The 121,896-nt window shown below is 39.7% G+C and overlaps 1 protein-coding gene across 1 annotated transcript; it reads right to left on the bottom strand.

The window, feature by feature from the left end:
* Positions 292 to 84,825, bottom strand: RORB (RAR related orphan receptor B). Its single transcript, XM_018052768.1, has 10 exons — positions 84,642 to 84,825; positions 58,467 to 58,552; positions 52,546 to 52,687; positions 44,814 to 45,215; positions 29,261 to 29,382; positions 27,897 to 28,029; positions 25,227 to 25,334; positions 21,151 to 21,261; positions 18,106 to 18,218; positions 292 to 7,574 (listed from the first exon to the last, which is right to left on the bottom strand). The coding sequence occupies exons 1-10, from the start codon at positions 84,823 to 84,825 to the stop codon at positions 7,419 to 7,421; spliced, it is 1,557 nt and encodes a 518-aa protein (XP_017908257.1). The 3' UTR covers positions 292 to 7,418.

Below are 121,896 nucleotides of genomic sequence, written 5' to 3'. Positions count from 1 at the left end.
TTTAGTTGCTGTCTTCGAGAGGTGTTATTCTCATTTTAATTGCAACTTGGTAAGCTGTTTGGCTAGAATGAATGAAGCCTGGCTCTTTTCTCAATGAGCATTTCTAACTCAGACTAGGTCCATGAGGACACAAGACTTTCCAGGAAAAAAAAAAATCACCCAATATTTACTGGAAAAGGCAATTTTGTAAGTTGGAACCCATGGAATAATATTTTCAAAGCCAAATCTATCTATCTACTTTACAGCCTCCTTGTTTCCTGTGTGAGAAAAAGAAAATAATGAGGCCAGACGTTTTTTCCTTTTTCTTCTTTTAATTTTGTTCAGCATTAAAGGAGGGAACTTCATAAACATTGATTGTCATTTACAGAAAACATTCAGAAATCATGTGTGCATTATCCAGGGAATGCTAACAGTATTCAACTAATAATTTACAGGACATAAAATAAGGACAAAAACCTATTACATTCTAAAGTAATATAAAACTCTTTTTTTTAATTGTTAGGGAGTGCTGTTTTATTCTAGTATATTTATAATAAAAAAAACTCAATGCTTACTTCCTAAATGACTCAGGCTGCAGTTTTACTCACGTACACAGAAATTAGGGCTTACATATTAAACAAGGAGAGAGAGATCAGAAAACTGTAGATTTTAAAACTACATATGTCACTGGGTTTATTTGTAGTTTGCCTTTTGCCCCTATCAGCCAATAATAATGCATGTAATAATGTAAGTTAAGCTCCAGAAAGATCAAAGCCTCTAGGAGGCTTTATTTCTTTAAAAAAAGAATATAATTATTATGCTTTTTAGAGTGAATACTTTTATTTTACATAGTCTGGCAATGCAGGTTGTATGCGTTGCTAGCAATGACACGCGTGCTAGTAAGAGACGCAAGCTGCACATTCCAGGTGCAGTGGTGGCTGGTAGGTACAGCCAAGCCCCAGACCACATGGTTTCAACGCTGGAGGACTCAGACCTCTGCTCTCTACTTGACACGTGTGGGCTGGAGCTCAGGTAAAAACATTAAATCTCTGAATGTTGGAAGTACATGAAAATTATTTCTCTCAGTCCTAAAAGCAAGGAATTATTGTCAGGGATTTCAAAAATATTGGAAAGTCTCATTTAAATCTAAATATCTTTTTTTTATTATAAATCAATCATCATAAAATATTAGCCTTTTAAAGTTGTGTTTGGGATGCAGGAAAAGCATCAGACTCATCAGACTTGCTCCTGCCTGTGTTGTTACAGCTCATGACACCTTCAACTTTCCTCCCTCTCAGTCTCCCCCCACCCTCCCCCAGGTTCTTGACAACATTTATTTGGTAAAGGTCAGTTATGGCTTCAGCGAATGAGTGATCTGACCTTAGGTTATTAATACGAAATAAATGTGTACAAAAATATTTTGTTCATCAGAAAGCAGAGCTTGTTTTCCTTAAGCTATTCCGTGCAGAAAGGATATGGACTAAGCCATTTGCTACAAGGAAAGAGGACTTACTCAGGCAACATTTTTTTTTTTTCTTTTTTAAAAAACTTTCCTTTTTCATGTTGTCTGGTTCAGATAGGGTTTACAAGTCTTAGGGAAATCTTAATACAGATTCTTTGGAGCAGATTTAATTGACAGCCCTGTCCCTTTCTCAGCTGTCTTACAAAAGGAAGCGTACACTTAACACCAATGACCCATCAAGATGCTTAAACCATTACAACCAGTTTCTGAGAAGTACGTAACACGCAGAAAGGAAGCAAGTACATATTCGCTCTTTGTTGGTTTTTCCCCCTCTAAAAAAATCATTACAAAGTCTTATGCTTAAACAGAGACATAGAAAAATCAGTGTATTCACTGTCTCCAGTTATTTACAGCAAAAATTACAGAGACAGCATACATCATATTAGACCTTCCACAAGCATATATTAAAGGTAATTACATCTGAAAAAATATTTTTTTTTCCTCTACATTTCTACAATACATACTCAATTTTCTATAGGTGTAGTTTCCATTCCTGTGTGTGTGTGTGTGAATCAGATGAAGCAGACGGTACCGTGCTTGGGGGTGTGGTCCGGAGCTTCTCTGACATACCTAGTGTGTGTGTGTGTGTGTGTGTGTGTTCAGTCATGACCCAGGCAGGTATATGCCCTCCATCAGCCACTGCCTGAAGAGTATGGTTTAACAGAAGGATCACGCTGCCCAGTGGGGGTGCACATCCCCTGCGCTTCCCCCAACTGGGTTTATTCAATCTCGGTAAACTTGTGCTTTATTTTTGGCCATAAGAACAATCACTGAGCTGCTCTGCCTGCTCCACTGGAGGTCGTGCTTACAGTCATGCAGGAGGCAAAGATTACTATGGCCAATTCATTTCGGAGGAATTTCAACAGCTAAGGAAAAAAGTGCACAAACAGACAACCCCTATTCGCTGCAAAAAAATCCATGGTCCCTCACTTCAGAACAATGGAGGACTATGTTATTGTGACTGTGGAGTAAATTCTTTAGACACAACCAAGGGAAAAATAAGAACTTGCAGATTATGAAACCGCACATTTAAAGAAACACACGGAGACTCAAAAGCATAAAAATTGTGCATTGGACTTTCAGAAACAGAAAGTGGCAAGAAATCTAACCACCTGACTCTATGAAGCTGAAAGTTTGGGCAAAACAGTGTCTTTTATAAGCCATCATGAAATTATTTTCATTTTCAGATTTGTTTGCCATTTTTAAAGCTGACCTCTTACTATATCCTCTAGTCAAATATGGAAACCAAATTAAGTGTCAGAAGAGCAAGACCTTTTGCCCCTGAACCCCTGACTCTAATGTCACCCAGAGTTGTATCTGGTCAGACTCGCTCCAGTCAGATAGGCCCCACGATTGGATTTGCAGGGGCTGTGACCACCTTCTGCCCCAAGACATGTTTGTTTGGTCTGCACTAAGCCTTGAATCAACTGACATTTACGACTCAAGAGATTGCATAAGATTTAGAAACTAGCAATATTTCAGCTTTAGCTGACTCTTGGATGCCCCTTTTCATTGGGGCATTTCCTTGCTAGCTTCCCACCAGACTGCTTCACTCATTTGCATCAACTCCCTGGCCCTCTTAGACTGTTGAATTTTTAAACTTAGCTTTAAACAAACATGTTTCTCTGGTCCTGAGATACTCCCCTACCAACAACCCCAAAAGGATGCCAACTCTTGTCTGAAGACACACGTGGCTGCCCATATCAGATTGCTGTTTGGATTAGCAGTTGGGAACAGAAAATCAAATACCACTTCATCTAAAGCAGATGGTGGGACTTCCGCTCTCGTTAGAGGGGACTCTGTGCAAACCGTCACTACAGATGCACACTTTCAAGTTATTGCTGTTCTCTTAAACGGTAGTTCTGTCAGGGCACAGATGCCCTTGTCTGAACTTGCTGCCACTTGTAGTAGCTTCGAGAGAGAAAGAAATCAGGAAAATGTTATTTCTTCTAATTTCCAATAGCAGTAGAAGTTTTCCTTGCTTCTATGATAAATAGAAACAGAATATAGAACAAAACTGACATAATTTGCATCTGATTGATGGCTTTGAAAAAAGCTGTTATGTTGTGTCCTTGGGACATAAGAATTGCTTTTGCAGTCAAGTCTGGTACACATGGGACTGGAGAGAGTGAGCGTGAATTGACTATCCATGTGCAAGGTTTTCTACAAGCAGTTTAGCTTGACTGCTGGGAAGTTGTGTGTGGAGCAGGCAGCTGTGATAGGACATGAACTAATGCCTCCTGGAACCTACTGTTAATATCCAGAGTCTCTTAGATTCTATCAAAGAAATCTGATTACCTAAGAGACCTCTGTATTGTCTGTTTTTACCTACCCAGTGGTTCAGAGTCCTGAAGACACTTTTAAAACAAGGGAGATCCAGAAAGGGTATGTTTGTCAACTACATCTCCACCCTCAGTTTTCAGTCTTTGGGGGGGAGGGGGGTAAAAGAGCTGCAGAAAAAGGAATACAAAGAGGACCAGAGTCACAGACAGCTGGGCTTGAGATGAGATGTTAGGCCAGATGTGGAATTCCTTATTTTCCTATGTTCCCTCCAAAACTTGCCTTTCTTTTCACAGACCACAAGTCACCTCCCTTGTCAAGTGGTGAATGCCACTGACTTGTATAGGACTTGTATAGGAAGCCTGGGTTCTCTGGGAGATACCTATTCCTATAAACGGGGCAACTGGATCATTTGACTCTCAGGAGATTTTAGAAAATGAAGCTAAGTTGTTACTCATGAGCAATTTTTCAGCAAGTCCAAACATAGAAGTAAATTCAGCTTACAGCATGAAGTTACCCCTCGTTGGTCTGAAAGCCTTGTCAGAGTGGTTCTCTCACTGGCATGTTTAATTTGTGCCATTTATATTTTGTTGTCATTTTCCTGTTTTTTGTCCCCCTCCTTCTTGGTGTACCTTTTTAAAAAAAAAAAAACAAAACAAAACATCCCTGAGTGGATACAGTGCAACATCTGCATCAAGCAGTGATTGTCATTTACGAAGCATGACGTGAGAAGTACAGATCCTGGGTCCTTTCTTCCGGTGCCCACCTTACTATGAATGTGTTGCAAACACTTGTGAGTCTTCATGGGGAAGGGACAAAGGTTGCATGTGGTCAAGAAAGTTGTTAACCAAAATTTCAAAATACCTCCAGAGGTAGTCACAGGAGACATTCAAAGGGCAGCTTTTAAAGGTACTTTGTTACCACTGAAGACATGACTTGGCTGTCTTTCAAGGGACAGATTTGGCAACTGTGGCAACAATTGGAAATCTCTTTTCTCAACTGCAAGGGGCTGATCGCGTACTGGTTTCCACTGTTTTGTTCTGGTTCAGTTGTTAGCTGTTTCCTGTCCCCTAGCTTCAAAAGGTTCATGCCGTCCCAGTGAAATGATTGCACCAGTGGAAACAACACAAATTCAAATCCAGGACCTCCTGAGGCAGTGTGGGGAACAATCTTTTTCCTACATCACCCATGGGACAAGGGAGGGAAAATTCTCAGCCACCTCATCAATTGAGTCAATTTAAATCCTCCAAGGTAAATTGGAGGAAACAAACGGTTCCCTTTGCAACTGAGCAGGAATTACAGGCTGACAATAGGAAACACTAGTCCAACTGAACAATGAAAGCAAAGTTTGACATAAGTTCAAAGCTCAAAGGGAAACGCCAAGTAGACACATTAAGCATTGCCTATCACAAGCCAATCATAAAACATACATTGCATTTGGAAACAGCTTGGTTTAATTGAGTGCCTTCCATTACCCTGTTTTCCTAGCAATCAGTAAAGTAATCTTTCCATTAGAAGGAAATATGACTCTTGGAATTAATTCTTTATACAAAGAGCTAACAGGAGTGACATTTACACCAAAAAGAACTGAGTCCCTGTAGCAGCATAATAAGCAGTCTACAGCTGTCTTCTTAGACACTGAAGGTAATTTGGTTCAGTGTAGTTAAATTAATTGAATATAACAGTAGTTGAGAAAGGGATTCATTATTTTAAAGCCTTTTTTTCTCCATTGGTTTGGAATTCATCAATCATGAGGTGGGAAAAGGCTCTGTTTTCTAAAAGACAAGATGAACACTACTGTTTGATCATCAGTGAGCAGTACCGTGGCATCATGGAGATGGCTGTCAACCATCCAGCTTCAGGAGAGCATAAGATTAAAAAAAATCAGTTTCCACTGATGGAAACTTCACAAAGCAGGTGTGCATTTGTGTGTGTGTATGTGTGTGTGTGTGAGTATTAGTAAGATAAGGGCAGGTCTTCTTGAGTTGATGGCCAGGCTACACTTACAGATCATAATTTTCCCTGTCTTATACACAAAGCTCCTCTCTAGATCCCTTTTAAAAACTCTTGTTTGGGACCAAATGAGACTAAAGGCACAAGGCCTCCAGAACATAAGCAGAACAAGCTCCTGATTGGAGGGCAAGTGGAGAAGTGAGATCTTGTATTAGGAAATCCAAGTTGTCTAATCCTGATCTCAACTCTGGCATTTTGTACTTTTAAAAGTTGCTAAAAGAATAACCCCAGGGTAGATGGATGATGCAATTTCAAACGGCACCAGAAAGAGTTTTGGCTTTGGGGTGCATTCGTTCTGTAGAATAACACAGATCTTTTTATTCTAATCTATCAAGGTTTTACTATATTTTTATAATATGGCATTTTGGAGTTGAAAAAATTAGAAGTCCCAGACTAGAAGAACATAGAAAGTCCTGCCTCCCCCTTTATTTATTGCTCCTTTTTTTTCTAACAAACTTATTAAAGAGAATGAACATAAGAACTACTTCTTTGCTTTGTATATTCTCTTTCTACTTCTTTGCAAAAGAGATAAAAATGTTTACATGAAATGGTATAAGGACCCTGGGTTCTGATTTACTCTTTTACTCCAATTTTTTTTAGAAAAAATTGCTGGTGGTCATAATCTACCGACTGTATTTCTTTGTTGATACAATAAGCACCAAAATCAAGTTTCTCTCACAACTTGAAATTCAAAGAAAAAAAGGTGGTTTTTGTGTCCTGGTGAAAAAATAGGAAATATCTGTTGTTTGGTCAAAAGGCCCTGGACTCCACAATGTTTTCTGTGGCCTAATTCTTAAAACAGGAAAATGGCTCCAAATAGTTAATTTTTTTTTCTATATGTACCATTTTGACAAGGCTTTGATGTCATTGATCGAAACAGAGTTTTTCTACAGAGGTCATGCGTTATATTTATTCCTTTATCAACTTATTTCTGAATTGATACCATTCTGCTATTAACTGCAGATGAAAACTCTGGCTGAAAAAACAAAATCCTGATTGTCTAACATAAAGGTAACATATAACACAGAAGGTAAATAACGTAAGAGTGCCTGACTGAACCTCCTTTGCCAGTAGGTATGATATTTTAAGCCACAGTGCATGTGTGTGTATAAGTAATAGTCATATCTAATATTCTCAGATATTATATACTTATCACATACCTGCACAGTGCTTTCCAAGACAGCTACAAATTTATACATGCATCGCCTATCTAAAAACATAGAAATCAGTAAGCCTATTAAGTGGAATTTTCTTAAATTATATTTGAACAATCAACAGGAAAAGTAATCATGTAAAGTACTGCTCTGTTCTTGTATATATCTACAATAAAATTCTATAAACAGTTGTTTCCCCAAACATACTTGAATAAAATTAAAAAAAGATAACACCCAGTGTCCTATATTTGTATATTTATGGTCATTTCAAAAACAAACAAACAAATAAAAGAGCCCCACTCAGGTGCATATTTACATTCTTCAAACTGTAGCGGTGAAAAATAATTCTATTAAGTGCAGGACATTCCTAATGTTGCAGTAGTGACATTTTCCTTAAGTCTTCATGAACACATTGCTTTTGTCTTAATGGTGATGCATTCCACGACTATGAGACAGTTCGCTTGTCGCCTTCATTTGCAGACGGTGGCACAGTCAGGATTAAAGAGCTCCTTGTATAACGGAGGAAAGAGTGTATTCACTATGTCTGGATGCGATTGCTTAAATACCTGCAGCTTCTCCCCGTGCAAGTTGCAAACTGCTGTGATGGTTGGTATCTTGGCTATTAGCTGCAGAGTGGAGAGACAGGGAAGGAGACAAAGAGGGAAGCTCATTAGTGCTCTGTCTCCTGAATCAGTGTCCTCCCTGGCCCCAGATGAAGGGAACTGACGTTGGAAAAAGATGTTCAAAAAGAAAGAAGGCTCACTTTCAGCTTCTCCTTTAGAACAAAACAAAACAAAACACCTTCCTCCCCCACTCTCTAAAGAGAAAATAAAGAGCAGGAAAGAAAGCAGGACCAAGCTTCCTAGTTCATTGTTCTTATAGAAAGTATGTATGGAAGGGAGTTTAGTCTAATCATTAGGAGGAGGAGCTGGCCAGGCAGGCTGACTAAGTTGGAATCCTGGTTCTAAAGTAGCTAAATGGCTATATGTCTATGACACCCTCTATGTCTCAGTTTTCTCATTTGTAAAATGGACTTACTCGTAGCATCTATTTCATTGAGTTGTTGTATAAACCAAGTGATGAAATTAATATGAAAGTGCTAAGAATACTGTAGGCATGAAACACAATGAGCTAATATTCTTATCTACCATTTCCCATAGATTTTTATAACATGAATATCAGATTTTTAGTTTTGGAAGATGACAGTGTTAGAAAGGTGTAACATCAATCATATGAGGTGTAATTCACAATGGTCTGGACTGCTCTGCTGTCCAGGTTACTAGCTTGCCACTATCTCTCTAATCCTTTCCCACTTTAATGCATAAAATGAAACCTATATTTAATTAAGGGAGAATTTGGGAGGTCACTGGCACTCAGCTTCCTTGGGGAGGTGTTTTAAAAAGTCATGGGAGAACATCCACTTATTATTATTATTTTTTTAGAACATCCACTTATTTTTTTTTTTTAGAATATCCACTTATAGCTGTTAGGTTTTGATATGTTAGTGTCATGTAAGATATAATTTTTTAAATTTAAATACCCAGAAGACAGTGTTTTAATAATTTAAAATAACCACAGTTTGTTAAACACTATATATGTCATCAGGTTCTGGACAATTCTAGCTTTTAACACACTTATAATTCTGAAACACTTAGAATCCATCATTTAGTGTCAAAATTGCTTAAAACCAAGTATCATTGTGATCAAATTACTGTGGGAATAACAAATACTCTCATATAGATAATACTTTTACAAAAGATAAGCTTGATAGTTCATATAGTTGACCAAAGGTACACTTGAAAGCAATGATGAAATAAAATAAACCCATCTAATCACCAATTAGGCTCACTGCTCTCCCTACTCCATTCAATAATAAGAAACCATTTCAGCCTTTGAAGTAAAGGAGGAAATAGATAATTAGTTACTTTGTGACTTTTCAAAATCAGAAATTTCCACTCTTTCATTAACTTTCCTTTTAACAACTAATGACTATATAACCACACTATGAGCCATTTAAAAATAGCACCAGGATTAGAGCTGTTGACATATTCATTAAAGGGATCTAGAACACACAAAGAAGTCTGGGGTTCAAAATTTTCAGTTCACTGCTATTTAATCACAGGGACAGAAATGAAAAAAAAAAAAAGCCTGTAGAATCTTTACAGAATGGATGTTAAGTTTTAGGCTAAGAATCAGGACTTTTCAACGTTGTGAGGTACTTAAACTGGTAGCAGACACTTCTATTAGACACCAGAATTCACAAAACAGTAGTGTTATTGCTTATAATCTATGTGGGGAGACAGATGAATATGACCACACAGTCAAACGCAGACTGAAAACCCGTGGCGAGTGCCATGGAGGAACAATGCTAGGACGAGTGGTTCATAGTAGGACGCTCTGACTTCTTTAAGGCAGGCACTTCTGAAAAAGGACCATTTAAGCTGGGCTCTGAAGGGGGAGAGAGCTAACCAGATGCTGGGGCTCGGGGGTGTGCAATATGTTCCAGGATCATATGCGGTATTAGAACTAAAAGAAGTTTTAGTGTCCCTGGAGCAGTGGGTGAGCATGTTCAAGGACAAAGCTGGCGAGGCTGCATAGTCAGGTTATGCTAGGTCTCACGGTCTCTGTTAAGGTCTTTGGAAGAATTTTAAGAAAGATGATCAGAATCCCATTCTGAAAGATTTGATTTGAATCCTGGTGGAAAGCAGTGTCTTTTCTATATTTTCATAGGTGAAGAGTGTACAAATGTCCACTAACTAGAGTCCCTTGGGAAATTATTCAAGCTTTCTTAACCAGCTGGTTCACACAGAAGGAGACTGTAACAATTTCGGAAAACTTCTTGCACATTACAATTCTCCCTGAAATAGCTACTGAATGCATAGAGGCTTTGAAAGCTTTCTATAATCATCTGCAGTTGAATTGATGGTGTGCAGAGTTCCTAAAACACCCAGATGCAACTCTGTAATGCTTGTCAATCTTTGGTGTGCACAAGAATTGCTGGGGTGCTTCCTAAAAATGCAGATTACTGCAATCCACTTGTAGGGATTCTGTTTCATGAAACCTAGATGCGGAGCTCAGATTTCATGTTTGAAATACATATCCTGAGGATACTGGTGCACTGGGTCCATAGAAGAGACTTTGAGAAGAACTGTTAAGAGATTCAAATCTTATAAATTTACAGCTGTTTTTTAAAAGTGACAAATTCTTTATCATATAAGAAATAGTCCTGGTAACTGAGTGTCAAGTTAGCTTCTTTTCTGGAGGCTGATCAGAAATGATCATATCTAGAGAGGGAAGGTTTCATTTGCTTGGTTCTATTAGTTTGGTGAGAGACGAGTAATGAAATTTCTTGAGTTCCCTATGAAACACAAATACTACATAAAGAGGATTAGTCTAGTGATAAAAATACGGGCTTTCAATGAGCCTGACTGTCTGCATTTGAACCCCTGACTTGCTCTTTACAGTTGTATGATCTTGGACAAGTCACTTAACCTGTTAGCTTCCTTTCTGTCAGATGACAATTATGACAGTCCCTACCTCAGAGAGTTGTTGGGAGGGTTAAGTGAGTCAATACAAGCCATCTATGACAGTAATGCTTCCCTCAAGGAGAGAAATAGTCAAGGTCATGTTTGTTCAGCCAAACAGCACAGAGGACAAGAAACCAGCTTAGCCCCTAAACAAGCAACCAAAATTGATTCTCTATGTATTGTATGTTTGCTTCCTAGATGGCTCAGCAGTAAAGAATCTATCTGCAATACAGGAGACACAGGAGATGCAGGTTTGATCCCTGGGTCAGGAAGATCCCCTGGAGGAGGAAATGGCAACTCACTCCAGTATTCTTGCCAGAATAATCCCACAGACAGAGGAGCCTGGTGGGCTATAGTCCATGAGGTTGCAAAGAGTCGGGCATGACAAGTGACTGAGAACACACACACATATTGTGTGTTGAGGTTTCCCCAGGAGGCTCAGTAGTTAAGAATCCTCCTGCCGATGCAGAAGATACAGGAGAAGTGGGTTCAAACCCTGGGTTGAGAAGATATTACTCAGCTGGGAAACTCAGCTGTACTGCATCTGGGAAACCCCAATGTCAAAAGGAGCTCAGAGAAGCCTCAGCAGTAGTTGAAGGCTCAACAACTTTTTAAATAGCTGGGGTGGTGATCTAGAAGCACTTGGAGATGGAAGGTGTAGTTGATTTCAAATTATCATGAGATTTCATCATGTTTAAATAATCCCCATGGCAGGAGTAGACAGAGGATCTAGAAAAAGGCATTTTCACACTCATTTACTCATCTCACTCTCTGATGATAAACATTTCTTGTAAGAAAGAAGCTTCAGCTTATACCTACAGGGGTCTATGAGAAGAAAAATAGCTGCTTGAGAATAGATGATAATCCTATGCTTCTTTCCAGAGGGTGGTTTTATGAGAAAACCCACAATTTTATAATTGGCACATTTGATGTTGAAAAAATGGAACATGCAAAGGTGAAAACTAGAGATCATGTGAGCTTTTAGGCCATCATGATGCCTTCCTACATGAAGCAGGAAGTCAACAATGGCTTGATTAAAGCAGAAGAAACCACAGAAGCACTGATAAAGACAGGAAATATACAGTGAAGCTGCACATCCATTCGTCTTCTCCATTCACTCTTTTTGGAGTTTTTGGTTAGCTAAATCTAGATATTTGGCCTAGACTTCCAGCACTGAATCTGAGGTATCTGTTCAGGTCACAGCCCTCTTCCACCATCCTTACTCCATCCTGACATCCATGCTGTATGGGATGTTTTCTCTACTCTGGGATTGGCTGACTAAAGTGGAAGCGGACACTTGCTTCAGCTAGGATTGGAATCTGGAATCAGACAGAGAGCCAGAGAATTACTTTCTAAATGTACTTTCTAAATTACTTTCTAGTGACCTAAGGAGCTAAGAGCTAGCCATATTTCACCAAGACCAAGGCAGCAGAGAAAACTGGTATTCAGAGAGGGAGAAGAAGAAAGCAGATACCTAAAGAGAGAGAAACTTGTGGGATGAAGGATTCTGAAGGCTTCCCAATTTCTTGTCCCAGCATTTCCTGAATGGGGGCTGGATTTCTGACCTTAGGTTCCATGAGATTTCTCTTCATTAGTTTTATTATTTTCTTCTTGCTTTTCCTAGCAGGAGTTGGTTCTTGTTCCTTGTAACCCAAGAGTCCTAACCAATACCTCAACTTGCAACTTCGTAAGTGGGGAGTAACATCAAAACCTCTCTTCTGGAACTTGCCTGGTGGTCCAGTGGTTTAAGGCTCAGAGCTTCCATGGCAGGGGGCACAGGTTCCATCCTTGGTCAGGGAACTAAGATACTGAATGTCTTGTGGAATAGCCAGAAAACAGACAAAGAACACCTCGCTTCTTCTTATAGACTATTAGTCTGACAGACAATCCCTATCATTTCTGGGTGTGGGACCTATAGTGTATGCCAGCAAACTATAAATGACTAACATGAGTTGAAATAATCTGATCTCTCTCAGGGATTCCTCAAGGAAACTTTCCACTCATGGGCCAAGACTGTGTATTATTTTTTGCTCCCTCCCCTGCATCTGGCACCCAATACACACTCATTATACATGTAGGCTGAAGTAGAAAACTATTTCCTAAGAAAGCTATTTCTTGAGAATTGATTTGGAATTAGAAATCTTGGATGATCTGTTGAACTGTTCTCTGTAATCTTGCCTCTTCTTGCATTATTTTACAGGGTATATCCTACTTGGCGAAACCTGAGCAGGGCTTCTGGGGTGCCTGGTCCTAACCTGGGCAGCGGTTACACTGGTATGTTAACTGCGTGATGATTCATTGAGCTAAATACTAACAAGTTAAGAACTTTCTGCTCGTATGTTGTAGTTTAAGAAAGTATGGAAAAATTAAATATAAAACAAATTCCTAACTAAATATGAAGGAGAACAGGGAGGCTCAGATCACGAGGCCACATCATCTGAGCAGGGACTCAAGTGGTGACTGGACAGGCTGTGCTGTTCAAGATTAAACTGATGAATCGCAGGCCCACCTGCTAGGAATTCTAATGTGACATCTAGTGTCCTGCACAAAGAATAAGCAGGCTTCAGGCGTAAACATCCCATTATTAATCATGACATAGTCTCTTTTGATCTTACTGAGACAGCAATGAAAATCATTGTAAATGATCCTTGGCAGTTCTCACTGATCTCTCAATCAGTGTTTGCTTGCTCCACAGACCCTACCTATGAGTCAGCACAGCTGCTTTTTTTTTTTTTTCCTAACTCTGTATCCTAATAGTGCTTACTAAAGTGAGAGTGACTAGGAGTGATTTCTTTCAGATAAAAATCTCAATTATTAACACTGTAAAGTAGGGCTGTGTAAACCTTCCCTCATACAAGCTTTCATTTAGAAACTTGCTGCTGCTACATTAGAAAAATTCCCCTCTCTGTGTTGGATAGTTTTGTTGTTCTGCCAGAAACAGAAAGCCTGATAGGAATGCTGACCCCTGGATGTGGGGTTTATAAACAGTGTATGCTTTGGGACTAGAATATCACCCTAAATTCAGTACAATAGTGCATAGGGTACTCATTTGAATCTGCAAGACCTGGAGAAATCTATTTATTCACTTATTGTAGTGGCAGAACATCTAAAGAGTCCTTAAAACTACTGCACAGGACTGAATACTGGGAGGCAAAAGAAGATGTTAGAAGGAACCTTTGTTTTTCTCTTCTAGAGTCAAAGAATGTTATACTGAAGGGACCTTAACGACCATCCAGTCCAACCTCCTTATTTAGGAGACAAAAAAAAAAGTGAAGCCCAGAGAACAGATGGGCTGCCTCCCCTAGTCATATGGGGCTTAAAAATATATGTGTATATATGCATATACATATATACATACATATACATATATATACATAGTAAGTGATAGTCACTCAGTCATGTCCGGCTCTTTGTGACCCATGGACTGTGCTCCATGGGTCCAGGCTCCTCTGTCCATGGAATTCTCCAATAATACTGGAGTGGGTATCTATTCCCCTCTCTAGGGGATCTTCCTGAACCAGCAGTGAGAGTCTTTACTGTCTGAGCCACCAGAGAAGCATGTATACATGTTTAGTTGCTCAGTGGTATCTGACTCTTTGCGACCCCATGGACTGTAGCCTGCCAGGCTCCTCTGTTTATGGGATTTTCCAGACAAGAATACTGGAGTGGGTTGACATGTCCATGTTCTTCTCCATGTATTTCTTTTTTGAACTGTAGTGAGAGTGACCAGTGTTATCTCATTTCCTCACTTCTCCAATCCGGGATCCAGCCTAATCTAACTATTATTCATAGTCTGCATACAGCGTATACTTTCTTATATATATATCATTGCCCCCATCACTTGGAATGCCACACTTCACCTCCCTAAACCTCTAACTTCCATCCTTTGAAACAGTATGCATTCATCAGCGATTAGTTCAAATATACCCATTTCTTGGATAAAACATTTCCCTGCGGAAAAAAAGTTTCTTCTGTCCACAGCAGCTACAACAACAGCATTTACATATTGGTTATGAATCATGTACCATGCTTATATTTGATCTCAATTCAGTCCTCAAAATAACCATATGACATCAATGCTATCTTTAATCACATTTTACAAATAAGAAAACCGAGACACAGAGGTTAAGTCACTTGTGCAGAATAACTAAGCTAGTTCTGATGGTTCATTATATATATGGTACATATTATCATTATGATCATGAAAAGAGGAAACTAGATTATTTATTTTTACCCCAAACAAACAAAAAAATAAATAAACTGATTAATACTCAGGGGTTGAGAACTTTCAGTTAATGGATTAAAATTCCTGAGTTTAAAATCCTCTCCAGGTCCAAGTTTGGTCAAAAGTATAAGGCATTGCTACTTGAACTTTAATTTCAGGAAGTGGGCATGCAGGAAGTGTTTTGGAGACAGTTTTTTCAAGATGAAATCTAATAACTATGTCTGAACCCTGCACCTCACTTGAAGCTGGCTACACCTGTTCAGAGTCAAAGTGGCTGGCAGTATTAACAATCTTTGTCCTTTGCACAGAGGCAGATCCACCCCAGTTACTGAGACTATAACCCAAACCACTGGACTTGAATACAGCACTTGCATATGTGCAGTTTTCTGGAGATAAGCTTCATACTGTGTGCCCGATTGCCCAGAGGGGTCACTCTTTTAGGGGTGTCATGGAGCAAAAGAGCTCCATGGCTATGAAGGTGAAAGAAGAAATTTCTGAAAATATGAAAAGTATCTGTGGTATGGTGGAATAGTTCTCCGTGGATTTAAATAGAGCTGTTTATTTCTTTTGGAGAGCATGGGTTTGATGAGTGGGTGTCCCTATATGTCAATGGCGCCATTGTCCTTAGAGTATGAAGATAGTCAGGAACTCAAGAGACTTGCCTGTCCCTTCCCTTTCCCCAACACACTTGAACCTGAGACTTAGACAAATGGAGTGACTTATGCAAAACCACACAGTCCAGAGCAGGGAGAAACAAGAACCCAATTCTCATTCCATTTCATGGTCCCTCCACATTCGTTCACATAGTGTTAGTCGCTCAGTCATGTTCGACTCTTTGTGACCCCATGGACTGTAGCCCACCAGGCTTCCCTGTCCATGGAAATCTGCAGGCAGGAATACTGGAGTGGGTAGCCTTTCCCTTCTCCAGGGAATCTTCCTGATCCAGGGAATGAACCTGGGTTTCCTGCATTGCGGGCAGATTCTTTACCCTCTGAGCCACCAGGGAAGCCCCTAGTTCACATAACATCCTATCGAATGATGACCGTTACAGCGAAAGGTCCACACAGAAACTCAATATCCACACATGACTAGTGGAAGCAATGCTTTGTCATTTGACTCCAGTGAATTTTGTATAAGAAATTATCCTTTCTAACACTTTCTCTGATTCCCAGATTTACAACATTCTCTTTCCATAAGAAAAGAACTGAATGGATTTAACTAGACTTACTGTGGTGTTCGTTTCACAGCATATCAGTTCAGTTCGGTTGCTCAGTCATGTCTGAGTCTTTGTAAGTCGGACATGACTCTTCACAAGATATACAAATATTGAATCATTATGTTATATACCTAAGCCTAATATAATGTTGTATGTTAATTATACTTAAAAAATAAAATAATTGTATACCTTTCCCACTAAAGATGGAAAAAGGAGAGTTAAGCTGACTTTACTTGGTGTTTTAATTTTTTTTTGCTATTACATATGTTTCATCTTCAATTTCTGTCTCCTATCTACCCCCAAATACCTCAGATCACCATCAGGATACCAACCAAGTAGTAGAAAATGGAATAAACACAAGGGTTACTGTCTTGGGGAAGTAATAATCACCATGTCACAGTGTGTTAGAATTTACACAGTGTATATATCTCATTTGAACCTATACTTCTCTATAGGAGTAAGAAATTATAATCTTCATTTTACAGACAAAAGAACCATGGTTTTCTGATAAGAAGATGATCCCCTGAAGTGGAATAGTTTTTGTCTAACTCTGGATTTTAGGGTGGTAAATATGGGGACTAAAGTCTTTGGGGGATCCAAATGCAAGAAACATTCTTCCTGCCAACATTAACTAACCAGATGCATTTATGCATACATGCTACACAGCAATTAGAGAGACAGATGCATATATCCACAGTATCATCATTTCTGCACAGTGTATCTGAAACATGTTGAAGTTTTGCTCTTACCTGGGAGAAAATTGAGGTATGAAGAGCATGGGATTTGTCCTTGCTCATGTGATAAGTGACAAGTTACATCAAAGAGAACTATCACTCTATGGTGTAGAAATGTTCTTCCTAGTGATGTGTTAATTTTAGCAAAATATTACCATAATGAAGCAGCATATTTAACTCATGGAGGTTTTTTATGGTAGTACTCTGTATGTGCAAAGCAAAATCTGATAGTATCTCCAGCAGAGCCCCCCTCCCCCCTGCCTTTTAAAATAAAGAACTTCAAGAGCAGAGTGGGAGAGTTTTAATGATAAAAATATAGAGTCGGATAACTGTCATCTTTAACTGAGGATAAGCTCCACTTCTCAGTTGCTCAACCTCTAAAAAAAAAACTCCAATTCTTAAGAAATTTAAGATACTTTAGGATCTAAAATAATGCTAGATATCATTAGAAAACTCCTTATTCCTCTTATGATCATTTTATGTTGGTACATAACTTTTTCCAGAATTCTTCTAAAGGATCACTATTTTTAATTAAGCTGAATTGTGAATGAAGTGCAAAGCGCTGTGCATGCAGTCTGCCCTTGAGATATTTCATTTTGAAAAAATCCCAGATTAGAGGTGAGGAGATTAGAGTTGAAGGAAAATTTACAAGGCATCAGTCTAATCTTCTACTCTGGGTAGGACTGCCATTAAAAACATATCTGAAAGGAAACAAGGCAGAATCTCTAAGAATCTGACCAATGACAGGGACCTCACTCCACTCAGTGGTCTACCCTCTGTTCAGCAGTTCTCATCACTTTATAGTTCTTCCTTATTTTGAATAAAAATCTAACCATTCTTTTGTCCAGACCAGACTCCCAAGTGGCGCAAAGTCTCCTCTTTCTTCACATGTGATTTTTGAAGACTTGTTTCCTTGCTTTTGTTCTTCAGATAAGCACCCTCAGTTCCTATAATGTGTCTTCCTCTATCTGGGGTTCAGACCCATCAGTATCATCCTTGACTAAGAAGTTATTATGCTCTCAACTTATTATAGTTTCCTAGTGTCCCCTTTCTCCAGTACTCTTGCCTGGAGAATCCCATGGATGGAGGAGCCTGGTAGGCCGCAGTCTATGGGGTCGCTAAGAGTCAGACACGACTGAGCGACTTCACTTTCACTTTTCACTTTCATGCATTGGAGGAGGAAATGGCAACCCACTCCAGTGTTCTTGCCTGGAGAATCCCAGGGACGGGGGAGCCTGGTGGGCTGCCGTCTATGGGGTCGCACAGAGTCGGACATGATTGAAGTGACTTAGCAGCAGCAGTGTCCCTTTTAAAACGCACACTTGGAGTTTATGCCACCTTTGGTAAACTTCAGACCTTGTTGCTGATGAGAAATGTCCCTTGCCTGATATGACTAGCCCTCCCCTGCTCACTGGGCTCTGTCAGTGACAGGGGGTCTGTGCTCCGAGGACCTACCTTCGCCAAGGTCTCATCATCCAGGTGATTCTTCTGAATCACATGTTGAAGTGCAAAATAAATTTTTTCCTGAAGCTTCTGGACCTTCCTTGGTTCTATCAGCCAGGCTCGGTCTAAGAAAGGAAAAGGGTGGGTAAGAAGGGAACAGAAGGTAAGCTTCGTTGTATTTTACCTTCCTATGTAAGTGCTGAGATTTAGACCTAACTCAAATTAGTCTAAATTGCTTCTGAAGACATGTAATTATTTTTCTAAAACAAATAGTTTATAAGTAATGCCATGAGGACAGTAATGTACAAAACACTTACAGGAAATCAGGGTGGAGGTAAGGACACAGTGATTCAAAGACACTCTATGTGTCTTACTGTTTGTGACAGTTTACATCTCTAACTCATTCCCTGGACATATGCTTAGATTTTCTTTCAAAGTGTAAGTTAATGATTTGTAAAGAAATGAATTATAGAAGTGAAGAAAATCTATTGTAAAGGAGCATTTTTGGTATTCAGGATCTCCCTTCTTTTTTATAAGCTGTTATATTTTATATACTATTGACATGAATCAACATAAAAATTAATCCTGTGTCCTCTTTTTCTATATTGAATGTTTAAATAATGGATAGGATAATCCCTCCTTTCCTTTAGCCTTTCCTACTTTCTTTTTTCTTTCCTCCCTCCCTCCCTTTCTTTAATTTTGTTCTTCTTTCTTCCCAGATGCTTTATACTGTGGTGACAAAATTCAGTCCAGCATCAATGCCTTAGGTTGAAACTTCAGTGAAGAGACACCCACAGTGTCCAAATGCTGAACAAATACTCATGGAAAAGAACTTCACATGATCCTTCTGAACACAGTTCAGGTCAGGTGAGAAACTCGATTCTGTAATCCTAGACAGGGCCAGGACAAGTCTAGCCAACAGTTAAGCAAACCCTTACGTAAGTGAGCACAAAAACCTTTAGTGACCATTGTCAATCAGAATACATTAAGTTTCCCTGCTTCTCCCTTCCCTAAACCATCCGGAGCTGAATAGACAGTAACTATTATGGCAAGAACCTGGGCGGAAGGGTGTGTCTGGCATGAGATGGAGCCTCTACAGACGGGAATACTGTCTTTCCTCTTTGAATATGGCACTATGCCAAGGTGGCAAACATGGTATCTTGGAGTTGCTTCTAGAAGCCTCTGAGTGTGGGTCTGTGAGCAGGGCTGGAAGATTCCCCACCGGGTAGAATAAGCTAAACCTCATGCTTTGCTTCCAAACTCTGGAATTTGATGGCTTTAGCATATTCTTCCTAGAAAAAGGCTCATAGTTCAGCTGATTTTTCACTCATAAGAAGCACATTTGCCTTTCAAATGGGGAAATTATCTTCATGGATTGTTTAGATTTGATATATTATGTCTTAAATATTTGCTGCTAGGAATTTACTGATTTGCCACACACATACCTAAGAGGACAGTGAATTTTGTATTGCTTCCTTTGAGGAAGTAGGAATCAGAGTGAAACCACCTGCCTCATCACAGACCTGCAGGCTCAATCTTCTACTGAACTATAATTGATGGGAAGAAGCAAATGCAATGAGAAAATGGCAGGCGGAAAATTATTTGGCATTTGGTTGCTACCAGAAATAAATCTTTCTTGTCACTTCTTTCATTTATCTTTGTGCTGCCAAGTCTGGAAAACCTTCTAGGGTTAAAAAAAAAAAGGGAAAAGCTTGGAGGAGCAACTTTATTTTAGACAGAGCCACGAAAGAAACTGTTAGTAATAATATGCCAATTGATAACTAACTTCCATTTTTGATAAAGTGATAAAAAACAGAACCAAATTTTTAAAATCATTAAAAAATTTAAAAATAAGTAATAAAGTCTACCGGATACAAAGTGTAAAGGCTGTATTATGGCTACACATAGCTAGAGTGATATGTCAACAAGTCCCATCACCAGGAAGATTAATTTCTTCCAGCCTCACTGAAAAATGTGTTAGGTGTAAGAAAAGAGAAAAGAGCAAGTCTCTAGAGATAAATGGTTTATAGAAGGAATGAGTCTCTTGACCATAAAATGACCAGGAATGTGTCTTTCTTTCTATAGAGAACTGTTAACGACACTGCTATTCCTTGACCTCAAATCTAACCCAACAGATGACTGAATGAGCAGCTCTGACTTTTCATTCTGGTTGAGGAAGGAACCATGCATTTATGAGGATTCTATACAGTTTCAAACTGGCACATGATTTTAAAAAGAATTTCAATGACTATAGTGCTATTTGATCTATAAATGTCACACCTTACCTGCTTTGAAAACTTTCCGCTGTTGGTTGCGTTTCAGAGCTAGACTGGGTCTTTATTATTATGAAACTCAACCCTCTTTGCAGGTGAGGAAACTGAGATTCTGAGGGGTCAAGTGTTTAAGGTCACCCAGATACTTGGTGATAGAACCTGTTCTAGAGTGTCTACCACCACATCAGAGGTTCTTTCTTTTCCAGTCTTTAGTAGGACCATTTTTTCCTCTGCTGCCCTTACCTCCTTTTAAAACTTCTAATATTGCTTTAAACAACAACAGGGAGGCGCCAGCATTTGCCTGAAGTAAGAATGCTAACAATAATTTGGATAGAAAGGCCAGTGAAACAGATATTTAAAGAAAAGAAAGTACTTGTTTTAATCCTTATGCTGGCTTGTTCATTCAGGTATATTTCTAAGCCTCACCTTATTGGACATTTTTTCTATGTCCTTTATTCTTAAAATCAAAATAGAACTTGGTTATAATTCAGGCCACTATTTGTCTTCATTTATCCCTTAAGAAATGATGATGCTTTTCTGAATCCGGAGTCAACCTTACCACACACCCTATTCTTGCATTTCAGACGAAATGGATCATTCAAATTAACGTAAGGGTACTTTTCTTTGAATTATCCAAAAATATTACAAGCTTGCTAAAGAAAATATAGTTCTTTGAAAGTTTCTCCGGAGAACCTTGGCTTGGGTAGGTGCGATTCATGTTAAAGATAGCAAACAGGTTTTTTTTTTTTTTTTTTTAAATGGTAAGCACTTCAGACCTCCCTACCTGGAGATATCAGAACAGCAGAGGAGAACAAAGCAATCTCTTCCTCAGTCAGCTGCAAGGAACACAAATTCTTTGCAAAGTCAAATGCTTCATTCACTAAGTCATCAGAACCTATAAAAGAAGGCAAATCAAGTGAAAATACTTGAATAGAATGGTATAACAGTAACAAAAAGTCCCATAATCAAGAAATTATTCAAGGTCTTGCATAGTAAGCACACAGAAAAAAATATTTCCAAGTTCCTGGCCAGAAGAAGTGATTTGTGCTCTGCTGTGTGCTTAGTCACTCAGTTGTGTCTGACTCTTTGGGACCCCATGAACCCACCAGGCTCCTCTGTCCATGGGATTCTCCAGGCAAAAATGCTGAAATGGGTAGCCATTCCCTTCTCCAGGGGAATCTTCCCAACCCAGGGATCAGACCCCCATCTCTGGTGCCTCCTGCATTGCAGGTGGATTCTTCACCTGCTGAACCATCAGGAAAACCTGAGAAGTGATTTGGTGATGATTGTGAGTGAGGAAAGTGGGCAATGTCTTGACCAGATAATGAAAGTCAAAATTACCAATGAAGGGCAGATAGAGACAGTGTGCGCCCATTGTAATACCCAACTGGGACTATATAACCCCACTCTAATCTTGTAAATGTGAAATTAGTTCCAACTGAAAAACTTTAAATTAGCGATCTGAGGATCCTTTAGTACAGAGATAGCATTCATGGAAAACCTAAAATATTATGTATAATGGGCCAAGGGCTGTCATTTTTAGTGACACTTATAGGATGTCACTGGTGATGTAGGATGTCCATGGGCCTCACACTAAGAGAACGGAGATAAAGTGCCTGTAATTTCCTGGAAATTTGACTGAGGAGCAAACATTCATTCCTTTTTATGAACGACTTGCAGGTCAGGTGCTTAGCCATTGTGGATCCTCACAAAACCATGCTTCATCCCTACACTGATCCTTGGTAAATGTTTATTTTATGAAGCTGGAAATAGACCCAGGTTGCTTGCCAATGTTTTTCCTCCTTTCTTGAAAATCTAGCTTTGGAGATGACATGGATGTGTATCAGCTACAGGAGGGAAACACTGCCGGCCCTGGTGGACTTGCTGTTGGCTACCATATCAGCTAACAGCACAAAAGGTGAAAGGGAAGTGGCCTTCTTTGATGTCTGTGGGCAGGATATGGAACAAATGACACTGCCAATAGTTAAAACCTTTCCTGGCATCAGTCCATCTTTGCTAACATTCTTATCCACCCCGTACACTGATGACTGGAAGTGAATGACACACTTCCAGAGACTGACTCTATCCTGCCCTCCCACAAGAATGGTCTGGGGATCATTTAGGGCTAGTTGGCACACATGCTGTTTGTGCTCTCAGAACTTCATGAATTAACAGGGAGAACCCATGACTCTGGCTGCAAAACAAGTGAAAGAGTTCCTCCTGTAAACATCTTAGTTCATGATTATAAACTTGCATAAGAAACTTAAGAGATCACCCATGGACCACCAGTGGTCTATACAATAAACTTTGTGAAGCAGTAAGCTAGAAAGTAAAAGAAAACCTGATCCTATAAAGAGTGCTTAAAATGCATCCCAGGTCTTTAGAATCAGTTTTCATTGACTTCTGAATGAAACATGGTTGGTATCAAGAGGGCCTAGTTCAGTTCAGTTCAGTTCACTCGCTCAATCCTGTCCGACTCTGCGACCCCATGAATCGCAGCACGCCAGGCCTCCCTTGTCCATTACCATCTCCCGGAGTTCACTCAGACTCACGTCCATCGAGTCCGTGATGCCATCCAGCCATCTCATCCTTGGTGATCCCCTTCTCCTCCTGCCCCCAGTCCCTCCTAGCATCAGAGTCCTTTCCAATGAGTCAATTCTTTGCATGAGGTGGCCAAAGTACTGGAGCTTCAACTTTAGCATCATTCCTTTCAAAGAAATACCAGGGCTGATCTCCTTCAGAATGGACTGGTTGGATCTCCTTGCAGTCCGAAGGACTCTCAAGAGTCTTCTCCAACACCACAGTTCAAAAGCATCAATTCTTTGGCACTCAGCCTTATTCACAGTCCAACTCTCACATCCATACATGACCACAGGAAAAACCATAGCCTTGAGTAGATGGACCTTAGTCGGCAAAGTAATGTCTCTGCTTTTGAATATGCTATCTAGGTTGGTCATAACTTTTCTTCCAAGGAGTAAGCGTCCTTTAATTTCATAGCTGCAGTCAACATCTGCAGTGATTTTGGAGCCCAGAAAAATAAAGTCTGACACTGTTTCCTCATCTATTTGCCATGAAGTGATGGGACCAGATGCCGTGATCTTCGTTTTCTGAATGTTGAACTTTAAGCCAACTTTTTCACTCTCCTCTTTCACTTTCATCAAGAGGCTTTTTAGCTCCTCTTCACTTTCTGCCATAAGGGTGGTGTCATCTGCATATCTGAGGTTATTGATATTTCTCCCGGCGATCTTGATTCCAGCTTGTGTTTCTTCCAACCCAGCGTTTCTCATGATGTACTCTGCATATAAGTTAAATAACCAGGGTGACAATATACAGCCTTGACGTACTCCTTTTCCTATTTGGAACCAGTCTGTTGTTCCATGTTCGGTTCTAACTGTTGCTTCCTGACCTGCATATAGGTTTCTCAAGAGGCAGGTCAGGTGGTCTGGTATTCCCATCTCTTTCAGAATTTTCCACAGTTTATTGTGACCCACACAGTCAAAGGCTTTGGCATAGTCAATAAAGCAGAAATAGATGTTTTTCTGGAACTCTCTTGCTTTTTCCATGATCCAGCGGATGTTGGCAATTTGATCTTTGGTTCCTCTGCCTTTTCTAAAACCAGCTTGAACATCAGGGAGTTCGTGGTTCACGTATTGCTGAAGCCTGGCTTGGAGAATTTTGAGCATTACTTTACTAGCATGTGAGATGAGTGCAATTGTGCGGTAGCTTGAGCATTCTTTTGCATTGCCTTTCTTTGGAATTGGAATGAAAACTGACCTTTTCCAATCCTGTGGCCACTGCTGAGTTTTCCAAATTTGCTGGCATATTGAGTGCAACACTTTCACAGCATCATCTTTCAGGATTTGAAACAGCTCAACTGGAATTCCATCACCTTCACTAGCTTTGTTCGTAGTGATGCTTCCTAAGGCCCACTTGACTTCACATTCCAGGATGTCTGGCTCTAGATGAGTGATCACATCATCATGATTATCTGGGTCATGAAGATCTTTTTTGTACAGTTCTTCCGTGTATTCTTGCCACCTCTTCTTAATATCTTCTGCTTCTGTTAGGTCCATACCATTTCTGTCCTTTATCGAGCCCATCTTTGCATGAAATGTTCCCTTGGTATCTCTAATTTTCTTGAAGAGATCTCTAGTCTTTCCCATTCTGTTCTTTTCCTCTATTTCTTTGCATTGATCGCTGAAGAAGGCCTTCTTATCTCTTCTTGCTATTCTTTGGAACTCTCCATTCAGATGCTTATATCTTTCCTTTTCTCCTTTGCTTTTCGCCTCTCTTCTTTTCACAGCTATTTGTAAGGCCTCTCCAGACAGCCATTTTGCTTTTTTGCATTTCTTTTCCATGGGGATGGTCTTGATCCCTGTCTCCTGTACAATGTCACGAACCTCATTCCATAGTTCATCAGGCACTCTATCTATCAGATCTAGACCCTTAAATCTATTTCTCACTTCCACTGTATAATCACAAGGGATTTGATTTAGGTCATACCTGAATGGTCTAGCAGTTTTCCCTACTTTCTTCAATTTGAGTCTGAATTTGGTAATAAGGAGTTCATGATCTGAGCCACAGTCAGCTCTTGGTCTTGTTTTTGTTGACTGTATAGAGCTTCTCCATCTTTGGCTGCAAAGAATATGTTTCCTTCCTTCTTTTGATATTTGGAGGCACAGTTGTAAGATCAGAGGAGTTAGATGAAACATTGGAGGCTCACCTATTACAACCCTTATTGAATAATGAGATACTAGTTCTCATTAGAGAATCAGGACATTTCTTTTACCAGTTATAATCTAAGTGGAGAAACTGATGGTAGCTAATAAAACTGATGGTAGCTAATAAAACTGAACTCACCTAAGGCCTTGAACATCTGCATTCCTCCATATTTTCCTTCAAACAGAACAGTGTTGTTTAATGGGTTGAAGGCACGACACATTCTCACTAAAACCACTTCCAAGCAACCTATGAGAAAAAAAGTTATGTATATATACACAATAATAAAGACCTTACTACTGCATGTAGGTCAGGAAACATCAAAAAACTTTAAAATACACACAGACTCATAGACATACACATTCAGAAACACCTCAAGATTCCTTCCCAAGTAAAAAAGAACTATGTTAGAAATAAAGCTCTTGATGCATATGTGAGGAATGAAAGCTAAAACATACTTTAAAGGTGACTAAAATGGAGGGCAACACTGTTTTCTTTGGAAGCAAGCATTCTGCCCTCCTCCCGCCCATTTTTGACCAGTATTAAAGTTAGTTTCAAATTCACAGGTGATGATAAGCGGCCCAGAAAGAAGCTTTGTGGCAGGCAACTCCAATCTGTTAACTTTTTGTAGAAGTTTTGGTATTGGGAAAACTTGCACGCTACTTCAGTTTTTAACACAGTCTGTTTATATTTCTGCATATGATGACTTAAGGACACCTTCAGGATGTTTTCTGGGGCATCGTTTGTGTATTCATGCCTTTGACACAAGGGTTTCTTAAAGAGGTCAAACAAGTCTTGGCAAAATACTGAGCATTATCCACTCCAGGGAGCTATAATCAACATTCACAGATAGTTTATTGAAGGTTTATTGAAATCCCATCAAGAAGTAGCCTGTTCAACCCTGATGGGCCTAACATTTCTGAATTTTCTGGTAGACCAGCAGTGGCAGGGCCCTTGTCTGTAGCCATAGGCAATTGTGGCCTATTTTACTCACTGTTATATCTTCAGAACCTGGAAGAGTCTCTGGCACATAGTAGACGCTTAATAAATCTTTATTAAATGAGTTAGTTCACTACTTCTGCTTGTCCCTCTGAATACTTACTGACATCCCGAGGAACGACTGCATGGGGCTTTTGCCCCCCAGTGGGTTGGAAGGTGACATCCACAGTCAGAAGTCACACATTTGCATGAGAACGTCACACACACACACGTTCTATACCCGTGTGGTGCCCCGAGGTATCCCTGGTGCCTTTCTTAATCTGGTATCTTATTTCTTTGTTCTGCTGATTTCTCGGCTTTCTCTCATATGTCACCTTAGCATAGGGGCTTACGCATTGGGAATTCACAAATATTAATGGACATAATACTTTTCTGACTAAAGTGATAATAGGAACCACTTATTCAGTATCTACAATATGGAAGGCACTTTACTGACATTCCGTGTCTCCTACCCTTAAACCAAAGTGGATTTCATCACGGCCTTGACTTATTAGTCAGGTGGAAATAACACTCTGAGACTTTGGAAGCTACGTCTGTCTTGCTCTGTTGAAATGCTAACTTTTGAAACCCAGCAACCATGCTGTGAGAAAGTCCAAGCAGTCTGTGGAGGGGCTCACATGGATAGGAACTGAGGCCCTTCAGCCTGAAGCCTTGACTGAACTCTGAGCTGTCAACTTGTTGGCACAAACTGCCAGCCCTGTGCATGAGCCAGCGTGAAAGTGGGTCCTCCTGCCCTCAGTCAGGTTGCCTTGGTGAACACCACAGGAAGCAGAGACAAGCCATCTCTCGCTGAGAACTGCTCAGATCAGCTTTGGGAGCAAAATGAATTATTATTGTTGTTTGAACTAAGTTTTAGGGTGATTTTTAATCCAGCAACAAATACATCAAGTTCACCTTTGAGTCAAGATTTGCACCTCCTTTTTAATCATTTGGTAAAGAAGCAGCAATAACTTAGAATAATTATTTTATCTGACTCAAGTTCAAAAGCCAGCTTTGCCAGGTACTGGCTATGTGGTATTGAACACAGCCCTTCAGTTCTTCGAATCTTTGCCTCCTCATTTATAAGATGGAAACTGTATTGAGCACATGAGATTAAAAGAAGTCATAGGTAAACATAAACATGTATATGTGCGCTATTACATATATAAAATTATGTTATTGTTATTTGCTGTAGCCCTTTGTGCAAACACCAGAGTGGTTCTTATTTTCTATTTTCAAAGGGGGCCGAGAAAGACAAGTAAGTAGTTTTCCTGCTTGGGTAATGGCAGCTGCAAAGTGAACCCCGTGCAGTTTCTTGAGGTGCTTCCTAAGTGACTGTGCGTGTGTCAGGGAGTATGTGGGAGAGAAGGGGGAGCAAAGATTAGAGTAGAGTGAGTTTCTCACAGTATATTCTTGCTGCAGGCTATCCTCATTAAAATGATTGGAAATGACCACAGAGGCAGAGCTCAGCCAGCCTGGATTCCAGCCCCTCAACAGAAGGCAAGTAGTACATTTTAGAGCCAGCTCAGCAATTCAGCCACCTTGACACGCTAATTACTTGCACTGCCTGTCAAGCTGGGTATCTCAACCTCCGCAATTAATAGCTCCACTTTCAATAAGCAAAATTGTATTTGACTTCAAAGGCGAGCTGAATGAGTATCAGGGCATTTTTATTACTGAGTGTTTCCTTTGGGAGTTGGTTGACAGTGTGGGTGGTAAAAATGAGCTACATAGCAGATGGAGGATTTTCTAGAACCAACCTCAGCTAAGGGTGGACCACATCCTGGTCTAAAATAGACCCCCTTCCGCCCAGCAATGAATCTTCTTGCTTACCTGACTTAAGAAGTAGGATTTGATCATTTTGACAGAGTTCCATGAAGCCTGTTATTCGCTTTGCAAACTCTACCACATACTGGATGGCGTGAGTTATCTGGATGGCACATTGCTGCCACAGTGCTTCCCTGGACTTCAAGAGAGAAAACACAGAATGTACATGGAGCCAAGAACAACTTGAAGACTCAGTGAAATACTCAAGGTTGCTCTAACCGGCGCTTACCTGTCACTTGGGGGTTCATGGTGGGAATTCACCCCCCTTTAGAAGAGAGGCGATATTTTCTAAGATGTTGTTCTGATTTATTTGAACCTTGATACACCACAATTATCAAAGTACTGAAGCTAAAATAATGGAAATATTGCAATAGTACATAAAGATCGATATTTACAGGTTTTTTCAATGTGTATCCGACTGAAACATTTGCAATATTTTATGTTGTGTTCTTCTCCCAGAACTTATGGAGACTGCTTTTGGGTACAAAAAGAATTTCAATGGAAAAGACATCAGATCAAATTACTCTCTTAAGTAAAACAGAATCCGGAAATGTCTTTTGATCCTTGGGTTATTTTCTTTGGAAATCCAAGTACGTTAATTCTGTTTTTTTTATTGACTGTAATAATACCTATGCTTTTGTCTCCTTATTCATATAAAAATGGTAACATTTAATTGTTCCACTGGAGAAAAATCAGTATGTTATAGTCATATATTTAGATAAAGATATATTTATAAATTTTACTAAAAGTTAATTTACTGGTAGATTTTGTGATTGTGGATCTCAGTCTTGTAAATAATGTAAGTCAAAACAACAACAACAAATTCCTTCTCTTAAAACCTTCTCTAATGTACACAAAATAATCAAAATAATAATAATTATAATAAAAACAACATCCCAATTATAATAATGTGGGATGAGTTCTTCCTTTTTCCTCTGGTCATTTTTTAACATGTAGGGCAAGAAGAAAACATTCAGAATGTGTTGTTTCATATTTTTCTAGAGTAAGTTTGCAAATATTACTGCTATGATTTTCAACTGCTCTCGTTCCTTGCCTGGACCAAGGAAGCCACCAAGAGATGTCCTAACATCATCCAATGTGGGCCCAGTCTCCTCTGTCACTTGAGTAGGGCACTGGTTTTCAATCAGAGCAGTTTTGCCTCCAGATTTGGCAATATCTGGACACGTTCTGGTTGTCGCAACTACGTGGGAGGGCGTGCTACTGGCAGCTAGTAGGTAGAGACCAAAGATGATCCCTACAGTGTGCAGGGCAGTCCTTACAGCAAAGAACTGTCCAGTCTGAAACGTCAATAGGGCTGAGGCTGAAAAAGTCAGAGAAGTCACAGAAAACCCTTTAGTTTCCCAGAATACCTTGCTTTGATACGCTTTAATCTCTTCATAGGTGTGGGTCTGCCATGCCAGCTGGTGTAGCTCCTCCATGGTATACTGACATGTCTCCAAATGGGACTTAATGATGTTCTGTGCAATTCGATCTATGAGAAAGAAGATCACTTTGAGGGTTTGTGAATAAAATCCCACTCTGCTGAAGGACAGAGAAGGCAATGGCACCCCACTCCAGTACTCTTGCATGGAAAATTCCATGGATGGAGCAGCCTGGTAGGCTGCAGTCCATGGGGTCGGGAAGAGTCGGACACGACTGAAGAAGCCGCAGCAGCAGGAGCTGCTGAAGGAAACCTGCTCTTAATGTGTTTCCTGAAGGAATGCATTTTGAAGATACTCCACTTATATGAGCGTATCTTTAGCACTACTATCTATTTACACATCTCCAGACAAACTCTTTATTGCTCCCCCCCCCCAAATATCATGCTTTTAATAAAAATTAACTGCCTTCTCCTCCTCTTTTTGGTCACAAAACTGGGGTCTTAAAGTTATAGTGTTCAAATAAGTATTTATTTTTGAAATAGATACAAATTACCATGTTTCTTGCTTTTTGGCCTGAAAGTCTGCTAGCAGTCTTGTGACATTTGCTATACTGTAACAATTGGTTTAAGTTCCAAATACTTTAAAATATTTTGAAAATCACTAGATCACCAGTGTTTATCTCAGAAAGGAGAAGTTGAAATATAAATGTTTTGCTTATATTTTAAAAAGGGAGGATTTAACAATAATCTAAAAACATAGTTTTCTATAGAGCAAAGAGAAGAAAATAGGGAGTGGGCAAGGATAGAAGTCCGATTTCTCCAATAGTATTAATTTTGTGGATTTGACTTTGGAATCATGTAGATATCTTCCATAAATAATAGGAGAGGGAGATGAAATAATATTGACTCATGAGGTGATAATTTTGAAGTTAGGTCATTAGTATCTTTATATTCTTTCAAATTTTTCATAAGATAAAGTTTTTTTTCTGAAAAAGTTAAAAAAGAGAAAATAGTTTTATTCATAAAAACATAGAAATAAACACAATCAATCTTGCTGGGGCATTTAGTCCAAATGAGTTATATATGGCATTGTATCTTAAATAGTGATCATTTTGAGTTTCAAGGTATGAAAGTTGAGTCACAGCACCAGACACAAGAGTTCTATCTAACAACCTGCAGTGAGTTCCTGAAGTTGGATGGAGCTGGAAGAAGGTCCCCTCATAATCCCTTCTGCTATTTGAACACATGAAGGTGACATCTTGAGAAACCAAAGTATGTTAGTCACTCAGTTCTGTCTAACTCTTTGTGACCCCATGGATTGTAGCCCACTAGGCTCCTCTGTCCACAGAATTCTCCAGGCAAGAATACAGGAATGGATAGCCATTTCCTTCTCCAGGAGGTCTTCCTGACCCAGGGATCAAACCCGGGTCTCCTGCCTTGCAGGTGGATTCTTTACCATCTGAGCCACCAGGGAATCCCTTGGGAAATCAGAGTACTTAGGAATTCTGTAAGTGGGATATGAGTAAAATGAAGATGAGCGACTTTTCTTCCTAGCAACTGCTCTTGGCTCCTATGGAAGTGGAGTTTCTCTTGTCTTGCAGGCTGTGCCATTTTAAATGCAATTTCTGTCTTTTTAAGTAGCTATATTTCATTTCTTCTGCAGAAGTCTCAAAGCAGTACTTAGGTACCTTTTTTTTTTTTTTTACCTCGCTAAGCTTCTGATTTATATGGCATGAAATAAATTGAGTTTTACTAATGTAGAGAATTAAAAAGGTAAGCTTAAGTTTCTAATGAACCTTCCAAATAAAAAATCTCATATAGCCATTGCCTGGCACATTATATACACTGAATAAATGGTAGCCACAATTGTCATTATTGGGACATTCTACATAGTTTTTCATCAGGGAAGCAATCTGACCATACAATGGAGACAAAACAGAGATATTTAATTTTGGAATCAGTGCTACTGAAGGAAGATATTTCAATATTTATTAGAGTTGTTCAGTCAGAACCATAAGCTGATGGATATAGAAGATGCTACAAAATTCTAACTTATGATTATTGTTATGCTCTATTGGATTCAGCATTGAGCATTTCTAGATTTTCATTGCTTATCATATTATAAAGATCCTTTCTTTAAAAAAATCCTATATTCAAAATTTTATTGAACATCCTCCTATGTTGTAAAACAGGGCAGGAAATATTCTATACATCATATTAAAATAGATTGGCATGTCATGGTTCATCATTTTTCAATTTCACTTGGGCAGTCTAATTACTAAGACTCTTAAAAAAAACATATCTATTCCTCAGTAGGTATATAATGAAAACATAAGATTTTTATGGCTCTATAGTTTTCAAACCTTTATCTTCTCGGTGTAGCCTGTTTTCATTTTCAAAGATATACGATTTGTCAGTAATTTACAGGCTTCAGGGTTTATAAGCAAAATTACAATTGCACTCAAAATTGCACTGTGAAAAACTTTTTATCTGTTCTTTTACAACATTTCCTGAGAATTCTTGGCCAAAGGTTAAGAATTCTCTAGCTCTCTGCCACCAAAATTTAGGCTTCTACGGGATATGAGAGAAGTGAACATAATAAACACATGGACAGATTAAGCAAAATGGAAAGTGAACTCCACATGGATGCTTTAGGACTCAGCTCAAATAGGAATGGCTTGTGTCCTCAGGTAGGATAGCTAACTGCCATGACACTTAATTCTCACTCAACCAGGCCTTACTTCCGGTCAGGCTCACATTGTGCTTATTTGAGTGGATGTTTTTACACACTTCCAGATTATAAATTCTTCAAGAACTGGACTGCAGAACCCAACATAGTGCTTTCATATATTCATTCACATGCTCACACATGGTTTTTGAGGCAGTATTACATGCCTGGCTAAGATACAGAGTGTAAAAAATGACATTCTTTTTTTGTAAAGGATCTTATAATAATATCTTGTCATATCGTGATATAAAAAATACCATGAGTTATTGTGGGAGCCCAAAGAAGAAAATGTCTAACTTAGTCTGAGGAAGGCAGAAAAACTTCCATAGAGAAGATGCCTGTTGACCTGGGTCTGAACAGGAGCTTGTCACATAAAGAGAGAGACAGACCTGAGGTAGAAGGGATGATGGAAAGGCACAGAGAGAAAACTAGCTCTGAGCTGGATAACTGCTGACATTATACTTTACATCTTTACAATCTTTACCTTTTACAAACAATTTCCCTTTGATTGAGGAAAAAAGTGAGGTTCAGAAAGAGTGAGTGACTTTAGACCCATTTTCACAAAGGTAACAAATGGTGTTTTGAAATCAGCTCTGTCTTTCCCAGCAAAACATCTATATTGTTGGCAGTGTAGAGTGCATGAAGAGATGAAAAGAAGGGAAAAAGAGACTAGAGATGGACACTGTGACTGGAGATGGAGCAGCTGAGTAAGCCAGGCCAAAGGGTTCGAATTTTATCTTGTAGCAATTCAGAGTTAGTGGAAGCTGTGAGGCAGGAGAGTGACACGGTCGGTCTTCTGTTTTTAAAGGGTTATCCTGGCCACGGCAAAGCAGATGAGACGGCACTATGGAGTGAGTGAGATTAATCAGGCTGTTGTGAAAAATACAGGCAATGTGACGGGTTTCTGGACAAGGCGAGAATGACAGAGAAAGAGTGGAGGGGCTAAATTTAGGACAGTTCTGAAGAAGGATGCACAGGATCAGCAAGGGGAGTGTGTGTGTGTGTGTGTGTGTGTGCACGTGCGCATGAGAGAGAGAGAGAACATTACAGTAGGTACTCAGCCAATGTTTAGTTAGTAAAGATAATGTTGAAAATATCCATCTATCCATTCATCCCCTCGTTTTCTGCTTTATTTGACAAAGGATTTTAGTAAGCTAAGACTGACCCTTTGTTGGATGATCTTAAAGCATTAGCACTCACGACAGCTTTGAAGTCAAACAGTAAACATGAGTGTTTATTTCCCGTACCCTCATGGTGAGAAATACAAGGCAGATCTCTTTCTGACATAAGACCTGTATCAATAAAGGCCAAGACACAGTAGCAGCAGGAGCAGGAGCAGTCCTTTTCCACTTCCTTCCTCGGGTCTGCAGATCAAAGGTGAGCCCTGTGCAAAAGCCAGATTGACCCTCTCAAGGCTCAGCAGGGGGTGGGTGAGGTCTGTATAAACCACACAAGTAAAGCTAGACTTGGTGCCTAGGGAGCAAGGCCAGAAGACTCATTCAGTCCATTAGAAAGATGCATGACCATCAGAGGAGATGGTTTGTTTGGACTGAGAGTCTGCTGTTGTGAAATGGGGAGAAGGATTTAAAAAGAGGGGACAAAGGAAGAGACAATGAATACAGTATGCAAAGTTCCTGTTGGACGCCAAAGGAACTTTCAAGAGTCCTTGCCTGGAAAAATAGAAAAGGTAAGAGTAAACAGTATGATCTCAAGGGACCAACCACGTGAGAAAGTCCAGACAAAGAGACTGAAGTAAACGAGCAGGGGATGCGGAATCTTTCTGGGCAATCACACATCCTTCATCCATTTCCCTGACTTGGACTGCAGTTGCTTCTCAAAGCCCAGGTTTGGTCAGATCCTTTAACCAGCTTGGGTTGCAGACCGCACATGCTGAGAAAGGAGTCGGCTCACACTATGCTGGGATATTGGGTCCACAGATGTATGGCCCCAATGACTGAATAATAGGAAATTCTACCACCTTCAGAGATGATGCCCCTGGACTATACTCTCCTCTCCCTGAGACCAGGGATGAGGCTAGAGATTTCTTAAGTGGATCTGAAAATGCAACTCCATCTTCTCAGTAGTTAAGATTTGGTTTATGTCAATGAGACAAAGGTTTGTCCATTTCACTAAGAGTACGTGGGCTGCTTTGATAGTTAATAAAATGATATCAAGGAATGAGAAAAACAATTTCATATGTTCAGTCCAAGTCATTCCTTTCCAATTAGGAAGTGAGAAAAGTAAATATTGATGCTGGCAAGGAAAAACTGGGTGTATAATTACAAATTAATAGTAAGTCCACCTTTCTCATTTTTTCTTTGCTAATTAAAAAAAAAAATCTTGCTCTCATTTACTCTCTCATCTCTTTTTTTTTTTCCCCATAAAATTCCTGTTTTATTTTTAGACTTTTACTGTTACACTTTCCTTGAAGGAAGGCTTATTAGAACCCAAGACTGAAAACCAATTAATAGAATTTGTAACTTCACGTGTTAAGTATCTTTACAAGATACAAAAGACAATATTTCAAATGAAAGAATAATCCTATAAATTTTAAAATAATGGATACAGAGATATGTTTATGGCATAGATTGTGGTGATAGTTTCATGGGTGTATATTAACCTCCAAACTAATTAAATTGTATGCATTAAATATGAACAGATTTTTGTATGTCAATTATTACCTTAATAAAGAGATTTAAGAAATAACTGATGCAGGCAAATGTATTTTATAATTTTTTGATGAAAAATACTGTTAAATTTGCTACACTTCCCTAGAAGCTTTAGGAGTAATCTTAGATCCACTTATGAGCAAAAAGAAGAGAGAAAGTAAGTTTTTGAAGGGGAAACTGGAATAAAATTGATAGTAATTCTCAATAGGGTGTGCAAAAATTATAGAACACTGGATCTGGAACTAACTTCCTTCCTCTATTTCCAAAAGGACTGTATCTAAATAATTCCAGAAGTTAGTTGGGTCACCTATCTGTCTCTGAAACTGTAAAGTTTCCCTCCCCTACCCCAATCCCAGTCAATCTTCATTGTGATCTGTGGAATAAATCAAAGAAGTATGAAAAAAGTCCCTCCTGAAGGTATTTACAAATGGTTGGGATGGACATGAGACACACAGGTCAATGGATTTAAAAGTTTTATCATATCAGACAGTATAAAACAATATTTGAAGTAATGTTTAAAGAAATATATGAAAAATAACTTTTATTATGTATTAATCCATATAGTAAAGCAAAGTTTGGAAAGAAGTAATTTAAATTACCTAGTACTATGTAGAAAAAAGGCTACATCTGCTTATTTTGGTGAGAAGTAAGTAAACTGACAAGTAAGGTGACAATTTCTTGTTTATAACTGCAATATCATAAAATGAGGACCAGCTTGCAGCTACTAAAATAGCAAGTGACCTTCTGCATCTCTGATTTCAACCACTCAGCGGGTTTTTTCCACCAAAGGGGCTTATTTTAGCTCTCACTCGACATTTCAGCAAATGGTGTGCTCCAAAGGCTACAGTGTCTCAGACACGGATTGCACGGGTGGTTTCATTAGAATCCCACATCCTGGGAGCAGGGAAAGTTGAGTATATCTTTAAAAACTGCTGCTTTCGGTGTTATTACCAAGAGCACCCGTGGCCCAACTGTATCAAGGCGAGAAAGCTGAGGCTCAAAGCTATATTTAGTACTAGAGGGAGTTGCATCTGAACTTCCTAATTCTTTCTCTTCCTCCTTTTTTTTTTCTCATGAGAAAGGATGGTTTCTTCTTTGTGAACTATAGCCCCTATTCATTCTTCTCCATAAGGAATTAAACGAAAAAAAAAAAAAAACTTGGAAGTATTCTTCTTAAAATACTATATATCAGCCTCAATCGAAATGATTAATGAATTTTTAATTTATCACTTGCCTTAAGGATCTAGAGAACTGCTCAATTCCCTGTTTAGTTTATACTACTAGTGTGGAAGTGGAATTCTTAGGGGATTCGCTTTGAATTAATGCCAGGATATCTCCACGGACTTGCTCAAGGCAAGTTTTAAGTGCCTGCATTAGATTTTCAGAATATCAAGACTCCTCAGAACCCACACGCTGAGGCAGTAACTCTAATATATTAGAACAATTGGTTTAAAGGTGGAACATTTAACCAAGTGTGCATTTTGTCTTTTTGACAATAGACTCCCAGTTTTATAAGCTTTCTGTCATTAAATAGAACAAGTCTACTGGTTAGGGTGTAACAGACGACAGTGTCAGAGAGGACAAGGTTACTTTTAAGGCCTTTCTGATTTTTCTAATCTCTATTTAGAGATTATTTTGAGGGACTAAGTAGAAATGTGCTACCAGCATAGAAACATCAATATTAAAGCTTAAAACAGCCATCTAGTAGTGATCCATAACCTCAATAGGAGGAAGGAAAGATTTTCAGCACATATTTCAAGTTCTTTAAATTTTTTGAAGAAGAATTTGGAGCCATAAATAACCCATAATTCATGTGTTGGTTCAGTTTCAAGGTCCAAACACTCATCGCTCTCTTACCAGTGAATTAGGAAAGCTTCTGGTCTCCTTTTCAAACAAATTCTACAGCCAATTATTATATCAGAGAATGGCATAACTGATTTTTACTTCATGCAGGTCTTAAGCAAAATGCTCTAAAGTTCTTTAGAAAGATATATTAAGAAAATATAAGATTATGTTATTACCTATAAAAATGATGAAAATGTGATAAAACACAATTCAATAAAACATGAACACACAGAGAGAAAAACAGTGGAAAAATTGGATTAATACTACAAGTAATAATACCTGGGCAAAGACTGCATAAACAGATTAATAAATAAAATGGTTAAAATTTTATCAAATTTCAGGAAGCTCAGGTGAGAGCATTTTAAAATTAAGAAAACAGAAACTAAAGCAGAAAGAAAAACTGAAAGAATCCATATGGCATTTATATTTAAACAGAGTATATCCAAAGGGAAAAAAGACCATAAGCAGCAAAACAAATTAACTGTCTAAAAGGGTGACTTCTTAATAATTTAATAATGGAAAGCTGTTTTGGAACACAGTGTTTTGTTTCACTGCAATAGTGCATGTCTAGTTTTAGAGACGGAGAAGGTGATGGCACCCCACTCCTGCACTCTTGCCTGAAAAATCCCATGGAGGGAGGAGCCTGGTGGGCTGCAGTCCATGGGGTCGCTAAGAGTCAGACATGACTGAGCGACTTCACTTTCACTTTTCACTTTCATGCATTGGAGAAGGAAATGGCAACCCACTCCAGTATTCTTGCCTGGAAAATCCCATGGACAGAGGAGCTTGGTAGACTGCAGTCCATGGGGTTGCTAAGAGTCAGACATGACTGAGCGACTTCACTTTCACTTTTCACTTTCATGCATTGGAGAAGGAAATGGCAACCCACTCCAGTGTTCTTGCCTGGAGAATCCCAGGGATGGGGGAGCCAGTCGGACACTACTGAACTGACTTAGCAGCAGCAGCAGCAGCAGAACAAGCAAAAACAACATAATCCTGAGCCCATGAAAATCTTTACCACTCTCTTTTAGAAAGTGTACTCCCTCTCCATGTCACCCAAAGGACACTCAGCAGGTCACAGATGATGGAAACCTAATTATGAAAATTGCCCAGGGCCATCATTAGGATTGACTTTTACTATTTGGATTTTGCTGACATATGGATTGACCGTTAATTTAAACAGAAGCAATCCCTCCCCAACCTTATCCCCCTTTTGGAAATGTAGCCAATATAATTTTGACCTTTAGGAATAACTAAATCAGAAGACATCTTTGGAGGCAATTATTACATTTTCAAACATTTAATCTAAATTTTAAAAAGTCACTTGATTGCTTAAATAATACATTTCATTCATTGACTAATGTTTTAAAGTAAGTATTTTCTAAATAGTCTGGCACCAAATGTTCCTAGAACAAACGTGTCTGAAAACCAAATAGCAGTTCCACAATAGTCTGCATAAACAGGGCTCAGATTTAAAAAGTAAATTTCTTTTTCTCAGTAGCAAGGGTATATTGTCACATATCCTTATCTATAGCTTACGTCTAAAATAAAAGTCTTTCCAGCTAGAAACATTTTCAACAGGCTTCCCCACATTTGTAAACATCACAGAAATAAATCCTGTACTGGTTGGGAGCGAGCCTGTTAAGTCGGTTGTGTACTATGGTAATGAAAACCAAAGTGTATCAAGCTCCAACAACTCCTACCCATCAGTTGACATTTCTGTGTACCATAGCTTATGTGGTATTTTAACCCCTGCCAGTTCTTCCCAAAATGGGTATTTGAAAATGTGGCCAAAGCAGGACCTATTCACCCCAATCAGTGGAAGAGCGATTCAGAGCTATTTCTGAGAGTCAGTGTCAAGCTTGCAATGCTGGGAAGTACTAGTCAACAGTGGGGCTGTTTCAGAGGCTGTCTTATAAGCATAAACACTCTATCTTTCAATAAGTCAGCAGCAGAACCTCATGAAATCTCCTTTCCTCTTCCTTATTGCAGAATAGTTTATGTCTATTATGGCTTTTGAAGTTGAGTGTAGAAAATGGAATTGGTTTTCCCATAGCTTCCCAATAGTTGTTTTTTTTTTTTTTTTTTTTGATTGGTGGATTTTAAAGTCTTCTTAGGATGTCCTGAGTCAAAAATTAATTCCAAACTAGTATCTCCAGGAGAAGTCTCCTGAGGAAGGTCAGTTTTATACAATTTCAACTCAAAACAGAAAAGATGATTTACCTAATGTAGTGAATGCTAGCATGCAAGGAAAGCTGTACTGACAGAGATGTGAGCATGTCACGGCCAACGCGCATACACGTGCTGTGAGTGGATGCACAGGCTTATAAGCACTTCAGTTGAGCATATAGGTATGTATTGCTTATGATGTAGATCATTTATATATATATACATATATATACACATATATATGAATCATTGCACTCACTGAGCATATATTATATATATATATACACACATATATATGAATCATTGCACTGAGCATGATAGGTGAATGACTATAACACATTACTAGATGACTTTGGAGATTTTTTTCAGATTGTTTAAGGATATCTAGAGGATGAGATGGCTGGATGGCATCACTGACTCGATGGACGTGAGTCTGAGTGAACTCCGAGTGTTGGTGATGGACAGGGAGGCCTGGCGTGCTGCGATTCATGGGGTCGCAAAGAGTCGGACACGACTGAGCGACTGAACTGAACTGAACTGAGAAAAGATATGGATTTGAATAAAAACCTAGGAAAGAACTACGGGCTCCCCACGTGGTTCAGTAGTAAAAACAATCCACCTGCCAAAGAAGGAGGAGGAAATGGCAACCCATTCCAGTGCTCTTGCTGGGATAATCCCGTGGGCAGAGGAGCCATGCGGGCTATAGCCCATGAGGTCGCAGAGTCGGACGCGACTGAAGCGACGGAGCATGCGCACAGGAAAGAATTACAGTGTCCTTTGTCCTGGGATGGTCTAAAATAACTCATGACCATTGGCCACTTAATACAGTTGTGACCATGGCAGAGATCCCAGAAATGTGACAAATTGAGCTGCATAGCCCAGCCCCCACACTCATGAAATTTCTTTTTTTTTCTTTTTGAGATAGAAGACGGGATTCTGGAAATAAGCGGCTTCTTGGGATGTAGTGCATGGATAGTTCGCTACTCAAAGATGTCAAGTAAATCCCTCTCAAGTAACCAAGGTCACCTGGGTAGGCCTGCAGCTCAACTAAGAACATATCTTAATCATTTGTCCCCCTTTTTCTTTCAAGAGGGAGCCAGGGAGGTGATCAGGTTGAAGTGGGCCAGGAGGGACAGGTGGATTGACCCTGAAGCTGTACCCATACAAAAGCTTACTCTTTACTTTGATTGTACATAAACTTGGGATGGTTTGGGATTGGTCACCACCCTCTCCTTGGGTAGCTCCTGGTTGTCCTCGATGTTGACTTTTTTTTTTCCCCCAAGAGCATGAGTGAAGAGAAGAGGCTGGTGCACACTTCTGATGTGACTATGGTTATTAACTGTATAGTTGACAGGACCATTTTACCCATGGAAACTTCCTATGGAAACTCCCACCACAGACATCATTCAGGATTGCTTAGTTGCCTATAAGTCCTTTCCTCTCCACTACTGTACCCTTCTCCTTGGGAAGCAGCTGTAACAAAGGGGATATTAGTGCATAGGCCCAGAGTGTCCACCAGGAAGTGGGAGAACCATTATCCTTCAAAATCATTTAGTCCATCGGCCTTATTTTTCAAATGAAGAGACTGAGCTCCAGAGAGCTGAATAATTTTGAACAAGTTCACGTGGCTAGCATGTGGAGCCAGGATTTCCTAAACTGCCTGCATAGGACCTGTGTTCAGGTGAGGGTGACAGGAGTGTCAGATAACAATGGAAGTTCACAAGATGTCTTCCGCCAAGGCAAAAAGGAAGAACTCAAGACACTGGATTTCCATTTCCCTGACCTGCTTGAATGGTTTTCCTCACTGATTTAGTCTACTTTTATTCATTTTTAAAGACTTATTAGGCACTTGCTCCTAAGTGGAATGCCTATGTGCGTTTGATACAGGTGCCACTAGAAGACATAGAAAATACATAGCTGGAGTTAAACTCTATTCTCTGTACCATTTCTGAATGAGCAGTTGAATAGGCATAATAGAGTTAAGCAGTTATAAAATATTTACCTCAAAAAGCCTATGCCATCGAAAATGCTGCCTTATGACGGTAGCACTTGCTTGGTGTTCTTAGGAAAGAACAACTGAAACACGATCAAGTTTTATAGAATTTTCCCCAATAAAACAGCACTAGAAATATCTTCCATGTGTCTATTTAGCTTTGATAAAAAAAAGTAGTACATCACAGGGATTAGAGCACCTTTAGGCCAATCCCTTTTGGTAAACTTCTCTATTAATACACAGCTTCTGAATAGAAGAATTTGCTAAAAGGAGGTTTATTTCTATCTTTTGATGTTTAAAATTCCAGGTTTCATAAATAGAACACAAAAGGAATAGGAAAGTAAATCTACAGTTAAGATTATATAGCAGGGATCAATGAATTCGCATTTCATTGTCCATCTGGAGAGAAAATTACTGAACAGCAAACTCAGACGATATATGTAAAAGGCAGTCTATACCATTAGCACTGAAGCTAATTTGATGGATTCCCCTCCCCGTTTTTAAAAGCACATTGATTGGCTGTGTGAATTGTCTTGCTGTCTGGTATCTCATAGATACACTGTCAATCATCTTTGAGCTTAAATGAGTTTTCATTAAGAGTATTAGTCCTGCAGAATCTTTCACCTCATCTGAAGGCTGTGGTGAGGGAGCTAACACACAGCCTCTCACTTTCTTTCTCAGTTTGTTTGCCAGTCTGCCTCTAGAAAGCTTCCTCTCCCTGCCACCAACCGCTGCAAAATCTTATTTGTAAAGATAAACACATGCACCATGCCAGCTTGAGATAAAATTCCTGCTAAAACCAGGTAAACCTGATGCCTAATTATTAATTTGCAGCTGCCTTTTGCCTTTTGCTTAGCTAGTGAGGGGCTCCCTTTGTCTGATGGGAGGAAACGTAGTTAAGAGAGGGTTTTGCTGTTACTCCGACCTGGGTTCACTGGCTTACTCTGCTTTTAATAAGTTTTGTAACTTTTGAGACTCAATGTTTTCACCTGCAAAATGGATATACAAATACTTATATAGCAGGCATAAGAGGGTTGTTATAAGCATTAAATATTGCTTGGCACCATGTAGGTGCTCAATAAAAGGTAATTACATAACTGGTAATGACTAGGAATGTTATTAGGTAATAAGGAGATGAATACATTTATGATATAAATTATCATTGATAATAACAATGATGATGATAAGGCTTATGCAGGACAGATACTGTTCTAAGGATTTTCAAATATTAACTGATTTGATCCACATGCCCAGGTTGGGGCTATTCTTGCATCACGTTTGCAACTGAGACTCAGCTTAGGTAAACTGACTGAAGGAAAAGCCGCAGCCAGGTTTTGAACTCAGGCAGTCCGACTGTAGAACCGAAGTTCTTAACTACTGTGCATCACTGGTGCCCTCCTGCCCACAGAGACGGTTATGGTGCTTTAGTGAAATGAATGGCAGTCTTTTAGGTGGTGCAGGGAAACACTGCGCATCACACTGTTGTGGCTCCGGTAGGGATCTCCATCCGACGCGCAGAGGAGTTTGTGTCCACTAGATGGCGGTGCCGTTTTAACGAAATGGGAACCAAGGCAGTGCTTAGGCTCAGGAGCCAGCTAAATTTGAGAGCTCTCCGAGGACAATGTAATTGCATCCCTAAAAGTCTGATGGAAGAAACCTCCAAATTTTACCGCAGATCTAGAGATCTGTAAAGACTAATAGTATCTGGAAATGAGAAAAATAAATGCTAGTTTGTTTTGGGGTCAATGTCTGTGTAGAAAATCTGGATGGATTTCAAGATTCTCTAGTTCAGGACAGAAGGAAAATGACCTAGGTAGAGTTACCTGAACTTCATGTTTCTGGCTGCAGTTCCCTTCCTATAATACCTCCTACTGATTCTAAATCGCAAAGAAACTGTGATTTAGAAATTAAATCACGAAGATTTTTGAATTCTTAGAAGTCTTTCCTTTTTCTGTATGGAACAGAAGACTGCCCAACAATTGTTTCTGCTTCCGTATGTTTTAAACATGTGTTCCAAATCAGTAGCAAACTCAGGCACTCAGATATTAAGTAGGATAAAAGCAAAAAATGGTGCCTAGTTCCTTTTCCTTTTAACATGTCCTCTTGGAAAGACTGAGTGACTTTACTTAAACCGATTGTCCTCTATTGACTGACAGTGCAGTTTGTGGACATTAAGCCCAGAGCAAATAGTAGGGTAATGGATAAGCACAAGAACTCCAGAATCAGATAGCCTGGGATGGAAGTTGGCGCTATCCTTTAGTAATCAAAGGATATGGGCAGGTCACGAGACATCTCTGAGCCTCTGTTTCCTCATCAGTAAAATGGGAATAATAGTTTTACCTATCTTATAAGATGCTTGTGAAAATTAAGTGTGTGAAGTGCCTGTGACATGGTCCCTGTTGAAGAGAGAAATCTAATGAATATTTTTGTTATCAGCGCTGATGGGCAGTTTTCTACGTCCTTCAGCTGTGGATGTTGCTACAAGGGCTTTGTCGACCACTTCTTTGCTCCCTGCCACAGGCTTAATTGCTGAGAGAGAGAAATAACGTTCCAGGTTTTGTAACTGTGTCACACCACGTCTTCCTCAGCCAGATGGGAGAAGTAGCCAAGATACATATGGCATGTCCTTCGTTATGTGTTCACATCAACTTTATTTAAAACACTCGTAGGCTTTGCGCTCCTACTCACTGTTTAGACAGAGAAGGTGACTGAACACGTGGTGGATAAGTGGAAACAGCTCAGAGCTACTGAGTGCTTACTGAGTGCCAAATGTGGCTCTGTTTTACATGTATGAACTCGTGGAATTCTTACAACCATGGTGAGATCTATGAGCTAGTACTTTTTGAGAAACAAATAGAATAAGCAAACTGGAATTGCGAAACTTGCTTTCCAGCTCAGATAATAGGCCACAGATCCAGGATTTGAATTCAAGTGGCCTAGTACCTATTTTTTGGCAATGCCAGGTGAGACCTTAGTTCCCCAACCAGGGATTGAACCTGCAGTGGAAGTTCCCTTGCAGTGGAAGAGCAGAGTCTTAATAACTAGATCACCAAGGAAGTCTGCAAGTGGCCTGGTTCTTAACCACTCTTTTCTGCTACCTCATAGGGAGAGATCTGAGGAGGCCTCAGACTTCTGAGCTCCACACTGCTTTCCCCTGTTCACTGAATACTGCAAAGAAGCCTGCTACAGCCACTGCCTGTGAGTTCCTCCGGGACACTGTTAACAGGCAGCTCTGTCACCCAGGAGGGTAATGTGTTAAACCTACATCCATATTTTTATGGCAATTACTGAATAAATCAACTGACTAGACATTTAACAGACTCTTAAGCTTAATAGGGTAAAAGAGTTGTGAGGAGAGAAGATAGAGCACCTAGACAGATGCGCTCTTGAACACCACTCCTTAGCAAGGACACCGCCGAAGCAAGAGGGTAGTGTTGCTCAGGCAGCTGTGCCTGGGACTCTTCCTGCTTAGTGGAGCTTATCTGTTGCTCTTCTGTAACTACAGTCTTTTTTTTTTTTTCACTGAACTCTAGACTTTATTTGGATTCCACCAAGTTTTTCACATCCTATTTACATTCCAGATCCAAGGTGGACTGTACTCTTTTTATTGCCAGTAATTCAGACTTTATTCCAATGTAAAATTCTTGAATTGAGATTTACAAGAGGCTTAGAGGTCTTCGGGTCTATCCTTCTGCCTCTACACAGAAGGAAACTGACATTTGTCCCCAGTTATCTTAGAGAGTTGGAGCCCTGTTCATTCACTTTCTTCTACATACTGCTTCTATATCCCTTAGCTATTTCACTTTTAATAGCATTACTTTGAACACTTGCTGAAATTTTGTTTATACCAATAACATTTTTCCTTCAGTGATGAACCCAAATCCAACAGATAGCATCTGTTCTTTACAGATAGCATCTATTTATAATTCCTTCTTTCTTCCTTTGCTTGAAATAAACTTTTATGGGCCTTGGGAACAATGACAGTTGTTAGACTATATTTTAAAATCAATTAGTTTTCACATTAGAAGTCATGAAAGCAAGTAAGTCACCTTAGACCTAAGAAAATGATCTTACGAAACAGGACCAAGGCCACTTCAAAGTAGAATTTCCAAAAATGTTCTGGAAGATTTCCACTTACCAATTTCGCTCATTGTTATCCCTGGTGCTAACTGCCCGTTGTTGAAAGAGCTATAGGTAAACAGGTTGGGTACGGATGTGAGGTCATAGATAGGTTCTTGCTTTATCTGCTTGATTCCAGTCATGTCAAGTCCTGACTGATCGGGGGACGGCTGGCCGGAATCCACGTTGTAATAACCCTCAGACTTGGGCAGGTCAATGACATGTCCATTGGCATATGTGCCGCTGGCCTCATTGTTCAGGTTGTTGAGGCCGTTGCTGATGCTGCTGCCATACACCCTGGCGAGGGCTTCCGCCTCCCCACTCTGCTGCTGCCGCTGCTCCTGCAGCCGCTGCTGGTGCTTCTGCACCTCAGCATACAGGCTGTCTCTTTGCTTCTTGGACATCCTCCCAAACTTCACAGCTGGCGGGAGACAAAAGTAGAAAACGGCACTTGTGGTTATCTCTCTCATTAACTACTGGGAGTTCAAGAGCTCACGATGACTGTCTCCTCAACACAAAATGCACAAAGTCCAAGTCCCATAGCCCCTGAGTCCATTGGTTTGCACTCCATGTTTGCTGAAAGGCTATATTCAGGGATTTCTGTAATGGTTTATGTGCATAGTGAGAACTAAGTCTAAGCTAGGAAGAAATTTAAATACTCACAGATGTATTTCTCATTGCCGTGAAGTTAGAAGGCACATTTCCTTGTTCTTTGTTACTTGTGGGGAAAATAAAATTCACAAAAATCTCAAACTACCACATAGTATCTATTCAAATGTCAGCCAACACTCATCATTAACTTCCCTCCTAAGTGTTAGGATTTCTGGAATGTCAGCTAAGACCCTATTATTTCACTATTGTCTAAATAGCAGGTTGGGTAAGACCAAGATGTAGAACAGGGTGAGAAACACAATTTTAAGTAACATCATTTGCCTTCACTTCTCTACATCTGAGTCTCTATTTCTGCTTTGCCAGTAAGTACATCTGTATCATTTTTCTACATAGGAGCGTTATTACACAATATTTGCTTTTTTTCTTTCTGACTGACTTCACTCTGTATGACAGTCCCTAGGTCCATTCCTGTCTCTACAAATGGCACAATTTAGTTCCTTTTCATAGCTGAGTAATATTCCATTGTATATATGTACCATTTGCTTTTTTTTCTTTCTGACTGACTTCACTCTGTATGACAGTCCCTAGTCCATCCCTGCCTCTACAAATGGCACAATTTAGTTCCTTTTCATAGCTGAGTAATATTCCATTGTACATATGTACCATTTACTTTTTTTCTTTCTGACTGACTTCACTCTGTATGATAGTCCCTAGTCCATCCCTGTCTCTACAAATGGCACAATTTAGTTCCTTTTCATGGCTGAATAATATTCCATTGTATACATGTACCACATCTTTATCCGTTTGTTGATGGAAATTTAGGTTGCTTCCATGTCCTGGCTATTGTAAATACTGCTGCAATTGTAGTATCTTTCAAACCTCTTTCAAAACCTCCTTGCTTTAGATTTCTATGCACTCTAGGTGAAACGGGCTTCCCTGGTAGCTCAGCTGGTAAAGAATCTGCCTGCAATGCAGGAGACCCCAGTTCGATTCCTGGGTTGGGAAGATCCCTGGAGAAGGGATGCCTGCTCCAGTATTCTTGGGCTTCCCTAGTGGCTCAGATGGTAAAGAATCTGCCTGAAGTGCAGGAGACCTGGATCTGATCCCTGGTTGGGCAGCTCTCCTTAAGGAGTGGCATGGCAAACTACTCCAGTATTCTTGCCTGGAGAATCCCCAAGAACAGAGGAGCCTGAGCAACTAAGCACACTAGGTGAAACAGCTATTGTAGTGGATTGCCTGCTTTAATAACCCTGATGCTTTTTGCCTGTGTGCCTTCTCTTTCTCATATAAATTTGCAATGCCCTTTCATTCTGTGCAGGCATCCTGCTCCACCCCTTTGACTCAGGGTCATGCTCTGGGCCCATGGGATATTGATGTATGTAAGCTTTCCTGGTCGCTCAGGTAGTAAAGAATCTGTCTGCAATGTGGGAAACCTGGGTTCGAAAGATCCCCTGGAGGAGGACCTGGCAACCCACTCCAGTATTCTTGCCTGGAGAATCCCCATGGACAAAGGAACCTGGCAGGCTATACAGTCCATGTGGTCACAAAGAGTTGGACACAACTGAGCAACACACGCACAGACAGAGGGCTTCCCTGGTGGCTCAGTGGTGGGGAATCTGCCTACAATGCAGCAGTCACAGGGGACACAGGTTTGATCCCTGCGTCACAAAGATCCTGTGGAGGAGGGCATGGCAACCCACTCCAGTATTCATGCCTGGAGAATCCCCATAGACAGAGGAGCCTGGCGGGCTACAGTCCATGGGGTCGCAAAGAGTCGGACGTGACTGAAACCACCACTTAGCACGCACGCACGCACACACACAATGCAAACAGAGACTTAAACAGTGCCTGTGTGAGTGCCTAAACTAGTCTGCTGGAGGATAAGAGATGTGAAACACAGCAGAGCCATCTCAGTCAAAGCCAACTACAGTTAGGAGGGTTGGAGAACTAACCTGCAGCTGACAAAAGATGTGGGAATGAACCCAGACAACACCCTACATTTAGCAATTTTAGGTTCAGAATTCTGCTCACAATCAAAGCTAGCAGTGTCAAGTAAGTACGCTGCCAAGTTCCTTGCCCTGGTAAATATCTGAAAACTCACTCAATGGTGAATAGTAATGCCTCTTTCAAAAAACTGACTTATCAAGTCATTGAACAACTTAAATATTTTCAAAGAAAAAACTTAAAGTTCCACTACATTTTGAAATAATCAGGCTTAATCCTAAATCAAGGATTTTGCTGACAATGGCTTCAATATTAGTTTAGAATAAATTTTCTGCTCATTTCAGAAACACAGATGAGCCAGTTTTTCAGTTTTATGTCCCTTTCTATAGTAAGTGGTGACATATTTGGGAAAAAAAAATTACAGCACTTGGCAAAATAAACTTACTGAACTTTCCTGATAAATAAAAAATTCCTTCTCACTATTTGTAAATACATTTATTGTATTCATAGACTTATTTTTAGCAAAGGCTATATTACTATTATATTTTCAAGCAGCAGCATTCTTCTTTCCACTACCCGTTAATCAGTACAACACGTGTTTTAAATGTTTGCCCCTCTCAAATTTGAATTATTCTATTAATGAGATTCACTTGAGTATGGAGGCAGCCTCTTGTTAAACTGCTAGCTCTCAAAGAAACTAGCACAGTTCTGTATACATTGCAAGTGCTTCATAAATATTCAACAATGATAGTATTTGCTTGTGATGTGCTCTTAAACCTGATTTTGATCCCACACTTGCAAAGAACAACTTTGTGTAAATGTGTTGGAAACTTTTTCAGGTCTACTTGAAATGATAGGATTCAAAATGGAATGTAAGTTTTTGGAGTAATTTTAAAACAAAGTTGCAAACTCTGGGAGATGGTGAAGGACAGGGAGGACTGGTGTGCTGCAGCCCATGGGGTCGCAAAGAGTCAGACACCACTTAGCAACTGAACAACGATAAAACAGACGCTGCTTCTTCAAAGATTGCTGCTTTCTACCACACAACTAGACACAAGTTTTTTTTTGTTTGTTTGTTTCAAGAAGAATTCAGTTGTTGAACTTATCATCTATGACTTTTCAGAGTCATTTTAAAAATTATTTTATCTTTGGCTGTAATGTTTATATCTCACTACTTATCAAGGAAACCGGTCTTAATTTAACATTTAAATGTCAAGGATATGCCTTTTTTATAGTGCTTTAAGATTTGTAGAAATAATCTGATTCCATCTACCTAAAGCTAGTTATAATTTTGAAATATTCTTTCTCATCCTCCTCAGGTTGTACTCCAATAGAGCGTCCTGTGATGATGGAACGTTCCCTGTGCTTTTGAGTGTGGTAGTCACAAGCCACATGTGGCTTTTGAGCACTTGAAATATAGCTAGTATGACTAAAGAGCTGAATTGTGAATTTTATTTAATTTTTAAAAAATTCATTTGAAAAACTTTTAATTGGAGGATAATTGCTTTACAATGAATGTCGTGTTGGTTTCTGCCATATAACAATGTGACTCAGCCATGACTATGTATATGTTCCCTCCTTCTTGAACCTCCCTCCAACCCCTCACCCCATTCCACCCCCTAGGTTGTCACAGAGCACTGAGCTGAGCACCCTGTGTTATATGACAACTTCCCAGTAGCTGTCTGTTTTACATACGGTAATATATATGTTTCCACGCTACTCTCTCAGTTCGTCCCACTGCTCCTTCCCCTGCTGTGTCCACAAGTCTAAATTTTATTTAATTTTAACAAATCTAAATTTAAATAGTGACATGCAGATATCTTATTGGGCAATGCCATGCTGGATAAGAAGAAGCCAAACCTGTGACACCTGCCCTTGTAGGCAGCTTTCATGTTTTCACAGAGACATGCCATTTGGAGGACACATAGTTAATTATTGCAAGGTAATTACCATGTTTTCCCTTTGGGGTGCAGTTTCTTCCTACTGATACAAAACCTTTTTCTGTTTATTTTTTTTTAAGTAGTACTAATACAACTGGAAATAGTTTACACTGAAGATTCCTGTAGCTAACATTTGTGAAGGGTCCACTTAAAAAAAGAAAGAAATACAATGGTGGAGAAGGTTCGGTGGGTATACACGTGCACTCACTCCACACACACATGTGCGTGCAATACCTTCACCCTTTAGTGCACACAAACACTTCCATGTTTGCCAAGTGGATTTGACTTGATTCTCTGCCAATGCTAAATTTGAGCAAATTTGTTACTGCTGAGTGTGTCTTCTACTCATATACCTGCTGTGGCTAATCCACCACTATCAAAGCTGAAATTCAGGAGAGAATGAAAGTCCAGTGGAGTCAACAGTTATATCAAGCTGTCTACTAGTAGTTATGCTGTTTCAGTGACCGGCTATAGTGAAGTAAATATTCTTACAGACAGGCATAGCTTATAGAGAGCAAATGAAAAAACATAAAAATGAAGATGCCACTGTATGTCTGAGGGAAGCTGAATGGGGTGTTATGTAGAAAGAAGTTTGATGTGAGATAACTTACTGTGGCTGCTGGTACTACTGCTAAAGCACTTTGAAAATGCTTGCTTCATCTGCAGAAGGTAGCTGCAATAAATTAGTGGCAGAAGACATGCCACCTCTCATTCTTGAGTCCTTATAGACATGGCTAATCAACCATAACCTCAGGACTTTGTAATCCTTTGATACCACATGCTAGGCATTATCAATCAATAGCAGATAAACCCTATTTAGCTTCCCAGGTATTGAACTTGACAGACGCGCGTGTGCTAAGTCATGTCCGACTCTTGGCGATCCCCTGGCACTGTAGCCTTCCAGGCTTCTCTGTCCATAGGTTTTCCCAGGCAAGAAATACTGAAATTTTTGCCATCTCCTACTCCAGAGGATCTTCCTGACCCAGGGATCAAACCCATGTCTCCTGTGTCTCCTGCACTGTCAGGCTGATTCTTTACCACTGTGCCACCTGGGAAGTCCATTCCCAAGTATTAGTGTGGCTTACTTAGTTTATAAAGTACCCTTTATATTCAAGGCTTATAACAAACTTCCTCTATACAAATGATAAAGAAGAATTTGTTTTCCCTTAGAGAGAATCATTTTTTCCTTCTGTTGAACTTCCTTTTCCTCATTCCCAACCACTTCTATCACCCCTTAGTATTTCTTCTCATCATCAGTTGGACATAAGACATGTTTAGGAGGCAATTTGGATGATGTTCCTGGAAGCCTCAGGATTGTTTCTAGACTTAAAATCAAGAAGGATCATTATTCTTAATCCTCAGCATCCTTAGGTACTGTATTGCTTTTACTTGCATAGAAGTTTATGCTGCAGTAAATTTCTTCCCCCTTGAGAAGGAATTGTGGCTCTATCCATAAACAATCCTTCCCCTACCAATATATTTCTTTTATGTTGTGAGATTGAGATAATCTCTTAGATTTTGTAGGCTGATGTCACTAAATCTGCCTTGGACCAAACACCCATCCCTTGCCCATGATTCTGCTCACCAGCCCACACCAACATGATCTCTCATTCCAAATACATACTTCCTTATATTATGGGAAGAAGCACCATTTCTCAGTGGGTTAGTCTCTGTATAATTGTTAATGGAGCTTTTCAGACACTGCCAATTATTATGCCACCTTCAAATTATAAAAATGAAGTACAAAATCATCAACTCAAATTCCCACAGAATTTCACTAAATAAATTCTGAAAATCATTTAACCCTTACCTCATAATTTCTTCACTTTAGTAATGTATAAGTACACAGGGCTACAAATTTACCCTAAAGAGTAAATGTATGTGATTAGCAAATTTAGAAAAACAGACAAAAAGATTGGCTAATAGAAAAGTTTTGGAAACTTAATCTCCGTAGCTCTAGAATCTACCTATAAACTGAAGGGCTCAAGATCAGATTATTTTAATTTTTTGAGTCAAACGTATCTTATTGGTGTGCTTTTGTGCAAGGCAAATTTAGGCGAGCTAGAAATTAGAGAAATGGTAAGAAAAATACAAGATGCAGCTATCTGGAGAAGGCAAGCTAAGAAGTAAACAGTGTATATGTTTAGATATCTTCTAAGCAGAGCTAAATTTATCCAAATGACTAAAAGCCCTGAATTTATTTAATAGCTTATAGAATCCCTTTATACCAAGAGACAGTGAAGGCAATTAGCTAAATTTCTTTAAAATCTAGAAATGTTTCTTTTTCCTTTTTTGGTCCATACTATCTTGAACTTCGTTAGAGGGAGTGAGACCAGAGACACAGAAATCACAATGATTCACATAAAGAGAATAAGTATCAGGGACTTTGTCTCTGTCTCAGGCTCTACATAAAAAACATTTTCATGATTCATTCAGCAAACGCTTAGGTGCCTGCTTTTAACCAGATCCTGAGGATTCAGTGGGAACTAGACAGAAATGACCCCAGGACTCAGGGCTGTTCATAATCCAATATAGGAGTGCTATGCCAGTATCAGTGTGGAAAGAATTTGTTTAGCTGAATACTAAAAATGGAAGCCAAGCTAGATGAAATCCTTTGTGTGAGTTTATTTGTCCTCTTCATTAATCTAAGAAAGTGCCAAGCCACCCATTTGGGTTGGGTGTGATGGTAAAGTGCACACCTGAGTCTATTCTGAGAAGGACACCATCTACACAACCCTTCTAAGACATGGAGTTCTGCTGCAGCCTCTGCTATCTTCATCTGAATAGGCCACATTCATTAGTGGAGATTTTGGGCTTCCTATAGAAGCACGTTTTGTTCCTTAGCATCTCCACATAATAAACAGCTTGTGCACCAGTCTGATTTACCCAAGTGGTCCAGGTTTGCCTGAAACTTTCCAGTTTTAGCTCAGAAACTCTCACATCCCAGGAAATCCCTCATTCACAGAAAAACCTGGACAAGCGGTCACCTTTCACTCTATGTGGCTTTCACCTAATCTATTTAGCACAGCTTGCTCGGTGAGATACAGGAACGTCTTTCCTTTCTTCCTATTTCATAGGCAAAACTATATATTTATATGCTCTTACTTTCCCTCTTAATACACTGCCAGCATGTAGCTTTCTTTACTTTGGATCCCCAATTCTCTTTGTCTAGAATTCTTCCAACCCTTTAAACAGATTCCAGCGAAGCATCCATTTGAAAGCCTTTAAGTAAGAAATAGGAAGGCAACGCCTTACCATCTCTTGACATTCCTAGGGCAAGACACTTCTGCAGTCGGCAGTGTTGGCAACGGTTTCTGTTGGTTCTGTCAATTAAACAGTTTCTCTGCCTCGGGCAGGAGTAAGAGGCATTGTTCTGCTGGCTCCTCCTAAAGAATCCCTAGAGGGAGAGAGACAATGGGAGGCAGGTAGATTTATGAGAAGGGACCATTAACATATACTACAGTGAAAGTAACTGACTTCAATTTTTACAACTCTTTGGCTACCTCTCCTTGGATAGCTTACAGACATTTCTATTGGAGAAAACTTGGACTCTGCCAAGATATGAGGGTATCATTCATTCATTCATTCATATTTACTAAAGACATCTTTACTGTTCTGTGTGAAGTGAAACAGAACAGAGTTTCTGCTTCCAGAGAGCAGTGGGAAAGAGTGGCAGAAGAGAGTGTCACATACAACAACACTTGTTGGGGGTAATGCGTGCGTGCTCAGTTGTGTCTGACTCTGTGATTCTATGGAACATAGCCCACCAGGTTCCTCTGTTCATGGGATTCTTCAAGGCAAGAATACTGAACTGGGTTGCCATGCCCTCCTTCGGGGGATCTTCCCGCCTTAGGAATTGAACACATGTCTCTTAGGCTCCTGCATTGGCAGGCAGGTTCTTTACCACTAGCACCACCTGGGACAATAACACAGGCTTATGTCAAGGCTGTGTGAGTGAGGAACTTGGGGTACTGAGGACTGTGGGTTCAACAGGCGCCACTATCTTCCTAGTTTTTCAGATGCTTTTTCATCCATTTCGAAATGTTTGTATTTGGCCCGAATGTATCTGGAAGGTTGTATTTCTAACCAATGATGTACATTAGAGTCAACCACATCTTTTGAATAAAGGAAATTTGGTTTATAAACTGCCAATTAAAAAAATAAACAATAAGTAAAAACTGAATGAATGCCCTCTGCTTGATCTTGTTACTGAGTCCAAGCTCTCTCTGCTTGCAGCAAGATAGGCCAATAAACCCAGGAGACGAGGTGTTGAGGCAAGTAATACAACTTTATTTGGAAAGCCAGCTAGCAGAGAAGATGGCAGAGTAGCATCTCAAAATAACCATCTTGTTGGGCCTGGATGCCAGATTCTTTTATGGATCAGAGATGTGAGGAGGTGAGGAAACAAAGTAAGAAGACAATTTAATTCTTGCAACTATCTCTTAGAATGGCAAGTCTCAGACAGGCGGATGTGTTAGTTTCACTTCCTTACAGTCATTTCTTGGGTGGTGTAAAATGGAATATCTCCTGTCATATCAATAAACAAACATACCACAGCTATCTGTGATTCTGGTCCCCCAAATGTGAGTTTCTGAGCCAAGCCACGTTGGGGGCCATTTCCCACACAAAGTACTCAAGACTGTCCCAGTACTTCACAGGTGGGCAGGGTCAGGCTATCTTCCTGTGAGTCAAACAAAGGCACCCTAGCCCAGGGGTGGGGGATGTTGGTGAGGGGGGCATGTCTCCCTGAGGCAGGCCATTATGTATGCCTCTAATAACAAAAGGGGCAAAAGAAATGCTAACACCTCAGAGGCAGATCCAGTATGGATCAAAATTAACCCATTCCCGTTACTGTCTGAGACTATAGTGATGCAGGAGGTACTCAAGCAAGTAAATTTAGGGCTTTCTGGTGCAAAATGAACTGCCTTGGACCATACAGCACCCTTATAAATAAATCCACAGCTGAGTTTATTTATTTATTTATTTTGTCTAATTCTTTGGCTACAACCCATATTAGTTATCTTAGCAAAAATCCTAAATAAACATTTTCTCCAGAGATATGAAAGTTTCCTTCACCCTTTCGTTTACCTATTTAATGTTTTCCTCATCATCCCTTGCTCTTGAATTGCAAACCAGCAAAGGTGCAAAGTGCTACAAACAGATTTACCAAGACAAATGTTAGGAAAAGATAACCTATAGTATTGTCTCTTGGCAGCAGGAAGCCTAGAAAATGTTCAGGAGGGCTGACCAATGCCCACGATGCCCATCTTGCTGAGAGGTCTGGAAGTGGACACCTGACTTCTGTTAAACAGCTTCCATGTCTCCTCAAGTATCAATGGGAGGATAGAGCAGGGCCGGGACTAGGGTGAGGTTGGTGAGGCAACCATCTTGATCCCATATTTAAGGGTTGCCAAAAGATGTGGCACTCAGAATAAATATTCTAACACTGATTTTAAATGTTAAGAATCAACATTAATGCACACCCCTCAAAAATTTAAATAAAAGCAGAATTAAAATGACCGATTTTCCTTTTGTCTTGGGCTTCCATATGGCTTGGCAAAGCACTGCAACAGAGAGCTTGGCCAATCTTGTGAAAAACTCAGAAAACGAAGCATGGCCAAGAATCTCCTCTCTGTTTTGTGTTTATAAGCCCCAAGCCATTCAACAACAAGGACTAATTTTGCCCCCATAGTTCCAAGTGTATTATTTATTTAATGGACCAGTGGTGGCAAAATAAGATATCCAACTGTCCAGTTTGAAAGAATTCACAGAGCCCTTAAACAAGAGATCACATCCAAACCCCCAGGGATTGAAATGATGTACTTCATCTACCGTGAAAGCTGTCAGAAAGCATAACCTCAGTCCATTGGTCCTGATTAAAGATGACTTGGAATTTACATTTTACAAAAAAATTGTGCAGTTTTTATCTGTGGATACTCTAAGTGCCACTTAGCAAAGGAATTGACAGAAAAGACTTTTTTTGAAGTCACAGCTACAGCCCTAATTTAAGGCTAATTTGACATTAATTGTAAGGCATTTCTTGCTTATCTGTTGCTCATTATTGCAAATGAGGTTTTTGGCATGAAAAGGAGATTTCGTTTTAAATTTTTATTGAATGAAAAGGAATCTGAATAAGTCCACACGCTGAAATGATGTTTTTTAAATGTGGGTTGCTTATGTTGACCTGAAAACAGGATTATGAAAATTCAGAGATTGATACTAAATGTGCTGACATTGATATCTTATTCTGAGCAGAATTTCTTGAGTTTGCTATTTGGAGAAAAATGTAGCATATTTACAAATGTGGGTTTTTCCATGAAATAAAAAAATTTGTGTGATGTACAATGTCATTTTGACTAAAACCTCAGAATGTGCTTCAAAATAACAACACAAGTTTTTTGAATCTGGGTTCCTTCTTTAAATAGAAAAGATGACAGGAACCTAAACACTCATTCTTGGCTATTGACCTGTTGGAATATATTTGTTAAGTAGTCCAATAGTTTAAAAATTACTGCTTAAAACTGTTTAGCTCCTTAGCAATACCACAGATTCATATTTTGAAATCAGACATTTTCTAAATCCAGCTGTAAACAATAAAACAAAACATTTCCACTTTGACAGTGGTCTAAAATCACCATCACCATGATGGTGGTGTTAGTTACTCAGTTCTGTCTGACTCTTTGGGACCCCATAGACTGTGTCCTATCAGGCTCCTCTGTTCATGGAATTCTCCATGCAAGAATACTGGAGTGGGTTGCCACTCTCTTCTCTAGGGCATCTTCCCGATCCAGGGATTGAACCTGGGTCTCTGGTATTGCAGGCAGATTCTTTACCATCTGAACCACCAGGGAAGTCCCTTTTTCTCCCCCCATGGATAGTGTATAAACTAGACCAGAGCTCTTAAATTGTATAATAAACCGACACAGTGGGAGTGAGGGTAATTTCACTGGAGAGGGGTCTGATTCCTGAGGAGTGAAAGAGGAGAGTGAAAAAGCCGGCTTAAAGCTCAACATTCAGAAAACGAAGATCATGGCATCTGGTCCCATCACTTCATGGGAAATAGATGGGGAAACAGTGGAAGCAGTGTCAGACTTTATTGTTTTGGGCTCCAAAATCACTGCAGATGGTGACTGCAGCCATGAAATTAAAAGACACTTACTCCTTGGAAGAAAAGTTATGACCAACCTAGATAGTATATTCAAAAGCAGACACATTACTTTGCCGACTAAGGTCTGTCTAGTCAAGGCTATGGTTTTTCCAGTAGTCATGTATGGATGTGAGAGTTGAACTGTGAAGAAGGCTGAGTGCTGAAGAATTGATGCTTTTGAAGCGTGGTGTTGGAGAAGACTCTTGAGAGTCCCTTGGACTGCAAGGAGATCCAATCAGTCCATTCTGAAGGAGATCAGCCCTGGTATTTCTTTGGAAGGAATGATGCTGAAGCTGAAACTCCAGTACTTTGGCCACCTCATGCGAAGAGTTGGCTCATTGGAAAAGACTCTGATGCTGGGAGGGATTGGAGGCAGGAGGAGAAGGGGATGACAGAGGATGAGATGGCTGGATGGCATCACTGACTCAATGGACGTGAGTCTGAGTGAACTCCGGGAGTTGGTGATGGACAGGGAGGCCTGGCGTGCTGCGATTCATGGGGTCTCAGAGAGTCGGACACGACTGGGCGACTGAACTGAACTGATGAAGAAAATTGTCTATCTGCTTGGAGGAAGTAATAACTTATTCTAAGAGAGTAAAATAAATTGCTGATCTGTAATTTTGCTTTACTGTTTCATGAGATCAGTTGAGGCACATTAAAGTAGATAGCATGCAATTCTGAATTATAGGTCTGCAGAAGAACAGAATACAAGGCACATCTCATGATGTTCAAACATGGATTATTGCTTATCACCTCTAAAGCAGGTTGGTATGTTGCTGCGTTAGTACATTGGTGTTATTCTTCCCCCTCTGCATTCCCTCTCCTGACTTTATTTTCATTTATTCCTTTTTTTTCCCCTTTCCTCCCAGTTTCAATTCCAGGAATTATACTTCTTCGAGACTGTTATGAAGATACTGCCAATTTTTCACATAGCATGACGATCTGAGTTTCAGTACATTTTGTTTCATTTATATCTGAACGTCTTACAAGATTAAGGGTGGTTCTTAGAATCTGTGATTGTGCTGCATCGCCTTCATTCTACTGACCTTAAATTAATGATTCACTCAACTTGCATCTTGGATCAAAAAAATAATTGCTTTTGCCAATAACTTTGCCAGTCTATCAATTTCTCTTCCTGGACTATAGCTTCATTTCATTTGTTCTGGTTGCACAGTGCCCTTTAAAATTAGTTGTAGAACTGTTTTCATTTCCCCTTGATATTTAGTCTCTCGTCTTTCCTACCTTCTAAGGATTGAATTTAAACATTTACTCTTAAGTTTCAAATTTCTCTTATTTCGGATTAGTCTATGTTAACTGCTATTCCTCCAGTTTTAAGATTTTAAAAATCAACTTGCTTATAGGAATTGGAAGAATTAGTTGGATTTGTCGTGGAGGGTAACACTGGACTGAGAATGAAAACAAAAACAAACATGTTTGTTTATGTTCTCTCATGAACTAGATCAGTGATATTGGCCATATGACATAATCTTGTTAATAACACAGGACCTTTTTGATGAAATTGAGGCAGATTATTTTTAACTGACAAGAGGTTATCTGCTCCACTTTTAAGATTTCATACTTCTAGTTTTTTTTTCTGAAATATGAGAATAAAGGATAGTCACAAGCATATTGCAAATGTTACCTTGACTTCTTTCTCAAGCAGATAAATAAATACAGGCCCATTAACTTATAATCTTTATTTTAAACTTAAATGTTGATATAAATGTGGTGGAGTTTACTGGACACAAGACTGTTAATACAGCACATCAGTATTTATATTTTGGTAAATGTGAATAACTGAGGCTTTTAAATAGCAATCCACTTCTAAGCAGCTCCTGATGTGTTAGACAATGGCAAAAAGGTGAAAGGCCAAACAACAGAAATTAACCCACCCACCACCAAGCAAGAATTCCTGAGTGTCAGCAGCAGGATAAGACCTTTCAAAAGTTGTCACCTCTTGCATTGTGAAGCACACAGATGCCTGAGGCCAACACAGACGCTGTCAGCTGTGCCTTGTTAACGCCCGTACCTTGCAGCCTTCACACGTGATGACTCCGTAGTGGATCCCAGAGGACTTATCGCCACAAATTTTGCATGGTATCACTTCAATTTGTGCTGAAAGGGGAAAACAGACAGTTTTGAGCTTACAGAGTTGTCTTCCTTTCACCCTCCCATCTCCCTCCTCACTTCTCCTGTTGTGACTCAGTGTTGAAGACTCAGTGTTTTGGGGCGTGGGGAGTGGGGCGGGGGGTGCTGTAGGGTCATCTGTTCTATCTGAATGGCTTCCCTAAGCTTCTTCTAAGTAACCTGGTCGTGGTCAGTCCTTCAGTTGTATCTGACTCTGCGACCTCAGGGACTGTAGCCTGCCAGGCTCCTCTGTCCATGGGATTCTCCAAGTAAGAATACTTAAGTGGGTTGCTATTTCCTCCTCCAGGGGATCTTTCCGACTCATGGATCTAACCTGTGTCTACTGCGTCTCCTGTATTCGGCAGAGGGATTCTCTATCACTGAGGCATTTGGGAATCCCTTCTAAATAAAGGGCATCCATTTACCATTGTTTGTTTTGTTTTCCTTAATCTAGAAAATGTAACCAGGGACTAGAAGTTTTCTAAACTTTTGGTTTCATTGTTTTTTTCCTTTTCGAACTTCATATAGTGTGACTTAAAAATCTCTTGAACCGGTGGTTTTGGTTTTCTTTTTGTACTTCAAACTTTAAGTCACTGAGAATGATCACATTACCTTTTTCAATGATACTTTAAATGAGTAAATAAAGCAAAACTGGAAGGGGTAGAGGTGATTTCATACACTAAATGGCTGGAGGTTTACTTGTGAAAATGCCAATGAATAATCTGTCCAATATTTATTGAGTATCTATATATCCACTAAAATAATAAAGGCTGTTGACATAAGATATACTAATGACACCAATTAGCTAATCAATAAACCAAATATAATACATGGAGATATCAAGGAAAAAATGATAAAGCATATGGGTACATGCTAAGTCACTTCAGTTGTGTCTGACTCTTTGTGACCACCAGGCTCCTTTGTCCATGGGATTCTCCAGGCAAGAATACTGGATTGAGAATATAAGAATACTGCCATGCCCTCCTCCAGGGGATCTTCCTGACTCAGTGATCAAACCAGAGTCTCTCAGTCTCTTGCACTGGTAGGCAGGTTCTTTACCGCTAGCGCCACCTGGGAAGCCCAAAGCATGTGGGTACTATCACTTCAATAGGACTGAAACAATTTCACTGGAGATAAAGATATTTTGATTTTGAAAACTGTGTAGGAGGTGTGAAGCAAAAGGTATAGCTGCAAGCAGGGTGGAATTGAGATGGCCCCGAATGATTGTGGCTGGTGATCACTGAGACAAGTAACTTGGCTTTAATGGAAACTTAGGTCATAAAACTGGACAGAGGGAGTGCTATCAGATTATAAAGTTCCCGGGGATCAGGCAGAAGAATTTTCACCTGACATCACTGGCTATAAGGAATCAAAGACGTGAATGAAGAAATGGCTAAAGTGGTGGTTTGGTTACTTTAGAAAGATAAGTTTGGCAGGCTGACCAGAAACAAATGGAAGACAATGAAAATTCCCAACCTGGGTGTCAGGAGCTGAAAGCGTGAATTACCTCAGTAGCAGGATAAAGGCAGAAGCAGCAGCAAATAGAAAGATAGCTCAGTGGAAGAAGTGAGAAGATAAATGAAAGAGGTGGAAACTGATGAAGAATCAAAGGTGACTTATAGCTTCCTAGCCTTCCGTGTAGGACTAAATGATAGACTTGACATAACTGGGCGGTTGGTAAGGCAATTCCTCTGTGGAGTATGGTAGGGCGTAGGACTTCCATTTTTCATGTGTGCAGTTTAGTGTCATGCCTTACAGAACACGTATAGAACCTCTTAGAAAGATGATTTAAGTCATCATCTTTGAGGTTATGGATGAATCCCTGATATAAACTTTATTTAGAATGTAGTAGTTCCCATGTCTCTGATAGTATTCTCAGTGTTGTTAAAATTATACACACTAGGAAGATCTGCTATTCCCACTCCCAATTTAAAATAATTATGCAAAATATGCTTCAAAATGCTTTATACATCAATCTGCCACTTGGATGCTTTCATGCAGTTTCTCACCCTTGAATATGCAAAACAAATATGCAATGACATAACCCTCTTTTTCTTACCATTCTACTTTAAAAAATAATGTAGCTTTAAGTATTAAAAAATAACTTAGCTTTAGGGACGCACAGTAAATTTTTTAGATTATTTCACAATAAGTTCAAATCATCTTTATAAGCAAAAAATTCAGTGTTATGTCTCTATGTTTCAGATAAGAATACTGAGGATTCAGGTCATTAATGATGTTCTTAAGGTGACTTGGGAAATAACACGGAAATTAGCTGATTGTCCTGATAGTTCATTCAGTAACCCTTTCACTGCCTCCCACAAAGATAAAATACAAATGCAATTTTGAATTCCTATATTATTCAAATGTAGCAGTTAAAAAGATAAAATTAAAAATATCAGGAGACAAATCCAAAGAAAAAAACTTACTCGACTAAGTATTTCTATCTCTTTCTCTTCTTATATATGAACTAGTATTTGTTTTCAAAATTTTGTGACATGAAAAAAATGTGATATTTTGTATCACTCTGCTCTGTTCTGTTCCCCTGGATTCCAGTTCCTAATCTGTTAATGATTGGACCAAGGGGGAAAAAAAAACAAACAAACTCTGATCTCATTTTCTGGTTTAGAAAGTTTAGCTGACAAACTTCATATATTTGTGAGGATTAAATGAGTTATTTTTACCTTGTAAATAATATAGAGCTACAAAATGTCAGTCTTAATCATCACAATCAAAAACATCATCATTAGCTGGTATTTCTGATGCTTTTGAACAAAAATATAAGACACATTCCTTTATTAAAAATCTTACCATTAAAAAGCCCAAATGAATGACGCTGTAAGTTATTTGTACTTTTTTTTTTTTTTTGAGTAACATTTCTAACTGTGGGTTTTTTTCAGTGATTGCAAAACTGACTAAAAATGCCAGGTATCCATTGTACAGTTGTTAGGCTTATATGATATTAAGTCAGAGGCACTCTTTGCATAAATTACTCCCCAGGGAGTAACTTACACGTGGGGAGAATCTGCTTCAATAAGTTCTTAATTATAAAATGATCTAACTCTAAAGGAAATGAAAATAGAGGTAATTTGCCCCCTGGGGTGAGAGAAGATGTTTTGGAAAGCCACAAAGGTTATCTTTTACAACTTCGGAAATACAAATGGGATAAGGAATGATTCGATAGAGCATCTGCATATTTATACGTATTTATAATTCTAGCTCAACATGTAATCCTGAAGAACCATAAACATTTCAATGGTATTTTTAAAGAGAAAGAAGTCCCTGAAAAGTGTATTTGTGTAAGGCTGTATGTGGGAAGGGAGTTACCAGTTTGGAAAACCTATGACCATTTTTATCTACTATGATATAATAGATTGTCTGAGGTTTTTATAGGTGAAGGTGAATTTCAATAATTTAAAGCATGAATCCTTTTCCTTTTCTCTCATTTTAAATACACTGCTTTGGAGCTACAGCTTCATAGTTTACACTATGTATTTTATAAAACACATCTCCATGGCAGGGTATTTCAGACACTGCTGCTGCTGCTGCTGCTAAGTCACTTCGGTCGTGCCCGACTCTGTGTCACCCCACAGATGGCAGCTAGTAGGACAACATATCAGATCATTGCTCCAGTGTTTGCCATGTCTAAATGTCTTGCTGTTATACTTGCCATCATTTCCTGTGTGACTGTCTTGCAGCGGCTGCAGATCTAATGACAAATTATTTATCATGGTTTCAAGATGGATATCTAGGGAGGATTTGGTGGCCTGGGTCTCACTAACTGTGACAATGAAGCTGATAGAGACTGAGGAGCAAGTTCACTTCCATACTTTCGCTGGATTTCCGGATTAATTCAACAGTAGCTTCTGAGAGACAAATTTAGAGGAGTTGAAATGCCCTGAGAGATGGCTTGAGACATGCCCATTTATCAGGTTTTCAATTTCTTATATTGTCCTTTCACTTACATTTTTCTATGGTAAAGCTTTGCCGAGACTAGAGTTAATTTTTGTTTACCAATTAAACTTTTTCTTTATAAAAGTGATCCTATATCTTTTCTTTGGAAATGATATTCTTATAGTGCAAAAGAATGTCATAAATAATTTTATGTTTTACTTCATATTAGAATAATTTATGATGTACAACTAACTTAATATCTCCTGAGTTGGCAGGCAAACCTTATTCAACAATTGAGTAGCAATCCAAATTTGTCTCCCTTTTTGAAGATGGCAGTTCTCACCCTGGCATACTCCTGAGGGTCCTTCCTAGGGACCCTTATCACTCAAAGTCACCGTGCTTTTCATTCTTCCTGCTTCCCAAAATGTACATATCTTTAGTTCTCCTTCAGAAGCCCCTGCTGTAATACCAGCTATTAAGGTTAAATAAACTAATCCAGGCTAATGAATTAACTAGAAAAATGAATTACTTTAATCCATCAAAATACCTTAACTGTTAAAAGCATCCATCAGGAATCATAGTGATAATGGGCCTTTTAGGTACTCTCTGTTTGGAGGAAACATTTTTTACTGTGTGTACTCCTGCGTCATTTCCTTTCTACCATGCCAACTCTTATACCTCAACCCAGCCATTTTTATATTCTGGGCATTTAAAATCCATTGAGGACAGAGTCCAGGTCATACTTCTTTTTAAATATTTTCTATGGACCCTGAAAGAGAATTTTTCTTACTCTTTAAAGCAGTTAGTCCTAATTTTTTTTTCAATACAGCCAACAAATTTGACACTCCCTTTTATAAAAGAGGCTTTAAGTAATACTGATTTTCTGTATTTGGGATGAGGAGAAGAAATAAAAATCTCGCAAGATTGGAGTGGGTATGTATTTTGAAAAAGGCCCCCAGGTGATTCTGATATGATAAAAACTCCCATTGAGAATTAAATGAATCAAATTATTAACAAGGTATTCTTTGTATCACATAAACCATCTGCAAAGGAAGTAAAATCTTGGGATAAGGCCAGAATCTGAGAATACTAAGGAGTGACACGTAACTCTCTCTGTATTTTCTGGCTTTCATTTGGGGGCTATCCTTACAGCATCTTTTGTTTTCTTAAGGGAAATAAGAATCATCTACCCAGGCTATGATAACAGGCATTCCTGGACACTAGGTTTGCCGGTCAGATCCTGGTTCCCAGAATTTTACAGTTATGCTAAAATTGGACAGTGCAGGAAGAACTCTTAATGCTTGAGTGAAGCCCAATTTGCATATGTAAAAATTTCCAATAAAGATGACCATTTTGGTTAAAAATCTTTTTTGCAGATGGTCTCAGTAGCCCAAGTTGTATCTCCTACTTAAATTATATCTCATCTATCATTTGTGGCCAATCTGAATTAAAATCCCTGTTTGTACTCTTCTTCTCTCTCACTGGCAGATTAAGTATTTACCTCTAATAGGTACAAAACTTTCTACTATCAAATAGCAACAATCCCCAAAGATGAAGCTGGTATTCCTGAAATCTAGTTCCACTGTAACTTTAATTTATCAGAAAACAGCCTGAAGACTGGGGTGGGATGAAAGTGTAGAAAAATGAGACCCTCAGGAAAAGAGCAAAAGCCTTTGAGCTTTTGTCTTTGTATCATGCTATGTGGTGATTTGAAGAGATTCCTGATATTAGATCAGGTTTGTGTTCTCGTTTGTCTCATCAGGGCACACAGCATCTTAATCCCAGCATCCTGCTAAAATACCAAATATAGTGCATAAAATTCAGTGTACTTTATTTTAGTTCCTACTGGAATGCCCTCACATCTATCAGCATTTGGGGTCCCTGAGCCCTCAGTTCCATTCAGTTGACAGACAGCTTTTGAATGATCTAAAGATAACATTTATTTTTATATCACTATATTTCTCTAAACTGTATATCACTGAAGCTAGAGTTAAAGAAACCTATCATATGATAATGGCAAAAAGTGATTTTTTTCAAAGGCATAATTTATAGGATTATCATGAAGGAAGTTGATTTATCTTTTGCATTTGAGCACTTATCCTTGAAGAGCTACTTGCCCTCAGACTCCCCAGAAGAGTGAAACGAGAGAGAATGAGACCAACAAAGAGTGAAGAAAGAAATTAGTATTATTATTAGTAGCGCTATTGATAAAAAGTTAAATATCCCCTCGGAAGCAAAGCAAATCACTTTTATAAGTCATAGTGGCTTCAATTAATTTCCATTAAGTACATCTTGTCCTGTCAAAGTTTTAATTATAATGAGCTAATGTGTGTGTAGGACCTGACATCATTCAGACTGAAAGCAGCTAATTGTGTCCAGCTATAAATATACAACTAAGGTGTCCCATGCCCACTCACAGTGGGCTCTGTAGACCAGTGGAAGGACCTGGAGCATGTTAGGAATGCAGACTATCAAGACCTGCCCAGGCCAATTGCAACAGAATTTGCTTTGTAGCAAGCTTCCGGAACAGCATTCAAGTTTGGGAACAAATGTTATATGATGTCCAGGTAACTACAGTTGTAGGTACTATGAGAACTGATAGAATTTTTAATTTCCCTGACACTATGGGAAATGAAAAACTACACAGGATTCTGGGAAAGCAGATTCTGCTATTGTCTTTTAGGCATTTCTCTTTTGCTCAAAAGGCAGTAGGACAATTGAAGGACTAGTTACAAAAAACACTGGTCTTTAATTGACAAGGCAGAAGAAAGGAAGCCAGTGAATGTGTATTCCCAGAAACATCCTGCATTACTGTAATGCATACCCAGTGTTCGCTTTTCAGGTTCTTGTGCAGATTCAGTGACTGTCAGCTGTGCCTGCATCTTTTGCGTGTTGCACCACTGCCTGGTAGCGTGTTCTTGCTCTGCTGTGGACTTGCTGTTAGCTGCACTGGCTGCTAGCTCACTCTCCCAATACTCAGTTCAAAAATGTCTAGCCTGAGAAGATTAAACAACAGTTTTTCTATTTTAAAAATTGAATCACACCAAGCTTGCTTCTTTTGTGAAGGGTAAGAGGGTCAGGCTACGTTTGAAACAGAAATGAACTCATTTTAGCTACCCATGGTAATTCTGGGAATAAACCATTTGAAAAGCTGCCCCATCTCATGGAGGCAGATTAGTTAACACAGAGTTCAACAGTCATGATGGATACTCATCACATTCCTCTCCTCTATCATAACTCTGTCTTGAGACCTGCTACTCAAAGTGCGGTCCCTGAAGAACAGCTATGTGGCATTGCCTGAGTGCTTGATAGAAATGCGGGCAAATAGGTCCTACTTCAGACCAATATAATCAGAATCTACACTTAAAAGTATTACTGTGATGCATATGCACAGCACAGCTTGAGAAATTCTGAAAGAGAGAAAAGAAAGACATTCTACAATTTAACTCTCAGGGTGCCTGTCTCCTAAGCTCCAATTCTCTGTGAAGAGAACTTTATACAAGAAAAAAAAAGGCATGTTATCTGTTTTGATAGCTGTTCTCCATTTATAAAGAGAATAAAATAGCATTTTGCTTCAGTGAAAAACCTTGTCTGTCTTCAGTTCCTTAATTTTTTCTGAGCCCTTTTCTCTAGTCCCTGTTTAACTGAAAACTTCAATAGCAAGTTCAGGTTTATGTAGAACCAGCTTCACTGATGGATGGCAAGATGGAGAAATTCCACACACCAGGTCACATGGATGATTCAGAGTGACCAGGCAGAGTTCACTCCCTGGAGAAACATTCAAAAAAGAGCAAAAAATTCTCCTTTCAGAAGATGAAAAAATACAACTTTTCTATGTTAAAAATCTAATTGCATTAAGAGAATGAAGAGAAGTCACAGACTGAGACAAAATACTGTAAAATACATATGTGATAAAAGACTTGTATGCAAAATATTCAAAGAGCTCTTAAACCTAAAAAACTGGGCAAAAGATCAAAACTGACATCTCACCAAAGAAAGATGCTCAATATTATTGTATCAGCCACTCAGCTGTGTCCTACTCTTTGCAACCTCATGGACTCTAGCCTGCTAGGCTCCTCTATCTATGAAATTCTCCAGGCAAGAAGACTGGGGTGGGTTGCCACTTTCCTACTCCTGGGGATCTTCCTGACCCAGGGATTGAACGTGGGTCTCCTGCATTGCAGGCAGATTCTTTACCATCTGAGCCACCAGGGAAGCCCATCACATGTTATTAGGAAATTACAAATTAATATTTTAATATTAATTAGTTAATATGAATAGTGAGATGCCACTACACAGTTAGAATGACTGAAATCTAAAAAAAAAAAAATGACATTACCAAATGCCGGCAAGGATGCAGAACAAAGGGAACTTGTTGCTGGTGGGAAAGCAAAATGGTACAGCCACTTTGGAAGACAGGTTGGCAGTTTCTTACACAGCCACATGATGTTACCATATGACTTGGCAATTCCTCTGCCAGGTATTTACAAGTGAGTTGAAAACTTACGTCCACACAAAAACTTGCAACTGGATGTTTATGGCGACTTTATTCATAATTACCCCAAACTGGAAACAAACAAGATATCCTTCAATAAGTGAGTGGATAAACCTACTATGGTACATCCAGACAATGAAATATTATTCAGTGCTGGAAAGAAATGGGCTATCAAGCCATGAAAAGATAAGGAGAAACCTTATATACATATTGCTAAGTGAAAGAAAGTCTGAATAGGCTACTTACTATAAGACAGTATGGAAAAGGCAAAACTCTAGAGACAGCAAAAAAAAACAAAAACAAAAACCAAACAAACAACGACAGCAGTTATCCCAGCTTTGGAAGATAAATAGGTGAAACACAGAGAAGTGTTAGGGTGGTGAAACTGTTCTATGGGATACTGTAATGATGGATACATGTCTATGCATTTGTTGAAACTCATAGAAACCCACAGAACAGTACAACACGAAGAATAAGCCTTTATGTAAATTATGGACAGAGTTAATAACAAGTCAGTATTGGTTGACTAATTAATTGGTTCATTAATATATCACACTAATGCAAGCTATTAGTAATGGAGGAAATTGTATATGAGGGTGGGTAGACTTCTGCTCAATTATTCTGTAAATCTAAAACTGCACTAAAAATTCTAGTAAATATTAAAAATAATTGAATTACTGAAAAGTGCTTCTTTTTATAGAGGTAGTGAGAATTGTCTGAGACAGCCCAGCAAAGGCAATTCAGCAAACATTTGTTTTAGGTCACAGGTATATGCAAACCAGCTTCCCTAGTGGCTCAGAGGGTAAAGCATTTGCCTGCAATGCAGGTAGACCTGGGTTCGATCCCTGGGTCAGAAAGATCCTCTGGAGAAGGAAATGGCAACCCACTCCAGTACCTTTGCCCGGAAAATCTCATGGACAGAGGAGCCGGTAGGCTACAGTCCATGGGGTCGCAAAGAGTCGGACACAACTGAGCGACTTCACTTATATGCAAACCAACTTTCTATCTTCAAAGTGAGTACAATGATTGTATAGCTGCACACAGGTCTACATGACCTCAACACAGGGCAGACTGAGATGAATGCTTGAATAAACCTGGAAGAAGAAATACATTGGTTTCAAGCAGAGAAAACTGGCAAGATTTGGTGGATGAGGTGGCTTTTGAGCCAGGTCTTAGGAAGAGAGCAGGGTAGTTAATGGAGTTAAATGAAAAATAAATAGTAGCAGAATTCTTTTAGGATTATCAAATAATGATCCTTTTATCTGTAGGCACATATGTCAGGTTGAGTCATATAAGTTCGCCACCCTTTTGTGCAAGGAGATAGGCAACACTGCCAGTTCCATGTGATTCAACCCAGTTTTACTGTTCCGTGTGCTCTAAGATGTAGTTCCTATACTACGTTCTTTTCAAGAATATTTGATAAGGTTAATTAAAAGGGATGTATTAGAGAAATATAAAAATAAAGCCACTAAATTATATATTTGAAGGTAGGATTTTCCTGTCAGTCCAGTGGTTAAGACTCTGAATTTCCCATGCAGGGGATGCAGGGAACTAAGGTCCCACATGCTGTATGACACAGCCAAAAATAAAATAAATAAGTAAACATAAAAAATACACATATATATTTGAAGGTAAGGGATTCAAATTTTGAAAAAACAACACTAATTAAACACACACACACAGATACAGACACTCACACATCCCCAAAAAACCCCAAGCAACTGAAAGTGCACAATGGGGTGGAAGGAACATGATACTAGTTTCTCACTCTTTCCATTGATAGGAACGTTGAAGACCATTCCTGAAGTTCTCAGAACTTTTTCAGAGAATTCAAAAATAAGAAAAACATGTTTCTTTCTGCATAATGGTAAAGACTAAATCCCTTGAAGTGTTATAAAAAAAAAAAAAAGACAAGGCAGGACTACAGAGGAAAAGATGAAGACAAAGTCTAAAATACAGTGACCAAAACCCAATTCAATGCCTTTGTTCTTTAAAACAGAAAACTTTGAAATAAATGTGTTATCTCATCGTGTCTCTCATGAGATACCTGCGTGGATTATTGTCCTACATGAGGATGATGTCCACATAAGATCAGAATGTTGGCATCATAGTAACATTCTCCTTACTAATGTAATAAAAGCTTGATTTAATTGGCACATAATGTCCTACAATTTGCTTGGATAGTCAAAAACTGAATAGTAGTATAATTTATCCCTCTTTCATATTTACAGACACTTCTGTTTTTTTAGATGGCTCAGTGGGTAGAGAATCTGCCTGCAATGCAGGAGACTAGAGAGCTTAATATTTGGGTCAGGAAGATCCTCTGGAGGAAGAAATGGCAACCCACTCCAGTATTCTCGCTTGAGAAATCCTGTGAACAGAGGAGTCTGGCGGGCTACAGTCCATAGGGTCACAAAGATTCAGGCACACCTGAGCAACTAAACACAGACACACAATCTGTTTTTCAAACATACCTTTAGCCATAGATGCAGCAAATAATTACATAAACAAAGTTTAGACCATAGATGAGATATTTACACCAGTTTAGTGTGTGTTGGTGTGGGGGAGAAGAGGATGAGATGGATGAAGAAAAATTACTACCAGTAGCCCCAAAGACTTCCTTTCCCATCACAGGATTGATGTAGGGGAAAATTTGTATGAATGGGCAGTCCAACATGTCATGAGGGATTTTTCACTTGAGGGAGGACACTTGGACGTCAGTGATCATTAATCCTATAAGAGCTAAGATTTTAGGAACTCATTTTTTGGATTAACTGCAAGAGCTTTGATTTTGTTTTTAACATAGACAATGCTACAAAAGAAAAATATATTGTAAGTTTCTGCACTGAGATTACATAAACATCATTTATGTTCTAGCAAACTTGCAATTAAGCCTGTATTGTTTCTGAATTGAATTTTAAAAAAATATATAGAATTGAAAAGACAACCTGAATTTTTATTTCACTTCTAGACATGAAAACAAGTTTGGAGGCTTTTGGAGAAAGAAATCTTTGGGTTTAGTTCATCTTTACATAGGCAGCCTGTTTAAAAAAGGGAGACACTTGGAATGTAAAGGAATGTATTCTCACTTGCATGTAGCACCAGGAATTATTTTAGAGGTAAAATAATTTAAGATGTTACTCCAGAAGCTCTCCCTTATGATTTCATCCTATTACAAATGTCACAAAGCCCCTACATCAAGGTAGGCAAAGCTTTAGCTACCCAACAAATGTAGAATTATTAGTGCCCATTCCCTCGAAGACTGAAGTGCATTTCTGCTGATACCGCACACTTTCCCTAAAGAGATTACCAGCATAATCCTAAATATTATAGGACCCAAGCTATCTTATTTTTGAGCTCATCAGATCCAGCATGCTGCACGTAATCCCTAATAGCTTTATTCAGTGTTTACGTAAGCTGGTAAAGGAGTTCTATGAACAACGATGACCAAGTACTAAGAACAGACACAGTGATTTTCACATTCCATTTTCACAAGTTTCTTTTGAACTGTTTTTCTACAAGCAGCAAATTCATGATCATTGCTTGATAGCTTCTAACAGCATTTTCATGGAGATGTTTATGATTGCTCCATTTGTTAGCTGTATTTCTTATACATTAATTTCTACCAAAGGCATTTTGATGCTACCAGGTAGTCTAAATTGGTAGGAAAAAGTGGAGTTTTTCTTTAGAGGCTTGAATTATGCAAGGCAGAAATATTTATTTTGGGGGGAAATACTAGAGGAAAAAGACTGGTGAAAACCAGTTGCTAAGCACAGCACCAAAGGTTTAAGCACTGCGGGTTTAATCTGGAATATTCCTTTTATTTCACTTAAATTTAAGATGAAATTAAAATATCTGGTTCTCTTTGCAAAATGTAAGGCACATTTTTTTCATATAGTTCATTTAAAAAATGAAATGTGTGTGTGTGTGTCTGTGTGTGTGTGAGTACCCATACACATATAAGCTCCAAAAATTAAATTCTGTGTTTGATGTAATTTTACAATAGAGGACAAATTCCTGTTGTTTTAAAACATCAAATCAAGGGAGAAAGGGACACTTATGTTTACCTGTTAGTTTCTTCTAATTGTAATTCAGACCCAAAGAGGATTAAGTACATAGATGTTAATACGTCCAGTGTTATTAATTTCTAAACAACAATAGCAACAATATCCTGAGTAAATCTGTCAGTAGGAAGGATAAATATTTGTCTAAAGACTCCAATGATGTCAGAACTACAATCTGCTTGTAATGGCTTATGTCATGCATAGAGTCCTTAAATATATATTTTGACATCAGTGAATAATTGCCTTGAAACAATATCTATTCTTGTCTAAAAATACAGGCGCTAGGAAGCTCTAGTATTTTGAGAAAATGTACTTCTGAGTTAATATAATATTTTAGGAGTTTTAATTTGCTTAGTAACTTTTTTTGAACAGTTGTTAGGTTATATTATTTGAAACAAATGATTATATCAGTTTACATCTTAATATTTCCAACTGTTGTTCTAGTACTAGCAAAAAAATGGCAACAAATCATCATATTGCCCTGAAATATTTTTAAAATAAATGCACATAATCTATGTTATGAGATGATATGTGCTTAGGGAACTATGTATTAACTTGTGAAAAATTTAGAAGAAAAATTCAAACATAATTCACCTGACTGCTAATAATCATTCAGCCAAATAGAATTGTCTTGAAAACGAATTTCTTACATTTGAGAAAGTGTCTGCTATAATATATTGATAAAATGACTTTTTTTTAAATTAGAAAAGTAAAATGAACTTAACAACAGGAATGGCAAAGGGACAAAATTGTGACATGGATGTTCACACTGTTAACCTCATGTTAGTGTAATGGGCCACATGAATTCAATCTCAAAACTTACGCATTCGGTTATTTGCTCTAGGATATGATAATATTTATATACAAAGATGTTCTCCAGTGTAAAATAAAGCTTGAGTCACTTGTTTATCATATGCATGCTCAAGTCAAAATATTTCACTGTTCCCACACTTAGCCATCACTTTATTTTGCCGAGAGCTTATACATGCTTACTGTCTTGGCTGAAGGATAGTTCGTACAGCTAAGCATCAGAAGAAAGAAGAAAATGCAAAACTCACCAGTGGCGTCAGCTTTGGTTTTGAGCTCGTTCTCACACATTTTGATGTTGCAATTAAAAGTCTAACAGGAAAATATTGCACTTTTCACTAGAGGTCTAACAACTGTCCCTATGTTACCCCACAACGAGAATCCCAACAGACTGCATTAATGAGATTAAATGAGAGAGGAGTTAGAGGCATCAACTGCTCTGTTTCATTAAGAGAAGGTGAAGGGCTGCCCAGGCAAGGAAAGCAGGAGGGGGAACACTGGTTTTTCTTTTTTGAGACAAAAGAATGCAGCACCTGCTAGATCACAATCAGCAGTTTAAGAACATCATTTTCTCCCTCCAGAAGTGTAGAGCTGCTTACAATTTCTGCATTTCAAAATTCTCCTTTGCTTTCGTCCCTTTGGAAACAGATCCAACAGGCAGATGCCACGTAACAGAAGTTATTTCTGATTATCAAAGTAGAATATAAGTTTCCATCAGATTAATTTGCTCCAATTATTTTGGATCCTCTCCTGAGTGAAATCAGGGGAGGGAAGACTGCATAAAGGTAGTCAATATTCCTGTTTCCCCAAATATTGGATTGTAATTGTCTATGCCATGAGTGTTTCACAGGCAGAGATAAATGCACACCATACTGCAGAGGTGGCAACAAAGCGTGGGAACTAGCCGGGGACTTCATTCGCCAAGCATGTCTCAGGACTCCCATTTGCAAAATAAGAACAATAAAGACACAGAATTTCTGATCCTCAAGCCTCGTCATGAGGAAGGATAAATATATGAGAATGTAAAAATTGCTCAGACTCCCCTAGAAAAAAAGCATGATCTTTATTTGAGAGCAATATGCTCACATGAGTGCCAGCTTTATTTAACTTTTGCTTAGAGTTACTAAATTGTTTCCATGATGAGTCTCAAACCTTGCCCTTCACCCCTCACTTCCCCCTACCACCTTCAACAGTTCTCATTTTCTTTTCCCTAATCACTTGTCACAAATGGTCTCTTGATCTCTTTCCTTTCTGTTCCTTTCTTCATTGAAATATTTCTGCTTTGTTTCCTGACCCACATTGTATGGGAAGAAAGGCAAGGGGTGGAGAAGTGCTTAGAGGAGGCTGGGTAAACCCATTAAATATTATTGTCAGCACGGTAGAGCTGAGCCCAGTGGTTCTCAGCTGTGGATGCCCATTGCAATAATCTGAGGAGTTAAAAAATACTGATACCCTGGGATTTCTTTCTTATTTACCATTGATAAACAAATCGCTTCATTGAGGTGGGGCCAAGGCATCTGAAGTTTTAAACACTTCCATGGTGATTCTAATGGGTAGCCAGGACTAGAGGCCCCTGAAATGTCTCTCAGAATTAAAAGAGCCACATGTTAACTGTATAGATTCCTGACCTTCACCAACTGAGTCCGAGTCTTCTGAGGAAGAGCCTGGAAGCTAGAATAATAAGCCTCTGGGATTGGGCTTCCCTGGTGGCTCAGAGGTAAAGAAACTGCCAGCAATGCAGGAGATGTGAGTTCTGTGGGGCAGGAAAATCCCCTGGAGAAGGAAATGACAACCCACTCCAGTACTCTTGCCTGGAAAATTTCATGGTGGGCTACAGTCCATGGGGTCACAAAGAGTCAGACACAATTTAGCGATTGTACAACAACAACAATTTATTATAATTAGACAGGTTGGGGGAAAATTTGAAGAAAGAATCTTGGATTTTGAATCAGAATATCTAGTCTTGAATTCTTGGATAAGTTACTAAACTTTTAGTAAGTTACTAAAACATTTTTGAATCCGAATATCTGGTCTTAAATTTTTGGATAAGTTAATAACTTTTTCCATATATCAGGTTACATATCTCCAACATAGGATCAGAACACCTGCCCATTTGAATTGTATGAGGAGGAAATGTGAAAGGCCTTAGCACAGTTGGACATTGAGTAAACTATTCTTAAAAATGAATCGGCTTGCCTTTGCTTATCTCCAAGACATGCATTTTGACTATTGACTCTAATTATTATTTGTTCAGTCAATATGTATTAATTCATTATTAATATTATTTGTACAAGGCTCTGGGAAATAAATATGGAGTTCACATTCTCATGTGTATTTAAAACCTATGGATTTAGGGACTTCTCTGGCAGTCCAGTGATTAAGACTCCACTCTTTCAATGCAGGGGGCACAAGTTCAATGCCCTGTGGGGAACTAAGATCCCGCATGCCACATAGTGTGGCCAAAAGTCAAACAAACAAAATAACCTATGGATTTAATCCCATTTAAATTCTTCCATGGTAATTGTCATTTTCTATATAGTAGTAGAAATAATATTTTAGAAGACTTCTTGGTGATAAGGATAGGTAAGAAAGCTATTTAAAACCACTTTTTAAGTCAGAAAGCAAACAGATTTGGAGGATACCAAATGTTTTGTGTGTTACCGTTTAAATGCAGAGGCTGAATTCTCTGCGAACTACTTAAAGGTGAGTCAATACTAACTTGTGTGGAACAAAAAATATAGGCACCATTCATAGGATGCTGGGAGCCAAATCTTGGGTTAGAAGCTGATACTCCTCATGCCTCCTGAGCCTTGAAAATAAATCCAGCTCCTGCTCTGGTGAGCCAGGAAATTGGTACCAAAGAACATGGAAACGGACTCGATGGCACCTTGACACCCAGAGCATGCACATTCCCCACAAAGGGCAGGATTGGAGATAAAAGCACGTGCGCAAACAGTAAATTCAGCCTGAATAAGGGACAAATGATCAGAAAAGAAAGAACGAAATGGTTGGGATTTCTCTAGAGTTATGGTGTTATCACACCACTCGCCTGATCAAAAACTTTCCAGCCCTCCGCAAGACAAGCCCAATCTCCTGTTTGGTCTGGATTTTCACCGCTTGGGGCAGCCCTGTCTTCAGGTACTTACTCTGTGATCATGGTCAGAGTCATCCATCTAACCTCAATGTCTGCCCCAAATTCGTCACTTTTCTGCCTTTTCCATGACTCTTCTCTTTCTTCCTCAATCCTGCTGAGGGTCTCTCTCTACTGTGCTCTAGCTACGCACATGTGACCTATTCCTGAAGACCCTGCTCAACTCCCATCATCTCTGCAAAGCATCCCCTGACCGCTCCATCCACAGTGATTACCCTGGGCTCCTATGTCTCTGCCACTTATTTGGTCCTGGTATTCTACATTAATCCTGTTTATATGCTTACCTTTCACCTTGACTGTAAGCTCCTTAGGGATAAAACCCTCTCTTTGTGTGTCCCTCAACATCTAGCACAGAGAATCAATAAAACGTAGAGTCCATCAGTGGGTGAGTGTATTCCTGCTGACTGACTGTAGCACTAGGGGGCCATGTATGTCTCACCACCTACTCCCACCATTTCCTGTAACCTGTGTTTCACTTTGAGCTCTCATCTTGGGGGCTTGCTGCTGCTGCTGCTAAATCGCTTCAGTCATGTTCGACTCTGTGCGATCCCATAGATGGCAGCCCACCAGGCTCCCCCGTCTCTGGGATTCTCCAGGCGAGAATACTGGAGTGGGTTGCCATTTCCTTCTCCAATTCATGAAAGTGAAAAGTGAAAGTGAAGTCGCCCAGTCGTGTCCAACTCTTAGCGACCCCATGGACTGCAGCCCACCAGGCTCCTCCATCCATGGGATTCTCCAGGCAAGAGCACTGGAGAGTGCATTGGGAGAGAACACTGGGGTGCCATTGCCTTCTCTGTGGCTTATTGGCTTATTTACTTGCTGCTACTCAGTGGAGATGAGAGATTAAGGAAAAAAAACTCTTCCCTCTTTTTGCTTTTTATTGAATCATAATTGGTTCTTAGGAACAAGGAAGTTGGACCAAAAGACTTCTTTTGATTTCCTGTTTTCCTCTAATCTACTACCTTCCCCCTCATCCTCTTTGTCAGGCATTTAATTGCCACTATGGCAATGTCCTATTGTGTTAGGTCTTTGCTTTGTCCTGTTTGGATTTCTTTTCCTCTGGTTAGAAGTAATAACATTGGAGGGAAGAAAAAGTTGATCTCTCCCCCTCTCCCCTTGATGGCTCTCCATTGACCCCACTCCACCATTGGCTCCGTTTAGTTCAGTTTCTCAGTTGTGTCTGACTCATTGTGATCCCATGAACTGCAGCACGCCAGGCCTCCCTGTCCATCACCAACACCCAGAGTCCACCCAAACTCATGTCCATTGAGTCGTTGATGCCATCCAACCATCTCATCCTCTGTCATCCCCTTTTCCTCCTGCCCTCAATCTTTCCCAGCATCAGGGTCTTTTCAAATGAGTTAGCTACTCACATCAGGTGGCCAAAGTATTGGAGTTTCAGCTTTAACATCAGTTCTTCCAATGAACACCCAGGACTGATTTCCAGTCCAAGGGACTCTCAAGAGTCTTCCCCAACACCACAGTTCAAAAGCATCAATTCTTCAGTGCTCAGGCTTCTTTATAGTCCAATTCTCACATCCATACATGACCACTGGAAAAACCATAGCCTTGACTAGATGGACCTTTGTTGATAAAACAATGTCTCTGCTTTTTAATATGCTGTCTAGGTTGATCACAACTTTCCTTCCAAGGAGTAAGCGTCTTTTAATTTCTTGAATTCAATCACCATCTGCAGTGATTTTGGAGCCCCCCAAAATAAAGTCTGATACTGTTTCCCCATCTATTTGCCATGAAGTGATGGGACCAAAGGCCGTGATCTTACTTTTCTGAATGTTGAGCTTTAAGCCAACTTTTTCACTCTCCTCCTTCACTTTCATCAAGAGGCTCTTTAGTTCTTCTTCACTTTCTGCCATAAGGGTGGTGTCATCTGCATATCTGAGGTTATTGGTATTTTTCCTGGCAGTCTTGATTCCAGCTTGTGCTTCTTCCAGCCCAACATTTCTCATGATGTACTCTGCATAGAAGTTAAATAAGCAGGGTGACAATATACAGCCTTGACGTACTCCTTTTCCTATTTGGAACCAGTCTATTGTTCCATGTCCAGTTTTAACTGTTGCTTCCTGACCTGCATATAGGTTTCTCAAGAGGCAGGTCAGGTGGTCTGGTATTCCCATCTTTTTCAGAATTTTCCACAGTTTATTGTGATCCACACAATCAATGGTTTTGGCATAGTCAATAAAGCAGAGATAGATGTTTTTCTCGAACTCTCTTGCTTTTTCGATGATCCAGTGGATGTTAGCAATTTGATCTCTGGTTCCTCAGCCTTTTCTAAAACCAGCTTGAACATCTGGAAGTTCACGATTCATGTATTGCTGAAGCCTGGCCTGGAGAATGTTGAGCATGACTTTGCTAGCGTGTGAGATGCGTGCAACTGTGCGGTAGTTGGAGCATTCCTTGGCATTGCCTGGTAGCAGCTATTGTACACTTGTCATACCAGTGTGGTACTTAGACTGTCCCTGGTGTTACAAGACATTAAGCTAGTAGGATTAAAAAGTTCCTTTAAAAAAATCTAATATTCAGAGATTAAATAGGAGATGAAGCTTTTTAAATGCAAGATGTGTCATAAAAGAGAGGGAGCTTGATTTTATTTAAAAAAAAAAATAAAGGAAAACTGTTCCTCTTTGGGACTTCCCTGGTGGTCCAGTGGCTAAGACTCTGCACTTCCAATGCAGGGGCCCCATGTTCAGTCTTGGTTAGGGAACTAGATCCCATATGCTGTAACTAAGAATTCGCACACTGCGACTAAAGATTCCATATGCCACATACTAAAGATCATGCATGCTGCAAGAAAGACCCAAAGCAGCCAAATAAATAAATAGAAACAAAAAACTGTCCCTCTTTACTACTGTGGTTCTCAAATTATAGTTTCCCAGGGCAGCAGGATCAGTGGCATCACCTGGGAACTTGTGAGAAGTTCAAACAGTTCATGCAAATTCTCAGGCCCCTTCCAAGACCTATTGACTTAGAACCACTGATGTGGGTGTGTGTGTGGGGGGCAACCATGTGGGTCCTCACGACCCTCCAGGTGGCCCTGGTTATGCTCCTTTCTCAGAGTCATTGGTTTACAGCATGGGTTTTCCAAGAAGAAGGATCCAGAGTTAACTGTCAGCTCTGTTACATCCTGGTTGTGTGCTCTGAATAAGTTATTTAATCTTCTGATGCTTCAGTTTCATTACCTGTAAAAATGGCCATAAGATCATGTACCTGATAGAAGTGTTGAGGAATTTTTTTTTGTTTTGTTTTTCAGTTGCTAAGTTGTGATTGACTCTTTGTGACCTGATGGACTACGGCATGCCAGGCTCTCCTGTCCTCCACTATGACATCCCCCAGATGTCTTCCATCTCCCAGAGTTTGCTCAAATTCATGTTCATTGAGTTGGTGATGCTATCTAACCATCTAATCCTCTGATGCTCTCTTCTCCTTTTGCCTTCAATCTTTCCAAGATCAGGGTCTTTTCCAGTGAGTCAAAATATGATAATTCCTGTAAAGTATTCCCCTCTGTCATAGGCACAAGATAAACACTCAATGACTGTGGGCCATTATTATCTTACTTTATGGAGAATAGAAAGCATTTCATACTTAAAAAATCTCCACTCTTTCTTTAAGTTTCCCAAAACTTGGCTGCATGTTATCAGTCACATAAGAAACTTAAAAAAATATATATGTGATTTACAGGAGACTTTAGCTCAGTTCAGTTCAGCTCAGTCGCTCAGTCATGTCAGACTCTTTGCAACCCCATGAATCGCAGCACGCCAGGCCTCCCTGTCCGTCACCAACTCCCGGAGTTCACTCACACTCATGTCCATCGAGTCAGTGATGCCATCCAGCCATCTCATCCTCTGTCGTCCACTTCTCCTTCTGCCCCCAATCCCTCCCAGCATCAGAGTCTTTTCTGATGAGTCAACGCATGAGGCGGCCAAAGTACTGGAGTTTCAGCCTTAGCATCATTCCTTCCCAAGAACACCCAGGACTGATGTCCTTTGGAATGGACTGGTTGGATCTCCTTGCAGTCCAAGGGACTCTCAGGAGTCTTCTCCAACACCACAGTGCAAAAGCATCAATTCTTCTGTGCTCAGCTTTCTTCACAGTCCAACTCTCACATCCATACATGACTACTGGAAAAACCATAGCCTTGACTAGACGGACCTTTGTTTGCAAAGTAATGTCTCTGCTTTTGAATATGCTATCTCGGTTGGTCATAACTTTCGCTCCAAGGAGTAAACATCTTTTAATTTCATGGCTGCAGTCACCATCTGCAGTGATTTTGGAGCCCCTAAAAATAAAATCTGACACTGTTTCCACTGTTTACTCATCTATTTGCCATGAAGTGATGGGACCAGACGCCATGATCTTCATTTTTTGAATGTTGAGCTTTAAGCCAACTTTTTCACTCTCCTCTTTCACTTTCATCAAGAGCCTTTTTAGTTCCTCTTCACTTTCTGCCATAAAGGTGCTGTCATCTCCATATCTGAGGTTATTGATATTTCTCCTGGCAATCTTGATTCCAGCTTGAGGTTCTTCCAGCCCAGTGTTTCTCATGATGTACTCTGCATAGAAGTTAAATAAACAGGGTGACAATGTACAGCCTTGATGCACTCCTTTTCCTATTTGGTACCAGTCTGTTGTTCCATGTCCAGTTCTAACTGTTGCTTCCTGACCTGCATATAGGTTCAGGAGACTTACTCCAGACCAATTCAGTAAGAATTTTCAGATTTGAGACCAGACATTTTTATTTTACACAAGATGCCAAGATAATTTTGATGTATGGTATAATATACTGCTGTTAAAATCAACATTGCCTTGAGAAGTAGTGTAAGATTAAATATAGGTGAGAATTAATCATCAGTAATGTCAGATGCCACATTCATTATTTCCATGATTTTGCCCCAGCTCGATGGCAGAAAAGCACGGAGAAATGCTGAAATTGTAGGTTCTAGAGCAGAGTTCCCAACTTGCCATGACTGACATTTGGGGTTGGATAATTCTTTTCTCTGGGAGCTGTTCTGTGCACTGTAAACATCCTTGGCCTCTATCCACTAGAAGTCAGTATCATGCTATGGTCGTGACAACCCAGAAAGATTCCTAAACATTGCCAAATATCTCCTGGGGAAAAATACCCCCCACCTAACAACTGTGGTTGCTTTAGAGTTTCAATATCTGGATACATATCTAGGCTTTACTGTTTAACAGCTATATTAACAGCAAGGTCCTTAACCCCTCTGTGCCTCTGTCTGCACTTCTATGGAGGTAATCATAGTACTCAACTCGTGAGTGAGTTCTGTTATGTGATTTGACAGATAAAAGAGGAAGTGCCTAGAAAGCACTGAGAACAGTATTTTAAGCACAGCAAATGCCAGGGACTGAATGGTCATGTCTTCCCAAATTCATATGTTGAGATTTTTAACTCCCAATAAGATGGTATTAATAGGTGGGACCTTTGGGGTTGATTAAGTTATAAAGGTGGAGCCCCCATCAAAGGGATTAATGCCCTATTAAAAAAAAATGTTCCCTATGGTTCAGCGGTAAAGAATCTGCCTGCAGTGCAGGCGACACAGGTTTGATCCCTGAGTCGGGAAGATTCCTGGAGAAGGAAGTGGCAACTCAGCCCAGTATTGAGAAATCTCACGGACAGAGGAGCCTGCAGGCTGCAGTCTATGGGGCTGCCAAAGAGTGGGACACAACAACAATAAAAATCCCAGAGAGCTCTCTCCCTCTGTTTTCACTACAGAAGGATACTGTGAGAAGTTGGCAGTCTGAAACATGGAGGGTTCTCACAAGAACCCAACCATGCCAGCACCCAGCATTATCTTGGACTTCCAGCCTTCAGAACTGTGAGAGGCAAATTTCTGTTGTTTATCATCCACCCATTCTATCAGTCTGTGGTAGTTTGGTATAGCAGCCTAAATAGAGATCATGTCAGCTATCATGAATATACATAGTCTTATCTTGACTCCGAACCACTGAGAAAACTCCTGAAGTCTTTACACAGAATGTATGTATCTGCTCAACAGTTTATCCTCTGAATAATGAATCAGAAAGACTAAATACTCATATATACCTTTTAGAGTCTACATCTGGTGTGGAGACAGAAGAGCAAGAGTGTGTCAGAATCATTGGAACAAGGTTCTAGTTCCACCCTTTTTAAGTGATGCACTCTTAGGGAGTGGCTTAATCCTTCAGAACCATTGTTTCCTCAATTATAAAGTAGGGAAAATCATTTCTATTTCATGCATTTGTTATAAAACTTAGGTAACATATGGGAAAGCATATAAGCCAATATCTTCGTATACAGAAGGCACTTAATAAACATGTAATTCCCTTAAAATCATAGTCGATGAGAGCATAGTAGGAAGCAAAGTAGGCATAATCCCTATCACCATGGATGCGAATGACATCACTTGATCTAAACTGATGAGTGGTGAAAAGGGTTTCTCCTGTCACATTAAAATTTTGTTCTGTCAAAGTGCATTTGCTTCAACTTTCTGAAGGGTATTTAGTTAAATTAAATATATACTTTAATTTAGTCAAAACTATACATTCTCCAGAAGGCTGCAGGAATGGATTAATCTACTGATGATTTTGTAAATGCATCATGTATGCTATTACTCAACAGCAAAAACTGTAAACATCCTTGGTCTCTATCCACTAGATGACACCATCACCCCCCAGTTATGACAAACAAAAAGGTTTTCAGATTTTCAAATATCTCCTGGGAGAGATACTTATCTTGCATAATTCATTTAAGAACATTTAGCCATTTAATTTTGGTGCAGAGTAGAGTAGTGATTAGTGTCTTAACCAGTAGCTAAATTATTCTGGCAACTGAGCTTACAAATGTTTCAAACCCATATTATAATATCCATTTATATTTCCAAGCATTTTCCCCTTAGTGCTCTTACTTATTTTCCATTCAAGGGAAGGTTATACCGACAATATCACCTTGAGATTTTCAATACTCTCACTGGATGACATTAGTATTAATAACAGAATCCAAAATTCAAGTGGCAGAAATCTTGAACCCTGGTTGCTCATTCACTGACACATTCCTAAGCTTCCTTCCAACATATAAAGTTTCAAATTTTAAGAAAGTTGTCAACAAAAACTTCCCAATATCAAGTAAAATTAGATTCCTTTCATTATAAGTGTTATTAGATTGATAAAATATATAAAGTAGATTTGGGGGAACAAGTAATTATTTTCATTTAAAAATGCCGAAGTTTTTTTAAAAAAGACTTTAAATTTTTAGAGAAGTTTAAAGTTTACAACAAAATAGAGAGGGAGATAGACATTTTCCCCATATCTCCTGCTCACACACATGCATAGCCTCCTCCATTATCAACATTACTCACCAGAATGGTGCATTTTTTTTAAACAAAGATAAAGCTATATTGACACATCACAATCACCCAAAGTCTGTAGTTTACATTAGAGTTTACTCTTGGTGTTGCACATTCTATAGGTTTGGGCAAGTGTATAATGACATTTACACAATCATTGTAATCTCATACAGAGTATTTTCACGGCCTTAAAAATCCTCTGTGCTCTATTCATCTCCCCTGCTCCCACTTCTCCCAGCAACAACTAATCTTATTGTTATCTCCATTATCTCACATTTAATATTTTTTATATTGAGTAAACAATACCTAATCCAGTAGAAATCAAAGCTATTTAAGAGTTGAGGTCTGAACATTAGGAAAGACTGAAATCCAATTCCTTCTTGAATCTTGAGATTCATTTATTCAGCAGAAAAAAAAAAATCATGTTTGTTGAGCGCATAAAATATTCTAGTAATTGAGTTAAATGCCTTCCTTTATGGAACTTATAGTATGTAAGCCTACTATGCAGGAAGAGTAAGAGATTTCCCTGGTTTTCATTTAGCATCTGTTTGGTTACATTCAATGATGGGAGGTTCAGTACTTTGCAAGACTATTGATTTCACTATTGCATTCTCCTCTTGAACAATCAATTTTGATTTTCTACAGTTAGAACTGGACATGGAACAATAGACTGGTTCCAAATAGGAAAAGGAGTACGTCAAGGCTGTATATTGTCACCCTGCTTATTTAACTTCTATGCAGAGTACATCATGAGAAACTCTGGGCTGGAAGAAGCACAAGCTGGAATCAAGATTGCCGGGAGAAATATCAATAACCTCAGATATGCAGATGATACCACCCTTATGGTAGAAAGTGAAGAGGATCTAAAAAGCCTGTTGGTGAAAGTGAAAGAGGAGAGTGAAAAAGTTGCCTTAAAGCTCAACACTCAGAAAACGAAGGTCATGGCATCTGGTCCCATCACTTCATGGGAAATAGGTGGGGAAACAGTGGAAACAGTACCAGACTTTATTTTAGGGGGCTCCAGAATCACTGCAGATGGTGATTGCAGCCATGAAATTAAAAAACGCTTACTCCTTGGAAGGAAAGTTATGACCAACCTAGATAGCATGTTGAAAAGCAGAGACATTACTTTGCCAACAAAGGTTCGTCTAGTCAAGGCTGTGGTTTTTCCTGTGGTCATGTATGGATGTGAGAGTTGGACTGTGAAGAAGGCTGAGTGCCGAAGAATTGATGTTTTTGCACTGTGGTGTTGGAGAAGACTCTTGAGAGTCCCTTGGATTGCGAGGAGATCCAACCAATCCATTCTGAAGGAGATCAGCCCTGGGATTTCTTTGGAAGGAATGATGCTAAAGCTGAAACTTCAGTACTTTGGCCACCTCATGCAAAGAGTTGACTCATTGGAAAAGACTGATGCTAGGAGGGATTGGGGGCAGGAAGAGAAGGGGATAACAGAGGATGAGATGGCTGGATGGCATCACTGACTCATTGGACGTCAGCCTGAGTGAACTCCAGGAGTTGGTGATGGACAGGGAGGCCTGGCGTGCTGCGATTCATGGGGTCGCAAAGAGTCGGACATGACTGAGTGACTGAACTGAACTGAACTGATGGTATGCCACAGCCTTGCTGAAATAAAAATATGATGTCTGCATTGTTCCACTGGAGTTTTCAGTGTATTAAACACTATCAAAAAGTGCTATGAAGTTAGTTTTTCATTGTTTATTACCTTGTGTATATAAGATGGACTGCCAGTAACACCACTTTACCTCCCTAGTATTATGACTCTAGTCTATAATTTGTTCTATGGTCTTGGTGTTGAATATCAATAGAGCATATATGTGTATATGCATATATATTTATACAATATATATATAGATGTATAGTGTATTTATCTGGTATAAATACTTGTCTATATATAATTTATATTCCTCTGCTTGCTTTCCAATGTGGGATATTTTACTTATTTCTAATCTTCTGAAAGCTTTTCAGCTCACTAGAAATCTCAAATATAGCCATCATAGGAGAAACACATCTGTAATCCCTAACATATCATTCATCTAGAGATTTCAGCACTTCTTTAAAGTGACAAACTTCACCTCGTACCCCCATTCAGTGGCGAATTTCAGTTCTGCCTTGATGACTCTTTCTAACTTCTAATCTGAAAGTCATTCTCCTGAGTGGTGGAGACGCCGGTCTTAAAAATATGCAAAGAAATCGATACCATAAGAATGTTTCCCAAGGTATCTTAACTTGGGAGTTGACTTCCGATGAGTTCCTTTATAAGTCTGTATATGATAAAGACTACTATTACCTGGCGCCAAGGGAGACAGCAGTAATTTTGCACGGTAGTGCTGAATACGCAGCACCACACGATGAGCTTTGATTGTTTTAATCCAGGACACAAGGCTATAAGTTGCTGCACCAGAGACCCGTATTATTCCATACTCTTGCATGAGCTTCATCCATACTAGCTCAGAATCTTTTAGCAAAACCATTTCCACCACTCAAGGGTCTTATTTTCCCCCATTATGTTCATCAAGTAAAAAGAATAATTTCTTCTTGCATAACTATCAGTGATTTTTAACCCTTGATCTCCAGGTTTTGTCATTCATTGCTATTGCTTGCATTCTACTCTTTTTTTTTTTTTTCCTTTCTATACACAGGCACCAACAACATACCTTTATTTACATAAGAACCAGGTAATTCTGTCAGAAAGAATTCATAGTCATTAATGGTATCCAACTCAGCTTTGCTTCCAAATAAGCAAAGGAGTTGAGTTTCTCATCTTGTATCTTCTAAGGAACATCTTTACCAAGAGACAACTTAACTACCAGAGACAGTAAATTTACTTAAAAGTGTGAAAATCCAGAAATGGTAGCATTATCTCTGCAGTCCAAGTGTGCATTAGTAGAAAGAAATTTGTCCCTAATGTATCTTACAAGGTAGAACCATGCACAGTTCTTTTCCCTCACTCATCCTGGGACATTTTACGGTATCTTACAGCCAACCGAAATCATGAATATTTTACTGAACAGAGTGAGAAACAAATGAGGAATGTAAAACCACATAAACAGATCACGTTGCCAAACTGAATGTGAATTTAGCATCCTTGAAAAACAAAATCTTTCATTTCTAACTCACAATTGAAAACACGAGTTTACTCTGATCTAAAGTTAAAAGCAGAAAATCAAAGCAATTATAACTAACCATTCATTGTTTTCATTTTTGGAATCCTTCAGGGTCCATAGAATTAAATAGTTATAACAGCTCGCACAGATTGAGAACTTCATATGTGCCAGGCACTTCATTAAGAGGGCTCAACATATTACTTGATTTGGTTATCATAACTCATGAACTTCCAGATGTTCAAGCTGGTTTTAGAAAAGGCAGAGGAACCAGAGATCAAATTGCCAACATCCGCTGGATCATGGAAAAAGCAAGAGAGTTCCAGGAAAACATCTATTTCTGCTTTATTGACTATGCCAAAGCCTTTGACTGTGTGGATCACAACAAACTGTGGAAAATTCTGAAAAAGATGGGAATACCAGACCACTTGACCTGCCTCTTGAGAAACCTATATGCAGGTCAGGAAGCAACAGTTAGAACCAGACATGGAACAACAGTCTGGTTCCAAATAGGAAAAGGAGTACGTCAAGGCTGTATATTGTTACCCTGCTTATTTAACTTCTTTGCAGAGTACATCATGAGAAACGTTGGGCTGGAAGAAGCACAAGCTAGAATCAAGATTGCCGGGAGAAATATCAATAACCTCAGATATGCAGATGACACCACCCTTATGGCAGAAAGTGTAGAGGAACTAAAAAGCCTCTTGATGAAAGTGAAAGAGGATAGTGAACTAGTTGGCTTAAAGCTCAACACTCAGAAAATGAAGATCATGGCAACTGGTCCCATCACTTCACAGGAAATAGATGGGGAAACAGTGTCAGACTTTATTTTTTTGGGCTCCAAGATCACTGCAGATGGTGACTGCAGCCATGAAATTAAAAGATGCTTACTCCTTGGAAGAAAAGTTATGACCAACCTAGACAGCATGTTGAAAAGCAGAGACATTACTTTGCCAATAAAGGCCCATCTAGTCAAGGCTATGGTTTTTCCAGTGGGCACGTATGGATGAGAGTTGGACTGTGAAGAAAGCTGAGTGCCGAAGAATTGACGCTTTTGAACTGTGGTGTTGGAGAAGACTCCTGAGAGTCCTTTGGACTGCAAGGAGATCCAACCAGTCCATTCTGAAGGAGATCAGCCCTGGGATTTCTTTGGAAGGAATGATGCTAAATCTGAAACTCCAGTACTTTGGCCACCTCATGTGAAGAGGTGGAAAAGACCGATGCTGGGAGGGACTGCGGGCAGGAGGAGAAGGGGACAACAGAGGATGAGAAGGCTGGATGGCATCACCGACTCGATGGACATGAGTTTGAGTGAACTCCGGGAGTTGGTGATGGACAGGGAGGCCTGGCGTGCTGTGATTCATGGGGTCACAAAGAGTCGGACATGACTGAGTGACTGAACTGAACTGAACTGAACTCAGGGAAGTGGGTGTTTATATTCTCAAGTAACTGGTGAAGAAACTGAGGCACAGCAGGCATGAGGGATGGAACCTTAAAGTGGTGGTGTCAGTATGTGGTCCATGGATGAGCAGTATCAACATCTTCCCACTCCTCTGTCCTTCTTAGATATACAAATTCTCTGGCCCACCTCACATCTACTGAGATGTGGTCCAGAAACTCTATGAGTGAACTCTATATCAATCTGTGTCTTAAGCAGCCCTCTAGCTGATTCTGGACTTCCCTGGTGGCTTAGTGGTAAAGAATCTGCCTGCCAGCGCGAGAGATGTGGGTTTGATCCCTGGGTCAGGAAGATTCCCTGGAGAATGAAATGGCAACTCACTCCAGTATTCTTGCCTGGAAAATCCCATGGAGAGAGGAACCTGGCAGGATACAGTCCATTAGGGTGCAAAGAGTTGGACACGACTTAGCAACTGAGCATGCATGCACGCTCTAGCTGATTCTAATGAATAATAAAGTCTGAGCACAATGGTTTAGATCACTCAGTTAATAATGGTGGATCCATGTCTGTTTTGGCCTTTAAGCCCAACCTCCAAATGACATATTTAGTATGTAGCTTGTTCACAAGATAAGTGTTATCTGGGAGCACTTTAAGAAAGCCATACTTTTTTAACTGTTTATTAAAAATTGCATGTTTTATCTATTTGAAGAAGGCCTGAAAGCCCATGTTTCTGGACCCAGTAATTTCAGAACATGATCCCTGCAAACCAAGAACTGCATGTTATGCAAGCTTTCCCTCTCTAGTTCTAAGGAACAGACAGACGGCGGGTTATCTCTTTGCTGGGGGCAATCTGGTGGATTGACTGTCTGTACTATAGAAAATGCAACATGTCACAGTTGTTGGGGTTACATTTCCATAAAATGTTTTTTTTTCCCAGGGACACTGCTGGTCCATGGGAGGTCACTGACCTGTACTTCCATGACTTTTTTGGTTCTAAAATCTATCTACAATCCTCTTAACCCTCATGAAATTTGGTCACCTGTCATAAATCTGTGTGTCTGATTGAGAAAAGAATTGTCACTGATTTTCTCTTTCTGCCTTTTCATCATGACATGAGTCTGGGTTGGCATTTCATCATTACTATTTTTACTCAGTATCATTAGTACCTCTGCTATGCTTCGTGCTGACTGTTACTTCAGGACTGAATGAAAGATTTAAACTCCAGTCTCTCTGAAGAAAGAAAAAGGAACAACAACAAAAAAATCATGTTTATGATGATCGCTCCCTTCGCTTCCCAGGATTAAAGGGTTACTGTATAAAACTTGGAGGCTTACCCTATTTTGTCAGAACAAAGGGTAAAATATTGAATGTGGATACAATTTAGTGAATACATTCCCATCTGCCCTTCCTTTTTACTTATATTCTGCTTTTTTATCCTTGATACTTATTAGGTGTTCAAGTCGCAATCTTAAGCACTATTAAGTGGTAAATTAAAGTTATTTTCAAACTGTTTAAAAAGCAGTATCAAAATACTGTGGCTTTGGAGGTCAACAAAGCCTGGGGAGTTTTCAGTGATAAATGTCATGTCAAAGACTTAAAAGATTTCTTTTCTTACCCTATTTGAAAAAGTTTTTTTTTTTTTTCCTTGGGCTGAGATAAAATTGCCAAGTAGAAATAATAGCTATTTAGCACCACCACACTTACTAACAAATAATAATTGGATGATCTGGAGGAAAAGACATTGAATTATTATCTTATGGTTGAAAAGTAAGAACTATATCCCAGGGGCTAAGAAAGTTTTCAGATGAGTAAGGCATGAATGCTGAGGGAGTATTTCAATAAATAAAGGACAATAATATACATCTTTGACTCTGTGACAGAAATGCTCAGAGATTGAATAACCCAATTTACCCATGCCCTTGTAGCTAATGGGCCTAAGAAAAGTTAATGCTCAGAATCTAAAAATTATCTTTTGTTTGCTAAAGGCAGTTGATGGGTGATGTGTTGGAATAGCAGTTCCCTTAGGTATGTTTCAGAAAAGTGCTTATTCTGATTTTCTGAAGAGAGTCTAAATGACCTCACTGAGAAGCTGATATTGCTTATGGTATGAAAAAGACAGAATCATTGGGTACATTAAGACAGGAAAGGATACAAATAATATTTACTCAAAAATGAATCAATGTGGAAATGAAAACGGAGCTAAGCATCAGCATTGGATGTGTCCTATCTTCTTTGAGATTCTAGGTCATCAATTCAAAAAATAACAATAGGGCATTTTAAAAAGGACCTTATGTAAATTATAGGAATATGAGAAAAAATAACATTTTGTTCTTAAGATTTCTCTTCATGTATAGGAAAATAACACCAGCATGCTCTGTTCAGTTCACAGGTAGAGGAATAAACTCTGCATGGACTCACTGTTCGGGTCTCCCCAAAATTCATTTGTTGAAATCCTAGCCCCTGATGTGATAGTATTAGGAGGTGGGGACTTTAGGAGGTAATTAGGTCCAGATAGTGGAATCCTCTTGAGTGTGATTAGTACCCTTACAAGAGGAGACCAGAGGGCTGGCTAACTCTTTTTTTTTTCTACCCTGTGAGAATACAGTGAAAAGCTGGCAGTCTGCAGCCCTGAAGAGAGCACCCTGACCCAACTATGCTGGTGCCTTGATCTCAAACTCCCAGCTTCTAGAAATGTGAGAAATAAACTCCAGTTGTTTATAGACCACTCAGGGTATGGTATTTTGTTCTAGTAGAGTGAATGGACTAAGACAAACCCTTCTCCTAGTTTAACATAATAGTTGGGACAGTGGTGCTGTGCTTAGTTGCTCAGTCATGTCTGACCCTTTGCGACCCCATGGTCGCAGAGGACCCCATGGCTCCTCTGTCCATGGGGATTCTTCAGACAAGAATACTGCAGTGGGTTACCATGCCCTCCTCCAGGGGATCTTCCCTACCCAGGGATCAAACCCAGGTCTCCTGCATTGCGGGCAGATTCTTAACCATCTGAGCCACCAAGGAAGCCCTGGGACAATGGTACTCAATGATTTTTATTGTCACTCACTAAAGCAAGGCAAAGACCTTGCACTATTCTCCCACTTGACCTGTTTCCACCTTCTAGTGGATTTCCAATTATCTGTATGATTATATACTGTGATGGTTGATTTTTATGTGTCAACTTGAATGGGCTGAGAGATGCCCAGATAGCTGGTAAAACATTGTGTCTGAGTGTGTTTTTGAGGTGTTTCTGGAAGATTAGCATTCGATTTAGTAGACTAAGTAAATAAGATCTGCCCTCACCGATGTGAGCAGGAATTAGTCAACCCGTTGGGAACCTGAGTAGAGCAAAAGGCAAGAAAGGGCAAATTCCCTTTCTCTTCTTTCATCTTCTCCTGCCCTCTGACACCTGAGCTCTTAGTCCTTAGGCTTTGGATTCCAGGCTTACATCACTGGCCCTCCAGATCTTAGGCCTTCAGCCTCAGAATGGGAGTCATACCATTGGCTGCCCTGGTTTTCAGGCCTTTAGCCTTGGACTGAATGATACCATGAACTTGCCTGATTCTCCAGCTTGCAGATGATATGCTGTGGGACTTCTTGGTCTTCATGACAGTGTGGACCGATTTCTATAATAAATCGCCTTTCTATGTATCCAGTTGGTCCTATTTCTCTGGAGAACCCTGACTGAGTTACCAGGGAAGCCTGACTAATATACACAAAGTATCAAATTTACAATGTGATCTTAGTCTGAAATCTTATAGAATAATAAGTTAGAGTTACCTATAAACTATACATAACACCATGACAATTTTAGTTTTTGAGTATCAACACTTTGGTAACTCGCTGTATCCCACCAATTAAGTTACCAGTAGATTTGTCCTTGTGTGCCTGCCTGCTATGTTGCTTCAGTTGTGTCCGACTCTTTGTGACCCTATAGACTTGTAGCTCACCAGGCTCCTCTGTCCATGGGATTCTCCACGCAGGAGTACTGGAGTGGGTTGCCATGCCCTCCTCCAGGGGATCTTCCTGACTCAAGGATTGAACCTACGTCTCCTGTGGCTCCTGCCTTGCAGGCAAATTCTTTACCACCGAGCCACAGGGGAAGCCTGCAGTTGTCTTCAGTCTTCTGTAAAAATGAAACTCTGTGGGATTGCCATTTGCTTATAATAAGACCTATAAAGAAGGGCTTGTCATATTTACCTCAAAACTGGTCTGGAGGAATTCAAGGCCCTCCCGGTGGGCTGAGGATCACACTTTGAGTGCCACTGGCCTGTGGCATGGGCTTCAGACCTGTACTCATGCTCTAGTCCACTTAAGAGATGCATACTTGGTCAAGACAGTCCACCTGTCTGCATGGAAATTTCCCCATCTATTAAATTAGTGTGATGGTTCCTCACAGGGCTGCCGAGAAGACTACAATGAAATTTTGTTATAAGGTAATTGGCCCGTGGTGGGCAGATAGAAAGTAGTCAGCAAATGGCGGTCATTATTAAACATGAAAACTGCCTACCCCATAGCTAAGGCTGCCTCCCCCTGGGCCAGAAAAGAGCCACAAACCCAAGCACACTGGATATGTGCATCCTCGTTTCTAGAGGCTGAGAGTCCTCCCAGAGACCCACATCTATGTTTTTGGGCTCAGTATTGAAACTCTTATCACTTGTCACATCATATGACAAGAAGAGCTGCCCCACAGAGCATGCCTTCTTGCACATGGGACCTCATCTCCTATGCTGGTTCTTACTCCATGTAATTCTGTGACAGGTAAAATTACACCTACCAATTAATTCAGTAATAAATTTTTACCAAATGCACACTAACTGCCTGGGCCAGTGCTCCTTTATACTCACAGTTATCTAGCTCACAAGTTGCCTGTTATTTCGGGAGAGCATTATAAATGTTGTCATTTTTATACTAATTATAACAGCAATAATAGTTATCATAAATAACAGTACTTTGTATGGCACATTTTAATGTATATTTCCATGCACAGTTAAAAATTTGAAAATGTTCACCATTTATAAATGAAACCAATTTACATAATGAAGAATTTCTTAATAAAACAGAAGGAAAGGTATTAAATAACCAGATCAGGAAAGGAATTGCTGGCCAAACACTAGGGCTCTTCAGGGGAAAAAAGGTGCTATATAATTCAAGTGTCATTATTATTATTATTATTTTTCACTCTGCATGTCTGGTTAAGTTTAGACAAAACAGCTTAGGGACATAACAGTCTGTTAGTAAGGTCAGCCGCAATGGATAGACCACCACTTGGCATGCCATGTATCCTGTCATCATTAGCGCTTTGAGAACCAAATGCTGCATCAAACCTTTCTCAAGCACCACTCCACAACTTCTCTTCTTGCCACAAGAACTTCCACCTGTGCTGCTTTTATTTAATATAACATGCAGTGCCAAAAGGCATCATGCATACATCTTTAAAAAAACAGTCTTTGAAACAACGCAAAATTCATTCATTAAGGCAGCTCTTGGAAAAATTATTGGGTGCTTATTATATGCTGGATCCAGAAATTCAATAAATAGCTTGTATAATAAGATTCACATTTTAGGATTTTTATCTGAGGGAAAAAGTACAAAATCTCAACAAAAAAGCCACAGTGGAAGGCATTTTATTCTGTTGGGGGGGACAGTGGGTAAGGGTTGCTCTCCCAGGTTTGTGTAGCTTCCTCCAAGAACCAAGAGGTGGTGGTGCTGATGGAGGGCCAGAATGGGAGTGAAGAGCACTGTGATGGGCTAGCTGGACCCCTGACCTCAGCATGATGGAAGCGGAAATAGTTGGTGCTGGAGTGGGCAGCAGACTGTTCTCCTGACCATGAACTAAGTAAGCTAAGCTTGAGGTCTAGTCTTGCTTTTAAGGGGAGAATGCGGTTCTTGTCACCATGCTAAGACTGGGAATTTCTTTGCTTGTGCACATTTATGCCAGAAGTATAGTCTTCTAGGAGCGGTAGACTAGGCTGAGAGAGGGGAAAACTCTTCATTCCCATTCACCCATCAAACTATTAGGAGTTTGGAGGGAAACTGCCTGCATAACTATAATTCCTTATTTCTTTTGCTCTTAATTTGAATGTTTCTATAGACAGGTGGGAAAATAGGACTTCTAGAAATGTCACAAGTTCTTCTTCTACAATGAAAATTTTGGAAATCTCATAGGAAACTTTATTCTAAGAACTGAGATTCTTGGAATTGAGTACTGCTGTCTTTTAAAAGCTACAAATTCAATATGAGTGCCCTCAAGGGAAAACAAACATTTTACTCACATAATTAGAACTTGAATATGTATAAAATATCTCTGGCATGATAAATAAGAAGTTGGTAATACTTTTTATCTCTAAGGGAATGATTAGAGGTAAGGACATTTAATTGAATACTTTCTGAACCATTAAATATTATATATGTACTATTAAAATATTCTCTATACAAAATTAAATTTAAAATAAAAATTGTTAAAGTACTCTCAAAGAAACATTACTTTTGGTGGATATGTAATATTTCCTCATGTGGCTTGCCTTAATTTATTCAGTTTCATCATAAGTGGATATTTTAAGTTGTTTCTAAGACTCTTTTCTCTGTTATGAAATGCATAAGTCTGTTTACCTCTCTTAGATTCTGACAAAAGATATAGCTAAGAAAAAAAGTCTAGTTATTTTAAAGGTTCTTGGAAACATTGAGCAAGCTATGAGAATGCTTATCTGTTTCTGACACTGACTATTATTTTTTTCAAAATAGCAAAAGCTAAGTAAAAAATGGCCTTGTGATACCTTACGCTTACTCCTTGGAAGAAAAGTTATGACCAACCTAGACAGCATATTCAAAAGCAGAGACATTACTTTGCCAACAAAGGTCCACCTTGTCAAGGCTATGGTTTTTCCAGTAGTCATGTATGGATGTGAGAGTTGGACTGTGAAGAAAGCTGAGCACAGAAGAATTGATGCTTTTGAAGTGTGGTGTTGGAGAAGACTCTTGAGAGTCCCTTGGACTGCAAGGAGACTCAACCAGTCCATTCTGAAGGAGATCAGCCCTGGGATTTCTTTGGAAGGAATGATGCTAAAGCTGAAACTCCAGTACTTTGGCCACCTCATGCGAAGAGTTGATTCATTGGAAAAGACTTTGATGCTGGGAGGGATTAGGGGCAGGAGGGAAAGGGGACTACAGAGGATGAGAAGGCTGGATGGCATCACTGACTCGATGGACGTGAATCTGAGTGAACTCCAGGAGTTGGTGATGCACAGGGAGGCCTGGGTGCTGCGATTCATGGGGTCGCAAAGAGTCGGACACGATTGAGCAACTGAACTGAACTGAACTGAACTGTGACACCTCAATGTTATAATACGAAAACATACTTACTCCGCATTGGCTTCTACCTGTTACTTAACATAAATTTTTAGCCCTTATGTATTTTGTATCCGCAAACTGAAAATTACCAAATGCGTTGTGCTGTGCTTTGCTACCCCATGGATTACAGCCTGGAGTGGGTGGCTGTGCCCTCCTCACCAAAAGAATTACTCTGAGGAAATTATAATTTTGAAGAGAAATCTAATCAACCCTAGGTACAAGTAGTCTTTAGGGTTTCCATGATTTTGGTAAAATCTGTACTGTTTTAGTTTTATACTAGATGGAAGATAGAGTTATGGTCAATACAGAAGATACTGTAAGATTTCAGTTTATTAATGTTTCTAGTTTGTAATTCATCTTTGAAATCTTTTACTCTCTTGATACATGAGTCTATTTCAGTAAGCAAAATGTACTAAGCCATCATGAGACCCTCAATGTGGTTCCGTTCACAGTGCACCAAATGGCAGATCTGAGACAAGGAGTGCCTCAGAGGAGGACCGAAAATGGTGACTACAGATGACAGCCATGTGGCCCTTAGGACTTTGTGAAGATTTCTACATCCTGACTTTCAGGACCGTGGCCAAAGTATCTCAGTGGTGAATTAAGATTTCGCTTTATTCACTTTGAATAGGACCTTCACCTATAAATGAACAGACAGTTGTTCTCATAATTTGACTAAAGACACCAAATCTGAAATGACCTCATTTCTGATCTGCCCTGTGTCTGAAATTTCCCCTTTGATTGTTTATTCCTTTAAGACACTGCTATCTCTAAGGAGGGCTTCCTAGGTGGTACTAGTGGTAAAGAACCTGCCTACCAATGCAGGAGATGTAAGAGACGTGGGTTCCATCCCTGGGTCGGGAAGATCCTCTAGAGGAGGACATGCAACCCACTCCAGTGTTCTAGTCTGGAGAATCCCCATGGACAGAGCCTGGTAAGCTACAGTCCATAGAGTCGCAAAAAGTCAGACATGACTGAAGCGTCTTAGCACACATGCACGTCTCTAAGGGATTACTTTCAAGAATAAAACCACCGCTAGGGGAGCACCACTAGGGGGGCATCACTAGGGGTGCAAAGAGTCAGACACAACTGAGCTACAGAGCATAAGGGTGCACTGCTCTTCTGAATGTGACTTAATTGTTCATCAGTCAAGAGTTTAGCGAAGCAGTGACAGAGACATGGGTTGGGTAAGTTTCATGGAGAAGGGGACAGGGGTATGTCTAGAGCTGTCCTGAGTACCATTACTGGAAAGTAGTCTTTTTGAAGCAGTGGCAAAGTGTTGGCTGTCTTAGGAGATGACATAAGACCAGGCAGGAGATGGCAGGATAAGAGGGGAAGTTAGAAATTTGCTAAAGAAAAATTTTCAACCCTACCACAATTTGTCTGGGGCTGGTCTTTTACCTTAATTTGTTCAAGATAGTTCTATAGCTAGCTGTTTCTAAAACAGCTTAGGTTTCTGGAGTGTTTGAAGTTTACCCCATGGTCTGGCTCAGAACCCAAAATAAAGATCTGCTATGATGCAGAGTCAGAGCATGCAGACATAAGCTTGGCCCTGCTACAACTCAGCCTTAAAGACCTTGGGCATATCATTGAATCTTAATCCTCAATGTAGTTAGTTACAGGTTTCTATAACATAATTGACAGTGAACTGTTACTTCGAGTGAAATCATATTTTAAGTGTATTATAAATGCTAAAATGCTCTAAAAATATAGAATGAGTATCACTGTTAGTTGCATTATTAACAGTTCTCTAGGATTTTGCAAGCTTCAGGAATAGTAGAGTGAAAGAGATGGAAGATAGGTTCATAATGTTAGATAATGGATTGTTTTCATTTTTTGTTAATTGTGGTGACTTATACAGAACATACAATTCTTAAATATAAAATTCTGTGGCATTAACTACATTTACCTTGTTCTGGAACCATCACCACCACTGATCTCTAGAGCTTTTCAATTTTCTTACATTGAAACTCTGTACCCATTAAACACCAACTCTCCATTCCTCCTCCCTCTAGTCTCTCAAAACCACCATTCTCTCTGTGTACATAAATTCAACAATCTTATACAAGTAAAATCATACACCATTTGTTGGTTTGTGACTGACTTATTCTGCTTAGCATAACGTTTTCAAAATTCATCCATGTTTCAGCATGTGTCAGAATTTCCTTCTCTTTTTTTTAAAGTTAAGTAATATTCCACTGTATGTATACATCACACTTTATCCATTCATCCACAGATGAACACTCACATCACTTCCACATTTTGGCGACTGTGAATAATGCTGCTATGAACATGGGAATATTGTTTTAATTTTTAAAACCTTCATTTGTACATGGCAAAAGCAAATTTCATCTTTTTTACTTTGGAGGCCATTTAATAAACAGTTGGCATTTCAATTCATGACATTTTTTTCGTCCGACAGGAAGGATGCTTAAAGTTGGAAGGGAGGCTAGGATTTTGCTATATACAACAAAAACAAGCCTGTTCTCACTTGGTTTTATAGAGATACATGGAAGAAGCGCAGCCCAGTTAGAAAATGGATGGTATTGATATGTGAGCCTAAGATGTAGTCTCTGTGGCTTAAGGAGATTTAATCATCATCTTTTTCTCTGAACTGCAGATGGAGAGTGGGCTGTCATGGCATTCAAAGGGAGATATTTGGCAGGTTTGCCCAATGCTGGAGGAAAAGCAGAAAAGAAAGATTATCTTCTGGCACTTTGTCTTGCAGGAATCACAGATTTCAGAGCCTACAGGGCTTTTAGAGATCACTAACTGGACATGGAACAACAGACTGGTTCCAAATAGGAAAAGGAGTACGTCAGGGCTATATATTGTCACCCTGCTTATTTAACTTATATGCAGAGTACATCATGAGAAACGCTGGACTGGAAGAAGCACAAGCTGGAATCAAGATTGCCGGGAGAAATATCAATAACCTCAGATATGCAGATGACATCACACTTATGGCAGAAAGTGAAGAAGAACTAAAGAGCCTCTTGATGAAAGTGAAAGAGGAGGGTGAACAAGTTGGCTTAAAGCTCAACATTCAGAAAACGAAGATCATGGCATCTGGTCCCATCACTTCATGGGAAATAGATGGGGAAACAGTGAAACAGTGTCAGACTTTATTTTTTTGGGCTCCAAAATCACTGCAGATGGTGACTGCAGCCATGAAATTAAAAGATGCTTACTCCTTGGAAGAAAAGTTATGACCAACCTAGACAGCATGTTGAAAAGCAGAGACATTACTTTGCCAACAAAGGTCCGTCTAGTCAAGGCTATGGTTTTTCCAGTGGTCATGTATGGATGTGAGAGTTGGACTGTGAAGAAAACTGAGTGCTGAATTGATGCTTTTGAACTGTGGTGTTGGAGAAGACTCTTGAGGGTCCCTTGGACTGCAAAGAGATCCAACCAGTCCATTCTGAAGATCAGCCCTGGGATTTCTTTGGAAGGAATGATGCTAAAGCTGAAACTCCAATACTTTGGCCACCTCATGCAAAGAGTTGACTCATTGGAAAAGACTTTGATGCTGGGAGGGATTGGAGGCACGTGGAGAAGGGGACCACAGAGGATGAGATGGCTGGATGGCATCACTGACTTGATGGACATGAGTATGAGTGAACTCCGGGAGTTGGTGATGGACTGGGAGGCCTGGCGTGCTGCGATTCATGGGGTTGCAATGCGTCGGACACGACTGAGCGACTGAACTGAATCTACTACTCCTCCCTTCTACTCCAGGATTCCAATTGACTGATGGGCAATTAATAGTCTAAGAGACTGAAATTAGATTCCTGATCAGCACAGTCCAATAAAAATATAATGCAAACCATGTGATTTAATGTATTTTTTCTTAGCAGTCACATTGAAAATGTAACAATTAACAGGTGAAAACGACTTCAATACATGTTTTATTTAACCTAGATAGGTCCCAATATTATCATATGTAATCAACATAATGAGATATTTAAGTTTTTTTATCCATACTAAATCTTTCAAATAGGATGTGCATTTTACCTTATGTATCAATTTGGATGTCAAATTTTCAACAGTTCAAATAAAATATAGTCCTGTCCAAACTATATAGCTATGATTAATGGACAAATATTATATACCACTTTAGTATGTCAACTTAAGTTATAATGAAGAAAAATTAAATATTCTATTTCTTAGGTGCCTAATTCTAGTGCTCAGCAGCTACATGCAGTGGCTATTGTACCAGACAGTGCAGTTCTAGATAATTCTCCTTTTCAATTATAGAATCAAGGCATGATATTTGTAGCCCTGTAACAGTCCATGGGCGGTGGTCGGCGCACTAAGTGTGGCCGAGAGCTACCCCACGTCTGAGGTCAGGGGCGGCGGCCAGAAGAGCTACCCCGTGTCCGAGGTCAGGGGCGGCGGCCGGGAGGAGATACCCCACGTCTGAGGCCAGGGACAGTGGCCGGGAGGAGCCACCCTGCATCTAAGGTTGGGGCGACGGCCGAGAGGAGCCACCCTGCCTCTGAGGCCAGGCGCGGCCCCTGAGGCCAGGGCGGCGACTGGGAGGAGCAGCCCCACGCCCAAGGCCAGGGGCGGCGGCCAGAAAGAGCAACCCCACATCCAAGGAGTGGTGGCTGTGCGGGCGCAGGAAGGCCTAGAGGAGCCATCCCACATTGAAGGTCAGGAAGGGTGATGGGAGGAGATACCCCTCATCTAAGGTAAGGAGCAGCAGCTGTGCTTTGCTGGAGCAGCCGTGAAGAGATACCCCACGCCCAAGGTAAGAGAAACCCAAGTAAGGTGGTAGGTGTTGCAAGAGGCATCAGAAGGCAGACACACTGAAATCATACTCACAGAAATCTATTCAGTCTAATCACACTAGGACCACAGCCTTGTCTAACTCAATGAAACTAAGCCATGCCCGCGGGGCAACCCAAGACGGGTGAGTCATGGTGGAAAGGTCTAACAGAATGTGGTCCACTGGAGAAGGGAATGGCAAACCACTTCAGCATTCTTGCCTTGAGAACCCCATGAACAGTATGAAAAGGCAAAATGATAGGATACTGAAAGAGGAACTCCCCAGGTCAGTAGGTGCCCAATATGCTACTGGAGATTAGTGGAGAAATAACTCCAGAAAGAATGAAGGGATGGAGCCAAAAAAATAAAAGATACCCAGCTGTGGATGTGACTGGTGATAGAAGCAAGGTCTGATGCTGTAAAGAGCAATATTGCATAGGAACCTGGAATGTCAGGTCCATGAATAAAGGCAAATTGGAACTGGTCAAACAGGAGATGGCAAGAGTGAACGTCAACATTTTAGGAATCAGTGAACTAAAATGGACTGGAGTGGGTGAATTTAACTCAGATGAGCATTGTATCTACTACTGTGGGCAAGAATCCCTTAGAAGAAATGGAGTAGCCATCATGGTCAACAAAAGAGTCTGAAATGTAGTACTTGGATGCAATCTCAAAAATGACAGAATGATCTCTGCTTGTTTCCAAGGCAAACCATTCAGTATCACAGTAATCCAAGTCTATGCCCCAACCAGTAATGCTGAAGAAGCTGAAGTTGAACGGTTCTATGAAGACCTACAAGACCTTTTAGAACTAACACCCAAAAAAGATGTCCTTTTCATTATAGGGGACTGGAATGCAAAAGTAGGAAGTCAAGAAACACCTGGAGTAACAGGCAAATTTGGCCTTGGAATGCGGAATGAAGCAGGGCAAAGACTAATAGAGTTTTGCCAAGAAAATGCACTGGTCATAGCAAACACCCTCTTCCAAAAACACAAGAGAAGACTCTACACATGGACATCACCAGATGGTCAACATGGAAATCAGACTGATTATATTCTCTGCAGCCAAAGATGGAGAAGCTCTATACAGTCAGGAAAAACACGACTGGGAGCTGACTGTGGCTCAGACCATGAACTCCTTATTGCCAAATTCAGACTTAAATTGAAGAAACTAGGGAAAACCGCTAGACCATTCAGGTATGACCTAAATCAAATCCCTTAGATTATACAGTGGAAGTGAGAAATAGATTTAAGGGCCTAGATCTGATAGATAGAGTGCCTGATGAACTATGGACGGAGGTTCGTGACATTGTACAAGAGGCAGGGATCAAGACCATCCCCATGGAAAATAATGCAAAAAAGCAAAATGGCTGTCTGGGGAAGCCTTACAAATAGCTGTGAAAAGAAGAGAGGCAAAAAGCAAAGGAGAAAAGGAAAGATATAAGCATCTGAATGCAGAGTTCCAAAGACTAGCAAGAAGAGATAAGAAAGCCTTCTTCAGCGATCAATGCAAAGAAATTGAGGAAAACAACAGAATGGGAAAGACTAGAGATCTCTTCAAGAAAATTAGAGATACCAAGGGAACATTTCATGCAAAGATGGACTCGATAAAGGACAGAAATGGTATGGACCTAACAGAAGCAGACAATATTAAGAAGAGATGGCAAGAATACACAGAAGACCTGTACAAAAAGGATCTTCACAACCCGGATAATCATGATGGTGTGATCACTCATCTAGAGCCAGACATCCTGGAATGTGAAGTCAAGTGGGCCTTAGGAAGCATCACTACGAACAAAGCTAGTGGAGGTGATTGAATTCCAGTTGAGCTGCTTCAAATCCTGAAAGATGATGCTGTGAAAGTGCTGCACTCAATGTACCAGCAAATTTGAAAATTGGAAAACTCAGCAGTGGCCACAGGACTGGAAAAGGTCAATTTTCATTCCAAATCCACAGAAAGGCAATGCCAAAGAATGCTGAAAATACCACACAATTGCACTCATCTCACATGCTAGTAAAGTAATGCTCAAAATTCTCCAAGGCAGGCTTTAGCAATACGTGAACCATGAACTTCCTGATGTTCAAGCTGATATTAGAAAAGGCAGAGGAACCAAAGATCAAATTGCCAACATCCGCTGGATCATGGAAAAAGCAAGAGAGTTCCAGGAAAACATCTATTTCTGCTTTATTGACTATGCCAAAGCCTTTGACTGTGTGGATCACAATAAACTGTGGAAAATTCTGAAAGAGATGGGAATACCAGACCACTTGACCTGCCTCTTGAGAAATCTGTATGCAGGCCAGGAAGCAACAGTTAGAACTGGACATGGAACAACAGACTGGTTCCAAATAGGAAAAGGAGTACGTCAAGACTGTATATTGTCACCCTGCTTATTTAACTCATATGCAGAGTATATCATGAGAAACACTGGACTGGAAGAAACACAAGCTGGAATCAAGATTGCCGGGAGAAATATCAATAACCTCAGACATGCAGATGCCACCACCCTTATGGCAGAAAGTGAAGAGGAACTAAAAAGTCTCTTGACGAAAGTAAAAGAGGAGAGTGAACAAGTTGGCTTAAAGCTCAACATTCAGAAAACTAAGATCATGCATCTGGTCCCATCACTCCATGGGAAATAGATGGAGAAACAGTGGAAACGGTGTCAGACTTTATTTTAGGGGGCTCCAAAATCACTGCAGATGGTGATTGCAGCCGTGAAATTAAAAGACGCTTACTCCTTGGAAGAAAAGTTATAACCAACCTAGACAGAATATTCAAAAGCAGAGACATTGCTTTGCCAACTAAGGTCCATCTAGTCAAGGCTATGGTTTTTCCTGTGGTCATGCATGGATGTGAGAGTTGGACTGTGAAGAAGGCTGAGCGCCGAAGAATTGATGTTTTGCACTGTGGTGTTGGAGAAGACTCTTGAGAGTCCCTTGGACTGCAAGGAGATCCAACCAGTCCATTCTGAAGGAGATCAGCCCTGGGATTTCTTTGGAAGGAATGATGCTAAAGCTGAAACTCCAATACTTTGGCCACCTCATGCAAAGAGTTGACTCATTGGAAAAGACTTTGATGCTGGGAGGGATTGGGGGCAGGAGGAGAAGGGGACGACCGAGGATGAGATGGCTGGATGACATCACTGACTCGATGGAAGCGAGTCTGAGTGAACTCCGGGAGTTGGTGATGGACAGGGAGACCTGGCGTGCTGCAATTCATGGGATCGCAGAGTTGGACACGACTGAGCGACTGAACTGAACTGTATTGACTGAATTAATCTGGTGCCTGGCATACAGGAGGTACTCAGTAAATGTGTACTGACTGAACTGAGACAAATTTGAGTACTCTAATTTATTAGTCAAGTGAATTTTGCATGCCAGTTACACTCCACGTATTATTCCTACTTATCACAGAGCAGTGGTTCTCATGTGTGGACCCCATGACTGGAGCATCTGTCATCTCCTGGGAACTTGTTAGAAATGCAAACTTGAGGGGCTCTTCATAGATCTGCTCAGTCAGAGACCCTAGGAGTGAGGCCCAGATCTGTGCTTTAACAACCTCTCCAAATGATTCTGAGGCATGCTGAAGTTTGAGACTAATGCTATAGGGTCTCAGTTCAGTTCAGTTCAGTCGCTCAGTCGTGTCTGACTCTTTGCGACTCCAAGGACCGCAGCACGCCAGGCCTCCCTGTCCAACACCAACTCCCGGAGTTTACCCAAACTCATGTCCATTGAGTCGGTGATGCCATTCAACCATCTCATCCTCTGTTGTCCCTTCTCCTTCTGCCTTCAATCATTACCAGCATGAGGGTCTTTTCAAATGAGTCAGCTCTCTGCATCAGGTGGCCAAAATATTGGAGCCTCAGCTTCAACATCAGTCCTTCCAATGAACTCTCAGGACTGATCTCCTTTAGGATGGACTGGTTGGATCTCCTTGCAGTTCAAGGGACTCTCAAGAGTCTTCTCCAACACCACAGTTCAAAACCATCAATTCTTCAGCACTCAGCTTTCTTTATAGTCCAACTCTCACATCCATGCATGACTACTGGAAACCATAACCTTGATTAGATGGACCTTTGTTGGCAAAGTAATGTCTCTGTTTTTTAATATGCTGTCTCAGTTGGTCATAAGTTTCCTTCCAAGGAGTAAACATCTTTTAATTTCACGGCTGCAGTCACCATCTGCAGTGATTTTGGAGCTCAAAAAGATAATGTCAGCCACTGTTTCCACTGTTTACTCATCTATTTGCCATGAAGTAATGGGACCAGATGCCATGATCTTACTTTTCTGAATGTTGAGCTTTAAGCCAACTTTTTCACTCTCCTCCTTCACTTTAATCAAGAGGCTCTTAGATCTTCTTCACTTTCTGCCATAAGAGTGGTGCCATCTGCATATCTGAGGTTATTAATATTTCTCCTGCCAGTCTTGATTCCAGCTTGTGCTCCTTACAGTCCAGCATTTCTCATGATGTACTCTGCATATAAGTTTAATAAGCAGGGTGACAATATACAGCCTTGATGTAGTTATTTTACTATTTGAAACCAGTCTGTTGTTTCATGTCCAATTCTAACTGTTGCTTCCTGACCTGCACACAGATATCTCAAGAGGAAGGTCAGGTGGTCTGGTGTTCCCATCTGTTTCAGAATTTTCCACAGTTTATTGTGATCCACACACTCAAAGGGTTTGGCATAGTCAATAAAGGAGAAGTAGATGTTTTTCTGGATCTCTGTTGCTTTTTTGATGATCCAGTGGAGGTTGGCAACTTGATCTCTGGTTCCTCAGCCTTTTCTAAATCCAGCTTGAACATCTGGAAGTTCACGGTTCACGTATTGTTGAAACCTGACTTGGAGAGTTTTGAGTGTAACTTTACTAGCATGTGAGATGAGTGCAATTGTGCAGTAGTTTGAGCATTCTTTGGCATTGCCTTTCTTTGGGATTGGAATGAAAACTGACCTTTTCCAGTCTTGTGGCCACTGCTGAGATTTCCATAGTTTCTGGCATATTGAGTGCAGCACTTTCACAGTATCATCTTTCAGGATTTGAAATAGTTCTACTGGAATTCCATCACCTCCACTAGCTTTGTTTGTAGTGATAATTCTGAAGACCTACTTGACTTCACATTCCAGGATGTCTGGCTCTAGGTGAGTGAACACACTGTCATGATTATCTGGTTCATGAAGATCTTTTTGTACAGTTCTTCTGTGTATTCTTGCCACCTCTTCTTAATATCTTCTGCTTCTGGTGATAGAAGCAAGGTTTGATGCTGTGAAGAGCAATATTGCAAAAGGAACCTGGAATGTTAGGTCCATGAATCAAGGCAAATTGGAAGTGGTCAAACAGGAGACGGCAAGAGTGGATATCATCATTTTAGGAATCAGCGAACTAAAATGGACTGGAATGGGTGAATTTAACTCAGATGACCATTATATCTTCTACTGTGGGCAAGAATCCCTTAGAAAAAATGGAGTAGCCATCATAGTCAACAAAATAGTCCAAAATGCAGTACTTGGATTCAATCTCAAAAATGACAGAATGAGCTCTGTTCATTTCCAAGGCACAGCATTCAACATCATAATAATCCAAGTCTATGCCCTGACCAGTAATGCTGAAGAAGCTGAATTTTTACGGTTCTATGAAGACCTGCAAGACTTTTTAGAACTAACACCAAATAAAGATGTCCTTTTCATTATAGGGGACTGGAATGCAAAAGTAGGAAGTCAAGGAACACCTGGGAAATTTGGCCTTGGAGTACAGAATCAAGCAGGGCAAAGGCTATAGAATTTTGCTAAGAGAATGCACTGTCATAGCAAACACCCTCTTCCAACAACACAACAGAAGACTACACATGGGCATCATCAGATGGCCAACACCGAAATCAGATTAATTATATTCTTTGCAGCCAAAGATGGAGAAGCTCTATACAGTCAGCAAAAACAAGACCAGGAGCTGACTGTGGCTCAGATCATGAACTCCTTATTGCCAAATTCAGACTTAAATTGAAGAAACTAGGGAAAACCACTAGACCATTCAGGTATGACCTAAATCAAATCCCTTATGATTATACAGTGGAAGTGTAAGTAGAGTTAAGGGACCAAATCTGACAGATAGAGTGCCTGAGGAACTATGGAATGAGGTTCTTGACATTGTACAGGAGACAGGGATCAAGACCACCCAAGAAAAAGAAATGCAAAAAAGCAAAATGGCTGTCTGAGGAGGCATTACAAATAGCTGTGAAAAGAAGAGAAATGAAAAGCAAAGGAGAAAAGAAAAGATATACCTATTTGAATGCCGAGTTCCAAAGAATAGCAAGGAGAGATAAGAAAGCCTTCTTAAGGCTCTTAAGGAGAGATAAGTGCAAAGAAATAGAGGAAAACAACAGAATAGGAGAGATTAGATATCTCTTCAAGAAAATTAGATATACCACGGAAACATTTCATGCAAAGATGAGCTATAGGGTCTAAAGGAATCCTATTTTCCTCAGCTCTTCCTTTGAGGTGGGGGGATGCTAAGAGAGCAAGCATTTCTAGTCTTACAGCACTGTCCAGCAGAATGTTCTGTGATGATAAAAAATATTCTATATCTGTACTGAACAATGGGCTTCTCTGATGGCTTTACTGGTAAAGAATCCACCTGTAATGCAGCAGCATCAGCAGAAGATGCAGGTTTGATCCCTGGGTTAGGAAGATGCCCTGAAGGAGGAAGTGGAAACCCACTCCAGTATTCTTGTCTGGAAAATCCCTTGGACAGAGGAGCTTGGAGTCGCAGAGTCGGATATAACTGAGTGACTGAAAACCCATGTTTGTACTGAACAATATAGGCTTGAAATGTGACTAATGCAAATAAGAAAATAAGTTTTAAATTCTATTCAATTTTAATTACCTTGCATTTAAATTCATACAGCCTCATGTGGTTCTCTCACACACCTCTCTTACAAATAAACATGGAGCTCAGTGACTGCAGGGACTGTTAACTTGAATCCAGAATGAGCTTAGGGTTAAGGTGGAGGTAGATTCTGATAGGTGACAATCTTGTCTTCTCCACGCCTGTTCTCTCAGGACAGAGAGGAGACAGATTCACTGAACTGCTGTGTGCTCTAAGCCCAGGATTAGGGTAACTCAAACAACCTATAGCCTCCTGTTAACTCATGACCCAGGACTTACTCTTCCAGGTTGGAAGTAGAACCATGAATTCTGACAAGGAGGCCATGATACATAATAATCATATTTTGCAATTAATAATGGCAAGGGCTTTGCCTCCTGAGTTATTACCTACAGTCAATTAAATTTTTTTTTTTAATGGTGGAGGTTATCTGGCTGTGCTTATGGTGACCTTTTTGGGTTGCTAATTCTCTTTCTTTGGAAAATCCTTTCTGGAACTGACAAATGTCTCTACTTTTGTCCTGGACCCTTTCTCTCTCCACAGTTCTTGAGCAAATTACCATGATTTCCTTGACTTTGAAAATACAGATGTTTTCCATAATGACACAGAGAAAAAGGAAATGACTGGGTTTCAAGATACAAGGTGATAAAAACCTTAGTGTCATGACTCTTATTACATAAAATGAGAGTGGATAAGAAGAAAAGTGACTTGTGTTTTTTGTTTGGGTCATTACACCTTACACCTTACTTAAACCAACTCAAACCCAATGTTTCCTGGGACATGAAGCATCTTTGATCACTTGACTGAATGGAGCTGGGATGTGGCTCCTGCTGAAATTTACCTGGCAAAGCAGAGGGACAGCACAGCTCCATGAGACCACTGGGTGTTATGCAAACACGCTTTGTAATTTTGGTGCACCAGAAGAGTAAGTGTGATCTTAAAACAGCCCCATGTGCTAAATGTGATCCACAACTGCTTACTTTTTCCACAGAAAGGGAGAACTTGGTATGTAGCTGCAAATGCTAGAAGGTATATGATGACCATGCCATTTTCATTTGTTAAGTGGAACCAAAAAACAACATATTATGCACAGAGGGTATCACATAAACTGGTAAACTGGCCACAAAAAAATTCTGACTTTAATGAAAGGAAAATGGTATAAAGCTGTTGTTTTCAGTATGTCTGCCTGAAACCTTCCTGAACAATATTCTCTTTCTACCTCATCCATCTAACCCTTTAATTGGCAGACAGTAAAGTCTGATGGGAAAATAATGGTCTCTTAAATACCTGAGAATGAAAAGTAAATTAACTTAGCACAGTGTAAAAGGCAAGTAATTACATAATGTCAATCCTGTTTTATACTGTTTAGTCTTAAACAGCATATAAAGAAAGGGCATGTTTAGAAGAGAGAAAATAAAACTACCTATTTAGATGATGTATGCCCTGCTTATTTTGAGCAATGAATGAGCTTCAGGACAGCTTTTTCAAATGAACTGCCTGCACCTAAAGTCTTCTCTTTCTCCAGCCTGTCCTAATTTGCCCCAACTCATGACGGGAGGACCTTCAGTGTGAGCTAAGGATTGGTTTTTGGTTCACAGGTGTGTTTCCAAATTGGAAAACAACCTGACCACATATGGAACAGAAGAGAGTCACAGAGAACCTTGAGTTGCTGGGAGAGTGATCCACCTGGTGGCTGTCCCCAGCCTCTGGCTGTACCACAGCTAGCTTTGTGGCTTTGCATGTTTTTATTCTTAGTGCTTTGGTTTTATCAGCTACCAAAAAGGGACAGTCTCAGGGACTGGGTGTGTGGGATAATCAATGACAGTGACAGGGAAGTGTCCTCCATAAAAAGGGGCAGGGTACTCTGGTATTGAGAAGGATGAGGGAACCTGCAAGGCTGAGTGGCACTTCAGGGATCAGTGGGCCAGTTTTCCTCACCAGATCCTCCATCTCTCCCTCCCATTCTTCCTTTCTTCTTTCCTTCCTCTCTCTCTCCCTCTTTCTCATCTTTTCTTCCTTTCCTTCCAAATGGAAGTACTGGTATTGTGTGTATGTGTTGGTGTGTGCACACGCGTGCTTGTGTTCTTTGCAAAAACTTCGTAGAAGGCAGAGATGTAAAGAAGAAAGTAAATACGCAAGTAATTCTATTTCCCAGAGGAGAAAAAACACTGTTAAATATTTAGTGTATTTTTTTAAGAATTTTTCCTGATATAGCCCCAGTTCTGTTTCTCTCCCTTTCTCTCTCTAGTATATGGGTGCAATAACATGATATAATACACATATTTGTACTAAATACACCAAATCAATATACTACTATATGTTGATTGTATTTATAATTTTCATGATACTTTACAAACAGATATTCCAATTTTTTGGTGAGAATTAATTGTTGCATATTTTGTTTAACTAAAGCAGCTTTTCCCCCCCCCCAGATACCCCTATTTCTGAATATTCTTAAGGAGTGGACAAACAAGGGCCATGATTCTTCTGTTTGCAGCTTATTGGAGGCTTAATTGAAATAATGCTCAAGATCTTAGAAACAGGGGTTGAAATATGAGTATGCTGACAGCTTTGTGTCCTCAGATGTGATGGGAAATGCTGTGTGATATTCACGAATGTACAGCTTGTACAAATGTCTCCTTCATGTAAAAGGCAGATAGTGGAAATCTGAGTCCATCAGAAGCAGTGTTCTTTATTTCAATTTGTTAATATTATCCCAGGTAAGTTTGATCCTTTTGAAAACATATGAAAGCTGCCCATATCCAGAATTTTATAGCTTGAGCCTTTGCAAATTCCTCTCAAATGCTTGGTTGCTCTTTCAAGCACCATGATTTTTCTACCAGAGCCTCTCTGCATGGAGAGCTTCCTACAATATGTTACATAATTTTCATTCTTTTTCTGGCTATGCCAGGTGGCTTGCAGTATCTTAGTTTCCTGACTAGAGATTGAACCCTGGACCCCTAGTAATGAAAGTGTGAAGTCTGAGTCCTGACCACTGGACAGCCAGCGAATTTCTTTCATTTTTTTTTTTTTTTCAAATTGTATTGGGAATATGATGTAACTTTCTGTGAAGACTGACTCCCTTTTAAGGATCAGTTGCACTGGTGTAACATTTCAAGGCCCAGGTCTTGTGAGGTGCATGGAAATGTTATACCTACAAAAAAAAAAAAAAAAAAACAAAACCAAAAAAACCCAAAAACCTCTAGAGAGCTGAGCTTTTTGAGCTCCTGTGTCTTCTATTTATAGATCTCTGGTTCTCTATTTATGGACAACCTATTGCTCTTCTGGCTGGATCAGTGCAATTTCCTGTAGCAACAGCATTGACTGCCCTGTTCCTTTACGCTTTCCATGGAGGACTTGGAAACCAGATAACCAAGCTTGCTAGAATCGTATGTTGCTGTTGTTGTTCACAAAGTCGTATCCAACTTTTTGCGACCCCATGGACTACAGCATATCATGCTCTTCTGTTCTCCACTATCTTCCAGAGTTTGCTCAAATTCATGTGTGTACAGAATTGTATGTACAGTAGAATAAAATAGATAAATAAACCTAGGTTCAGAATTAGGCCTACTCTGATTCTACATGGAAGAATTATGAGCTTTACTGATGAACTTGGTCACCAGTTTTGACTATTTGGAAGTTCTTTTTTTTAATTAAAAAATTGAGTCATAGTTATGGTACCTAATATATTCAATCAATAAATACATTTTGAATTGAATTAAGCTAAATTTCTGATGCATATCAGGAGAAATGACATTGCCAGATAGTTGAGTTATGGATGAATGAAGGGCTATACTTGGTCACTGTAAGAAGCTGGGCAGACCTCTGAAGGGGTAGAAAACTGGTGTGACTATCTTCAGTTCAAGAATCAGTCTGTAGACACACACAAAACTTTCCTAAGGTTCGGCAAGCTCCTCACAGACTTGTCACTAAAGCATCCCTCAGCCTCCTCTCTCTCTTCACCCCTGAATTGCAGATTTTGAACAGGCTCACCAGTGCCTCCTGTCATCATTATATAGGTTTTGAGACATAGTCCTGACTATTGCTATACACCTGTTGTCTGGTTTCTCCAATTACAAACAGGTAGTATCTGCATTCCTCCTTGAAATCCTCCACTTTCACAGCTCTTAAGTCACCTGTTCCTAGAGAATTCATCCAATGAGTAGTGAACTATGACTGTTTTCTCGACACCCTTGGCTGTTTCTTACTCTCCAGTTCTACAAATTCTACTGTAAAGTCACAGGGATTCTCCAAAGACCCTGCGGTTGGAGGTGGCCAGTGTGAGTGACCTCCTAGGACACTACTTCCGAAGCTTTGATATTCACACAAATCACTTTATAAAATAAAGATTCTGGTTCAGTAGGTCTCGGGTGGGGCTTGAGAATCTTGAATAAATTTTTCTACTCGAGGTACTATGCTCTCTCTAGCAATAAAAGGAACCCTTGTCTTACTATTCCTAAAGTGTTGTGTTTCTTTTTATTTTCCAGGAATGTAGGAACACTGAAGCAGGAGATGGAAGGCTCCAGAGAAAGTGAGTGTAGATGGTTATGGTCACTTCCTAACTATCAAAATCTGGGCCATTGTAGATAGTCATCCTCTTCCTATTTTGCAAAACCAAACAGAAAGCAAACCTAAAAAATGATACAATGTCAAATGAAAAAAAAAATGACCATCATCTCTCTCTCTCTATCTCTCTTTCACACACACACCCCTGTCTAAGCATTAGAAATGATGAGAAACATATTTGGTTAAATACAGGAGTTAAGGTCTCTTCTACATTAATAAATGAAATGTATTTTATCTACTGGAATCTTGTGATGTAGACCATTTAATGTGAATACATTTGACATCCAGCTGTCAGTGAATTTAGGTAAATCCGGCTTTGAGAAAAACATGCTTTATGTGAAAAACAATTTAAAATTCCATAAGAACATCTCTCTCTATCCTTTTTTTCTTTTATCTCAATCATAACACTTTTGGAAAGTAAGATGAATAATCAGACTAGTCATCAGGACTTTATGATCTAAGTCCACTTGGTATAGTATCTGCTATCCACATTAAATTTAGAATGCTTACAGCTTGGTTTTATGTTTTTGTCATAAATCTAAAGTTTCCCTTTTTTTGTACCTAGAGTGTGTGCAAGGTTTGTGTTCTCCCACAACATCTTTTAAAGCAAAGGGACTTATCTTAAAAAGAGAATTAATGAGAAGAGCATGATGTTTTCCCTGTTCAATAGACGTTGACACACAATGGAAAGCCATTCATTCGCATGCCTAGAGTATCATGGTCCCAGCTGAAGACTGGAATGTTTGTTTAAAGGCCTTATTGGGATAGTTGAATTTTAGAAGTCCAGCCTCCATTAAAGTTCATTTTACAAGAGCTGAATACAGCTAGAAATTTCAGTGCTTTCTAGTGTTTGGGGGAAGGTGCCTTCATTGTTCCCTTCTTTCACTGCCATTCAGTTGGCGCTGGGATTTCTTTTAAAATACCCAAATCATGCAGAATAGGAAGCTTTCTAAAGTGAAATTACAATTAACTCCTGAAGAGCAATACTGTACTCTCCAAAATACCCTTTGGTATCTAGTGAGGGACAGAATACAGAGATGGATGGGCCACAGGTCTCACTCACATGACAGCAAACCGTGGACTGAGCTTACTGTGTGCAAATCTGTATGACTAGCATTTACAGGTGAGATTATGGAGACTAAGAAAATTTCCCAGAGTCACATAACAGGTAAGTGGTAGAATCAGGAATTGAGCGAAGATCTAGCTGAGGTTCGTGTCACAGTTATTAGACTAAAAGCAAATACTGTTACATATAACTGATAAAATATTTTATATTCCAGTTTCGAAGGACTTGTGATTGATCCAAAAGTAATCAGTCTATCAAACAAGCATATTTGTTTTTTTAAAAATTTAAATTCTGAGCTCAGATCAAGTATAGAAAGCTTCATAGCTATAAAGGCCAGTAGTAAAACATTTTCATCATTGCTCAGAACTGATCAGCCTTTCTTACACCCCCACCCACAGCTCACTGAGGTAGGTAATATTCGTGTTACAGATGAGGAAACTGAGGCACAGAAAGAATAAGTAACTTGCCCAAAGTCACAAGATAATAAGTGGAGCAGGTGGAATTTGAATCTAGGCAGTCTGACACCAAAGTCTATGTTCTTAGCAATAACAGAAAGTCAATCATTGTAATGAATGAATGAGTAGCAAATGTGCAAACTGCAGAGAACAGGGAGTGCATAGTAGGAGACTCACCCTGGCCTCTGGTTAGAAAATACTTCTTTGAGGAAGATATGATGCTTGTAGAGACGCCTACCCACCCACCCCTGCAGCAGATCCTTGAGAGACAGAGAGTGGGATAGATAGGAAGGCACGTGAGAAGCCCCTCTGATGCCCCGGTCCTATGGTTTCTTTCTTTCCTTTAAACTTTGGTTTAATAGACATGGAGATACAGAAGGAAAGCATGGAAAAGAAAACTAATATTTACTGAGTACTAGGCATCTTGCTAGATGCAGTCCATACAACAAATGATTTTTGATTCTAATGTCCTGTGTGATAGATCTTGATACCATTTAAAGAATGAAAAAGTCTGAAGCTCTCAAAGTGACTTGTCCAAAGTCCTAAACTATGTAGGTAACAAAATGAGGCTTTGAATCCAGTCCTTGTCTGGGCTTCACTACTGAGCTGAAGGGGACTGTATTTGGAAGAAAAATATAAGTCATGTTGAATAAGGGGACCTGTGCAGTTATGTTCCAGTAATGGAAGAAACAGTAGACACAAAAACCCAGTTAAAATTAGGATCACCAGTTCATTCATCTACTCCTGAAGTCCCCCACTTCCTTAATTTCATTTTTTGCCCTTCCTGTTTATTTTACAAAATTCAGTTCTGTCCAGTTCAGTCACTCAGTCATGTCCGACTCTTTGCAACCCCAGGAATTGCAGCACACCAGGCCTCTCTGCCCATCACCAACTCCCGGAGTTCACTCAGACTCATGTTCATCGAGTCAGTGATGCCATCCAGCCATCTCATCCTCTGTTGTCCCCTTCTCCTCCTGCCCCCAATCCCTCCCAGCATCAGAGTCTTTTCCAATGAGTCAACTCTTTGCATGAGGTGGCCAAAGTATTGGAGTTTCAGCTTTAGCATCAGTCCTTCCAGTGAACACCTAGGACTGATCTCCTTTAGGATGGACTGGTTGGATCTCCTTGCAGTCCAAGGGACTCTCAAGAGTCTTCTCCAACAACACAGTTCAAAAGCATCAATTCTTCGGCACTCAGCCTTCTTCACAGTCCAACTCTCATATCCATACATGACCACTGCAAAAACCATAGCCTTGACTAGACAGACCTTTGTTGGCAAAGTAATGTCTCTGCTTTTGCATATGCTATCTAGGTTGGTCATAACTTTCCTTCCAAGGAGTAAGCATCTTTTCATTTCATGGCTGCAATCACCATCTGCAGTGATTTTGGAGCCCCCCAAAATAAAGTCTGACACTGTTTCCACTGTTTCCCCATCTATTTCCCATGGAGTGATGGGACCAGATGCCATGATCTTCGTTTTCTGAATGTTGAGCTTTAAGCCAACTTGTTTACTCTCCTCTTTCACTTTCTTCAAGAGGCTGTTTAGTTTCTCTTCACTTTCTGCCATAACGGTGGTGTCATCTGCATATCTGAGGTTATTGATATTTCTCCCGGCAATCTTGATTCCAGCTTGTGCTTCTTCCAGCCCAACGTTTCTCATGACATACTCTGCATAGAAGTTAAATAAGCAGGGTGACAATATACAGCCTTGACGTACTCCTTTCTTTCTTTTTTTTTTTTACAAATTTTTAAAAAAAATTTTACAAAATTATTAATTCCTTATACTGAGTCTGAGGACAAATGATTCCAAGGAATATTCTGACCTCAAATATTAGCAATATTTAAAGGGATGTTTTCAGATCTCTATAATGGACTGTTCAATGAGTCCTACCTGTGCTGCTCTGTGAATGTTAATATTGTGTTTCATTTTAGAGAAAAATTATAGTCAGAATAATTCTTTGCTAAGCAGACACATAGAGCCTTCATTTCTTTCTGAGTTCCTTGTTTAGAAAAAAAAAAAATCTCATCTAATGGTCAGTGCCAAATCCAAAGGAAAACAAGAAGAAATAAGAAACGTTAACAGTGAAAGCAGGCCAGAGAAATATGCAACTGTTTTCCTCAGAGGATTAAAAGGTATCTTGCTTTGAATCACTTTGTACCCATACAACAAGGTAATACATGTACTGTAGCTGACTAAACAAGATTCCATTGATAGCTTAAAAGCTCTGAGTGTTCTTATGTAATGAATATACTATTTCATGTACTAATGGTCCCAAAAGAATGAGAAATGTTTTTTTAATCTTTCCTTCGGAAGAAAAGTTAACTGAATGATGAATTAAGAGTATAATACCCTTGTTTTAAATCAAAGAATGTCCAGCCATAATGAATGATGATCTATAATAATATTACATTATATATAATGCATTTATTAGGATTAGAAGTAAATTCATTTCCATCACTAGCTTTGGCTCATAAAAGTATTACTTCATGTGAAGATAAAAAGTGGGTATTGATTTCTTTTGAGGCAAATATCAAAATTTATTAACCTGAGTTTGCCAAGGTCAATATTTTCCTTATAGAGAAATATATCCATATGTTTATTGAGGCCCTGAATCAATTTTGTATTGTTGCACATATCGGGACCTTTTAGAGTTGTAGAATAGCAAAGTCAGGTGGAGGCTTCACCCCAGTCCCTGATTTTCCAGGTGAACAAATTGATTCTCACTGAAAGGGGGGGACTTATCCTAATTACCTCATTCACCCCACATCATGCTGGTGAGAAAGCATGCCTGCTTAGGGCTAGTGCCATATTTTTGCCACCGTATCCTTCTGCTTTAATTAGATATTTTGAAAGTTTTCTTCTAAATCCAAAGAAACCTTATTATAAATAAAATTCCTACAAGCAACATAGAATCCTGTAGCTCAGGAGCCCTGTGTGAAAAGGGAGAAATGATCAGAATCTTGTGACAATTTATACAGAATTATATTAGAATAGCTTTTCAAAAAAGAAGACCCAGTGATTGAACAGGTTTCTAATGCTAGCAGTAATGGCAACCAAAGTTTCATATCTCCATATACACACATTTGGGGAGGGTCTTCCACACTGACTCCAGCCTTGGTCATGTGACTTGCTTTGGCCAATGGGATAAGAGCAAATCTGACAGAAGCAGAGGCTTGACATGTGCTGGGACTTGCCCTCTGTTGCTGATTAGTAGGCTAGCCTACTGGAGGATGTCAGGCCCCTGAGGTCCCCTTGACCACCCAACTTTCCAAACAACAGACAGGTAAGGCCATCCAGGACCATCCTTTCTCAGCTGAATTCTCAGCTGACTTTGAAGATCAGCTAAACTGGCTCAGACAAAAGAACTACCCAGCTGATCCACAGAATTACAATTAATAACACATATTTGTTTTTGAAAGCTCCTAAGTTTTGGGGCTTTCCTGGTGGCTCAGTGGTAAAGAATCTACCTGCCAATGCAAGAGACAAGGGTTTGATCCCTGGGTTAGGAAGATCCCCCAGGAAAGGAAATGGCCACCAACTCCAGTATTCTTCCCTGGGAAATCCCATGGACAGAGGCTCCTGGAAGGCTACTGTCCTTGGGGTTGCAAAAGATTCAGACATGACTGAGTGACTAAACAATAACAAAGTTGTTGGGGTAGTTTGTTAGGCAGTAAAGCTAACTGACATACTTGGAGATCCGTTATGATAGAGTTAAATCATATACGATCGAAAAACACAGAAAGCAACATAACACATAAGATAGGTAAGTGGCTCATTTCAAGTTCATCCAAGTAGCCTGGCAATACTTGAATCATTCAAAAAATAAGGACCAATCAGATTATTTCATTTTCAGAAGTGACAGATGTTCTCATATAATAGTAACTTTTAATATAGAATTTCATTTCTTCCCCTGCGAAGTGGTCAGGAGAGCTGATATGAGTTTTATCTGACTTGGGCATTAAAGCTCTGACCAGTGCAAACCCAAATCCTGAAACTGTCCACTCAGAGTACTATGAGTCAACTGAGGCAAAAACCTCCTTCAATAATTTTATCTTTATTAATTTATAAGTATTCCTATCTTTTATTACACCACTGATAGCTTAGATGATGCTGTTGTTAATTTTATTGATGGGGAAAGTAAAACCCAAAGGTAAACAATCTGCTGTTCAAGGTATTAGCAGCTAATGTTGGTATTAAGACAACGGACACATGGGCTAGGAGTCGATGTCAGACAAGACTTTTGATATGGAGCAGAGGATAAAGAAATAGGACAATGCATCTTCACTGACACAGGTAAGAGAGGGGTATGTTGTTAATTTTATGATTAAAGCAAAGTCAAACATTGTGTTTAACTTGACCAATCTCCTGAGTGATGTTAGTACATATCATCAGGGGTTCTGTCACAATCTCTACTTCAAACTTAAAGTACATGGCAAAACGTAAATAAAAAACATTTGCCAGATGCAGATAGATTTCAGTTTTGCCCACGTGAAGTGGTATAACACAGAAGCAGAAATAAGTCTCCCCAAAATAAAATATGCAAATGCACACATAAAGCACGCAGACACACATACACATGCAATTCTATTTTTCCAGAGTCAATAGTACAAATAAAAATAAGTTAAATACGTTTCTTCACAATATGTTACTTTATTAGTTCTAGAATTTCATATGCCGTTGGGATCTGTGGATCATTGACACTTTGATAAATTTTGGATATCTTTAGTGCTAATATCCTCTGTGGAAAAAGAGTGCTGTGTTTGTAAGGAGTGAGGAGGGATGAGAATTTTGGAGGCAGTGAAAATACTCTATATGATATTATAGTGATGGATACATGTCATTATACATTTATGCAAACCAACACCAAGTGTGAGCCCTACGGTAAGCTGTGCACTTTGGGCGATTATGACGTGTCACTGTGGGTTCATCCTTGGTAAAGTATGTACCATTCTGGTGAGAGATGCTGGTAATGAGGGAGGCTATGCATGCGTGCAGGGAAGAGGGCATTGGGGAAATCTCTGTACTTTCCCTTCAATTTTACTATAAACCTAAAATTTTTCTAAAAATAATTTTTTAAAAAAGAGTGAGGTGTAGATATTTTAAAAGAGTCAGATGCGCACACACTTACATACAGTGGTAATATGCATACACCTAAAAGAATTAGTTGAAAGCCAAATGTGAATAACTTCTAATGGGATTGGGGCGGAAGAAGTGACTGACAGGATAGTACCCATGAGGTGATTCTTCATAGTCTAGTGGTTAGGACAAACAAAGAGTTGTCTATAGCTGTCAGCTGCACTCTGTCTAAGACAAAGTTCAGAGAAAGGAAGAGGCTTACCAAGATTACTGAATGGCAAGAGATATTCAATTTCATAACCCCCCAGTAATTTATAATTTTGCTTAAGAAAAATCCAAGAGCAGATACTTGCTTCTATTCTTTATGTTGTTGTCATCCAGTCACTCAGTCATGTCTGACTTTTTGCAGCCCCATGGACTGCAGCATGCCAGGCTTCTCTGTCCTTCACCATTTCCCGGAGCTTGCTCAAACTCATGTTCATCGAGTTGATGATGCCATCCAACTGTCTCATCCTCTGTCATCCCCTTTTCCTCCTGCCTTCAAACTCTCTATAAAATGTGGTTATTCAACCTTTGGAGAATGCCATTCACTGTTGTCTTTCATATATTACTCTTTTGGTCTCTGATATTTTTTGAAATTAGGCTAGGAACAGTAGTTTCCAAAATTTGGAATAAAAAGACATTGGAGTAGGAAATAGCAACCCACTCCAGAATTCTTGCCTGGAAATTCCACGGACAGAGGAACCTCATAGGCTGCAGTTTCACCTGAGTCAGATATGATTGAACACACACACACACACACACACACACACACAGGTCAGGCAGGTTTTCAGATCATCTTAAGCTGTACTTTCAGAATCTGTTGATTGGGAGTAATCCCAGTTATAATACCCTAAATAAAGTATCTAAATGTATTGGGTTGGCCACAAAGTCTGCTCGAGTTTTCCATAAGACCTTATGGAAAAACCTGAATGGATTTTTTTGGCTAACCCAGTATCTGTATGAGACAATATTTATTCAGTCTTCAAGCAACACTTTGTGCATAAATAGATTGTGTGACACTTCCAAGTGTCACACAAGGGTCACCAAGGGTCTCTGGTTGGACCACCACATTAATGCTGTGATTGAAAGGGGCATGAGACCCTAGTCCACTGAAGCACTTTTTTAAAAACCTTTTTTATTCTTATTGGGGTATAGCTGAGTAACAATGTTGCGGTAGTTTCAGGTGAACAGTGAAGGGACTCAGCCATACAACTCAGCCATGTTTTATTCAACATGAAACACTTTATGTATGGTTGTTTCATATGCAACAACCCAGCTTCACCTCTACTGATAGCCAGTTCCAGTGCCAGAAGCTTTCGTCATTTAACCAGCGATCTCACTTTGAAGGCAGCCCCCAGGCTCGCTCCACTTCTGCTTCCCTTTTGTTTAAAGCTCCATTAGTTTGAAGGTCTGTGACAATAGTCACTGAAGAGTCAACTGAAACTATTGGAGAGCATGTCTCCATTATCAATAAACAATGACTTTAAATGGAATACAGTGATGTCTAGCTGAGTGTGTTCTTAATGCTTTCCTCTGTGATACTGAGCTGACATGAAGAACAGTAGACTCTTGAATCAATAGAAAACCTTTCCAATGCATTGAATGGCACCATGAAAGTCCCAGACAGCTCTTTAGAGCCTAGCACACTGTGTTTCCTGGAGAAATAATAAGAAATCAACATTTAAGTGAGTGTTTACTTACATGCCAGTCATTGTACCGAGTTAGTCATTGTTTCATTATCATCTCATTTATCCTCACAGCAACCTTATAAGTGGTTACATTTTCCTAATACCCATCTTGCATGAGGAAACTGAGGCATAGAGAAGAGAAATATCTTGCCTAAGATCACGCAGCCAGTACAACCCCAGACAGACTGGCTCCAAAGAAACTCTCCACCACTCCATCATACGGTCTACAGGGCTGCTGAAATGACAGAGCAGTAATTTTTCAAAAAAATAAGGCAAAGCTCATATAAATAGACTACACAGAAGATGAGAATAGACTTCTATATGATTCACTATGCTGAGTCTACCAGTAATAGCTCATTTAGTGATATCAGTGGCTTTTAACTCTCAGCCTGTCCAGCTATAGTCTCAAAGTTGCAGAGAAAGTTTTTGATCAAGACTGGCACACACAGTGGGAATTTGCTGTATGATTCAGGGAATTCAAACTGGGGCTCTGTGACAGCCTAGAGAGATGGGATGGGGTGTACGGTGGGAGGGAGGTTTAAAAGGGAGGGGACATGTTTGCACCCATGGCTGATTCTTGTTGATGTACGGCAGAAACCAACACAATACTGTAAAGCAATTATCTTTCAATTGAAAATAAATAAAGACGGGCACACAGAGGGACAGCACAAGCTAAGTCCTCTGCAAGGTTTCCTCACCATCAAAAGATTCCTGGCAGGTAATTTTCAATTTGTACCTGCTCTACACAGAGACAACGTTTGCATAAACTTAAGCAATGCCATCAAAGCTCTCAACCTATTTCTTAATGAGTTTGTTTTCCAGCTGAGCAAATGCTGAATTCTGCCTTACAGAGGAAAGAGACATCTTTAACTTGTAGACTTGCCCACAAGAACTGACACATAGCATATTGCAATCCAGCCAACACTGGCTCAATAAGCAGAGAGGTTTAGAGCTAAACAGTATTTGCTCCTTAGATGCTGTGCCTCAGGAAGGATAAAGCTGGTTTGTGGTCTGAATTGCTTGTCTTCTATAACTGACAGATCATCAACCTAAGGGTACATTTTGAAAGTCTACTTGACTAGACAAAACAATTTTTTTGGCAGATAAATGATTATCTGCAGAATTAGTAAATCAAATAAAACAATGAGCATTTGGAAATATAAATTCCAGGACTAGGTACAGAAAACAGATCAATAGGTCCACAGAGACTGTCGGGATGTTCGGGGAAGATTGCTGGGACGTATGCAGCTTTGGAAATTGTCTGCGTGGTGCAAGCTGGACCTTCAGTCCGTAAACTGCTTCATTAGCCATCTACGGAGGCCACAGCAAATTTCTATACAGAAACACTGGCCTGAGCCTTAGAGGAACATCTATGGGTTGGAAAGTAGGTTTGTGTCTGATCTGCAAGTGTGTAAGCCTTATAAATTTTTAGGGAAAGAGGATGGGTAGGGGGAGCCAGAGATACATTCTGTACCATTCATTTGCACACAATAGGGCCCAGTCTGTGTGACACACAGCTGCTAATGTAAGCATAGAGACCTTAGGACAAACAATCCCAGGCATAGATATGAGCAAGAGAGCCACGGTAATTCAAGTTCTTGAGTCTTTCCTTGAAGATACAGCAGCTCTCACTTTTCTATTGACATCAACTAAATGAATGGATCTTTTTCCTCTCAAAAATAAGCTACTCAGATCCTGTGCTTTGTTGCTCAGTCTTGTCCAACTCTGCAACCCTAAGGACTCTAGCCTGCCAGGGTCCTCTGTCCATGGGGATTCTCCAGGCAAGAATACTGGAGTGGGTTGCCATGCCCTCCTCCAGATTCAGATCCTACAACTGTTCATATTGTGTATATAAGAACCTCAGGAGCTCATGGGCTTCTCAGGTGGTGCTATTGGTAAAGAACCTGCCTGCCGATGCAGGAGACATAAGAGACATAAGAGGGAAGGTCTGATCCCTGGGTCAGGAAGATCCCTTGGAGGAAGACATGGCGACCCACTCCAGTATTCTTGCCTGGAGAGTCCCATAGACGAGGAGCCTGGTGGGCTGCCGTCCATAGGGTCTCACAGAATTGGACACACCTGAAGCAACTTAGCCCACACGCATGCAGGAGACACGCAGGAGATCACAAGCTCAAGTACCAGCACCGTCTGAGGCCTGGGGAGGCAGCATACAGAGCGGAAGGGAGATGCGCGCAAGAGAGTGGGGTGTGGTGGGGACTGTGCTGAACTAGTAAGCACACACTCTATCCAAAGGAGCAGCTGCTGCTCAGATCCAGCTGAAGTTACTGAGTAGGACTGTAGACATAGAAGCAACCCAGGATTTTGTGTGATATCTTCCAATTTTTGAACGTTGGTAACTGACTCAAGTGTCTTCAAAACACTATTGGGACAAAACAAAATAATATTGTTGGGAGTATTTGGCAGGCAGTCTGCCAATTTACAACCTTTGTAGGGTTCTCTTCAATTTAATAATTTGCTCACATTAAGTGGCACTGGAATTCGTTACCTGCCATTAGTAGGGCATGGGCTCTGAGCCATTTTTCTAATATCAGTGACAATTTCCATTGGTCCATTTACCCTCTTGGCCGAGTTCTTTTTTGTACACATAACAAAAGCCATCTGGAAACTGATTTTAGAGAATAAGTAGGAGGTAAATTAACCCAGATGGCTAACAGATTCATACTTTGAACCTGAAATCCTGGTCGTATTAATATCATAGCCTAACAACTTAAGCAAACTAGTCATAAACTTTTCCCATTCTACTTAAAAGGTAATCTTATTTTGGGTGTTACTTCTTCTGACAGAATGAAATATTTCATCCATGCTGGGAAGTTCAAGAGGAGATATAAATAGACACTGAATAGACGATAGAATATTTATATTGTCACTACAAATCCAAGGAATCTGATTTTTTTCAACTGATTGATATGGCTGAGAATTTTTTATTTCGCTTCATGAGTACAGGCTTTAAGAAATAAAATAACAGTGCTATTTTTAAGATGAAAAATAACAATCTACACATGCATAAAGTGTATCGCAGGTGTCTTTGAGTTTCTAAAGCTCTAGAGAAAGAGTGGCATAAAATATACAATCAAATAATCCATTAGAGGGATGCCCTGTGTTCTAATACCTAACGGTAGTCATGAATTCAAT

The sequence above is a fragment of the Capra hircus genome, chromosome 8 (assembly GCF_001704415.2).
Source record: "Capra hircus breed San Clemente chromosome 8, ASM170441v1, whole genome shotgun sequence".
NCBI classification, from domain to species: domain Eukaryota; kingdom Metazoa; phylum Chordata; class Mammalia; order Artiodactyla; family Bovidae; genus Capra; species Capra hircus.
This window is presented reverse-complemented; position numbering and strand designations above follow the sequence as displayed.

Excerpts from the sequence above, each read along its gene's own strand:
- RORB (XM_018052768.1), bottom strand. The coding sequence starts at position 84,825 with ATGGTTTTGCTAAAAGATTCTGAGCTAGTATGGATGAAGCTCATGCAA. Across the intron at positions 21,262-25,226 it reads GCAGATGTTCAAGGCCTTAG|GTTCTGATGACTTAGTGAAT; the intron begins GTGAGTTCAGTT and ends CTTCTTTTATAG. Across the intron at positions 7,575-18,105 it reads ATGATGAGACCTTGGCGAAG|CTAATAGCCAAGATACCAAC; the intron begins GTAGGTCCTCGG and ends TCCACTCTGCAG.